This window comes from Oncorhynchus masou, chromosome 10 (genome assembly GCF_036934945.1).
Source record: "Oncorhynchus masou masou isolate Uvic2021 chromosome 10, UVic_Omas_1.1, whole genome shotgun sequence".
Classification (NCBI taxonomy): Eukaryota; Metazoa; Chordata; class Actinopteri; order Salmoniformes; family Salmonidae; genus Oncorhynchus; species Oncorhynchus masou.
Genome location: NC_088221.1, coordinates 15419307 through 15563485, shown reverse-complemented (window position 1 = coordinate 15563485; position 144179 = coordinate 15419307). Strand labels below are relative to the sequence as shown.

Below are 144179 nucleotides of genomic sequence, written 5' to 3'. Positions count from 1 at the left end.
CATGCCTCCTTGCCCGTCCAACATTTCCTCATCTCCCACCCCTTTGAATGTGACTATCCCTGATGCTTTTCCCCCTGCTCCCCTAAAACAAAGTTTCTCCCTGCAGGCAGTCACTGAGTCTGAGGTGCTAGAGGAGTTCCTGAAACTTGACCCCCAAAAAACATCTGGGTTAGAATTTGGTGTCCTGTGTGAATCTAAGTGTGCGTTCTCTAATTCTCTCCTTCTCTCTCTCTTTCTCTCTCTCGGAGGACCTGAGCCCTAGGACCATGCCCCAGGACTACCTGACATGATGACTCCTTGCTGTCCCCATTCCACCTGGCCGTGCTGCTGCTCCAGTTTCAACTGTTCTGCCTTATTATTATTCGACCATGCTGGTCATTTATGAACATTTGAACATCTTGGCCATGTTCTGTTATAATCTCCACCCGGCACAGCCGGAAGAGGACTGGCCACCCCACATATGCTCTCTCTAATTCTCTTTCTTTCTCTCCCTCGGAGGACCTGAGCCCTAGGACCATGCCCCAGGACTGCCTGACATGATGACTCCTTGCTGTCCACAGTCCACCTGGCCGTGCTGCTGCTCCAGTTTCAACTGTTCTGCCTTATTATTATTTTACCATGCTGGTCATTTATGAACATTTGAACATCTTGGCCATGTTCTGTTATAATCTCTACCTGGCACAGCCAGAAGAGGACTGGCCACCCCACATAGCCTGGTTCCTCTCTAGGTTTCTTCCTAGGTTTTGGCCTTTCAAGGGAGTTTTTCCTAACCACCGTGCTTCTACACTTGCATTGCTTGCTGTTTGGGGTTTTAGGCTGGGTTTCTGTACAGCACTTTGAGATATCAGCTGATGCACGAAGGGCTATATAAATAAATTTGATTTGATTTGATTTGATAGACCCTTTCTTCATTAAGGTTGCTGCCCCTATCATCGCCAAGCCTATCTCCAACCTTTTTATCCTGTCTCTCCTTTCTGGAGAGGTTCCCATTGCTTGGAAGGTAGCCACGATTCGTTCTTTATTTAAATTGGGAGATCAAGCTGATCCTAACTGTTATAGGCCTATTTCTAGTTTGCCCTGTTTATTAAAAGTATTGGAAAGACTTGTCAATAATCAACTGACTGACTTTTTTGATGTCTATAGTTCTCTCTCTGATATGTAATCTGGTTTCCGCTCAGGTTATGTATGTGTCACTGCAACCTTAAAGGTCCTCAGTGATGTCACCATTGCCCTTGATTCTAAGCAATGTCGTGCTGCTATTATTATTGACTTGGCCAAAGCTTTTGATACGGTAGACTATTCCATTCTTGTGGGCCGGCTGAGGAATATTCTGAGGGATCTTTGGCCTGGTTTGCTAACTACCTCACTCAAAGAGTGCAGTGTATAGTCAGAAAATCTGCTGTCTCAACCACTGCCTGTCACCAAAGGAGTACCCCAAGGCTCAATCCTAGGCTCTTCTCAATTTAAATCAACATAGCTCAGATAGCAGGAAGCGCTCTCATCCATTTATATGCAGATGATACAGTCTTATACTCAGCTGGCCCCTCCCTGGATTTTGTGTTACATGCTCTGCAACAAAGCTTTCTTAGTGTCCAACAAGCTTTCTCTACCATTAACCTTGTTCTGAACACCTCCAAAACAAAGGTCATGTGGTTTGGTAAGAAGAAGGCCCCTCTCCCCACAGGTGTGATTACTACCTCTGAGGGTTTAGAGGTTGAGGTAGTCACCTCATACAAGTACTTGGGAGTATGCCTAGACAGTACACTGTCCTTCTCTCAGCACATATCAAAGCTGCAGGCTAAAGTTAAATCTAGACTTGGTTTCACCTTGTCACGTTCTGACTTTAGTTCCTTTGTTTTGTTTTGTTTTAGTATGGTCAGGGCGTGAGTTGGGTGGGTTGTCTATGTTAGTTTTTCTATGATTTTCTATTTCTGTGTTTGGCCTGGTATGGTTCTCATTCAGAGGCAGCTGTCAATCGTTGTCCCTAATTGAGAACCATATTTAGGTAGCCTGTTTTCGATTGTGTTTTGTGGGTGGTTATCTTCAGTCTTTGTGTGTCTGCACCAGACAGAACTGTTTCGGTTGTTTCTTTGTTGTTTGTTATTCAGTGTTCAGTTTTTTCATTAAATAAGATGAACGCTTACCACGCTGCGCTTTGGTCCTCACCTCATTCAACGATGATCGTTACACCTCTATTGTAATCGTTCCTCTTTCACCCCAGCTGCCAAACTAACTCTGATTCAGATTACCATCCTTCCCATATAGATTACAGAGACAAAATGTATAGATCAGCAGGTAAGGGTGCTCTCGAGTGTCAAGATGGTCTTTACCATTCGACCATCAGATTTGCCACCAATGCTCCTTATAGGAGGCATCACTGCAACTCTATACTCCTCTGTAAATTGGTCATCACTGTATACCCGTCGCAAGACCCACTGGTTGATGCTTATTTATAAAACCCTCTTAGGCCTTACTCCCCCATGTCTGAGATATCTACTGCAGCGCTCATCCTCCACATACAATACCCGTTCTGCCAGTCACATTCTGTTACAGGTCCCCAAAGCACACACATGCCTGGGTCGCTCGTCTTTTCAGTTCGCTGCGGCTAGCGACTGGAATGAGCTGCAACAAACACTCAAACTGGACAGTTTTATCTCAATCTCTTCGTTCAAAGACTCAATCATGGACACTCTCACTGACAGTTGTGGTTGCTTTGCGTGATGTATTGTTGTCTCTACCTTCTTGCCCTTTGTGCTGTTGTCTGTGCCCAATAATGTTTGAACCATGTTTTGTGCTGCTACGATGTTATGTTGCTACCATGCTGTGTTATGTGTTGCTGCCTTGCTATGTTGTCTTAGGTCTCTTACGTAGTGCTGTGTTGTCTCCCTTGTCGTGATGTGTGTTTTGGCCTATATTTATGTTAATTAAATTTTAATCCCAGCCCCTGTCCCCGCAGGAGGTCTTTTGCCTTTTGGTAGGCCATCATTGTAAATAAGAATTTGTTCTTAACTGACATGCCTAGTTATCTAAAGGTTAAATAAAGAATAAAGAAAAATGTGACGATATTCAAATCAAACTGTATTTGTCACATGTGCCGAATACATCAAGTGTAGACCTTACCGTGAAATGCTTACCTACATTCCTTTAACCAACAGTGCAGTTCAAGAAGGGTTAAGAAAATATTTACCAAATTAACTACAGTAAAATATACAAAATAATAAAAAGTAACACAATAACGAGGCTATATACAGGTAAAGAGTCAATGTGCAGGGGTACCGGTTAGTCGAGGTAATTTGTACATGTAGGTAGGGGTGAAGTGACTATGTATAGATAATAAACAGCAAGTAGCAGCAGTGTACAAAACGAGTGGGGGGGGGGTCAATGTAATAGTCCGGTGGCCATTTGATCAATTATTCAGCAGTCTTATGGCTTGGGGGTAGAAGCTGTTAAGGAGCCTTTTGGTCCTAGACTTGGCGCTCTGGTACCGCTTGCCGTGTGGTAGCAGAGAAAACAGTTTGTGACTCGGGTGATTGGAGTCTCTGACAAGTTTATGGTCTTTCCTCTGACACCGCCTATTCTATAGGTCCTGGATTGCAGGAAGCTTGGCCCACGCATTACACTCTGTAGCGCCTTACGGTCAGATGCAGAGCATTTGCCATACCAGGCGGGGATGCAACCGGTCAGGACCATCTCGATGGTGCAACTGTAGAACTTTTTGAGGATCTGGGCACCCATGCTAAATCCTTTCAGCCTCTTGAGGGGGAAAAGGTTTTGTCGTGCCCTCTTCACGACTGTCTTGGTGTGTTTGGACCATGATAGTTTGTTGGAGATGTGGACACCAAGGAACTTGATTCTCTCAACCTGCTCCACTACAGCCCCGTTGATGTTAATGGAGGCCTGTTCGGCCCACCTTTTCCTGTAGTCCACGATCAGCTCCTTTGTCTTGCTCACATTGAGGGAGAGGTTGTTGTCCTGGCAACACACTGCCTGTTCTCTGACCTCCTTATAGGCTGTGTCATTGTTGTCGGTGATCAGGCCTACCACTGTTGTGTCATCAGCAAACTTAATGATGGTGTTGGAGTCGTGTTTGGCACCACAGTCGTGGGTGAACAGGGAGTACAGGAGGGAAATAAGTACACAACCCTGAGGGGCCCCAGTGTTGTGGACCAGCGTGGCAGACGTATTGTTGCCTACCCTTACCCTTACCTGGGGGCGGCCCGTCAAGAAGACCAGAATCCAGTTGCAGGGGAGGTATTTAGTCCCAGGGTCATTGGCTTAGTGATGAGCTTCGTGGGCACTATGGTGTTGAACGCAGAGCTGTAGTCAATGAACAGTATTCTCACATAGGTGATCCTTTTGTCCAGGTGGGAAAGGGCAGTGTGGAGTGAGATTGAGATTGCGTCATCTGTGGATCTGTTGGGGCGGTATGCGAATTGGAGTGGGTCTAGGGTATCCGGGAGGATGCTGTTGATGAGCCATGACCAGCCTTTCAAAGCACTTCATGGCTACCGACGTGAGTGTTACGGCGTGGTAATCATTTAGGCAGGTCACCTTCTCTTCCTTGGGCACAAGGATTGTGGTGGTCCGCTTCAAATATCTAGGTATTACAGACTCAGAGGTTGATAATGACAGTGAAGTCACTTGCCAGTTGGTCCATGCATGCTATGAGTACACGTTCTGGTAATCCATCTGGCCCTGCGGCTTTGTGAATGTTGACCTGTTTAAAGTTCTTGCTCACGTTGGCTACCGAGAGCGTTATCGCACAGTCATCCAGAACAGCTGGTGCTCTTGTGCATGCTTCAAATGTTGCTTGCCTCAAAGCGAGCATAAAAGTAATTTAGCTTGTTTGGTAGGCTTGCGCCACTGGGCAGCTCGCATCTGGGTTTCCCTTTGTAGACCGTAATAGTTTTCATGCAATGCTTTATTATAAGGTTTATTGTATTTTTTTTCTCATGCTTTCCAGTACCTCGGAGATCCCCCTTCTCGTGCTCAATTGTTTAAAAAAAAATGTTTTACCCCCTTTTTCGTAGTATCCAATTATTAGTAGTTACCATCTTGTCTCATCGCTACAACTCCTGTACGGGCTCGCGAGAGACGAAGGTCGAAAGTCATGCGTCCTCCGAAACACAACCCAACCAAGCCGCACTCCTTCTTAACACAGGGCGCATCCAACCCGGGAGCCAGCCGAAACACTGTGCACCTGGCGACCTTGGTTAGTGTGGTTAGCGTGCACTGCGCCCGGCCCGCCACAGGAGTCCCTGGTGGTGCGTGATGAGACAAGGATATCCCTACCGGCCAAACCCTCCCTAACCCAGACGACACTAGGCCAATTGTGCATTGCCCCACAGACCTCCCAGTTGCAGCCGGCTGCAACAGAGCCTGGGCGCAAACCCAGAGTCTCTGGTGGCACAGCTAGCGCTGCGATGCAGTGCCCAAGACCACGGCGCCACCTGGGAGGCCCCTCGTGCTCACTTTTTCTTCCGGCACCACCCAATTAAGAACTGCAACTGTTGCTGTATGCTCATGGTTTCATTTCTTCACAAGCATATCTCCATGTTACTGTGGTAAGGGCAACAAGAGAAGGAGTCTCAATACAGTTTCTACTGAACCTCATATAATATACTGTACATAGCCAAAACCTTACTTTTATGATCATGTCCACATAGTCTCATATCAACTTGAAATGCTGTGATACATGGGGTGTTCTGTATATCAAGGGCATTTGGAATGTGTACAATAAAACAGAAGACATTATTTCAAGAATCTGTTGGCTAAATGAGATGATGCTGACCCCTAGAGGGCATGTTTGGGCCACTCTAAACAACCAAAACAATGCATAAAAAAGGATTGACAATATTATTTGTCGTCTTATTGCTGTCTTAATGTCCTCATGCATCAGTTCTCAGATAGGACGCAAATGGTATAGCAATATGAGTTGCTTGCCAGGTGTTGTTGTCTTTGAAAGGACATATAGGCCTATATATAATCAACCAAGATGAGTTCGTAATAGAGGTGTGGAGTGCCCTCATCAAGAGAACAGAATGATTTGAAGAGTTTCATTCCAAAACGCCATATATACATTTTCAGAAATGTTGGTCAATTAGCTTTGGATGTTTAAAGAAATTATGAAAGAGATTAGTGTGTTTTCTCTCTATCTAATTATGGCATGGGGTTGACATGCACGTATTTGTTTAAAATCTATCACTTGATGGTTTCATTTCAGAGAGATAAATAATCACGTTTTTTTACTAAATGCTCTATATCCACCTCACTCTCAGAGAAATAAGTAGACCTGCTAGGTTTACCACAGTCAAATGGAACAAATAACTATTTTTTTAATAAACAAATGATAGATCTGTGACATCAATATTTTAAAAAATTGTTAAAATAATAATTCAATACAGTAATATGTATTTCCCCTAAGTCGGGAAAAAGATGAGAAGTCTCTATCTGGTTATGTTTCCGAAATATTCATGGCTCTGTATAGAAGAACCGGTCTCCTGAGGGTTGTGGCCCAAACCGAAATGAGAAACCAGGAGTTTCCTACCACATCAACTCTAGGGTGGAACCAGGTCATTGCTGTAAATGAGAATGTGTTCTCAATCAACTTACCTGGTAAAATAAGGGTTAAGTAAATAAAACAATTCCAGCTAAACAATGGATATATAGCGTTCTGCAACAACAAAACAATTATTTCACACACATCTAAAATCTATGAATAAAACCTTTGCAATATTTTACACACACATGAACGTACCCATAAGAAATAATTTCTGATAAAAAAAAAAATATATATATATATATATATTTTATATAACGTTTTGGAAATAAACTCTTAATTTGTACTGTACCACCCACCCACTATATTACTATGGTATATTTCTTATACCACGATGAAGGTGAATGCAGTTGTAGCAACAGAGAACAATGTTTACGCTTGCCTCAATGTCACTCATGATCATGTCACGCTGCCTGGTGAAAAGTGTATAAATAGTCGAAATAGTCATCTCACGGGGGTAGAAGATATGTTCATGTACATTTTAGAGGACATGATAGGTATCACTTCAAATAGAGAAAGAGGCTGACACTTCAGTCATGTTCTCTGGGAAAACAAGACATATTTTTTTTTACATTGCTGAGATGTGTTTACAGAGCTAAAATAGCGTATGCATTCGATAAAACATGACTGAAGAATCCCCCCCAAAAAATAAAAATGAAGTGCAGTAAAAATGTAAATAAATGTTTAATTGCAGTAAATGTCTGTGGGCCAACAGGGTGAACATGCTGCCATCTTGTAGTGGAAAAGGACCTGCAAGTGCCGCAAGAAATGTTGACCAAGATGGGGATAGAAACTTGCTTGAGACAAGCCAGCTGCTTTTGCGATGTGGTATCCCCCAACATCCTTGTCTCTTCTACCGTTCTTCCCCGTGTAGGTAACTCGCCTCCATGTTCTAGTAGGCCTATAGGGTTCGACGTGGGTGCCGTTTTTGGAGGTCGCTAAACTGGTAGTTCAGTAAACCTACACTAGCCCACTTAATCTATAAATTATCTCAGGCATCCCCGTTTCAACGAGAAAATCTTCACAATCTATATTCTGCCACCACATGAGGACGCTAGCCTACCATGACGGTCTCCCAGAGGGCTACAGGCAGGAGTAGTATATGTCAATCATAACCTCCACGCCCAAAACCAAAAGGTGAAGAGAAAATTCTCAGGGTCTGACATCCTCTCATCCTCAAATTTTCATTGCAGTAACGTTTAGGCATACACCTCAATCTGGTGAGTAGAAGCCTAAAATGTTAAGAAGGCGTGTGCGTGTGTGTTTGTGTGTTGGTCTTTTTTTGCATGTTTCTTTTTGGGCGCAGACAGGTGGCGCACAGATGCCATTATGTCCTATACTTATCGTTGAAATATGATCCTGTAAAATAAAACATTTGTCTTTGAAATCTTTTAATACAAATACAATCTTGAACTATATAAATAGAATTTGAACTCCCTTAGGGTCTAATGCGCAAAGTGTGAAGTCATATAAGTAGACGCAAAACGTACATTTACACACGTATCTCATGTTCTGAATTAACAGAGGCTGTTTGGACTTCCAGAAGGTTTTTCAAAGAGCAGGTCTCTATAACAGATAAATAACTGCTAAATGTTATATTGTACAAACATGTGTTATCACATTTTCTATAGCCTCTGCTTTAGAAGTTTAGTTTACGATATATTGTTAAATATGTTTTACATTTGTCAATCCGTGCAGGGCAAACAAGCGGGATAAGTAAATGGTGGAGTCTGAAAATCTGTGGAGTTGTCAGACATGCACACAGTACTCATTGGCTGCCTCGGAAATACCAGCTCTGCCTCCCACGTGATACTGGATAAAGGCCCGCCCGCTAGCCTCCTATAGCAGACAATCACAGACCACTGAGAGAGGGACACACCTTCGTCGTTTTTAGGTAAAGTTCATGGGGATGCCATTTTACACTCAACTCATTTAATCTACGAGATTTAAGCATTCTTTGCTAATTGACGTGTTCAATTGCATTGCTTCAACCACATCTACTTGCGCGACTTTGCCGATAAAATGACTGGAGTTTTTGACAGTCTAAATACTGACATGCATTCGAACCAGATTACCTCGAACAGTTACCACAGCTTGCACAAATCGCAGGAATCCCCAACTCTACCAGTATCGACGGCGACGGACAGCAGCTTTTACAATAGCCAACAGCCTGGACACTGCGCAGGGTCTCCATATGGCCAACTCGGGACTTACCAGTACCACAGCAGTGGTATGAGCAACGTTCAATACAATAACAAATCATACGATCTTGGTTTCAACTCCACTTATGGCACCTACGGCTCCTATGGTTCGAGTTCTTCACCGACTCTAACGGATGCAGGTAAATAAAATCGCAATGTTTTCCTATTCGTATTCTATTACATGTAAATTCTACTAAGATCAAAAATGGTATGCATTTGTAATAATTGTTCGTACATGTATTTCTCAGAAAAAGAAGAAAGTGAACCTGAAATCCGAATGGTTAACGGAAAACCGAAGAAGGTCAGAAAACCTCGAACTATTTATTCAAGCTTCCAACTGGCCGCTCTTCAACGGAGATTCCAAAAGACACAGTACTTGGCTTTACCGGAGAGAGCCGAGCTGGCAGCCTCAATGGGCCTGACACAAACCCAGGTTAGTGCAACTCTGCAATGCATCCAGTTTCTGTCAAATCCCCCATCCCCAATCTGTGAATATTATGGCAAGCTACATATTTTATATAAGCATGACATTTTTACTTTGGACTGCTATTTATATTTTTCCAGCATTTGTGTTTAGTTTGTCTCTTAGGATACGTTTTGAAATAAGCTTTAGGTTTAGAACAATAGTAACAGAGTTCCTTTTCAGGTGAAAATTTGGTTCCAGAACCGTCGCTCCAAGTTCAAGAAGTTGTGGAAAAGTGGAGAAATCCCCCCTGAACAACATGTGGCCTCCATCGAGTCTCCCCAGTGTAACTCTCCACCCGCCAATGCCTGGGACTTTCCACAAAATCAAATAATGAACAATGTAAACTCCAGTTTACCTCAGAGCAGCAGCTCTCCAAATACGACTGCGCCTTCTTTCTTGGCAAACTATTCTTGGTACTCATCAACGAACTCTGCAACGCATCTTCAGTCTGTCCCGCGTATCCAGAACCACCACAACTCCGTCTTGAGCGCTGGGACAATATTTTAATACAATTGACTCTTACTCGGAGAATACTGGTGAAACATTAAAGTTCACGATACATTTTCACAGACCTCACAAAGCGAACTTTACGCGCAACGTTGGCCAACTTAATGTATAGGTGCCAGGGTAATTCAGAAGGTCACAGCCCTCACGCCGGCAAATGGCAAACTACAGATTTGTACAGTTATTTTTGTATTTATTTATTTAGTTTATTTTAATGGATAAAATGTATGAACCACTAATATCCAGAGCAATCGCGGAGTAAGTTGCTTTCTTTTAGCGCGGGCGTTACTTTTGCATCAGTGCAAGTAAAAAGTTGATTGCAGGATGTAAACAACTGTCACATCTAGCACAATTTGCAACTGTATCGTGCCTTTTGAAAATGACCTCAGTTTTGTTGTATGATGAGATCAATGTTTTACATGCACTCAGATTTCTATTGGGCCTATTCTTTACTCTTGATTTATTTTGTACGGTGTCAGAATTCGTCTTTGAGCATATTTCATAACATTCTTTTCATATTAAGTCCTGTCATTTTTTTTCTTGTTGATATTAGGGCCAAATACCTTCTAAATCCTTCGTAAGCTACTGATTGTCCCATATTCATAATGAACTTGTATAACATTTTGATCGTGTATTGTCTTTAATTTATTTTTATGGTTAGCAGTATTTCTTTTATAATATGATAACGCCTTATTTAAATAAAATGTGTTTTCTGTGTACATGGTGTTTTTCTCAATTTTAAGAAATGTGTATACTAAGTGAGGAGTGGATTTATTTTTGCATTGAAGCTTAGCCCGGTTCTTTGCGCCTTTTATAGTCTATCAATAAGCATACTTCAATGGAGCTTTCTTATTTAGCCTACTGAGAGAAGAACTCTACTCCGCCTCCATTCAATACCACCGCGCCAGAAGAGTTCTCCATCCGTCAAAGACATGTTCCTGACCCTTGTAAATCTTTCAACGTAGCTCACAAAATTTGAACGTCGCAGGTATGGGCTCGACAAGCTTTTTGAAAGACGTAGCTTAAGTCATAACCATATTAAAATACCACCATTTGGTTATGCATTTGTATTATTTATTAGCTGCAAATTGTTTCGTCTTCTTAACTCATGTTTTATAGACGCGTTAAATCTAGCTGGGTATGGTTCTGGGAACTTGATAGAGGCAAGATGATTAACAGAGCCGAGAAACACTGCCCCGGGCGCAGAGAGCGTTGGAGTATTCAAAGGCACGCAACACGCCGTGGCATGCAAAAGGGAAGATGAGGGCGTATGACTGAGCTCAACCCCTCAGACTCTCTGGAGTCAGAGCGCCACTCTCCAGACGTTTTATGAACTCAGTCCAATCAAAAAACTAGACCCAAGACCGCCTGAAGCTAAACAACATGGAAACATTTCTCACATGGTGTTCACTCACACAACACAAGGCCCTTCTCATCGGTTCTCATTGCAGGCTAGATTTTTCCCATCGTAGACTAGGTTGGTAAACACATTTTTATTTATTTATACGATCGTATTCTTAGCTAAATGTTATCTACTTTAGCTCAGCCAAGTTTTGAAATACATTCCAGATAGTGGGCCTTTTATTTAACTAGGCAAGTCAGTTAAGAACAAATTCTTATTTACAATGACAGCCTACCGGGGAACAGTTGGTTAACTGCCCTGTTCAGGGGCAGTTACCTTGTCAGCTCGGAGATTCGATCCAGGAACCTTTTGGTTACTGACCCAACGCTCGAACTACTAGGCTACCTGCCGCGCCTAATTCTCTGTTTTGTAGGCCTATCCTCTGTTTTGAAATGTAAGGATCAAATCTGGATTTTCTTAGACGTAAAATAAAAATTTTATTACGTTTATTTATATTGTGTTCCCTCTGTTCTCTAAAGGGATGTAAAAGACATAGCTTTGAAGGCCCTATCTATCCCAAATGCACGAGCGTTTGCTAGGTTTGATCATCACGTCGTCCCGTTGCTTTTTATGGTTGAGTGATCATAAGCCACATAACGTGGAATCGTTCTGCATAAGGATGTACCTTGTCAGTGATTGCCACATTACAAGATGGAACATTCTCCCTGGGGCTGTCGTTGCTTTATCTTGATATGAGGAGTCCCTCGGGATAGCAGGCCTACCACATGTTGAGTGGGCCTGTGTGTAACACGGTTTAAAATTATACTGTTACATGTGCAACAAGAAACAAGATAATACACATTTGATTGAAGACTGCGGTGAATATATAGATACATATATATTGGATAAATACATACTTAAATATGCTTAACAAGTGGTACTTTACATTTAGTAATATTTACCTATTTCGCAAATGATGAGCAGGTGCGTGCGTAATGTGCGTGATCATACTCACGTTGTCTTTGACGGTCTCCCTTTATAGACATTTGGATGGAACAATAATCTCCATAAAAGGCATGCACTAATTCATCTGCTTCAGAAAGGTCCTCAGAACACATGCCCTTAGCTGACATTGCAGCATTTTCTAGTCTTTGTCTACACACGAATAATAATGTTCACTTATGGAAGCATATGCAGCCATTACGCACGGGATCAATTAAAGAAAATCTGACAGATTAAACATTTTTTCTCTGTCTATTTGGTGCTTGAAGTGCATATATGTCAAATAAAAGTAAGTCTCGAGCAAACAATGGTTAATGACAATCACAATGATGTGTATTTTTCTTATTGCGCCCTGCATCCATGTCTCATCCTCACCGATTAGAAATGATGTGGCTTTATACTTCCGGAATCCTGTAGGCAACTTGAAAATGCCATTCCCCCTATCCTAATTTATACCCTGATCTGTAATCACATCCACATTTGCTCTACTTTGAGCATTCTGGCGCTTTCCGATCTGAAAGCCTGCAATTACTATATAATTCTTCGCAATTTTAGATGTCCTAATATGGGCTGTAATTTTTTGCACAAAACAATTTCAGGCTATTTCAAGCATCAACGTTGTCAAAGTTGTATGTACATAATAAATTGGAATATCAATGCATAGGTTTTAGCATACCATCTTGACTCGGCGATAATTATATCCGTGTGGAGCCTACGCAGAATTAGCCTGAATTGCATGGTAACTGCTGCTTTACATTTTTAAAAATTGCTCATAATTTTCCCAAAGATTACCAAGATCTCGAGTGCACAATGTCATCAGCGTAATGAGGAGTAAACATTTATGCTAATAATCTACAATTTTTTTCCATCAGCTATAAAAAGGGGAAATAAAGCAGAAATGTTCAGTCATATTCCGAGCTGTGCTGTTATAGCACTTAACACTTCATGGGCAACAGTTTATGGGATTCAAGCGCTCAACATATGCCCATGCATCAAGATGCTACTTTCATTTATCTGCCTTTATCGAAATCAGGGACGTTTTGAATCCTGTCAAAAAGAGACTCTGCGGGCTTCCTTTTTAGAGATTACGGTAAGTATATAGCCTATGGAGCGTTATTTTATATATTTTTTAGATTTTATGTTAAAACAATTTTTTTTTGGGGGGGGGGGGGGGGTGATAGCCTATTTAGTATTCACCAAGATTCCATTAGACCTAATTGATAGTTTAATACAGACTTCACGATTAGGCTATAACAATCAAACGGATATATAGTTAGTAATTAATTGTAGGCCTATTCATTGAAATATTACAAATCTATTTTCTATTTAATTGGAGCATAGTTGTCATACATTTAATTTCTGGAAATGACCAAATTATGCACGCATGTCAAATTGTAATGTGTTCTTGCCTATTCTAGACAACTTGAAAACATAGAAATTGCACAAATTTCAAACAACGTCATTATTTTGTCCATAATATACCATCTGTAACGAGTTATTTTATTGTCATACGCGTCTGTATACAATACTAATATAATATATGCCATTTATCAGACGCGTTTAACCAAAGCGATTTACAGAACTGCGTGCATACGTTTGAGTTGTCCCGGGAATCGAACCCACTGGGTTTTTTTATTAATAAAAAAGTGTACAAAAATGGGAGAAAAAAACAAGGATTAATCTTCCGGAGACAATACTCACCATGCTATGACAATGGGTACTGTAGCCTATGGATTTGGAAGGGACCTGGCATAGAATAAGCCTCCTCTCTTGCTGTAATTCAGCCACTGCCTTCATTACTCTTACATTGTGCTTTGCTAATTTTGAACCCTCTTCGCATAGACAATCCCGTGCTATACACCTGCAAGCAATTTGCCAGCCTTACATGTAAGGGAACAGCGGAGAGGCAGCAGCTCACCTATTTCACGATTTTCATTGCGCAGCAAATTTCTTTTAGTGTCTCTTTTGTTAACGCTGAAATATTCCCCGTGCGAAAAAATTGCTCATAATTACCCCAGAGATGGGAAACTGCATTAGAATAAATAAGGGCAAATTACTGTAATTATGTTGGGTTTGATGGGCTCGGCTTGTAATCAAGGGGAGAATACAGTGAAATAGCACTGAACCTCTTGGACGTGCAGCTGCGCCTTTCGGAGGGAGAGCGAGAGTATATTTATGTTGCAGACGCCTCACTCTAGCATTTTCAGGTTGATTATTGCCAGGCTATACTCCTCATAAAGTAGCCTATATAGGACTACTTATACCAAGTGAATGGGGAAAACAAAGATACATTTTTACACAGAGAAAAGAGTTAAAGGCACATATAGGCTATCCAATAATATAATTGGTCATTACAATTATAATGATTTGCTATGCAATAATAGGCCCAATTAGTTGATTTAACGATAACCTTGTGACAAGATTAAACCAAGACCAACACATATTTTTGCTCCTTTCCCTGAATAATAATAATAACAATAATAGCATAAATGCAAAAGTTATAGTAACATTAATGTGATCAGGTTGTTATCTTGCTCATTGTATTGAACATAAATCAAACAATAAGTAAAGGCAAGCAGATGGATGATCTGTCTATGCGTGAACTTTAAGGGCAATTTGTGGCCGTGAGTTAGCCACATTATTCCTGTGGTTTTCTCAAGTGATGGCTGGTGCCTTCTCTGCTCTGGCCAAGCCGGCTAAACATTAGAACGTCTCTGCGGGTCACACAAATTGTGTCACATTTGTCATCTTAATTACTAAACACTCGCATTTTAATCTTCATGGGGAATGCTCCATACACGCACTTATGGAAAATATTTTGTTGTCATTAACAACTCGAAGAACATAACACTCCGTTTTTTCTGAAGTATATATTTTATTTAGTATATTTGAAATATAGGATATATAGGCCTTGTATTTATGAAATACACAACTGGAATGAGTGTATATGTGCATGGTGCATGCACGGGATGATATTGGCAGTCTATTGTCTCCAGTAGGCCTGTACTGTTTTCCCTCAATTGGTCCTTTCCTCAGCTCATCGGGTGCTTCAGAATTTTCTGTAAAAGCGCAGTTAAATCATCAAACCCAAACAAGAGCCCCTTTGAACTTTTCACTTTAACTTATCTGCATTTAAACCCCACCCCCACCTCCTCTACCAACCAGTCTTTTTGCAGCACCTGCCTCTCGCCCAATTATTCACTTAACACACCCCATTGCTCTCTCCTCTATTCATCGATGAAAACAGTGTTTGTTGGAACCACAGAAGACTTAAAAGGAGCTTATAGCGGCTAAATGAAACCGAAAAGAAACAAGCACTATATTGTTGAAAGAATTACAATGTTATAGAAACTGACATCATTAATCAGGTCAGGTTTGAAATGACACGTCTTCAGCATGGATGTATCCAGCACTCACAGTAAGAGATTATGATAAACTGATAGGCCTATCCTAGGGACTAAAATGTGGAAACGCTGAACGCCTGTTCGTAATCACATATAGGCTATACGGCCAATGCTGCACATTGTAGACTAATGAAAAGGAATAACAATATAGTCTTTATTTTATCACACTGTATCTTACCTCTGTATTAGTTTTAAATATAAGTCCTGAAGAGATAGCTGCATGTCATATCTCAGGCCTACGTGGACTTGCATGGAAATGTGAAAGTTGTGGCCTACAACAAATGGCCGGTAAGGAGTCTGACACGTTATACTGGCCTTTTAAATCATAGCTTTACTGTTTTCAACATTATGTACACAACTTCCATAAAACAAAGCAATAAATTAAAGTGATCAATACAAAACTAAATATTTCTAGATGCTAAACACATTCATCTTAATGAACACATGTCCAAAAAAAAAAAAAATCCTATTTCACAACATATCGATTACAGCACAAACCAAAGCTGAAAAATGCCTATTATATTGTCCTTATGTACATCCAACCGCTCAACACATAACAAACAATGACAAACCATATCTTTATCATCGGGATCACGTTAATGCTCTTCTCAAGCAGCCAATCATCATTTAAACGTTTTATTAACAACACGTTGTTGTCGTTTCATAAGTCAAACACACTGCATATTAAATAAAGACACAGACATTGAAAAAAACAGAAATAATTTAACTTAAATTAACATATAAAGACAGCATGGTAGCATGCGCAAAGGGCGCGGGCAACTCGGGCTGTGAAAACTAAGGAACGGACTGAAGATTCGATTCCATGCAGATAAAAATGATGAGGCTATTTTTGAAATGATTCATTGGATTGGCCTACATTCGTTGGTCAAAGTTACATTATAGACCAATGGGGGTTTGCCTGTTTAAAGGCTAGGTCATGGTCAAATCACCATGTTGACCTTCGTTGGAGCTGTAGAGGCCTAGCCTACATCTGTTAGGCCTTGGTAATACACGGCTTCATAGGCCTATTTTCTATCATCATCGGGATCAGAAATGTAGCCAATCTTAAAATCAAACATAGTATACATAAATATACTCTCACTGACTTGTTACAGCAAAATATATTTCGTCTAACACATAGCCTATTAAAATTTCACAAAAGATAATAACAGCAGCTTGAGGACCCATTTGTCAAAACAATTTCCGGTATCTGTCGTGGACATGACAGGACTTCTTGCCCTTGGGCGCAGACAGTGCCCTTTTCAGTCTCTCGGCTCCCAGGCTATTCTCTGTGCCGTCGTTCGGTATGAAGAGGCCAATATGTCATCTGGCAACTTTGAGAGCAAACTCCGGATTACATCTGTGCATGGCTACAGCGGGCCAGTGCAAGGCCACGCTGGGTTGTTGACCCAAAATCTCCTGATATGGGCCATGGCAGTATAGAGGGCGGGACAGGTCTATCAGCTCACAGTTATGTTCACATGAGTTGCGGTTGCTGCATAGACTCTTGGTGTGCAGTTGGATACCATGAGGTATAACTTGGAATGTAAGACCCTGGTGCACCCACGGATGTTTTCACGGTGGTCGGTGAGCTCCAAACTGGTGCTACCGGAGATCCAGTCGTAGGTCCGTGACCATTAAACTGGGCTAAAGCGTTCGTGTCTATCGTGCCACCACCTTGCTTCATCAGTTTCTTGAACTTCGATCGCTTATTTTGAAACCAAATCTTTACCTGAAAAGAGAGAGACAACCAATGTGATTAAGATTGGCTAGCTGGGCCATTTCCATGAACTCGAGACCAGGCGACAGTGACGCACCATTTGGACTTGGAATGTAAAAGCCTATATTTATTCCCAGAAAGTCCAGGGCAAATTGGGCTATCTTCATCTAAATTTTTCCTGTTTTATTTAAAAATTAATAAATAATTGAATGCAAGAGGAAATGCTTGCTGAACATGGTTTTGCCATTATGGGCCAAATGGAAAAGCTATGAAGACTAAAATGAAGAATACATCGGCAAAACATAATTCTGTGTAGCTATTTATTATACTTATTTTAAAAGCCAATCCTCGAAATACTTGTAAGCTTTTTCATAGAACATCTGCATGATGATAATCAATCCGAAACATTCGATAAAAAACAAACATTTTTTTTTGTCAAACATGAGGACAACAGTTGTCTATAACCCAAACAAACAGAGAATACATAGCCAATGTAACCACTTATTGTTTAACGTGGTCAGAAGTACATTAAACTGCAAGCAATCGGCCTAAGGAAATGAAAGTAAAAGCAAACGTTGACTTGCCTGTGTTTGCGTGAGTCCCATCGAAGCTGCGAGCTCGGCTCTCTCTGGCAGTGCCAAATATTGAGTTTGTTGAAATCGTCTGTTTAGAGTCTGTAGCTGCAAACTGGAATAGATAGTCCTTGGTTTGCGAATCTTTTTCCCTTTCCCATTGAACCGCACCTCTCCGCCTTCTACAACTGTGTTCTTCTCTGTCTCTTGTGCTGAGAAGGGGAGACAATAGCAAAATTACTCAGGAGACAGCTCGCCAACGTTGCTGCACAGCAATGAGCATCAACAGTGCACGTTTTACAGGCTGTAGTTTAGGTATAATTACCCTTAATTGCATACATTGTTTATAGCATTACGCAATAAATAATTACCGAGTCTAATACCCCGACATCTGGGTTGCTTCTCCAATCCAAAGCGAGTTTGCGGACCGAAAAACACAAACCAACAGATTCCAAGAACATTATAGAGCCGAAAGGGATGAAGTATAAATCTTACCTGTATCTTCTAACCGTGTCTGTGTTAGTGTCGAGTTGTTTTGGTACGACTGCACTGTACTGAGATATGGACTTGAGGAATGGCTGCCGACGGAGTTAACGTATGGATAACCTAAAGATCTAGGAAATGATGAGGCTGGACTGTACGAGCTCTCGTGTTGCGTATGACCCGCAGAATGTAAACAGTGCATGGAATAGTGTCCGTGAGACATTGAGGAAGGCGACATTTGTTGACTCGGTGGCCCAAATTCCATGAAAACGGTTTTTCCTGAGACAGGGCTATTAAGACTTTCTGGTATTGTAGTCATTGTCATCTCTTCTGGCGGATCTCTCCTCTTCCTTTTTTGTTTTCTTCTATGATCTCAGTGAAGGATGGATCCCAATTTAAGCTGTACTGATTTTTTCTCTTTCCATTCATAAGAAAATGTAGTTTGTCTCTGTGAAAAGTCTAGGCATGATGCAGTGGTCTAGACAAACTCGCTCAAAGGTTTGAATCAGGGATTCATGAATATTCATCAACGGCGGTCGCTGATTGGTCCACTCTATCCAAGAATGATGCCTATTGGCGATCCTGGGGTTGTGTCCAAAGGACCTGATAAACTCAAGAAAAACAACAAGACCTGCAGATTCAGGTCTGAGATGTATTTTTTAAGTACTTAGGTATCAGGGAAAAGTATAAGCAAAATAAACACTAACATCCAAAATGTCTGCTTTAAAAGAAACAACACACAATTAAATCTAGCCTATTTGATGATAATAATAATAATAATCAAGTTGTAAAGAAATAGCCTATTCTGTGATCAATCACACATAGGCTACGGATAGATCATGTTATGTTGATAGGCCTGCTGTTCATTTAAACATTAAGAAACAGCCTGCATAGTGTTTTTATCTAAGAACTGTTTCATCCAAATTAATCACACTACAACAACAAAGATGAATGTTCATAAATAGCAGTATGAACACATTTAAGTGTAGCTTTGAGGCGTACTATTTCACAGAAAAACGACGTTTTATTTCGCATTAGATATTATTTCGATATCTCATAAAAAATCGTTATAGATTGGCTCATTATTGCCAGCGTCTTTTGGTGTTCACATGCACAGATGTATATCCTACAGGTCCGTTTGATTACATGCCAGTCTCAAGTGCTCTGAGCCACAGCTGAAGCGAGCTGAATTAGCATAACACTGATGTTTAATTTTCATACGCATAATTAGCCATTTATTTAACACTTGCAATAGCTCGTGGTCTCAATTATCTGAGCAAAGAATTGAATTTATGCATTTAAAGCAATGACTAGTCTAGCCTATGTTACATGCGTAAATATATTGTTGTGAAAATTAACACCTTAAACTTAATATTTGTAAAACCAGATTCATATTGGGCTGTCTATGCAACATCTCTCCATATAGCATTTTATTGTGCAATCATTTCATGACCAAAAACAAAATGCCTCCAGGAATGCTTTAACTTAACAAACCGTTATGTTTGCCCTGAGTCAACCATTAGTGTTGAACGTTTTTGATGCGGGGTACATCATGATGACCATGAACGTGTGTTATCAACTTACAAAACGATCATCTTTGTATCTAATTAGCTAGATTGTCAACCGATGTAAAACACTACACAACTAGCAAATCCCCAAATGATGAATGTGTGGGTAATCAAACAAAACGAATGAAACATAATGTGTCATTCATTTGAGGCTGATGTGGCAGCAGTGTTAAGACATTATTTATAAGTGTCATATTTTAACAGGTTTTGTTTTGACAATGGTGGGATTATATTTCATTTATTTTAACTTATTTTCAAATTAAAGTCACCCATTTCCAAATTCTTGTCCAGTACATTTTCATTAGGAGTAGGCCTACATTATGCAATAGCTTTGCTGGAACACGGATTGGGTGACCTTTGGCTGATCAATTTATTGTCCAGCTCTCACAATACAATAACTAAAGTATTCACTCTCAGTTGCCATTAATGGGAATGATATAGTTGATATAATACCGTATTGTATTGAGTCATGCAGCCCTATATATCAATCTCCTCTATACAGTATTTTGCCCAACAGCCAACAGCCGCCATTTACCGCAGCAGTTGGTAAATCCGTCGGCATCATGTTTTGTCGTGAAATTCAAAACACATCTAGTTCAATTAAACATTTTGATTTACTCTGTAACATAATAATGTAGGCTAATTTAATCGTAAATAAACCTAACATTTAACATAGCCTCCTTCAACTAATTTAATCCCCAGCCAGGTTGATGGGGGGTGTGGACAGTTTTCCATTAAGACCATAGACGTTGAACAATGATTTTCCCGAGCACGTTTGATTTAACTGAACTGACGACTGACTAAAGAGTAGGCTGTTTCCCTTTGTTATTGGCTCAGTTTCCGGAGAGAAAAACCCCCGTCAAAAACCCACGCTGATCCATATAACAGGGCATGTATGAACGTTTATCAGTAGAGTTGACAGTAGCTATACAGTAAGAATAAATGGGCTCCACATTTCAATCAACACTGAGATTAAGTTAACAGCGATTAGGCATTATTTGCACTTACTTAATCGATAATCATGTGAGGAAAAAGAACGCACATCCCCAATATCCATTGCGTACTACTCATTGAGGGTGACGAAGAAGCAGCAAGTATCCAAATCTTCATATTATTGTACAATGTACGTTAAAGAGTCCGTCTGCTGTAGACGATCTGAAACCAAAATCACCACTAGCCGGCAGCTCAAAATACCCACCTGAATAACAAATTAAAGGTAGTTAAATTCCGTCACTGTGATTATCAACCTAATTGCATAATTGAACTCGAAGCAGAACAAGCAACTTTAAAAATGTGTTTTGAAAATGCGAGCGCTAACATTATGGTGAGCAATATCTAGTCTGCGATGTGCGTCTGACAGTGGATCTCTGGATTTGAAGAATTCTATCACATATTAAGGCTTATAAGGAAAAGTGCACTTCTCTCCTTTAAAATTGCCCAATTTCAAGTCATTTATATCTGGAATTACATTCGAAAAATACTTAAAGGTATCCTCTGTCTACAGCGAAAATGATAATAGTACAACCAATAATTATCATCTTCCAGAACAGAGGACAGATTTTTATGGGCACTTGGTGGGTGCGACTGATAACTGTCATTATTTCCCCCGATTATAGTATCTGCAAACTGGAATTCTAAAGATGAACATGCGTGTTCTGAGCAATAGGCCTACATTTCAGACCATTAACAGATTTAAAATGTATTTAATTCCAAGGAAAAGCACGACAAAAGATAAATAATCACATGAATACAGTTTCACTGAAGAAAATGTCAAGTAACCCAATCTAAAACATAGGCCTACTGATATTTAAATATAACAACATGCATATCAAGTCGTTACCAGTAGATACATAGTCTTTCTCAAATGGCATTGTAATTAACTTTGTTTACAATAATATTTGTTTTGACAAAATCCTCAATTCTCGAACAGGGCAAATATTAATTAGCATTTCATGTAACGATTTAATTAATGATTTTCAACCTATATTTTCATTAAGAATAATAAAGAACAATAGAATACCAATTTGTGTTCCATGCTATTATTACAATCAGACTAAATGCAATTCCAAATTGAAAATCACAGCTTTTAAGGACACTGCTGACTTGGAGAAGCGTTTGTCATAGACGAGACATAACATAGTAAAGATAAATCCGGGACATTCAAATAAGTATGATATGTTATGTTTGGTATGGTTACATTAGACAGTTGGCTACTTTAGACAAAAACAAAAGTTGTTCAATTGGGACGGGTGGCACGAACCTCTAGCAACTCAAAGGATGTGTGGTCGAATCTCATCACGGACTACTTTAGCTAATTAGCAACATTGCAACTACTTAGCATGTTAGCTTCCCCTTCCCCTAATATTAATAACATAACCCTAACCTTAACCTTGACCCCCAGCCTAGCTAACTTTAACCATCTAGCCAATGTTAGCGTTAGTCACCGAGCTGAAGTTAGGTGACTAGGAATTCATATATCATACGTTTTGCAAATTCGTAACATATTGTACACATTGAAATTCGTTGCAGCATGACATGGTTGCAGCATGACATGCCTTTACATTCGTGGCTCCTCCAGATGGAGGTACCTTGTAATGGTCAGTCTTACACGATTTTTTCATCTTCGGATGTAATCATGGCATTGCTCTAACTGGCCTACGCTAACAATAAAGCCCATGTGCATGGAAGCGTCAGTGGACCAGAGAATTTAAGGAGACAGGACTCATTAGCAGTGAGTAGCTCTATGGCAGAGTGTGTTTTAACACCTGCTGCACTTCACATGAGGGTTAGCAGCCAGTGCTAAGGGTGGAGGGTGGAGGCGACAGGGCCTGAAGTGTCACAGACCTCATTTCAGCCCCCTGGTGGAAAACGCTCACTAACTGTCCCTTCCAAACGACATTTTAACAGTCGCCAAATGTTAATGCTGTGGCTCTGGAAAAAATGTTTCTCAAATTAATATTCTCTGCACCTATGAGCTTGCCAGACTAATTCTGTTCTTCTGTTGCTTCAGACTGTAAGGCCCAGGGTAAATGTGAGTAAATGTCAATGATTCATTACTGTTGTTGGTGGCACAGGATACGCAGTTTTATTTAATTTCCTCTATGTTGAAGGGAGGGACACACGCTATCCATGGCAAGACTTAGCCATGAGTTGTACAGCCATATTCTATGAATCACATTACTCTCGAAGATGGCCATCCATTGCAGTTGTAAATGTGTTGAGGTGACACTTTATTATGAAGAATATCTGAGGAATGTTGTAAAATGCTCTATAAATTCGGACTACATAATGCCCAGTTCATTTTGAACAGATCATTTAGCAACAACATTGCCACGATAACATGCTGGACAGAGGGATACTATGGATATCTGCAGAATATCCATGTTATTAAAGGAAGAGGTGAGAAACATATCCTGTTTCTAAACCTTCTCACGTTGGTTCTATTTTATCGAAAATATTGCTTCTTGTTGCAATGCATGTCTTTTGATGTGCAGTACACTGTTCTGTGCATCATCTTTCTGTTTACACGAGGAGGTAGTGCGTGGAAACATATCCACACCGTAGATTTCTAACAGGCTCGGAATATCAGAGACTGCTCTGAACAAACTACTTTGTTAAATCTAACTCAAAATGGAAAATGTCTTCATTTGTCATGCTTGTATTACTTTTGTCGCCAATTAATATTGTTCTCATTAAGCGTGCAACATTTTATAAAGACAAACTCAACAGTATTATCTACGTTACATGAACTTGATCTATTTGCCAATAATAGCACGACAAAATTACTATATTTCTCTCAAATCGGCAATAATTCATTAATGCGTCTTTATCAGAGTACCAAATACTTTAACATGTGATTGATATCTGTCTGATGTCTAAAACAAGCTGTTGATAAACAAATATTTCTTTAACAATATGATCAATCCACCCAGGTCCTCTGGATGGCATTTCCCTCAGCTTCTCCTCTGCGCTTGGAGGTCTTTGCCTTGTAATTTGCTGCTTCGCTGGGCACCAACTAGACGAATTAAGTCAACCTTAGAGGTCAATTTTCCCGTTCAATGTAGCATCAAACAGTTAATTGATTTGGATTTACTCATTCCTACTCTGTAAATAGATACTGCATTATGTTATAAATGAAATTCAAATGCAATACAATTGAACAATTGCTTGACTATTATGTTGAGAAGTCACGATGTCTTTATAAAAATGCAAAGATGTTATGAAATTATAGCAATTATACAATTTCTGAGTTTGAAATATTCTTATAATAAATGGAACAATGATCTAGCTATCAATTGTCCTTTATTTCAGTTACTTCAGACAGAAGGCATGATACATTATTTACAGCTTCTCAAATATCAAACTGTATAAGTAAGTGTATCGAAAGATGACAATATGTGGAAGGAGTAGGGATTCGGTGCAGTGTACCTTCACTCATCAGAACTGTCAGGGGAGTCACTGTGAACAAGAGAGCAGAACATGCAGAAATTCTTGTTAAATTCCATTATCATTACCATTAACAATCAATTATAGGTTTGGATTCAGTCCAAGTGGTTTATGAAACTAGGAATACGAATGATAGTTATACAACATGATGCATGTTTCATTAATTTATCTTGTAAACTCAAACTTCTATTCTTTGACATTTGTTGACTGAGCTAGGGGGAGTTGTTTCCTGTTTTGAGCCAGTGCTCTAGAGGGACAGCCAGCCAAGTTGGACTTGTTGCTTCTGGGTGAATCAAAACCCGGCAATCACCACTGTGGACTGGGTCAGTCTGAGCTTCTTCTCGTACATCACGCGTCTGTCTGAGGCACTTCCGGATGTCGAGTTAGATCAACTCCAATCAAGAATAAAATAACACCAAACAAGCACTGCACGACCCTTAACATCTCAAAGTGGTAACACTGTCTCTGTAAATACGTATTTGAAATAGTCAGTCTCAACTGCTCAACTGTTGTTATGTTTTTTTGTTGTTCTTTTTGAGAAAATGTCACACGAAATAGCATGTCAAAGGTTAAATAAATATGCAGGTTGTTCATTCGGGTTTTAGAGGATGTGATTTTAAACTTTCCCAAGCGTATAATGTTACTTTTAGACAATATTTTCATTGTTATTTTCTTACATGGCTGAGTATTTGCCAGCCTTGTCTGGTGGAATTTTAGCAGAGTACCACATCAGTCTTGAAAGATAATTGTCTCCAGACACTGCAAGTAGCAGACACCTGCACACTGAGAAATACTACGTTGACTGACTTCCCATATTCCGTCTTTTTCAAGAGGTTTTCTAAGAAGAGGGTTCATACAGGCACCATATTGGCGTTGTTCAAAGGCCTATTCCGCACTTGGAACGAAATAAGTTGGTACGAAATAAGTTAAACGAATACATCTAGCTCCATATTTTCTTAAAACATTATGATATTCTCTGACATAAAAAAAAGCTATATTGGAGGTCCAAATCAATCCAAGAATTGTCCATAAAGAAGAGCCATTGGGAGTGAAATGTGATTAACTGTGGCGTTTTCATGATCTTAATTAACTGAATCAAAGTGAAAGCTCTTTCATTTTAGGAGAGGGGCAAATCATACACAGGATAATGTGACGGGGTCAGCCATTTGTTGAATTTTCTGTGACCCATGTTAAAACAATGCTTAATTAAATGTGTGCAAATGTATGTCTCATTGAATTAATGTCCTCACAAATGGGAAACATGCAAATTTCCCAATTAAGTCATTTTCCGTGGAGGACTCGGCTGCTGCCTGAAGTTCAGCTGCCTCTATGCCTTCGTCTGGCTCCTCTTTCTAGTTTTTCTAAAGATTGAAGTCGCTAAAAAAGACAGGAAGGAGGTCAGCACTCACCCAACACCTGAATGCGCTCCCTTTTTTGTGTTCCCCTTGATCCCCACAGTCCGTGCCTGTCATTAGTCTTAATGATGGAAAATTGTCATGTTGATACAAGTCTCTTACTCTCCCCCTCTCTTCTTTGTATAAGTAGTAGGTGGAAGCTCCATTTGTTAGAAAGTTCTTTGTGACTAAAAGCAGTGGACGGTGCATTTGTGCTGGGGAAGAGAAAAGGCTCTAGATGCTCTTTCCATAGCTGGGATAATTATTCCTACTGTGACCTTAATGGTTCACAGTGTTCCCCCTGCATCTCATCCACGTGCCAGGCCTTCAGTGAAGCCCCATGTCAGGGAATATGAAAAACACATATAATGAAACCATTTTGGCTGATGGAAAAAAGGCTACTGAAGCTTCACTTGCTACAAAGACGGCTCAATTATATGAGTAATTGTGATAATTTTCCCTCCATTCAGAGCTCTTTCTGAAAGGTAAAAAAAAACAGACGCTGAAAGGGAAATTACTTGGACAATATCGAGTGTGAAATGGCGACAACAACAAAAAGGTGACTGTAAGAAAGTATAGGACTATAAATAAATAGGTTAATGTAGGGTCAGATAAATACACCTCTCAAAAGCTAGCAAACAAAGACATATATAAACACACAAACTCTCTCCCTCACACACACGGACGTACACAAAAACGTATGTAGACAAATGACCGTTGAGAATAACTACATAAAAAAAAAGTAGATCTGCAGCTGCCTGAAAATTAAACCTCTTTCTCCTTCCTATTGACGAAATTTCAGCTCCTGCAAATGCACCCCAGTCACTGGCTATCATTTGTTGTTCTGTGAGAGGAAAAGGATAATTACATCTCTGAGAGGCAGGGCGACTGACATTCCCTTTAGACTGCCATGAATGCAGGAGGTTTGATAGAAAAAGCCTGAGGAATAATTTGTTGCTTTTCCTTTTCTTCATTTAGCAGAACATGTTGTGTTCAATGGAATACAGGAATGGCAGTGTTGTAGAGTGCATTAAACTCTGGGTGTTCATAAATATGATGTTCCCTTGCCTGTAAACTCTCCCTTTTCAAAAAAACCTCTTTCATCACGCTGGCAGACAGGAGAGACAGTGAGATGTGCATTACTTTTTGCCTCTCAGTGGGGGTCGGATTAAACATTTCCTCCCCACAGCAAAGATAGAAAAGATTCTTGACAAGCAGGAGCCAGCCTATAATTTCAATCTCTGTGCTACAGCGAATGGCCAACATACATCTTGACAACGGTGTACCTTCTGAATTTAAGAAATCGTTATTTCATACAGTCTACCTTTATTCTTTGTAAAAATGCTTGAGACGAAATGCATGATGCACAAATCAAATTCAATCAATTTAGAGAAATGGAAGCCCTCAAAATATGAATTGGAATAAGTAAATGCGTGCTCTCCTCAGAGCCACATTGCCCTGTCTCGACTGAACATCTGATCTATGAATACAATGTTTGGAGCATGTATTGCTCCAAACATTGTACCCTACTAAATTATTCAGAAAATGTTATAAAACTGTTAAAACCAACTGTTACATCACATTGTGTGATTGAGCAATAACTATCCCTCTGCTATCAATGGTAGATTAGTGTTTCTTATTATTTTTGCTGACGAGCTGACACCTGGATGTTGTCCATTTTTGGGATGTTAGTATACCCCCACAAAACTGCAATTTATTCAGACAAAGCTTAAACTGTTCCCACATGTATAGCTGCTGACCCCTTAGGCCCTGCAATCTGGGATAAATCTTTCCAGGCAAGGCGAGCAACATTACAGCCTGGCAGCTCAAATGCTTGTATCACACTCAAATGATGAGTCTCCTGTCACCAGCCATGTCATCAGCTTCATCCCAACCCCCCAATAACTTCTGGCCCATTGAGCAGCCTGTGTGCTACATGGCCAGCCAGTCAGGGACCCCCTGGTCCCACCTGATTGTGCCTCCGGTGACATGTAGAGGGGGTGTCCAGCTCACAGGCGCCAATAGCCGCGTCCCGCCACCAACACTCAGCTCCCAGCATAGCCAAGCATCTCCATGCAGCCCCCCCAGCAGCGCTTCTCCTGGCAGCCACCAGAAATATCTACAACTTGTCAGGTTGCCATGGTGATAGGCCCGAAACAGAGAATAGCACTAAAGCATATTCAAGCAGCGATGCGGAAATAAAAAGCCTATGAAAACAGTGACGTTCACAATGTTCACAATTTAAAGAGATAAGAGAGCCTTGAAGCCGTACATTATTTCCTCTATGGGCTGCGAAGAGGTGGTATATTGGTTTCTTTTGCCATTGATGACTTCTATGTTTAAATTGAAAGCACATATCATTCATATAGCCACTATATGAGGCCAATGGGGGTAAATCAAAAGACAATGATATTAATTCCAGGCCACTGCTGACTTGTAACACGACCTGCCACCACTAGCAGGGTTTATTTGTCTGACACACGAACAAAACACAAACATCTCAAGGGGTCGGTAACATTCTGCTTGCCTGACATTAATTGACGATTGAGATAAATGGTTGACTCACAGTGAAGGAAACAAAGGAACTGTCCCTGTATGATACAATCATCAGTTGTCATTTTGTGGAAAGATTCTCATGCATCAAAAATGGCTTTACACACAAGTTCATGCACACATGAAATTCCTAGACGGGTGTTATCATCAAGACCAACTAAACACCACTGCAGTGTCAGTAACCCTTCTGGATGGTTGGACAGGTGGTTTGACTTTGAACTACGATGATTAGTCATCTTATCCCATCACGCAATGGAAACCACACCATCTACACACAAGGACAGGTACCCTATTATCAAATCCATTCCTGAGGTTAGCGTGTTTACTAATCATTCCACAGTTTTCTTCAAGCTTGGGCATCTATCCAGAGAAAGCTCACCAGCAGCAAGGGTTAAGGTGTCCCTAATGCACTCGGAGGCCAGCGAGCCTGTCAGGGATTTTAATAAACGTAAGAGCACTGTGAGGGAAAAGTGTTGCTGTCTCAATAGAGTGACACAGACAGGCCAAGGCTGTCAATGGAGCGCCTAATGACAGAGGAAGATAATGACGGAACACAGTCAGAATCAGCAGGAAGAGGAAGATCAATCCGCAGTGAAGGAGGGAGGGATGGAAGGGGGGGAACGCTAGGCTCTTTCTTTTCTATCTTCTCCGTTCTAGCTCATCTCATACATATCTATCTGCTGCAGCTGGCCCATAGAGTGGCGAGGGAGCTCTGCATTAAGCGCACAGCGGATCAATAACCATTATGACTCCTCCACAGCCTGACACATAGCAGGGACGCGTTTGACATTTCACTCAGGACTGCATTGATCCCAGCACACAGTATTTCAGCCCCCAGTTTGTGCCTGAGCCTGGGGTCTGGCTGGAATTGAAAAGGGGGGGGGGGGGCAGCAGAGGGAGTAGCTAACCAGCTGCCGGCGTACAAGTAAACAGCACACCCCTCTGTGCATTCCTCGTTTTCAATTTACTGTTTTTCCTGCCGCTACTGGCATTTCAAGAACTGGATCAAAGTGGATCAAAGCTTGACCTATGTAGGCTATGTTATATATAGCCAGGGTCTGAGTTTTTAGTGAGGTCTGGTCCAAATACATGTTTAGAAAGTTGAAGCTCAAATACTGCATTGCAATATAATTTAAATACTCTAAAAAGGGCATTTGGAGAACAGCACATTGGTTTGCTGTACCTTCATTCCCCTCAGTCGATCTACAAACACATAGCCTGTTAGCCACTACACGTTAACTCAGCACCGGGATTAAAAATGATAATTGAATATGTACAGAGGGATCTGTTAGCAGAAGAAGTATTTTACGAACACAAGGTAAACAAATATGTTTGCTTTACAGAACATGATTTTTTTTAAATGCAGTTTCACTGCACATTTCCTGAAATTCTACACATTTTGCCATGTGGAGGGGAGGAAGTTTGAAGCTAATTTCCTGCTATTCTACACATTTTGCCACCACTTATGCTAGGTGAAAATGATATCTGAGTGAGAGTGACTAGGAAAATCAATGGAGGACACCTGGTGGGCAGCCATGGTTAGCCTGCTGCAAGTTTAGATAGCTGTTTATGCTAACTCGACTCATTTACCAATCTAAAATGTTTTAACTGACATGAGCTAATTGAGTGATTGTCAGTGAGTGACTTTAACAAGATGAAAACTGCTGCACCCACGTTTAGACAATTCACCTTGTGTATTCTTCCATTCTAACTCTCAACAGTAAATTGAGACCCTGACTGAGTTCAATTATTTTTCTTGAAGAATTGCCACCCTGACTGTATGTGTATGAATGTGTATGAGAGAGAGAAATAGTCACACTGACATCCTTCTTGATAGCATCTCCAGCCTGAAGTGGCGGTCTGGAAATCCAGAGGCATAAAAAACAAAAACACTTGGAGCAATTCAGAAAGTGGGAGTTTCTGAGAAACCATGAACAAGATAAACATACAGGAAAAAGTAGACGACATAAAATTAGAAACAATTTAGTCCAATTTCTTTTTAATCGTCCTTTGAGACCCAAGATGTTATCTCCGAGGTCAGTCTGCTCTTTTGGTGTTTTCATGTAAAACAGAGGTGGTAGTGATGCAAAAAGACCTTCATCCAAGGAAAGGAAAATATTTGAACATGAGGTCTACCAAAATATAATAACATGTTTTTATTTTTAAATGACTGATACAATCTGAACCATCTCACGTTTTTATTTCCATGTACTTTATATCAGGAACTTGAAATGTTTAAATAGGAGTCTGAGATATATGTTTTGTAGTCCGTCGTGTCTATGTCTTCCATACATACTCATGCATATTTTTCTCTCCATTAAAATGTGCTATATTCATATGCCATACAAATCATTACATTAACCTGCATGTAATTTGTTTCTGTTTCATTGGAAGGATAGGACATCAATGAGCTTCTTCATAGCAAAAGACAAGCCTATCAATGACCAACAGGGATCCTTTCCAAGACCTATCTGCAACACAATGGGCTGTGTGTTCCCCTGTTTCTATACTCATGTCGCTTTATTTAAACGAAAAACATCTTCTCATAACTCCACTGCCAGCCATCACTGTTCCTGGGGTTGATTCCTAAATTGCGCTGGTATAATGGAGAGAGGGGGTTTCCCAGCTGGAGCCGGAGCCGGAGCCAGGGCTAGACTGTACAGCTAAAAGGAGGTGAATACCTGTCAGGTATACCGTGACACACCACATTGTTCACTGGGGTAAAGATTGATTTGGGGACGCTTCTGTGGAGCAGAGAGGAGGAGACTGATGGCTTTTTTTTGCTGAACAATTTATGTCTGTTTCTTCCGTTGTCATGCCAACCTGAAGATTAAACAACTGAGTGCAGCTCAACTCCAATCATGAGTAATGAGCAATTACTTGCCCATGCACACATTGAGACTCTAGTAGAAGTAGGCCCAATAGGTTTCCAGAACTCGTTTGGGTGAACTTATGTGGTCTATGCATGCTGAACGCACTTCTGGCATTGAGATGCTAATGGGAGCATGGATAATTACAGTGGCAAGACAAAGTGTGTGAACCCTTTGGAAATACCTGGATTTCTGCATAAATTGGTCATCAAATTTGATCCGATCTTCATCTAAGTCACAACAATAGACAAACACAGTGTGCTTAAACTAATAACACAAATTATTGTATTTTTCTTGTCTGTATTGAATACATAATTTAAACATTCACAGTATAGGTTGGAAAAAGTATGTGAACCCCTAGGCTAATGACTTCTCCAAAAGCTAATTGGAGTCAGGAGTCAACTAACCTGGAGTCCAATCAATGAGACGAGATTGGAAATGTTGGTTAGAGCTGCCTTGCCCTATAAAAAACAGTAAAAAAATGTGAGTTTGCTATTCACAAGAAGCATTGCCTGATGTGAACCATGCCTCGAACAAAAGAGATCTCAGAAGACCTAAGATTAAGAATAGTTGACCTGCATAAAGCTGGAAATGGTTACAAAAGTATCTCTAAAAGCCTTGATGTTCATCAGTCCACAGTAAGACAAATTGTCCATAAATTGAGAAAGTTCAGCACTGTTGCCACTCTCCCTATGAGTAGCCATCCTGCAAAGATGACTGCAAGAGCACAGTGCAGAATGCTCAATGAGGTTAAGAAGAATCCTAGAGTGTCAGCTAAAGACTTACAGAAATCTCTGGAACATGCTAACATCTCTGTTGACAAGTCTACGGTACGTAAAACACTAAACAAGTATGGTGTTCATGGGAGGACACCACGGAAGAAGCCACTGCGGTCCAAAAAAACATTGCTGCATATCTGAAATTTGCAAAAGAGCACCTGGATGTTCTACAGCGCTACTGGCAAAATATTCTGTAGACAGATTAAACTAAAGTTGAGTTGTTTGGAAGGAACACAACACTATGTGTGGAGAAAAAAGGCACAACATCAACCTCATCCCAACTGTAAGTATGGTGAAGGGAGCATCATGTTTTGTGACTGGTTTGCTGCCTCAGAGTCTGGACAGCTTGCTATCATCGACGGAAAAAAGAATTCCCAAGTTTATCAAGACATTTTGCAGGAGACTGTCCGTCTATTGAAACTCAAAAGAAGTTGGCTGATGCAACATTACAACGACCCAAAACACAGAAGTAAATCAACAACAGAATGGCTTCAACAAAATTAAATACACCTTCTGGAGTGGCCCAGTCAGAGTCCTGACCTCAACCCAATTGAGATGCTGTTGCATGACCTCGAGAGCATTTCTCACCAGATATCCCAAGAATATTGCTGAACTGAAACAATTTGGTAAAGAGGAATGGTCCAAAATTCCTCCTGACCCTTGTGCAGGTCTGATCCGCAACTACAGAAAATGTTTGGTTGAGGTTATTGCTGACAAAGGAGGGTCAACCAGTTTTATTAAATCCAAGGGTTCACATACTTTCCTTACCCTGCACAGTGAATGCTTACACTGTGTGTTCAATAAAGATGTGAAAACATATGTATTTGTGTGTCATTAGTTTAAGCACACTGTGTTTGTCTATTGTTGTGACCTAGATGAAGATCAGATCAAAGTTGATGACCAATTTATGCAGAAATCCAGGTATTTCCAAAGGGTTCAAACACTTTTTCTTGCCACTGTATCTGTCCTTTTGCAGAGAGGAGTTGCATGAAGGATCTCTGCTCTCTTTCCTTACAAGTCTTTGATGTTGACAAGGTACTCTCTGAGCTAACATGAATAAATAATGGAAATTACAGGGATTGTCATTATTGTGAATCATTATATAACATTTTATATCACAATAGGACTTGTATGCCAAGCCTGCCTGTTAACCAAGATATGCATCAAATTACAGGGCTAAACCTAATATTGATTTCTTGCTCTGGGCAGCTGATCTGAGGTTAACTACTACATGTGTAGGAAATCACAAACACACACAAACAAACACACACCTTACATTCATTTGAACCAGTGGCAGGATATGGCAGGCCAACTAAAGGAGCTGTGGCAGCCCCTGAATCCGATCTTCATCTTTAATTTCTCTGTGGTCGCCCCAGTTGGATACAATGCCTGTCGTCACATAGTCTGGGGTCATTATGTGCTGGGAGGCAGGGGGGGGGGGGGAATAGATTGTACGATGAAGATGAGAGCAGGTCTGCAGTCACAATGCAGCCATTTAGCATGGTGGGGGTGTGGGGGACCAGAAGCAGCCTGCCCTCCATGTCCCAGGCCGACCCAGGGCAGCTCTAGCAGAAAGACTCCAGAGCCCTGGGGACTGACAGAGGACTCAATTCCTCTCAACACTCCCAGACCATCATATAATGTTTGTCTGGCACACAATAACAAGTGATACTTGGGCTTAACTCTGGAGCTTGTTGGCAATCATCCATCTAGCCGCTAGTGGTATGGATACCAACCAGTGGAGAGTTGACGTGGATGGACTTGATGTTTGTTATCGGCAACCAGATGTACACCACCAGTCAAAAGTTTGGACACACCTACTCATTCAAGGGTTTTTCTTTATTTTTGACTATTTTCTACATTGTAGAATAATAGTGAAGACATCGAAACTACGAAACAACACATATGGAATCGTGTAGTAACCAAAAAAGATAAATAAATCAAAATATATTTTATATTTGAGATATTTCAAAGTAGCCACCCTTTGCCTTGATGACAGCCTTGCACACTCTTGGCATTCTCTCAACCAGCATCATGAGGGAATCACCTGGAATGCATTTAAATTAATGCCTTGTTAAAAGATCATTTGTAGCATTTCTTTCCTTCTTAATGCGTTTGAGCCAATCAGTTGTGTTGTGACCAGGTAGAGTTGGTATACAGAATATCGTCATGTTTTGTAAAAGACAAAGTCCATATTATGGCAAGAACAGCTCAAATAAACAAAGTGAAACAACACTCCATCGTTACTTTAAGACATGAAGGTCAGTCAATGTGGAAAACTTCAAGAACTTCACATGCAGTCGCAAAACCAACAAGCGCTATGATTAAACTGGCTCTCATGAGGACCACCACAGGAAAGAAAGAAAGACATTTATTAGAGTTAACTGCACCTAAGATTGTAGTCCAAATAAATGCTTCACAGAGTTCAAATAACAGACACATCTAACATCAACTGTTCAGTGGAGACTGCGTGAATCAGGCCTTCATGGTCGAGTTGCTGCAAAGAAACCACTACTAAAAGGACAGCAATAAGAATAAGAGACTTGCTTGGGCCAAGAAACACGAGCAATGGACATTAAACAGTGGAAAACTATCCTTTGGTCAGATGAGTCCAAATGTTTGATTTTTTTATTCCAACCGCCGTGTCTTTGTGAGATGCAGAGTAGGTGAACGGATGATTTGTTTTTCAACAGGACAAAGACCCTACACACCTCCAGACTGTGTAAGGGCTATTTGACCAAGAAGGAATGATGGAGTGCTGCATCAGATGACCTGGCCTCCACAATCACCCGCATAGTAAAGGAAAAGCAGCCAATACGTGCTCAGCATATGTGGGAACTCCTTCAAGACTGTTGGAAAATAATTCCTCATGAAGCTGGTTGAAAGGATGCCAAGTGTGTGCAAATCGGTCATCAAGGCAAAGGGTGGCTACTTTGAAGAATATAAAATATATTTGGATTTGTTTAACACTTTTTTGTTTAATACATGATTCCATGTGTTATTTCATAGTTTTGATGTTAAGACCCTTGAATGAGTAGGTGTGTCCAAAGTTGACTGGTACTGTACACAAAAATATAAATGCAACATGTACTGTGTCCCATGTTTCATGAGCTGAAACAAAATATCCCAGAAATGTATGTGCACAAATTTGTTTACATCCCTATTAGTTAGCATTTTATCCTTTGTCAAGATAATCCATATACCTGACAGGTGTGGCATATCAAAAAGCCGATTAAACAACATGATCATTACACAGGTGCACCTTGTGCTGGGGACAATAAAAGGCTACTCTAAAATGTGCAGTTTTGTCACACAACACAATGACACAGATGTCTCAAGTTTTGAGAGTGCGTGCAACTGGCATGCTGACTGCAGGAACGTCCACCAGATATTTTTCCAGGTAATTGAATGTTAATTTCTCTACCATAAGCCATCTCCAATGTCGTTTTTGTGAATTTGGCAGTTCATCCAACCTGCCTCACAACCACAGACCAGAACCTCCACATCCAGCTTCTTCACCTGCGTAATTGCCAGAGGGGAAGGGCGGGGTGCTGAGGAGTATTTATGTCTGTCATGAAGCCCTTTTGTGGGGAAAAACAAATTCTGATTGGCTGGGCCTGGTTCCCCAGTGGTTGAGCCTATGCCCTCTCAGGCCCACCCATGGCTGCACCCCTACCCAGTCATGTGAAATCCATAGGGCCTAATTAATTTATTTCAATTGACTGATTTACTTATATGAACTGTATCTCAGCCAAATCTAAAACATTGTTGCATGTTGCATTTATATTTTTGTTCAGTATTGATACACATTTATGTCATCCACCTTTTCCCTAACTGATTTGCTACAAATAATGTATGTAGGAAAGAAAAAAAAGATTCATTTTGATCCACATTTAGACACTTAACATAATTTGTCAAGTTCCCACTCTGCAATTACTCAAGATGCTTCCATCCCTCACAGTGTAAAATATATATTTAATCCCCCCCCCCAAATAACTTTATCTGTATTAAATAACATTGTAAACATCAACATCGAAACTTGAAATGCAACAGAATTAGAATATTTAATACCAAAACATGTTAAATATAGCAATATAAAACACCTTCAAAATGACTTCTTGAATATTGCACTGCATACACAATGCCAGCACACACCAAATTGTTTCGCTTGATATGGTTGACAATGTGTAGACGGGGAGAGCAACTATTACGGTTGTTGATTAAGTTGGCCTTTGAAGACACTGTGGATATCCATCCCCCTTTGAGCCTGGGTGGGTACGCCACCACTGCTCTAACAACACTCTAACAACACTAACAACACTGGAGGAACTGATCCCCAGACCCTCTGGAGGAAACACCTGCACAGACCACATGTTGAAGATGTTCCTCTAGGTCTGCATTTCTGTAGCAGTGAAAGATGACGACCTTGTTCTACGACAGCTCAGGACATTGTCTGAATGGACCTCGGGAGACTCTACCAGGGAAAGTATCACCATGACCTGTTAATTATATCAATTACAAAACAACCCATTTATGTGAACAAGCTCTGTAGTGAACAGCAGCAGGAAGGGCAGTGGTGTTAGAGAGGCCAGACGGCCACAGCCTGAGAGGAGCTGTGTAACGTAGTGTGTAATGCTCTTTGGGCCGTGTGAGAAACTGCTCTCCCTCCACGCGGCTTGTTTAAATTAGCCCGAGCACCAGAGGCAGTGGGAACAGCAGCTGGAGAACGAGAGGCAGTGCTGGCAGTGGTGATAATCAGCAGGGAGGATGTGGGGCGAGAAGCCCTGAGGGAGGGCAGAGAGGGGGCCTGTGATCTTACAAGCCCAATCAGGGCCCGAGTGGAGCCCACCGAGGCCTCATACGGCTTAACAGCACACCAGCGCACCACTCAACATCCTGAACACAGAGCAGATCTCCTCCCTGACCGGCAGCTTAACCTTTTTCAGAGTGTGGGGGCTCCCCTGGCCCGGGCTCACGCCGCTCGTTCGCTCATCACCACACCAATCAGCCTCAGAGAGAGCAGCGGCGGGGAGCTCCACTCCCAGCCTGGGCTGGAGAGGCTTTTATCCTCCACCAAGACGAGTGCAAATATGGAGCTTAGTGTTCTCAGCAGGGACAGCATGAGGAGCCGCATTCAACCACATCCAGTTGGCTCTTTTGTCAACAGCGGGTTTATTCACCGAGTATGTCTACGAATAGAAACACAGGGAAGGGAATATGGTGAACATTTCCATGACAAATATAGAATAGCAATTTTTATACTGAATATGCAAGCGCTAGAATTTGAGTCCCTGGAGTTGTGAATTACAGTCACTAGGCTGTGAATCTGTATACCAATGACGACGCTGTACGTCAATGATTGAGGAAAATAACAAGAGCAGGCTAGTTGCTGGGGCGTTTCTAGACCCTCTGATTTCAGGCCCACTGGCACCTGTAGCCTCAGTAAATCAAGCACCAGGACAAAGCTCCTCAGAGGTTGCACGCGACCAGTTCATCAGGGGCCCGCTCTCCTCGCGGTGTGTGACAGGAGGACATGACGGAGGGCAGAGAAGCCCTTCCGCTCAGGTAGGGTCAGCGCCAGGCACTGATTACACAGCTGCTGATCCTCCCCAGCACAGAGCCCTGAGACAGACGGGGCGGACGGATCCCATGTCCCCAATCCATCCCCAGCCCTGGCCACGCTGCTGCTGAGAGGACACGGACCACAGACACACACTGCCTTCTCCTCACCAACACCTACATAACAGAGGTAGAGATGGAGGAGAGATCCAGAGGTAGATGTCCCTGTGTGTTCCATAGGCTAACACCACAGACATGAACGCCCAAGCCACTGATATTCCAGTCTCAGGCCCAGCTTGACACAATATTCAGTAACGATTTTATTCTGTCAATCAAAGCAGAGGAAAATCTACACCACTTGGCAGCATTACATAAAGGGCTATTCTCACAAGAGATTGTCTGAGCGCCTACTCCCCCCCCCCCCCGTGTACTTTTGTCTGGGGTTTTAGAGAACGCCGTGGCCCGTGGGAGGGGAGCCTTGGAGAACAATGTGGGAGGCCAGAGAAGAAACCGCACATGTTCCCTTTTTACAGTCTCTGCTGTGACTCCGAAAAGAGGCTGCATCTTCACAGGCCAATTCATACGGCCACATCGTCAATCACGTCAGACAGGCCAGACTGCACCTTCCACTCTTCACGTTACTTACATGACCCCACATTCTTCTCAGATGAAGGAGGACAAAATCCGACGCGCTCTTACACAATACTAACCTAAAGAAAATGTATTTTGGCCGTTGTGTGACAGGGTAACAAAATGGTGTAATTATTGGATGTATAAATACACTGTGCTATTTGGATGTGTATGCATTGAGAAGGCTCATTTCAATTGAAAACATGCTCTATTATTTTCAGCTCAGTAATGTACACACGCTCATTTAAATAAGTAGTTATGTAACCTCATCAGATGGTAATGATTAAAAACATGAGCTGATGTTTATAACACCTCAGAATAGTGAGCCCAGAATAGGAACATAAAACACCCATCAAAGATTACAGCACATTATCACCAACCACACATGCGATGGATACAGTCTAATTATGGCGCAGATAAGGTGAGAGCTTGCCCTATTATAGGCTGAGTGGTGGTACGGAACACTCGCATGGAGACGATAATGGGACAAGCATTGTTGACCCCTGTAGCAATGCAATGGGCTCCCAGGGACCCAGGCACGGTGTCTGTCTGTGGGCCTGTAATACTGCAGCCCTCGCCCAGCCAGCAGAGCCTCTGCTGTGGCTGCATGTGACAGCCTTCTCCACCCCTCCACCCTTCCCCAGGGTCCAGCCACCAGAGTATCAACCGTGCTTAGAGCTGCCTAGGCAGCCCGGCTAGCAGGGGAACAAGCCGGGCTTTGAGGAGACCGCTGCCAGTCAGACAGGGAGCCCCAGGTCTCCAGCCCTCAGGGGTTAACCTCTCAGGCTGCCAAGCAAAATACTGCAAGAGGCTCATAATTACACACACAGTCAAAGGGCATGCGTAATTTCCAGAGCTATTTACACAGTTGAGAAGGCCCCCTCGAGATCTGCCAGGAATAGACCGAATCAAGATAGTAAGGTGGTCTCCATTGAATATGCCCACTGTAATTTAAGGACATTGACTGTTCTCGGATTAGAAGTCATTTGTGATCGTATGACCTGTGTACTGTCTGTTGCAAAAACCAGTGGCTTTTATGCGAATGAAAAGGTCTGAGGGCCATGATAGTCTCAGCCTAAATAATGTGTCAATGTTCAGGACTATAAAATAATGACTCAAGTTCATCCCTAATTACATGTCAAGAGCAGTTGTCATGTGTGCAAATGAGTCTATCATACATCCTCCTAAAACAGAAAAGTGAATACTCATAATTCAACTTCCCAATGGAGTGGGCTGGGCATTAGGTGTTGCCGTTAAGCTGGCATTGGCCCAGCCTCTGGCCCTGGCCTGCTGTGGTGTGAGGATGAGTATGTGCAGTGGGACTGAGAGTGTATAAATAGCAGTGCAGAGCTGTACCTCCTACCTGGTCTGTGCAGAGGCCCCAGGGGAGCCAGGAGTGCTCGGGGCCCCTGCAGCCTCTAACCCACACAGCTGTTCCCCAGGTCCAGAGTCTCTCCAGAGCCCACCGCTACCCCCTGCAATGGGGACCGCCAGCCGGGGGGCATGGAGCACTAATAATAACAACATCCAACATGCAGAGACCAGGTCAGGCACTCCATGACCCTCCCCATCACAGTGCTGGAAACTGGACAGGAGCCAGGCAACAGCCCCATGCTGCAGCCGAGGAGAACCAGGCAGGGAGGGGGAGGGGGAGGAAGGGGATCTGTGGGTGGCTACAGCTCAGAGGTCTCCTTTCACTTCCTGCTTCTCCTTTCACTTCCTGCTCTATATACTGTTTCCTTACAACAGGGCTCCAGGCCAATCTCCAACAAATTCAGACTTCTAGGAGAATCTAAATATTTGTTTGTATTGATCGTTTAGGAAAATGTCATTCCAGTTGACATGGCCACTAATCTTCATGGCAAAACGACTTGGACATGTGAACACCTGCAGACGAGGTAAGAAAAATACATGATTTCGCACCGGAGAGATGGAGGCCTGAGTAGGACAAGTTCATCTCCGCTGTGGACTAATGGTGTTTTGCTTCTCCTCAACACTATGTGCTGCTGTATTTGTGACACACACAAAAGGCACGGCAATGAGGCAGGCGGAAACCGCAGCCTGTGTGGCTCTTAAAAAAGCCAATGGGTCCTTAATAACAGTCCTCATCCACAGAGTCTGGCTGCACCTTTCAGCAGGAGGCATCCTGGAGAAAGGACACCGCTAATGCCTCCAACGGAGCCTCCTGCCAGAACTGGTCTCCATATTCTGGTGCTCTGGGCCCACCAGGATACAGACCCAGCCCACTCACACACACAAAGAGCAAGTGGATGAGCTGCTACTGCAACTGAAGTCCTACAAGGTGGTCGTCTCTAACGGCTCCAAATATAGAGCTCTGAAAGTATTAAAGACCTAGGAGAACCAGCGAAAGTGTAGGAGGATGGTATGACCATTCGCATGTCTATGAACAACGAAATGACACATTCCTTCTCTAGAATAACACTTCTGGTTTACAAAGCCAATAATAAAGCAGTGTTTGTTATGTTCAAGTGTTTGGAGTCCAAACACTGACGTTTCACTCGAGGCAGGTCTGATATGGTTTCTCACACACGCCACGCAAGAGGGAATACTTGGCCCTAATTAGACCAGAGCATCTGGCAAATGTCAGTGTCTTCTCGCAGCATAGGCAACATTCCTATTTACTTACTAAGCTGGGGTTCAGCTTGAAAATTCACTGGGAGCTTCAGAACGTTTCAGACAGGGAGTGTTCCCACTTCGATCTTATTGTGAGTGGCATACAGAATGGAATGGCATCTCATCTTAATAAAACCAGGGGAAAGTAACAGGGGTTTAGATATTTTTACTGTCGAGTTGGAACAACCCGTACAGAAAAAAAACACATGAATTTCACGTGAACACGTGATTTTATGTGAGGTTAATGTGATAACATGCGATAACGTGAAGCTTCATGTAATAACATGAAACTACACTTAACAGCACTTGTGGAAACATGATCTCATGTGAAATAAATGGGATGCAACATTTTAACATGTGATACCATGATACATGAAAACCCATGTATCAAATGTAATTGAGAATACTTTACTTTAAACAGGCATAACTGACATTAATTCAATGTAAACAGTGACGGTCCCCTGCAGGTTTGGTCTAGTTCCCGGATGTTCCAGGGACGTCCCTAAGAACGTTTTTAAGACATTCTTAGAATGTTGTGTCACGGTCCCCTGGAGGTTTTTGTTTAGTTGCGGCGAAAATACAATAAATTTACAACAAGTTACTGTTCCCACCTTGAAGCATAGAGGAGGAGGTGTGATGGTGCTTTGCTGGCGACACTGTCTGTGATTTATTTAGAATTCAAGGCACACTTAACCAGCATGGCTACCACAGCATTCTGCAGCAATACGCCATCCCATCTGGCTTTCACTTGGGACTATCATTTGTTTTTCAACAGGACAATGATCCAAAACACTCCTCCAGGCTGTGTAAGGGCTATTTGACCAAGGAGAATGATGGAGTGCTGCATCAGATGACCTGGCCTCTACAATCACCCAAACGCAACCCAATTGAGATGGTTTGGGATGAGTTGTACTGCAGGGTTAAAAAAAAGCAGCCAACAAGTCCTCAGCATTTGTGGGAACTCTTTCAAGACTGCTGGAAAAGCATTCCTCATGAAGCTGGTTGAGAGAATGCCAAGAGTGTGCAAAGCTGTCATCAAGGCAGAGGGTGGCAACTTTGAAGAATATAAAATATATTTGGATTTGTTTAACACTTTTTTGGTTACTACATGATTCCATATATGTTATTTTATAGTTTTGATGTCTTCACTATTATTCTACAATGTAGAAAATAGTAAAAATAAAGAAAAACCCTTCAATGAGTAGGTGTGTCCAAAGTTATTACTGGTACTGTATATTGCCAACAGGGTTGGGGAGTAACGGATTACATTTTTTTGTGTGTAATGTAATCGGTTACTTTACCAGCAAAAATGTTGTAATCAGATTACAGATACTTTTGAAAAATTACTTTTCAATTCAGAAAGGATGTTTGTGGGAAAAAAATATTTGACACTTCTGTTCTCAATGACATTCAAATCAGCATTGAAAAAAGACGCAAGTTTAAGTTTGTTCCACCTGAGTGAGTCTGACCACAAGTCAGAGGCCACTATGATGACACACCAAATGTGGATCGCGGGAAAAGAGCAGGAATAGGCTTTTGTAGGCTACAGTCAAAGCTATGTCTTCCAACGGTGCGACTGCTGTCGGCATCCAAGATTATCCAATTTGAATAAATGCTTGGAGGTAAGGATGACAGCAGTGGTGTTGTCTACGGCGTTACGGATATCACTTATTATCTACATAGTGCACTGATGTGAATCACACTGCTCTTCTCATATATCCAGGGTTGGGTAGGTTACTTTCTAAATGTAATCTGTTAGTTACTAGTTACCTATACAACATTGTAATCAGTAACGTAACTTTTTAGACCTATAGCAGGCACATTAAGAAGCCTGAAGGAGAAGAGCTTACTAGAAACTAACTCTGTTTACCCTTTTATCTGTGGATTAACTGTCAGAGCAGAGGACCTTGTGCATTTCAGGTAAAATAACAACCCAATGTTAATATCCCAGGACATATTAGCGAGCAACAACAAGCTAGGTAGCTAAATTGCCATGAATGTTTAATGCTTTTTGACCTGTCCCCAAATTAATATAGTTGGTTCATGTTTATATTTGAACCTGCATGTCCTGATCCTGTCTAGTGTGGGTGGACAAAGTCAACATGCATGCGATGGCAGACGCACATAGCGAGCGGTCTGGTCAGCATGTTAGCAGTGAAGAAATTCAGGTTGCTGGCATCCCCCTTACAGAAAAACCACATGATATCGCATGGAAAAACACAATTTCACATGTGACAATATGTTTTTGGTACACTTCACGTGTGACATTTCATGTGAAATAGTGTAAAAACGTGCATTTAGAACACATCTTGACATTTCACATGTTTTTGGAACACATCACATTTCACATGTGAAATCATGCGCAAGTGAAATTTCACAACAAAAAATTCATCATGCACAACACAAATTTCACATTTGAAACCTCTTAAAACACTTCACAAGAGGTTTCCTGTTATTACACAATGAAATGTGCATCCCCGCGTGTCACATTTATTTCACATGAGACCATATTGTCACACGTGGTCACATGTCACGTTTAGTTTCATGTTGTCACATGTTGCTTTTCACGTTGTCACATTAACTTCACATAAGATTACGTGAAATTCATGTGGTTTTCCAGAAGGGTGAGGACCATGTTAGGATTTTTGTAAGACGTTTTCAAGACATTTGTTTTACCAGTCGCCGGGACGTCACGTGATGGTCCCAAACCATTAAAATTAATGGCATGAGGGTTTTAAAGTAAGACATGGATGTCGATTAAGGCAGCACCCTGCACAGCTCTGATTCAGGGGGGTTGGGTTAAATGTGGAAGACACATTTCAGTTGAATACAGTCAGTCGGACAACGGACTAGGTATCCCCCTTTCCCTTTAATGTTGGTGGGGCATATTATTGTTGACTCATCTTAAACATCTCCAATCCAAAATCAAATCTAGAATCGGCTTTCTATTTCGCAACAAAGCCTCCTTCACTCACGCCGCCAAACTTACCCTAGTAAAACTGACAATCCTACTTTGGCGACATCATCTACAAAATGGCTTCCAATACTCTACTCAGCAAACTGGATGCAGTCTATCACAGTGCCATACGTTTTGTTACCAAAGCCCCATGTACCACCCACCACTGTGACCTGTATGCTCTAGTCGGCTGGCTCTCGCTACATATTCGTCGCCAGACCCACTGGCTCCAGGTCATCTATAAGTCTATGCTAGGTAAAGCTCCGCCTTATCTCAGCTCACTGGTCACAATAACAACACCCACCCGTAGCACGCGCTCCGGCAGGTATATCTCACTGGTCATCCCCAAAGCCACCACCTCCTTTGGCCACCTTTCCTTCCAGTTCTCTGCTGCCAGTGACTGGAACGAATTGCAAAAATCGCTGAAGCTGGAGACTTATATTTCCCTCACTATCTTTAAACATCAGCTATCTGAGCAGCTAACCGATCGCTGCAGCTGTACATTGTCCATCTGTAAATTGCCCACGTAAGTCAGAACCAGAGTAGTGATGCTAGTCGGGCGGGCGGGCGGGTGCGGGCAGTGATCGGTTGAAGAGCATGCATTTCGTTTTACTAGCGTTTAAGAGCAGTTGGAGGCCACGGAAGGAGTGTTGTATGGCATTGAAGCTCGTCTGGAGGTTTGTTAATACAGTGTCCAAAGAAGGGCCAGAAGTATACAGAACGGTGTCGTCTGCGTAGAGGTGGATCAGGGAATCAGCCGCAGCAAGAGTGGCTGTTGTGTGTGTGGCTGTTATGAAAGTGAACTGTGTGAGTGAGCTCAGGAGTATATTCATTCAGCTCATTCTGTTGAAAAACATCTAAGCCCCGTCGAAGCCAGGAGAGGGATTTCTTTTAGAATTTTAAGACCCCTTTAAGTAGCAAAACATTTGATGAACATTTTGATTTTGCCTTACTGCTATTAGCCCATACAAACACATTGAATAACATATTCACTACATCGAACAACAGATTGTCCCCCACAAAAAAAATCTAAAGGAAGTTTGTTCTGAAGTCTCTGTCCTATAAGAAAGATCATACATACATACATACCATACATACATATATATGTTCGTGAGAGTCTCACCTTTCCACAGAGGGGTCATGTTAGTGTGTGGCACAAACTGTTCAGACTCTAGACAGACGTTATCAGATCAGCTGTATCGACTATAGACGAGTCCCAAGACGCTTGTGGGGGTCGTACGGCAAAACAGAGAACACCATCGTGTTCAAGAGTCTCGACCATTCGGACACTCCAGACAATTTTGTGAGAAGACTGACTTCCGGGATGCCTCATGGTCTGACAAACATCGCTCTAGCACCTTTCACGGCAGATGCGGAAGTGCGACATAGACAAATGCGGTAGATTGAGACACATCAAATGCAAAAAAAACAAAACAGATACAGTATCTCTAGCTTAAACTGACAGATGATGGGGATTTTTGTTATTATGCTAATTACATTTCCGCGGGGGCGCAGACATCAACCTTAGGGGGTTGAACGGAAGCATATGGAACCAAAACAGGGATAAACAAACCTGTACTTGTCCAATAGAAACTCTCGTTTGCAACTGTTGGACTAATGACTACACCTTAGATCAGCTAGATGCAGGCAAGAGTGTGCAAGGCGGTATGGAATGTGTCACTGTCTGTCACCTTGATTACTCAATTTTTATCTCTAGACCTGCGCACCTACGATATAAACTTTCATTCATAGGTTAGGTTGTAGTAACTTCATGACGGGTACAGGGAAAATGTTTTATAACCTATCGCTGTTACATTGAGCTGGGTGAATGGAATATGAATGCTGGTCATCCAATATGCTGTAATAGAAATGAGGCCATTCTCATTTAAAAAAAAAAAAAAGAAACATCCCCACTATTCTTAAATGGCACCGACTGCCACTGCTTCATAGGCACCTTCCTAATACAAACTTCCCACTATGTTGTTCCAAAGACAAACATGGAAAAGAGTATGTCCCCAGAGTAACACTTCCCTGCAGCCAAATCCAATATCTTATTCGCATCTTGTGGTTCAAGCCGGTGGTCCAAACTGAGCACATCAGTACATGAGAAAAACAGCAATTGAACTCTGCAAACAGTCTGCCCTCTATAGCCTGTCGTGTTGCCTGTGACCTGGGTATTTACATATCCACTTTAATAGGGAGTGCACTTGTGCTTAACAATCTGTCTCCTGAGATGGGTCTCGCCTGTTATTAAGCAAGTCATTTGTATTGCACCACAGTTGTCAGTGTTTATGATCTTCCTTATATTTGGCACTCTCACTTAATACACAGGATAAACATTTTAGAATTAGGTTATGCCTCCACGGAAGTCAATGACCTTCATATAATATAGGAAACTTCTGTAAATGTTTGTTATCAATCAGTAATGAAGATGCAGGACAACACTCTTTACCACAAACATCTACCAGGTTCAATTTATGCCAGGATTCATTAGAAACACACATAAAAGGGTGCAATAAGACAGGAGTTGAGGGGAGTTGCCCCGTCCTGTGGAGCGACTTCTGTAGAACACAGAATAGACCTGATACCATCTCAATGTTACTCCTCCTAGCCCCCCCCCTCATCATAACTCCAGATAGTGCTGCACCAATTACAGCCTAATGGGACAGTTTTAATTAGAAAACTACATTGAGCAAGTATTTGCTTCTCCTCCACAACACGGCTCATTTAAGAGATTAATGCTCAGGCCCTGGATGGCTGTACAGTTAAGGAAGCCGTTCCTCCCCAGATCCAAACACGATTCCTAATATTTCAAGGTCACTTCCTGGCTGATTTTATCATGCCACACATGGAAACATGTACCCCCCCCCCCTCCCCGCATCCAGTAAATGAAAGCCAAATGTCACCACTCCAGTTCTAATCATTAATGACCACACATGTTCAGTCTAATAGCATCTGATTGTTTACACTGGTTCAAGTCCATTTAAAAAGTGGAACATTAAACAAGGAAAAAGCCCCCCCCCCCCTCCAAAAGAGATAATAAATGAGCACATTGGACGACAAGAACCCAATTCAAGCCGTGCTGCCAGGTCAAGACAAAGTGGTCTTTGGGGTTTGAAACTGGATCTTTATCGAGCTGTGATACAGGAAAGGCTTGTTTAGATTTTCAGCACTACCAACATACATCACTTGCGACAAAAAAAACAAGTTCTGCACTGGAGCTGTTCAATCACTGTCAATCATTATGACTAAATCCAACGCACACCACTGGTTCTCTGTATGGTCGTTCAAATATTCATTCAGTTTAACAATACAATTAATGTTTTTCCTTTCTTCATATTCCACATCTCTCAGTAGGGACGCTTCCAACGAAGTCTTGGCAGTTCAATCCCAATAACATTCAATGCCGATGTCATCACAAAACAATGAAATTATGAACATGTTTCCAATATTTCCCAAACAGATTCTGACGGTATGGATAGCAATCCATCATCCTTCACAGATGTATTTTTCAAATATTCAGTTATTGAACCTGGTGTCGGGCCACCCGTTTTTGTCATTCAACACCAATCAAATAACTTTACTTAAGACTTTGTCTTTCTGCTGACACAAACTACATGTCATTTACTGAAATAAAGACAATGTGCACTGCCTGAATCGTCTTTGCATGTAAATGGATAATGTGAAGCAAGCCACAAGCACAGTGGTCTCCAGGGACTTCTACTGTGATCAACACCACCACTTTCATCACATCCTTGACTTGAGCAAATTACCATATCAGGAGCATGATCTAAACCAGTCGAAAGACCTGCAATCATGCTTTTTTTTCTGGCACACAATTAAAAGTGGTCGTCAAACCTAGCTTCTTTTACAGTGTTTTGGTTCTGCTTGTCAGCGCAACAAACATTATCTTAAAGAGGCCTCATTTAGCAGAGAAAGCAACTCACCAGGTTCAATGATGGCGACGGAGGCTCGGGGTATGTGGGTAACCGGGGAGCACAATGGGACTGGAACACGATAAGGAGGACAAGGGAGGGAGGAGGGGGGCACCAACATGCCTCCCTTTCACTCTCCTGGGAATCCAGAGGCTAAGACGTGGCTTAGACATTGGGGTTCCTCAACACAGGTATCATGTTCCTCAGGCCCTTCAGTACAGCTGGGAGGGGTCCAAAACTCCCAGTCTGTCTCAGTGGAGGGATAGGGAGGCGCCATCAGGTAAATGTAGCAGACAACCTGTATGCCAACAGGTGAAACCAGAGACTTAAAGTCTAGCTTTATACTGTCCACTAGTCATCAATAATAAGACTCATTTCTGGCCCATGAACAATGCACACACCAATCAGCCTTTGTTAGCACAACAGAAATGATAAGCACATATTTAATTGAAAAAGTACATAGAAAATGCATACACTATATACATATAGAGTGCATTCAGATCCCTAGACTTTTTCCCAAAAAAATTCTTACTCTAAAATCGATTAAATCAGTTTTTCCCCTCACCAATCTACACACAATACCCCACAACACAAAGCCAAAAAAAACAGGTTTAGATTATTAAAAAATATATATATATATTTAAAAAAAAATATATATATATATACTGCTCAAAAAAATAAAGTGAACACTAAAATAACACATCCTAGATTTGAATGAATGAAATATTCTTATTAAATACTTTTTACTTTACATAGTTGAATGTGCTGACACCAAAATCACACAAAAATTATCAATGTAAATCAAATGTATCAATCCATGGAGGTCTGGATTTGGAGTCACACTCAAAATCAAAGTGGAAAACCACACTACAGGCTGATCCAACTTTGATGTAATGTTCTTAAAACAAGTCAAAATGAGGCTCAGTAGTGTGTGTGGCCTCCACGTGCCTGTATGACATCCCTACAACGCCTGGGCATGCTCCTGATGAGGTGGCGGATGGTCTCCTGTGGGATCTCCTCCCAGACCTGGACTAAACCATCCGCCAACTCCTGGACAGTCTGTGGTGCAACGTGGCGTTGGTGGATGGAGCGAGACATGATGTCCCAGATGTGCTCAATTGGATTCAGGTCTGGGGAAAGGGCGGGCCAGTCCATAGCATCAATACCTTCCTCTTGCAGGAACTGCTGACACACTACAGCCACATGAGGTCTAGCATTGTCTTGCATTAGGAGGAACCCAGGGCCAACCACACCAGCATATGGTCTCACAAGGGGTCTGAGGATCTCATCTCGGTACCTAATGGCAGTCAGCACATGGAGGGCTGTGCGGCCCCGCAAAGAAATGCCACCCCACACCATGACTGACCCACCGCCAAACCGGTCATGCTGGAGGATTTTGCAGGCAGCAGAACATTCTCCACGGCGTCTCCAGACTGTCACATGTGCTCAGTGTGAACCTGCTTTCATCTGTGAAGAGCACAGGGCGCCAGTGGCGAATTTGCCAATCTTGGTGTTCTCTGGCAAATGCCAAACGTCCTGCACAGTGTTGGGCTGTAAGCACAACCCCCACCTGTGGACGCTGGGCCCTCATACCACCCTCATGGAGTCTGTTTCTGACCGTTTGAGCAGACACATGCACATTTGTGGCCTGCAGGAGCTCATTTTGCAGGGCTCTGGCAGTGCTCCTCCTTGCACAAAGGCGGAGGTAGCGGTCCTGCTGCTGGGTTGTTGCCCTCCTACGGCCTCCTCCACGTCTCCTGATGTACTGGCCTGTCTCCTGGTAGTGCCGCCATGCTCTGGACACTACGCTGACAGACACAGCAAACCTTCTTGCCACAGCGCGCATTGATGTGCCATCCTGGGTGAGCTGCACTACCTGAGCCACTTGTGTGGGTTGTAGACTCCATCTCATGCTACCACTAGAGTGAAAGCACTGCCAGCATTCAAAAGTGACAAAAACATCGGCCAGGAAGCATAGGAACTGAGAAGTAGTCTGTGGTCCCCACCTGCAGAAACACTCCTTTATTGGGGGTGTCTTGCTAATTGCCTATAATTTCCACCTGTTGTCTATTCCATTTACACAACAGCATGTGACATTTATTGTCAACCAGTGTTGCTTCCTAAGTGGACAGTTTGATTTCACAGAAGTGTGATTGACTTGGAGTTACATTGTGTTGTTTAAGTGTTCCCTTTATTTTTTTGAGCAGTATATATATATATAATTAAATGATTGAATACCTTATTTACATAAGTATTCAGACCATTTGCTATGAGACTCGAAAGACTTGTTTCCATTGATAATTATTTAGCTGTTTCAACAACTTGGAGTCAACCTGTGGTAAATTTAATTGATTGGACATAATTTGTAAAAGCACACACCTGTCTATATAAGGTCTCACATTTGGCAGTGCATGTCAGAGAAAGAAACCCAAGCCATGAGGTTGAAGGAATTGTCCATAGAGCTCCGAAACAGGATTTTGTCGAGACGCAGATCTGGGGAAGGGTACCAAAACATTTCTGCAGCATTGAAGGTCCCCATGAACATAATGGCCTCCATCATTCTTAAATGGAAGAAGTTTGGAACCACCAAGATTCTTTCTAGATCTGGCCGCCCGGCCAAACTGAGCAATCGGGGGGGAAGGGCCTTGGTCAGGTAGATGACTATGAACCCGATGGTCACTAACAGTGCTCCAGAGTTCCTCTGTGGGGATGGGAGAACCTTCCAGAAGGACAACCATCTCTCCACTAATCAGGTCTTTATGGTAGTGGCCAGACGGAAGCCACTCCTCAGTAAAAAGCACAACAGCCTGCTTGGAGTTTGCCAAAAGATAGCGAATTGACTCAGACCATGAGAAACAAGATTATCTGGATTGAGGGAAAGATGAACAGAGCAAAGTACAGAGAGATCCTTCATGAAAACCTGCTTCAGAGCGCTCAGGACCTCAGACTAGGGCGAAGGTTCACCTTCCCACAGGACAACAACCCTAAGCACACAGCCAAGACAACGAGACCTGTCGTCAAACCTAGTTTAAGTTTACCTAGCATATGTGGGAACTCCTTCAAGACATTTGGAAAAGTGTTCCTCATGAAGCTGGTTGAGAGAATGCCAAGAGTGTGCAAGGTTGTCATCAAGGCAAAGGTTGGCTACTTTGAAGAAACACAAATATAAAATATATTTTGATTTCTTGGTTATTACATGATTCCATATGTGTTACATTAGCTTATGCCTTCACTATTATTCTACAATGTCGAAAAAAGTAAAAATAAAGAAAAACCCTGGAATGAGTAGGTGTCCAAACTTTTGACTGGTACATACAGTTGAAGTCGGAAGTGTACATACACTTAGGTTGGAGTCATTAGAACTATTTTTTCCAACCACTCCACAGATTTCTTGATAACTATAGTTTTGGCAAGTCGGTTAGGACTTCTACTCTGTGTATGACACAAGTAAATGTTCCAGCAATTGTTGACAGACAGATTATTTCACTTATAATTCACTGTATCATAATTCCAGTGGGTCAGAAGTTTACATACACTAAGTTGACTGTGCCTTTAAACAGCTTGGAAAATTCCAGAAAATTATGTATAGAAGCTAAGAATATAAGCTTCTGATGGGCTAATTGAAATCATTTGAGTCAATTGGAGGTGTACCTGTGGATGTATTTCAAGGCTTACCTTCAAACTCAGTGCCTCTTTGCTTGACATCATGGGAAAATCAAAAGAAATCAGAAAAAAAGAGACCTCATCAAGTATGGTTCATCCTTGGGAGCAATTTCCAAATGCCTGAAGGTACCACGTTCATCTGTACAAACAATAGTACCCAAGTATAAACACCATGGGACCACGCAGCCGTCATATCGCTCAGGAAGGAGACCCGTTCTGTTTCCTAGAGATGAACGCACTTTGGTGCGAAAAGTGCCAATCAATCCCAGAACAACAGGAAAGGAACCTTGTGGAGATGCTGGAGGAAACAGGTACAAAAGTATCTATATCCACAGTTAAACGAGTCCTATATCGACATAACTTGAAAGGTTGCTCAGCAAGGAAGAAGCCACTGCTCCAAAAACAGCCAGACTAAAGTTTGCAACTGCACATGGGGACAAAGATCATACTTTTTGGAGAAATAGCACTGTTTGGCAATAATGACCATCGTTATGTTTGGAGGAAAAAGGGGGAGGCTTGCAAGCCGAAGAACACCATCCCAACCGTGAAGCACGGGGGTGGCAGCATCATGTTGTGGGGTGCTTTGCTGCAGGAGGGACTGGTGCACTTCACAAAATAGATGGCATCATGAGGACGGGAAATTATGTGGATATATTGAAGCAACATCTCAAGACATCAGTCAGGAAGTTAAAGCTTGGTTGCAAATGGGTCTTCCAAATGGACAATGACGCCAAGCATACTTCCAAAGTGGTGGAAAAATGGCCTAAGGACAACAAAGTCAAGGTATTGGAGTGGCCATCACAAAGCCCTGACCTCAATCCCATAGAACATTTGTGGGCAGAACTGAAAAGCGTGTGCAAGCAAGGAGGCCTACAAACCTAACTCAGTTACACCAGCTCTGTCAGGGGGAATGAGCCAAAATTGCCCCAACTTATTGCGGGAAGCTTGTGGAAGGTTTCCTGAAATGTTTGACCTAAGCTAAACAATTTAAAGGCAATACTAACAAATACTAATTGAGTGCATGTAAACTTCTGACCAACTGGGAATGTGATGAAAGAAATAAAAGCTGAAATAAGTCCTTCTCTCTACTATTATTTCACATTCTTAAAATAAAGTGGTGATCCTAACTGACCTAAAACAGGGCATTTTTACTAGGATTAAATGTCAGGAATTGTGAAAAACTGAGTTTAAATGTATTTGGCTAAGGTGTATGTAAACTTCCGACTTCAACTGTGTGTGAGTGAGATTATATACATATACATATATATATACATATACACATATATATATATACACACATATATATATACACATATATATATATATATACATATACATATATATACACACATATATACACATATACGTATACATATATATATACACACATATATATACATACACATACATGTATACGTATATATATGTATATATATACACACATATATATGTATACATATATATATACACATACATACATATATATACATACATATACATATACATACATACATATACATGTACACACACACATTATATATATATATATATATATATATATATATAAATAAAATATACAAAATAACCTAAGATGGGCCCGTCACCGGGTGAACCAGGTATGTCCCCTTAATATTTCAATTAATTGCACCTGAATGGTTGATTGACTGCAGAAGGAGAATAACATGCGATAACATTACAGAGTAGTCTAGATGTCTCTTTTGCTAAACATGATTATCACAACAACAACCCCAATAGGTCCATTTTAACACAGTGCATGGGACAAGATCTGATTCCTAAACTGTATGTAATACAATCGACCCTGGTCAGAATATAGCTCCACCTTGTCTCTCGTCGACCACACCCGAATACAGAAACATGCTTAATGTTCAATAGAAAATGTCTGATTTGTCATCTCTTTTCAAGAGTGTAAATGTGGTTAGCAGTTTTGTGACATGAGTGCACTAAAGCAATACTTGTCATTGTAACATGTTATCAAGCAAGCCCGTAGAAATATCTTTGTATGCTCCCTGCTGCCTAGATGTCAACAGCCTTGCATCAATCTGAGCCACATTCACTCCTAAACTCTCCAGCACTATAACCTACTACAGGCAGGGTCACTGAGGGACTGAGGGTCTGGGCTCCCCTGATTTGCATGGCAGAGTTCTAGGGAAGTAATTGGGCTTCTGTAAACATCACTGTGTGGTCTGGTCTGGAGGGAGACATGGGGTCCCAGTCCCATAGCAGCCCCCCCCACACACACACACAATCTGACAACATCACAGAAGGCATATAAAACTGTCCAACAGCACGGCGACAAGTCCCAACATTAACTCATAACTCAAGATGTCAGCAATCACTATTCCCCAATAAAATGAAACCCATCTCTCACCAGTCTGTTCGGCTTCTACCGTAGCTACTCACATCATTAAAGAACAATACAAGGTCTGGTCTCCGACAGTGAAATGACACCCCTGGTGGCCACGCGTGGATTGAATCAATCCAAATCCGAGCTGGTCAAATATTCAGAGATTTTACTTGTTACAACTGAAGTGGAGGGGGGGTGAATTAATCTGGAAACCTTGATTTGGCGACAATGTGCAAAAGTATCTAGAGATGGCTATTCATCACAGCGCTCTGGACAAGTGGGCAGTGCAGAGGCAAAGAGGTTTTAAATTGAAAACCATAACGCTCATTAGCTCAACACTCAGCCTAAAGGGCAATCAGAAGTTGCATTAGCCACAAGAGGGTGCCTGAACAAAATTATATCTGTAAATTGATTAGACTAAATAGAGTAACTGATATTAGTAACTGCATTTTCAGCCCAGTTGAACTCCACACTGTGCTAAAAAGTACAATTGATCTGGTAAATCAGGATGCAGTTAACATTAGGAATACATTAAGTTTAATACGGTAGTTTACCAAAACATTGAGAAAATAATAATTGTACATTGTACCAATAACAGTACAATAGTAGCTACCGGTACAAGAGTCATCACAGCGCAATAATTATTACACATTGTCCCAATAACAGTAGAACATGTGAATCTGAAATGACACTACAGAACAGCATCAATGAATAGATCAATCCAATTGATCAATGTACAGCAAAAAAACATGTCATTTATTTCAGTACGAAGTGCTTAAAAACCTACACGTCTTCAAGAGAAACCTAGACAGATATTTGAGGGGGAAAAAAAGAACCACCATCTATGTTATGCTCTATATCAAAAGGAGGCATGTTCTGCACAGCCAGACCGTACGGATGGTGTTCCTATCACCTGTGAATGATTACCAATCACTAAATCTCACACAGCGTGATTACACACATGGGACACAGTGGGCCTTCCCCAGGCAGCCAGCCAGCTGCACAGCGCTGCTCAACCTCTACTGTATATCTAGGACCATCAGTGGGAAGAGGAGAAGGAGATGGGGCCAGGGTGGTGGTGGGGGGGTGGGGGGGTTGTGTTACAGGGGGTAGCCAAGGCCGACGTTAGGCCCCCAGGATAAGGCCTGTGCTAGCCTCTCAATGACTCTCCGGTACTCGGCTAGCACCTCCTGGTAGCTTTTCTCCAGCACCTCCTGCTGCAGCGCCGTGTCCATCTGACTGATGTGGGATGCCAGCTCCTCTGGCCGCAGACAGCTCATCATCTTGGTCAGCTCCCGCTGGTTCTTCTAAGCACGCAATAAACACATACACTGGTTAATGCACTGCGTTTGTGTAAAATCCCTTGGCGTGTTTACCCCCCAAAACGTTGCATTAGTAGCTTGTGTTAGCCATGTTTTTTTTATTGAAGCAAAACAAAAAAATGCTGTATGGTATTTTGCAAATGCGACTGTTTTGATTGCAATTAGCAGCATCTTACATAATGCACGTTCAACTGGCAAGAGAAAGTGAATATTGTTCCTCATATTGCAGACCTGACTGCATCTCATTAGTGTCTTAAAACCAAATAGTCAGAGGGGAAGCAAAGGATTCTGTAATTGAGTCTGCAGGAGTGCTGACAGCTTCTGGACATGAACCAAGAGTCCTCACCCATGTATTTTGGGGCCAGTGCAAAAAAAAGTTCCCACTCTCTTGGGAATTGGGGGAAGAGAAGTTGAGCAGGGACGTGAAATTCTCCACACATTCACAGAGAGGACTCCGCTGAGCTAACTACAAACTACAAACCTCCACGAAAACAAAACGGCCTGCTGCATCTGGCTGCCAGATCTCTCCACCACTCAACAGCAAGTCTCCCAAGGAATTCCTACTTCCTTTTCCACCACACACTTTTTCCCTTTGCAGATATTGGCCTTTTTCAAGACATGTGGTAACACTGCTGACAGCAATCCTCTAATGCAGGGATCATGAACGAGTATACTCCCCCCCCCCTTATGAAAATGTATGCACTCACTACTGTGAGTCGCTCTGGGTGAGAGTGTCGGCTAAATGACTCAGATGTCAAATCATCAACTCGACTCAGTAGCGGGCAGTCTTTCTTGAGCGGACGGTCGGGGAGCCTGAACATAATTACAACTCATTTGTAGACTGCAAATTGACCTCAAGAAGCCCAAACAGACATAAGTCACTTTACCCCTAACTACATGTACATATTACCTAACTTACCTCTACGGCTTTCATTTGTACATGATCACGCGTCTCTCTATTAGGCGTGGGAATAGTTGGAAACAGATTTCCAAAATTAAAAACACTTGGAGCTGATATCCAGGTTTTTTACATTTTTATTATAATATTTTACTTTTTTAATTACATTTTTTACAGTATTTTATGTCCAACGCTGATTTTTTTAAAATAAATAAAAAGACCCGTGGGGAGGGGGACAAATTCAGCACGCGGGGCACCAGATGAAGAACCCCGCTGTAACGGCTGATTTGCTGGGTTTCAATGAGACACTCAAATGACATGTCATGGAACATACATATGTAAATCAAAGTTATCCTGTAAATACAAAATTAGTAACAGTTTGTCTAATCAAATTTCAAAAAGCACAGTAAGAGCGCTAATATGAAACGTGTACTATTTGGCAAGCAGATTCTTTAACTGCTTGAATGTGTGCTGTTAGCAACCTACTTCCACCTAAGTTACTCCTCCCTCCTAATGACATGCAAATCCTGCATAATGACACTGCTTTGAATAGAACTGAATCCTGGGGTAACACTACTGTGGAGGCCTGCAGTGCTCCATTGTATCTCCAATAATAAGCCTTTGGTACTCCAGACATTTTTCCTGCAAATGGGGAATAATCATTCTCCTGATTCTAGAAAAGTATTGCAACATAAGTTACAAGACGCAACAAGAAGTAGCTCTAAGCAGATAAAGTGTGTGTCACATTCTTGGCCTCATCCTTGGCCATTTCTGAAACCATGCTAATGCATTGTGGGTAGTCATAAGTCGTCAAACACTAAATATTTTGCAAACGCGTGGTATAATTAGTTAATGGGTGGATTCTACACCAGGGGAAAATATTTTTGGTATCTCAGATTGTTCTGGCAATTCTCACATAGAAACTTCATTGGGAGGAAGGATGTTTGAAATGCCTCGTACATTTGTATCAAACCATTTCTTTGAAAACCATGATGAAAGTGGCCATTTTAGGCCCTTTTTAGACCTATACATGCCTCCTGTAAGACCCTATGAACCATACATGATACAGACACCATCTTGGTTTCATTATAGTCCTTATAGTGTGTTCTAACTTACGGAGTATGTCTAGATTCTGAAAGACAAATGTTCACATTCATTTATTCAACATTAATATCCCAACGACCCTTTTAGATTTTGTTAATTTTTAAGACATTGTTTGGAACAATATACAAGTACATCAAATTTCCAGAGTGGGCGTTGCTAATTATGAAGTTATGATACATTTTATGAGCACCACCAACACAGTGAATGGGAAAATGGATTCAAAAGGGAACTCCCTGTGCTGATGATTTGCAATCCTAAAGGAGGGCTGTGATTGGTTAATGACCTACAACAGGGGTATTCAACTCTTACCGTATGACGTCCAGAGCCTGCTGGTTTTCTGTTCTTCCTGATCATTAAAATTGCACACACCTGGTTCAGCCAGGTTTAAAGCAGTCCCTGATTAGAGGGGAATAATGAAAAAAAAATGCAGAACTGGCTTTTGAGCTCCAGAGTTGAGTTTGAACGACCTATGTAATTTTCTATGTATAAATGGGTTATATCATTCAAAATAACAGAGAGCCACTCTGGACATGTGATGCGTTTGAAGAGTATATTGTTACAAACAATGTCTAAAAACAAGACAAATCAAAAAAGGATAGTTTTGAGATATTCATATTTATGTTGGATAAATATGTCTTTCAGAATCTAGACATACTCCCTATGTTAGAGCACACTATAACTATAAGGACTATAATGAAAACAAGATGTTGTCTGTATCATGTACGGATCATAGGGTCTTACAGGAGGCATGTGTAGGTCTAAAAAGGGCCTAAAATGGCCCCTTTTATTATGATTTATGATACAAACGTAAAAAGCATTTCAAACATCTCCCAATTAAGTTCCTAATGTGAGAATTGCCGAAACAATCGGATACCAAAAATATTGGACTCGCCCTATTATCAAATTAAATCAACTCTGAATTGATCCCAGGTTATATAGTGCAACTAACAGCCATTCACCACTAATGAAGTCCATTGGGAAACACATAGCCATTACACAGTAGACACAATCTGCTCATTCCATTTGATTAGAAACTAGAGCGCAAGGCAGACACTGCAAAAAGGACGGAGGAATGCATTTCACTGGAGAAGCTACGGTCCTTTCTTTTAAACATACCTTGGTCGGGGCAAATCGCCTCTTTTTGACTTCCAGACGGTAATCTCTTGCTTTCGTCTCAACGCTCATGTCCGTCACCCTCAGTCGGAGAATTTCATACACTCGTCTTGCGTGTTTCTGTAGGGGGAAAAAAACAGGACAGGGCCATTAGTGCCTTTAAGAACCCGTACAGTCTGTCTCCACAATCATCTAGAAAAGACAGACGATTTCTTAGCTTGGTCGAGCTATTCAGAACCTTCTTGAACAAATCTGAGGTGCCTGAAGCTTCATGAAAGTGCCATGGCGGAGTGAGAAACAACCATTTGGCAAAAATGAAAACATGACGGGGAATAAGTGCAGTAAGATAAGTCAGTGCCTACCCTTTTAAATAAAATGGTACATGTTCCCTCTAGGACTGGAGAGCCTTGGGTTAATGAGTGAGAGAAGTACAGTAATCAAATGTATCCTCCTCTGGGCTCTAGGGTTAAAGCTGAGGTTGACCTTGTTAATCTTTAACTTCTCCCTGGCCTCTGTGGCCATGTCGTCACTGAAGCTCAGAGGAAGCTTGTCTGTGGCGAATGATCGGCAGCGTTTGGCAGAGCTTGACCAGAACGTAGTCTCTCAGCTTCACGTAGTTCTCTGAGGGGTCTTCAGCTGCAAATAACAGAAAACAATAAATTAGACACAAGCTTGAAATTCCATTTAAAAATAAAAAACATTACATGAAATGTTAGGTATAGTCAATTTATGTTCTATCAAACTGCTCACATCAACCACCCCAAGACATCCAAGGCCACAGTTTTCAATACAGGCTTATATTCAAATCCCACTGATTCCTGAAACAGTCCAATAATTACACCATTGTCAGAGTATGATTGTGGCTGCATGTGTCAAGCGCAGTTCTGCGAAAGCGGCTTGCATTGACATTTTACCCAGCTCCCACTGCGGTTTTGAAAAAGATTCACTACAGCCTGTGTGGCTCAGTCGGTAGAGCATGGCGCTTGCAACGCCAAGCGTCGTGGGTTCGATTCCCGCTGGGGCCACCCATATGTAAAAGTAGTGGCCCCAGCCGACTTGTAAGTCGCTTTGGACAAAAGCGTCTGCTAAATGGGATATATTTTTATTTATATTTTAACATGGAGAGGATTTTAAGCCACCTGCATTTTTTTTAAAGACCAAAATCCAGCAGTAGCTGGCCTACCTGGTTAAATAAAGGTGAAATAAATCAAATTTTTTAAAAAAAATATTCAAAGACCAGATTCAAAGTAGAGAAAAATAAGACAAGAAAATAGGGGTGCCCCTCTGGACAGGAGAGCGGATACTTCTTTGTTATTTTCAAAACGAGCTGTCAGCTAAATCTGGTGCACCGCATCACTTCTCATCTCTGAGACTTAATGTTTGTTGTACATCGTCCCTGGCAAATAAAGTAAAATACTAAATGAATTCATTTCAATTGTCCTACGCAAATCAATTATTCGGGTGTAACGGCTTTGCATTTAACCATGTAAATACATGTAATTGTATGTGAAACTCTAGCACAGTTATAGCCTCCTCCCCAAAATGAAACATCATAAGACATCAACTAATTTTGTGTTACTTACATTAACACACACAGTCTTGTACAGCTTAACCTTGTGGGGACACAATTCAGTCCCATTCAAAATCCTATTTTCCCTAACCCTAAAATCTAACCTTAACCCTAGCTCCTAACCCTAACACTAATTCTAACCTTAACCCCCAAGAAATAGCATTTGACCTTGTAGGGACTAACAGTCATATTTCTGTTCGTTAACTATTCTTGTGGAGACTTCTGGTCCCCACAAGTATAGTTAAACACACCCACAAACACACACCTGTAATGTCCTGTACTTCAGGCAGATTGCAGTAGAACCTGTGCACGGCCTTCAGCAGCTGGGCTCCATGACCCTCTCCTTGGAACGGCGGCAGGATCAGCATTTGGCTGCTCAGAAGGACACCAGGCAAACATGCACAAAAGACATGAAAGAACAGCCTTGCTGACCTCTCAGCCAGACCTATCAAACCCCTCGTCATTCACAGAAAAAAGGCAACCTTGTATATGACTGATCAGATCTTGATGTTAAGATAATTACCTGAGAGAGAGAGAAAAAGCTCACTTTTGTCATTTATGTTAGCATGGAGTAATGTACATGGCCTTGAGACTTTTTCCACATTTTGTTGTGTTATAGCCGGAATTTAAAATTGATTAAATTGTTGTTGTTTTTGTCACTGGCCTACACACAATACCCCATAATGTCAAAGTGGAATAGTTTTCCCCCCCAAAATTAATTAAAAATGAAAAACTGAAATTATTCAATTATTCAACCCAATTGTTGGCAGTTGTGGCTGCTTTGCGTAATGTATTGTCTCTACCTTCCTGTCCTTAGTGCTGTTGTCTGTGGCCAATAATGTTTGTACCCTGTTTTGTGTTGCTACCATGTTGTGTTGCCATCATGCAGTGTTGTCATGTGTTGCTGCCATGCTATGTTGTTGTCTTAGTTCTCTCTTTATATAGTGTTGTCTCGCTTGTCGTGATGTGTGTTTTGTCCTATATTTTTATGTAATTTATTTTGAATCCCAGCAGGAGGCCTTTGGCCTTTTGGTAGGCCATCATTGTAAATAAGAATTTGTTCTTAACTGACTTGCCTAAGTTAAATAAAAATAAATACAATTGCTATGGCAAGCCTAAATAAGTTCTGGAGTAAACATGTGCTTAAGAAATCACATAGTAAGTTGCATGGACCTACTCTGTGTGCAATAGTGTTTAACATGATTTTTGAATGACTACTTCATCTCGGTACCCCACACATACAATTATCTGTAAGGTCGAGCAGTGAATTTCAAACAGATTCAACCACAAAGACCAAGGAGGTTTTCCAATGCCTTGCAAAGAAAGGCTCTTATTTGTAAATGGGTAAAAATAAAATAAAGTAGACATTGAACATCCCTTTTAGCATGGTGAAGTTATTAACCTTTGGATGGTGCATCGATAGTCCCAGTCACTACAAAGATACAGGCGACCTTCCTACTCAGTTGCCGGAGAGGAGGGAAAAAGCTCAGGGATTTCACCATGAGGCCAATGGTGACTTTAAAACATTTACAGAATTTAATTGCGGTGATAGGAAACAACTGAGGATGGATCAACAACACTATGGATCCACAATACTGACCTAAATGACAGATTGAAAAGAAGGAAGCCTGTACAGAATAAAACATATTCCAAAACATGCATCCTGTTTGCAATAAGGCACTAAAGTCATACTGCAAAGAATGTGGCAAAGCAATTCACTTTTTGTCCTGAATACAGTGTTATGTTCAGGGAAAATCCAATACAACACATTATTGAGTAAAACACTCCATATTTTCAAGCATAGTGGTGGCTGCATCATGTTATGGGTGTGCTTGTAATTGTTAATGACTGGAGAGTTTTTCAGGATCAAAAAGGAACAGAATGCAGCTAAGCACAGGCAAAATCCTAAAGGAAATCCTGCTTCAGTCTGTTTTCCACCAGACACTGGGAAATTAATGCACCTTTCAGCATGACAATAACCTAAAACACAAGGCCAAATCTACACTGGAGTTGCTTACCAAGAAGACAGTGAATGTTCTGGAGTGGCCGAGTCACAGTTTTGAATTAAATCTAATTGAAAATCTATGGCGAGACCTGTAAATGGTTGTCTAGCAATGATCAACAAGCAATTTGACAGAGCTTGAGGAATTGTGCAAAGAATAAATGGGCAAATGTTGCACAATCCAGGTGTGGAAAGCTCTTAGAGACTTACCCAGAAAGACTCAAAGCTGTAATTGCTGCCAAAGGTGCTACAAAGTATGACTCAGGGGTGTGAATAATTATGTAAATTAGATATTTCTGTATTTCATTTTCAATAAATTTGCTACAATTTCTAAAAACATGCTTTCACTGTCATTATGGGGTATTGTGTGTACATGGGTGAGAAAATAAATCCATTGAATCCATTCTGAATTCAGGCTGTAACGCAAAATGTGGAACAAGTCAAGGGGTATGAATACTTTCTAAGGCACTGTCCTAATGAATTGAAATTGAGGGAGCCCTTTTCACTTGATTATAAGAAACGTAACAAATTGTTATGTCATGTCCATCAATACATCAAACAAAATGCTTATTTACAGGCAAAGCTTTTTTTGTTGTTGAAGATACTCATCATTTTGGCTCCCATATGAGTCAGAGCGGGGTTGGATGGTTGGATACATAAGCCAGTAATTTGAGATTTTTGTAAGACTAGGGAGAGAGAAATATATAATTTTCTTCTCCTTTTTTTTTGTACAAAAGAAAAGGAAGGCACGTGCTCCCCTAGTAATTACCTTACACGTGGTCGGGTTTTGTCTGGATACACATAGTAATTATAAACTGTCATGTAGCCAACAGTTGCGAAAGAGAGTCTCCCCATCGTTATTGTACTTCTCAAATCTGCAGATAAAACACAAAAGGCAAGCAGGACAATTACAGGCACACTCCAGTGCCGCGTCCATTTTCCCCTCTCCATTCTCTGGGATGCTTTTTCCAGTGTCAGCATGCTGGAGCAGCCAGGCCCGTCCCGATCCGTACACCTGCTACAACCTGAATACATTAAGCACTTAATTGGAGGACTGCAACTTAGAAGAGGAGAAGAGGGGTAGAGAGGGGGGGGGGGGGGAAGGGGTCCTCCACATCACTTCAGTCCATTTACCCATTGTCACTATAAATAGGTGCCAGGATAAAGAAAACACTGGCAGAGGCTCTTTTTACTGTTTGAGATGTCATTCAGTGTTTCAAAAGACAACCGTGTTCAATTCAGCTCTTGCCCTGAAAAAAATGAATGAAAAGGGTTTTCAACACAAAAGGTGCCTCTTGCCAGATCAACAATTCTCCAATAACCAGGGAAAATATAATCAAACTGGCCTGGTAATTGGTAGCGAGCGCCTCAAAGGAGCCTGTTGTTTCTGAATGAGTCAACGAACGGGTTCGGGGAGAGTGACGTTGGTTAAGGAGGGCACCACTCACACGAGAAAGAAGTCCCAACGATCGTCGTCCACGTCGATAAAGCTGGCCCGTCTCTATGAACCACATGAGGAAGGTCTGCAGGCGCTCATGGTAGTCTCGGAATCCAGGGCACGACACGTCCACCTAGAGAACACAGCAGGTCTGAGGACAGTCTAAGTCATGCTAAATAAGCAGAGCACCCTCCCTTACGCTGAAATAACCCTCAAGTCATATGGGCGAAATGGAAAGCACTGTTATCTGTATATAATTACATAAAGTATTCTATCTTGTAGGACCAAGGACTAGAATGTGAACCTTGTGAATCTGGTAGGTAAAGTCTTCTCCCTCCTCCACATTGTGGACGTGGTATGTGTGAAGCAGGGTACCGAAGGGTTTGAAGTTGGCCTCTTTCTCCAACAATGAGGTGAAGTCGTCCGTGTTGCAGCTGAACCCAGCGGGAATGATCTCCCGGATCTTCCCTTCGACATCATCAGGCTGCAGGGAGGAAAGAACAGGGTTTACTAGAACATGACACAAAGCGACAGCATCTTGTATAAGTGAAAGTAGCCTTGTGTCTATATTCCATTTCTGTTAAAAAAAAATAAAGTATGCCGATAAGCCAGATAAGTATTTGCTAGGACGAAAACTGCAATCGTATAACTTTTAAAGTCAATAATGCATTTGAAATAAACGGATTTCTTCAAAATGTTGTACGCGTTTGTTCTTTGATATAGATGGATCATATAGATTAAACACGTCCATGGTCTTTATTACAAAAAGACCTTACAGAGCCCATCTAGTTTTATGGACTAACTGCTCCAATTGAATAAATCAGGAAATCTGTGGACATTATTTATTTATTTTCCGCTGCCATGTCTAATCACAGTTCCTACTGTTCGGTCATTAGGCTATGCTTCAGCCCTGATTGACAGAGAACACGAGGAATTAAAGTGGAAGAATACATATTTTTGTGCCACAAAAAGGAGAACCATTAGGCAATTAAGACAGTCAGCAGAGCAGAGACGCCCGCCCCCCTTCCCAACCCCTTGGTGAAAGAGCACTTAATTGAATACATTTACTACTTACGTTAAACCATGAATATTTGATGAAGCCCCCACAATAACGTATTTCTGCATTTCACTGGGCAATAAAATGTAATGAATTGATCTCAACTTAACAAACCTCGGGCATCCATAATAGAGGCCTCTCGTCTAATCCTGGCGAGCGCAACTCAATCAAATGAAAGAGCCTGGCAGACAAAGGGCCCCCCCACCCCACCCTCCCCCCTGGACTTTTTACTCACTAGAATGTGTGGTTGGTTCAGCTGTGATGTTTGCATTGTATCCATTTCCACAAGGATTGACATGAGAACACTTTGTATTAACTTGCTAAGCAGCCCTTTCACACCATTTACATGCACGATGAGCATTAGTTCTATACCGAGACCCTTTCTGCTCGCCATAGAAAAACGGGGAAATGAAGAAGGCCCGAACAAAATGCACTACAAAAGGCTAATACAACACACTGCTAATTCCTCTCCTTTCAGACATCAGCTAATATCCAACTGGAAGTAATGCACCTGCAGCCGAATGCCACTTCACCATTGCAATTGTTGGGACTGCATTTCTGAGGAATAAGGATCAGAAGTAAAAGGCCATGGACAAACAAGACATATTGTCCGAGGCACTCTCCGATATACTAGACACTAAATTGCACAATCCCGAATAAAAGAAGCCATAGTTCGGTATAAATGAGATAACAATGCATCTTTAGAAACGCTTTGTTCCATCCGAATGCCTTTTATCTTCGGGATATAATTGATCATGTGTACACATCTTATTTAGGAGTAGTGAAAACGTTTTGAAGGTTCAAAAAAAAAAAGAAGAAAAAAAGAACACTGAATCAGATCACGTTGTCCTTCACAATGCACAGATTTTGCGGCTTTGCATGTACATATAGAGCAAATACAATCAATTAGATCTCTCTCAGGGCCCAGAGAGGCACTAACCAGGCCTTTTTGGGCCGGGGCGACAACAGGATCGCAAATATTTGTTCCATGGCAAAAATGAAAAGGCAAAGCAGACTACTCTTTGGTCCTTTAAAAACCTTGTGTATGTAACATATTGTGTGTTATAGCTTGGAAAATAAATACATGTGACAGGATGACAACATAATAACGGGTTATTGCCAACATTCTCCTAAAGAAGTTAAATCTGCTTCGCGTTTCTTTTGCGTTTTGTTTCCTTGACGTGATACTAAGGAGTACCACGATACGGTTATCGTCCCGGCCCTACCCTTTAACCCAACTGTGCCATTTTGCTAAACGTCCAAATTCAATTGAACTTTTAATTGCATCACTATCTGCTTAAAATCTCTTATTGGATTTCTTTGTCATAGAAAAAATAATCTCCATTGACAATGATTTTGGCGGACTTAAAACGTAAACTACATATTGCAATGACAATCCAAACATTTGTATATTAACAGCTTTACATTTTAGATCGAGGCTCATATTTGATTTACACATCACTGATGTACGTTTCAGATTTCCACTCGTGGATGCCCAGTATGAAACAACGACTGGAACAAAAAACGATGTCCGACTGTGTGGAGTCCATCATTATAGAGTTTGGCTGGTTTAGGGTAAAGGTGATCTCTGACAAGTCTTCCATTAGAGTAGTAGCAGCTGCATGCTGAACTCTGTCCCACAGCTCCCCTCCTCTCCCTCACCAGCTGCACTACACCCAGTCACAGACAAACACTCTTCAGATGGAGCCTGAACTCTGCTGCTGCTCCCTAACTCTCTACCCTCGCACCAGCTGCACTAAACCCTTAACGAGGTGGACACTCGTGGGTCAACGTTGGCCTGGCCGTCATCCTCGCTGGAAATTCTTCAGCTTTACATCCGAGTACTGTTTAGTATTGGCGAACAGAATAGACAATTTGGGAAATGTTTAACAAAGAAAACTACAGAAAAATGAATTTAAAAAAATATTTCACTGATGACTGCTCTGTGTCTAATAAAAACAATTGGATTTTCCTGCCGCTATTTGTTCATGTATAATGTTACTACGGTCTATGCACTCAATTAGACAATTGCTTCTCATTGTGACATACTTTTAATGAGTCTACAAGAAAACTTTCAGGTAACACTTGACATTCAGTCTATCCTACTACACCAAGAGATGTAGAAATGCTGTAACTATATTCGGGTAATAAGTTAACATTTTCTTCTTGATATTCTGTAATAATAATAAAAACATTCAACTCCATAAATTACAATGTAACAAAGTGTCAATGCAATGGAGCAATTACAGCTACACTATGTGTAAAGCAAGTGAAGTGTTACTGACCATTACTTTACTAGGATTTCTTTCAATTGAAAGCACTATACAGATTAGCTACTGCCCAGGAAAACTTGGTCAGAGGTTCAGAACTGTAATTTGGGTTCGTTCTGGGGACCGAGTCCTTCGGTGATACATCTCCCTCCTGACAAAACACACTTATGGGAAACATACCCCAGCAGGACATATTCCACTTCCTGCAGACTATCACAGAGCCACTCAAATCAATGGATGCGCCAAGACCACCCGATCCAACTCTGATCCTTCCCTTTAGAGAGGGAGGGATAGGATTAGTGCACCAATGGCCCATGGGGCCTATGATAGACTGGGATTAGTCTGACAAAATATGAGATCTCTTACATATCTGCTGCATAATACCACCACTCAGAGGGAGGTGCTGGCTCCCTCCAGAAGACCCACAGAAACATGCACAAAGCAGCCCACAGAAAAGGCTCCCGAAACAGCTCACCTCGAGCTAAAGCAGGCTGGGAAACTGGACAAGTTCCATAAGAGGAGCTATAAGGGTACCGAGGGTGGGTTTTTTCAAATGACCGGGAAAAACCTAAGCTTTCGCGAAGACCCAGAGTTTTCCCTGAGCAGGTCACGTGGTTGAGAAACCCTCACGACATAAGAGTTGGGGCCTATCTCTGAATGGAATATAGTTTGACAGGACATCGCTCTTTTTTTTTTTTTAAACGTAACGCCCGTGTTACTGTGCTCGGGCTAAAGTGATAAAAAAAAGTCATTTCAAATCAACTTATTTAACTCCACGCAGTCAAGGTTTTCTGTGACTCTGGCTGAACATTTACCTTTGAAGAGGGTGATCAGGTTCCCAGCACTGTAGTACAGCTGAATCTGAAGGCCTTTGTATCCAAAAGCCACCACACTGAGGTAATAAATCAATTAAAACAAAGTGGATAACTAGCTAGTGAGCTCCAAAAGTATTGGGACAGTGGCATTTTTTGGCTCCGTACTCCAGCACTTTTGATTTGAAATGACAGAATGACGGTGAGGTTAAAGTGCAGACTAACAGTTCTAATTTGAGGGTAATTTTCATCCATATTGAGTGAACCGTATCATACACCCCCCCCCAAGACATGCTAACCTCTCACCCGTTACAATGGTATTTATGCCCCTGTAACTTTCTCACTCATCATGTTTCATTGAGGATTATCCATAATCATGGTAGCATCCAAATTGTTTAGAAACATATTCTATTCTTATTTACAAAAGAAAAGTGATTCCATTTTGGGCATATAACACATCTGAAACCAGCAAAACAAACAGAAAATGCATCCGACCAATATGTAGAGTCACAAGCTTGATGTAGTCATTGCGTGCTATGAATATGGGACTAAATACTTCACTTTTAACTACTTTAAGTGAATTTGTCCCAATAGTTTTGGTCCACTAAAATGGGGGGGACTATGTACAGAAAGTGCTGTATTTTCTAAACGGCTCACCCGATATGGATGAAAATGCCCTGAAATTAAAGCTGACAGTCTGCACTTTAACCTCATAGTCATTGTATCATTTCCAAAAATGTGTCACTGCCCCAATAGTTTTGGAGCTCACTGCAGGTGAGTTAGCATTCACATAATTCAGTTCTCAACAGTTCACCGTCATGCAACCAGCACACAGATTTAGGCCGCTTTCCAGAGTTTTGATTAGAGGTCGACCGATTATGATTTTTCAATGCCGATAGCGATTATTGTAGGACCAAAAAAAAGCCGATACTGATTAATCGGCTGATTGTTTTATTTTTTTTGCAATAATGACAATTACAACAAAACTGAATGAATACTTATTTTAACTTAATATAATACATCAATAAAATCAATTTAGCCTCAAATAAATAATGAAACATGTTCAATTTGGTTTAAATAATGCAAAAAAGTGTTGGAGAAGAAAGTAAAAGTGCAATATGTGCCATGTAAAAAAGCTAACATTTAAGTTCCTTGCTCAGAACATGAACATATGAAAACTGGTAGTTCCCAGGTAAGAATATTCCCAGGTAAGAAGTTTTAGGTTGTAGTTATTATAGGACTATTTCTCTCTATACCATTTGGATTTCATATACCTTTGACTATTGGATGTTCTTATAGGCACTTTAGTATTGCCAGTGTAACAGTATAGCTTCCGTCCCTCTCCTCGCCCCTACCTGGCCTCGAAGCAGCGTTACCCATGCAGAGCAAGGGGAATAACTCCTCCAAGTCTCAGAGCGAGTGATGCTTGAAACGCTATTAGTGCACACCCCGCTAACTAGCTAGCCATTTCACATCGGTTACAACAACCTCATCTCGGGAGTTGATGGGCTTGAAGTCATAAACAGGGCTGTGCTTGAAGCACAGGGAAGAGCTGCTGGCTAAATGCACGAAAGTGCTGTTTGAATGAATGCTTACTGGTGCCTACCATCGCTCAGTCAGACTGCTCTATCAAATCATAAACTTAATTCTAACATAATAACACACAGAAATATGAGCCTTAGGTCATTAATATGGTTGAATCCGGAAACTATCATCTCAAAAACAAGACGTTTATTCTTTCAGTGAAATACGGAACGGTTCCATTTTTATGTAACGGGTGGCATCCATAAGTCTAAATATATTCCTGTTACATTGCACAACCTTCAATGTTATGTCATAATTACGTAAAATTCTGGCAAATTAGGCGGGCCAAACTGTTGCATATACCCTGACTCTGCGTGCAATGAACGCAAGAGAAGTGACACAATTTCACCTGGTTAATATTGCCTGCTAACCTGGATTTCCTTTAGCTAAATATGCAGGTTTAAAAATATATACTTCTGTGTATTGATTTTAAGAAAGGCATTGATGTTTATGGTTTGGTACACATTGGAGCAAGGACAGTCCTTTTTCGCGAATATGCACCGCATCGATTATATGCAACGCAGGACACGCTAGATAAACTAGTAATATCATCAACCATGTGTAGTTAACTAGTGATTATGATTGATTGTTTTTTATAAGATAAGTTTAATGCTAGCTAGCAACTTACCTTGGCTTACTGCATACGAGTAACAGGCAGGCTCCTCGTGGATTGCAATGAGAGGCAGGTGGTTAGCGCGTTGGTCTAGTTAACTGTGAGGTTGCAAGATTGCTGACAAGGTAAAAATCTGTCGTTCTGCCCCTGAACAAGGCAGTTAACCCACCGTTCCTAGGCCATCATTGAAAATTAGAATGTGTTCTTAACTGACTTGCCTCGTTAATAAAGATTAAATAAAAGGTGTAAAAAAAAAGTAAAAAATCAGTGTCCAAAAATACCGATTTCCGATTGTTATGAAAACTTGAAATCGGCCCTAATTAACTTCTCTAGGGTAGGGGGCAGCATTCGGAATTTTGGATGAAAAACATGCCCAAATTAAACGGCCTACTACTCAAGCCCAGAAGATATGATATGGATATAACTGGAAGATTTGGATCGAAAACACTAAAGTTTCCAAAACTGTTAAAATAGTGTCTGTGAGTATAACAGAATGGATTTGGCAGGCGAAAACCTGAGAAAAACCCATTCAGGAAGTAGTTTGTTTTGTTGGTTTTATAGTTTTCTATTCAATGCCATTGCAGTATCCATTGACTTAGGACTCAAATTGCAGTTCCTATACATTCCACTAGATGTCAACAGTCTTTAGAAATGGTTTCAGGCTTGTATTCTGATAAATGAGGGAGTAAGACCAGTCTGAATGAGTGGACCCTACCGTGTCACAGAGCTTTTTCATGCGTAATCCCGAAAGAGTATCTTTCTTGTTTACCTTTTATATTGACGACGTTATTGTCCGGTTGAAATATTATAGATCATTTAGGCTAAAAACAACCTGAGGATTGAATATAAACATTGTTTGACATGTTTCTATGAACTTTACGGATACAATTTAGATTTTTTTGTCTGCCTGTTTTGACTGTGTTTGAGCCTGTGGATTACTGAAGAAAACGCGAACAAAACTGAAGTTTTTGGATATAAAGAGACTTTATCGAACAAAAGGAACATTTATTGAGTAAATGAATGTCTTCTGAGTGCCACCATATGAAGATCATCAAAGGTAAGGGATTAATTTTAGCTCTATTTCTGACTTGTGTACCTCTTCTACTTGGCTGGTTACTGTTTGCAATGATTTGTCTGCTGGGCTACGTTCTCAAATAAATCATAAGGTATGCTTTCGCCGTAAAGCATTTCTAAAAATCTGACACCGTGGTTGGATTCACAAGAAGTCCATCTTTGAACCTTTCTGAATTTTCATACTGAGTATTTCTGTATTTGAATTTGGCGCTCTGCAATCTCACTGGATATTGGCCAGATGGGACGCTAGCGTCCCACATATCCTAGAGCGGTTTAATCGGCCATTCCGATTAATCGGTCGACCACTATTTTTGACGTTGCTGACGCCTGACAGATCTTACAACGCCTGGATAGGTATTTTAAGTATTAGCTAACCATATACTGTACATTACAGCTATTTGTCAGTCAATGACATGGCACACAACCATTGGTTGTTGCGTCGCCTCAGCTGTGGAACACGGCCGTAGAGTTCACATGGAGTTACTGTAATGAGATGCACTGATCTTACTGGCTGAATTAGGTTTGATACTCACTGATCACCATAAAGCTGGTGGCTGTACTCTGGATGGAATGTCGTGCTTTCATTATCGACCTCCTCTGCGAAACGAACTGAGAGAAATAGTTGTATTTCATTATTTGAGTAAGAGGGTGTGGCAAATACTCAGTCAACATATCAAATATTTCACTATGTATATGAAACACTTAAAGCACCATTTACCAAACAACAAAATGCAGTGCAAGTAGCTACTATCTCTACATCCTAAAACAAAAGAGTTTACACACAAAGCTCAATAAGAAGACGCATGAGACAAACCTAGTTTAAAACAGATTGCTTCGTTGGTGTCACACTTATACTCTGCCAACTTCTTTTCCATTTCATTCATCCCTGTGGAGCAAAACAAACAGCATTTCTAGCTTAATTGTTTGTTTATTTTTTGGATCCCCGTTAGTTTTTGCAGAAGCAGCCTCTGCTCTTCCTGGGGTCCACAAAAAAACACGACAAGTAACAAAACACTGATACACTAGGAAAAGTCACATTCAAAATACAACGATATAGAAACAATGCAACAACAAAAGAATTGTACAAAAGAAGAAAAAAAAAGTTAAAATGTGTCTGTGTGCCCCCCTCACAGTACACATCATTCCATGAGTTGTTTAAAAAGGTAATTTTCCTGTTAACTTGAGTAATGGGAGATGGGAGTTCCATGCTAGAAAAACTAGTTCAAATCACTCTATGAAAGACTGGCAAGCATGTTGATGTTAGTTCTGTATGTGCAGTGAAGGGCAATGCATGCTGCTCTGTTTTGAGCCATTTGCAGCTTTTCTAGGTCTTTCTTTGCTGCACTTGACCATATTACCGGACAGTAATCAAGATGGGACAAGACCAGAGCCTGACCATCTAGCAGTTAATTGGGTCAAAAAACACTGAACATATTTTTTATAACAGACATACCCCTCCCCATCTTACCAGCAACTCTGTCAAAATGACTTGACCATGATAATTGATCATCCAATGTTATACCTTAAGCTTCCTGAACTTGCCTAAACCTCCAGTTGAGGTTTTGGTCTTAGAGATGGTTTTGAAAATGCTTTTAGTTTAAGATGTACTTAAGAGCAGTTTATTATTAAATCACCCATTCTGATACAGACTTACTCCTTATTTAGAATTTCAGTGAGCTCACTGGCTTTGGGTGATGACATGTAGAGTGTGGAATCAAAATAAAATAGTTACATGCGCCGATCACAACTGGTGCAGACTTTACAGTGAAATGCTGGCTTTACGACCCCTTCCCGATGATGCAAAATAAAATATTAACACAAGAGGAATAAAATACACAAGAATGGAGCTGTATACCAGTACCAGATCAATGTGCAGAGGTACCAGGCCTTGAGGTACCAGTACATGAAGGCAGGGTAAAGTGACTAGGCATCCGGATAGATAACAATACGAGTAAAATAAAGAACAGTAGCAGCAGCAAATGTGTAAGAGTTTGTGTGTGTGAGTCCATATGTATGTGTGTATTGTATGTGAATACGTGTGGGTTTTGTGAGTGTCAATGTAGTGTGTGTGAGTGTATATATGGTCTAGTGAGTGTATATATGGTCTAGTGAGTGTGCGTAGGGTCAGTGCAACATAAGAGTCAGTGCAGATAGTTTGGGACAATAAATTGACAAGAAAAAGAAAAAAACTATTACCAATTTTTTTGTGATATCCAATTGGTAGTCAGTCAGTCTTCTCCCATCGCTGCAACTCCCGTACGGACTCGGTTGACCCGGAAGCCAGCTGGACCAATGTGTCGGAGGAAACACCGTACAGCTGGCGACTGAAGTCAGTGTGCATGTACCCGGCCCGCCACAAGAAGTCGCAAGAGCAGCCAGCTGCGACACAGCCCGGGATCGAACCCGGGTCTATAGTGACGCCTCAAGCACTGCCTTAGACCGCTGCGCCACTCGGGAGGCCACTATCTGGCAGTCTTATGACTTGGGGGTAGAAATTGTCTCAGTGCCCGTTGGTCCAATAGCCGATGCTCTGGTACCGTTTGCCGGACGGTTGAAGAGTGAACAGTCTATGGCTTGCGTGGCTGGAGTTTGGCAATTTTTCAGGCCTTCCTCTGACTGCCTGATATAGAAGACCTAGATGGCAAGGAGATTGGCCTCAGTGATGTACTGGGCTGTCCGCACCACCATGTCTAGCGCTTTGCGGTCAAGGGCGGTGCATTTCCATACCAAGTGGTTATGCAGCCAGTCAAGATGCTCTCGATAGCACATGCCAAATCTTTTCAGCCTCCTGAGGGGGAAGAGTTGCTGCCGTGCCCCCTTCACAACGGAGGGTTTGTGTGTGGACCATGTTAAGTCCTTAGTGATGTGGTCCTTAGTGATGAAGAAACTTGAAGCTCTCAACCTGCTCAACAACAGCCATGTTGTTCGCCTCTTTCACCTATAATCCACGATATAAACTCCTTGGTCTCACTGACGTCGAGGTTGTTGTCCTGGCACCACACTGCAGTCTCTGACCTCCCTGTAGACTGACTCATCACCGTTGGTGATCAGGCCTAGCACCGTCATGTCGTCAACAAACTTGATGATGGTTTTGGAGTTGTGCGTGGCCACGCAGTCGTGGGTGAACAGGAAGTAAAGGAGGGGATTAAGAACACACCACTGAGGGTCCATCGTATTGAGGGTCAGTGATAGCATTGGAGGTGATGTTGCCTACCCTCAATACACTAAGCCTGTCAGGAAGGCTAGGATCCAGTTGCAGAGGGAGGGGTTCAGTCCCAGGGTCCCTATCTTGGAAGGGACTACGGTGTTGAATGCTGAGCTGTAATCTATGAACAGCATTCTGAAATTGTTATTTTCCCTCTTGTCCAGGTGGAAGAAGGCAGTGTGAAGTGCAATTGAGATTAGATCATCTGTGGATCTGTTGGGGCGGTATGCGAATTGGAGTGGGTCTGGGATGTTGGTGTTGATGTGTGTCATGACCAGCCTTTCAAAGCACTTCATAATTACAGATGTGAGTGCTACAGGGCGATAGTAATTTAGATAGGGTACCTTGTTGCTCTTGGGAACAGGGACAATAGATTGGGATTATAGACTGGGACAAGTAAAGATTTAAAATGTCTGTGAAGACACTTGCCAGCCGGTCTGCACATGCTTTGAGAACGCGTCCTGGTATTCCGTCTGGCCTGGCAGCCTTGTGATTGTTAACCTGTTTAAACGTTTAGCTCAAAATCTGCCATGGAGAGCGAGATCATCCACATAGATAGTCGTTCTAGCTTTGTTTAAGACCATTGGCAAATAATATATAAAAACAGAGAAGACTAACAGCCCAAGGCAACTGCCGAGGGACACCGCACTGTACATCTGATATTCGAGAGGCTTCTATTGAAGAACACTCTCTGGGTTCTATTGGATAAATAACTCTCCAACCATGGGATGGCAAGTTTTTTCAATAACAATTTATGATCAATAAGATCAAAGGCGCCAACTATGATCTTATTATCCATTTCTTTTAAGCAATCATTATTCATTGGCGTCAGTGCAGTACAAGTTGAGTCCCCTTCTCGATACGCATGCTGAAAGACAGTAGTTAACTTGTTCTCTGAAAAATAGCATTGTATTTGGTCAGACACAATCCTCTCCATTAGTTTACTAAGAACAGGTAGAAAACCGATTGGGTGGATGTTAGAGCTAGCAAAGAGTGCTTTGCTAATTTTAGGCAGTGGAATTACTGCCTGCAACAGTAATTCTATTACAGTCTGCAACCATTCTCTGTCTGCAACCAGTAATTATTACAGTCTGCAACCATTCTCTGTCTGCAACAGTAATTCTATTACAGTCTGCAACCATTCTCTGTCTGCAACCAGTAATTATTACAGTCTGCAACCATTCTCAATAGTTCATCAAGGTTGTCTATACCTGGTTGCTTATCATTTATTATGGATAACAATCGTTTTCTACCTCTCCCATACTAACTTGAACAAATTCACAAACACAATCATTTTCTTTCATTATGAAATCCTTTATTAAAAAATACGATGGTTCACTGTTCAATGTTTTCATTTCAGTTTTTCCACTTCACTAATGAAATAGTCATTGAAATGACTGGCAATAACTAAAAGATTTTATTATAAATGGTACTCCAAAGTATTTATCTTTGTTTGGTAATATATTTTATTCTTGTTAAGTTTAGTCACAACATTTCTCAATTTAGAGTATAACAACTAATCAGCTGAGCAGACAACTTTTGCATCATTTCTTTCTTTGAACCATCATCAATCATGGGGTACATTGTCAACAGTTGGCATGATATTTTTTTACAAATACTTCCAGTGCTGCACCTCAATTCACTTCCTCATAAACATCAGACCACCATACATTTTCAACAAAAGAATCGAGGAAAAATTTTGTATGACCTCTTATGAATTACTTTAGGCCCAACCTTTGGCACTTACACTTTCCTTGTTAATGCCACAACGTTATAATCACTACAGCCAATGGAAGCTGGTATTGCTTTGGAGCAAAGCTTTGCAGTATTAGTGAAGATATGATCAATACAAGTAGATGTAACAGAACCAACACTATTGGTATGCACTCTAGTTGGCTGAGTGAACCTGGATCATATTACAGGCATTAGTCAGAATGGAGAGCTAGTTGCTAACGAGTCAATCGTCAGGTCACCCAGAAAATAGACCTCTTAACAAAATCAATCAATATATGTGCATGTGATGTTGTGCTGAAGCTACTGACCCTGAGGCATGGCTATCTCATTCCTCACAAGGCTTTTGGGAGGGAGGGTGGACAATGAGCCTGTCGTAGTGGATCTAAGCAATGCTCCCATGCTCTCCGGCAGGTTTTCATAGCTGGGATAAGTTCTTTCCGCCTCTGGCCGACAGCTTCTGTGAGTCCTCGTTGAGGACGATGTTGATTCCTCTCAAGTTCTTGGCTCTCTCCAGAACAGCCATATTGTCCTTAAACCTCTAGAACTTGACCAGGAACTGTCACCTAGGAACTTGACCAGGAACTGTCACCTAGGTTTTCCAGACCTGTGGGCACGCTCCATCTCAATCTTCCATCTGCAGCTTTTCAGTAGGGCTGTCCCAAACTAAAACAAATTTTGGTCAATAGAGAGTTGTCTTTTCTTCAAGCAATTGATTGGTCGAAATGTTAAAACTTGTATTTTTCCATATATAGTGTTTCTATATATGGAAAAATACAAGTTGTGTTTTAATAAAATCAACTATATGTACTGAGATTGTCTGATGCTTTAAGCGTGCCATTTTATTAAATAATGAAGACATACAAATGACTCAAGAAGAAGCAGGAGATCAAGATATCCTAACCAGAGAAACTTTATATTTAAAAAATATATGTTTATCTCATGCTAGCAAACGTGCAACATTGTATGAAATATTCTGGGCCCTTTTGAGTTTCCCCGCACCAGTGAGCTCAGGACAGACACAGCTGTAGGCTGTTTGTGCAAGGGATAATAAGTAATTAGGTATTTTATTTTAACTACATAAGAGCATTACAATTTCTCCCTTTCATGCTGAGTGGTTATCAAAAGGGAGAGGGCAGAAAATATGTTTCAAATACGTCAAGGAACTATTGTAATTCTCTATGGACTCAAAAACAGACATTGTTTACTTGCTGTTTGAGGTGAAAACAAATTACTTTGAGAAGCGGCAAAACCGTAACCAACCAAACATTGTAGATCAGAAATTAAGGGAATTAACGGTAAATGTAGGCTACTACTGGTGGTATATGTAATGGGGAATTGATAGACGATAACAATCAAAGGGCAAACAATTCACACGATGATGTTAAGAAACACTGAATGCACATGGCATGGTGGGAGAGAGCGCATTCTGGAGAGACACGTGCCTTGTGCATTTTACACACACTCCCCTTCTTGGACCATGACATCCTCAATAGATTAGTCCACTGAACAGTGGTGTAAATTAGGGATGCACGATATATCGGTGAACATTTCGGAATCGGACGATATTAGCTAAAAATGCCAACATCGGTATATATATCCCATTTAGCAGACGCTTTTGTCCAAAGCGACTTACAAGTCGGCTGGGGCCACTACTTTTACATATGGGTGGCCCCAGCAGGAATCGAACCCACGACGCTTGGCGTTGCAAGCGCCATGCTCTACCGACTGAGCCACACAGGTCCATCAGCCCGATGTCTAGTTTAACGTGTATGTGAAATACCGATGTCAAAGCTGACGTGCATACCTATATAACGTAGGTACATGAAGTAATGACGGCACGTAAACATTTGCGCTACACGTGCATCACAGCATTCCTTACCAAGCCCACAATGTCTGCTGTGTGGATCGAGCAGTCAACAAGTCAAGCAGTCACTTGAAAGAGTAAGAACATTTCAGCGAGTCAACTCAAAGGCAAAATCCATTAAAACGCCAAGATAATGGAATTCATTGCCCTTGACAATCAACCGTTCTGTCGTGGGTCGTGGGTGACGTTGGCTTTCGTCATTTTCACTATTCTTAGCAATGATTTAGGAATCCTTGTGAGTACCAGCAAGGTAGCCACTTGTTGTTTGCCTATTAAAATTGAACTTCAGTTCATGAAAATAAATAGGTAGCCAGCTACTTAACCCTGTTACCCAAAAGCTAGCGTTATAAGCAGCCTGCTGGCTTCATCTGGCTAGTGAGGCTCGACCTGACCGGGTTGTGTTGTGAAGCTAGCCACAATAAGGATTAGGCACAATAGTTGAATTTGCAGGGATTGTGACTGTGTGAAATCACCTCCCCAGTCAGCCTATTGTGTGTATTGACATTCATATTGCACTGTACAGCTTTACCTAAGGATTGGGGATCAATGAAATGGGGTAACAGTCTACTCAATACCCAATATATTTTTTCCCAACATCCCCCTCAGAGTTCAGACTCCAAAACATCCACGCGGTATTGTTTTTCCTCGGGAAAAGGGTGTTCTATACATAGGTTGACAATAAATGTGGCTCAATTCACAGTAGTTTCAGAGTCCTGCAATAAGAGCTAAAATACTAATGTTCTCTGGGTGTTACTGAGTAGACTGATACCCCATGTCATTGATCCACAATTAATCCACAGTGAAATAAGTATGCCCCAATGCAATTCTAAAGTATAACACATCCGGTGTGATTTCAACAGATTGTCAAATTAACAAATTGTCTTTTGTTGATTTTATATAACATGTATCGTTGTATCTTGTTTGACATGCAAAGACCCAAACGCTGTTCCTTAGAAGTCCTGCTTGAGAATGAAACGACTGAACAACAAAACAGCACAGCAAGTAAGTGAAAGAAATTGGTTTTGCTAATGTTTTACTGGTAATGGGGACATACGTAAATGCCAACAAAATAACTTTTTGGTCAGTGTGGTGTGTGTATAACCTTTATTTAACTAGGCAAGTCAGTTAAGAACAAATTCTTATTTACAATGACGGCCTACCCTGGCCAAACTCGGACGGCGGTAGGCCAATTGTGCTGCGCCCTATGGGAATCCCAATCACGGCAGGATTCGAACCAGGGACTGTAGTGACACCTCTTGCACGAAGATGCAGTACCGTAGACCGCTGCGCCCGTGTGTGTGTTTTAACTATTTAACTGTACTAGAATCATTAAAAGGCCGCTTAAATTTTAAATATCGATTATCGGTATAGTTTTTTTTTGGCAAGGAAAATAATTGGATATCGGTATTGGCCGAAAATGTAATATCAGTGAATCACTAGTGTAAAGTACTCAAGTACAAATATTTTAAAGTAATACTTAAGTATTTTTGTGTATCTGTACTTTACCATATTTATTTTTACAACTTTTACTCCACTACATTCCTAAAGAAAACAATGTACTTTTTACGCCATACAAAAGTACTCGTTACATTTTGAGTGCTTAGCATGATACACAGAAAGTGCTGGTGTCATCTCGAGAGGATTTACAGTTTGTCGTCATCTTGCTGCAAGTTTCTTTCGGGACATCTGGAGAACTGCAAACTGTTCTAACGGTCCTGGGCCCGGTTGTATAAAACATTACCCCCTTATTTTCCTTACCTTTAAGTAAGTTTCACAAAACATTTTACGGCACATGTTTTGGTGAAGCCAGCTATATTGTGGTATGGTTACCTTCCTTCGCCAACCACCAGAACGATGCACAACCAATACTCTGGCTCCCGAAGTGTCCCAAAGCTAGTGGTCGCCTCGTCTTCCATAAACAACTCCTGTAACATGGAGATATGGCCTGTGTGGGAACACGAACCTTAATACTACCGCAAGCGATGCGTGTTAACTTTCAGATCGAGCGTCGGGCTCTTAAAAAAAAAAGGTAAAGAAGATACTATCGTCAATAGGCGCTAAAGCAGTTCGTGTCTATAAATGGGGTAGCTTGTCCCTAGCCACAACATCATCACTGATTCCCGATGACGTTATCAAGCTAGCTAGGGCTAACTAGTGTGCTAGCAAGCTTGATGACAGCTCGATTGCCTGTGACAGCGACATACATACATCGCCCTCGAACACTCAAATAGGTGAGCACATCTATCATACAAATTGCAATACAAACCATAATACGGGGTTTGTGCACTTAAATATTGTATATATCCATGTGTTACTTACCCGCTATTTCTGTACACTGCTGCATCTCTGTTGTTGTCAAAGGCCCAAGGAAAATACACACCGAAGACTTCCTGTTTGTCCACGTGTTTCCGCCGCATCTGATGTATACGGAAGAAATCCATAACTTTTCTCATCGCTCGCTCTCCATCGATTTGTTTTGTCACCCTTCCAGTGTGTGCTACAGTTTAACCACGTACTATTGCGCATCACCAATCGAAATATTTTCCGCGCAAGTGTTTCTCGTTATTTTTATACTGCTGAGATGATTTGGTGCTGTGTCTGTGCTGATGTTTTATTATATTGTATTCTGAATTGTATTCTTATTATTTTTCTTTTCTGACATAGTCTACTGGAAGCCTAAAAATGTGAGTCCTTTGAAAATATAAAAACTAGATTTTTCCCCCACAATTTAACACTAACTATTAACTATTGTTATGTATTTGATTTCCACACAACCAACCTCATCACACGCATTCAAAGTTTAAATCAGATTAAATATTCCTCGCGTGAGTTGTTCTTCCTATAGTAATACCATAAAGAGAAAAAAACACAAGGTTACGGTCAAAAAATATATAGCTTACCTAAGCACTCTGTTGTAGTAAACAAAACGTACCCTTTAATTGTCTCATTAGGACAGACCATGCTACCAATTAAGAATTTGAACCTTGAAAATTGTCTTTCAAAAAGTGGATTACCGTACAGTGATAGCTCGATAAAATAAATGGTCTCTCTGGGTGAGAGTGCAATGGCTGAACATTGAACTGTGGTAATGCTGTGCTATCATCCCTGGCATGGCAATTCTGTCCTCCAGAAGCACCAATGACTGACCCACACAGTCATGTTTAAGCCACTATTATTTTACCCCTACCTACTACTCTGACAGCACTAGATTATAACCCTTTCCTGCATAGGCTACAACGCCTTTTACTCTCTTGCTATGTGCTATGGTATAACAGTATGGAGGCAATACGTGCAGCTTGATCTCTAACCTATATGAAATATTTCTGTTGAAAGCAGAATTGTCTTTTCTAAAAGTCTGTCAAGAATTTGTGCAATATGTCTGTGTCTGTTTTTGTATTTTATTGCCATTTGGTGGGTTTGACTGTGTCCCTCTCTTTAACCTTCATACATGTTGTATCCTTGTGGTAACATAACGCTATTATACAAAGGTTCTGCACAAAGCAGATAATAAAGTATATTCTTATGCAATATGTTTTTAAAGCACTGTTTGGTTTTATGAGAAAGAAAATAATGAAACCAAAGAGAAAACAAGCCAGACAGTTGCATTTTCAATTTTATTTATTCATGACATTTCAGATTTCAAGTGCACAAAGTCCTTCATTTAAAAAAAATGTATCCCCTTAGTCCGTGAATACTGGATGGACATGAATAGTAATGCAACATTTGACCTTCAGTGCACCTCACTCGAGCTCACATTTCATTAAGATGATGAAAAATGTATAATCATTTTGGACAGCATGATTTGTAAATAGGTTTTTACACAGGATTCGCTTTACACTTTGCACAGCTAGCATAGCTTAGTCCTCTGATGATTTGTTTAAATTGAGCATGCATGCTATAAAATATCTGCAGGTACATATAGACCACACAGCAGTGCATCATGTCCTTATATGAGCCACGTGCGCAGGAATCGTGCTCGACTCTGCTGACAGCTGGCAACACTCCCATTGCACTGTACCTCTTCAACAGACAAACCACGACGCTTCAGTACGGGGCTACAGTATTGCCTAAAATACATTGTCATTAAGGTCTTCCTCAATATTGTCATGCTGTCATATCCCAATCATAGGCTACAGTAGCCAAGCGCCTGCACCGCTCGTCAACGTGACGTCACACTCAGCATGGCGGTCAAGGTGACTCCGTCAATATTTCTTATCAGAAATGAATATTACCTGTATTTAAACTGTTTAGTTCTATTGGATATGGACGCTATCTTACCGATGCGGACGCATATATTCTTTTTTTTTTTTTTAAAGGAACAGAATGGTCATCTTTCAGCATGTTGTTGTGTGCACGTCGGCCTTGGAGAGAGAATTGAGTAATGTTTACCTTGTTACAGTTTATTTTGTATTGATCTAATGGAAGTTATTCCGCTACTTTTATTGTATAGCACGTTTATGGTGGTGAAGGTCGAGTAGGCGGTTCAGTAATTATATTGGCAAAGGCGACTATGTTGCTGGTGGCAGGGCTGATATTCAAATGTAGACTACGAGTCCTGTAGCCTACTACTGCTTTTTCAAACATCGAAACTTCAAAGACAAGCAACCGATTGCTGTCACCGCAGTAATTATTTTATTCTATTGTAGCCTATTCAGTGTCGTTGCGTCCTATGGAATTCTCATACTGTCACTGTATTACCACAATCATCAAGGTTTGGATGTAATGACTCTAACTATGTTTTAGGTGGAAACAACCGCAAGAGGCGATTCCAATGAACTGAGGACTATATTTCTGAAGGTAAGACTGTCATTCAGAGGACCCAATATTTTTATGGCACTTAAATAGTCATTATTTATATTCTTGGATTCTTTAACTGCAGCTGTTCTTGGATGAATTAAAATAGCGTGTATCATATAATTTATTGTCTTTAATAATATAAGGTTACAACCTTGATTGTATGGCAAATCTAGAGTATGGAAAAGCTACAGTTGAAAAAGTTTTACATTATATTACTGCCATCATTTAACTCTCTCTACCTCTCTCTCACACACACACGCACACACACACACACACACACACACACACACACACACACACACACACACACACACACACACACACACACACACACACACACACACACACACACACACACAGAGAGAGAGATACACTGTGCTGCCTTTACTGTTCAATACTACAAGGAAAGGTCACACAAATACTTGGACTAATTCTGGATGCCCTTCACCAAGGAATTTCTCCTTGCCTAACTTATTTTAGGGTGTGACATATGCTTGGATCTTCAGATGTCTGGAAGATTCAAACATACGTTCTTGTGCTTTACAAAGCCACACATAATAACAAGCAGAAGGCTGTTAGGCCATTGTTTGGAGGGTAAACATGCTTCTTGCAAGACAGCACCAGGGAGGGACTCCTTATTTGACCTCGTACTATTTTAGGACCTCCTTCTTTCTTCATACAACACTGCACTGATTCATTCTGAAAGCACCCCAATTAATATTAGGCATAGCTTTTTTAATATGCACCTCTAATTAATATTAGGCATAGCTGTTTTAATACACACCTCTAGTTAGTAATACACATATCACAGTGAAATAGCTGGTTAATTAATGGATGAAAGGGGGCCATTTTGTCCAACCTGCCTAATCTGATCAAGAAGCACTTGAGGCTTACTGTGAAGGCAAATTGATAGCAAATTATGTAGTGAATAAATGGGTTAATAAATTGGTTGGAATTAATACTTTCACTTAAAACATTAACTCAAGAGTATGCAGTGAGATGTGGTCTCATGCATTCCTTGTAAAGGTCGCTTTCTCTCTCTTTCACTTTCTCACTCTTTCTTCCTTTCTTTTTCACTCTCGCTCCCTTTCACTACCCCCCCTCCCTCCCTCCCTCCCTCCCTCCCTGCTTGGCTGTATACCCAGAGCCTGGCCTTTATGCTGCCAGTTCATGCAGTGCTTGTGTTTCCTGAGCTATCTCTGTTCCAGCTTGTAACCCAAACCTGACTCTAAAACTGACCTTTCATTTTTTTTTTGAGGTCAGTTTTAGCACCACCAGTGCATGGGGTGCATGTTCTGCAGCAGCCGCAACGTAGCAGCAACAAAACAAATGCTGTTGCCTTTTTCTTTCCAAGCAGTATTCATGCATTCATTGCACATTATGTGTAAAGTTATACATGGATTTGATTATCACTGTCTGTGTCTTAATTTAGAAATATATATTTCAGATGACTTGGCAGTCCCTTGCAATGCCACAGCTGAAGCCCTAATGGCACACATATCATTATACGCTGCTCTAGTACTTATCTGTTACATTGTACTTACAACATCCCATATTGTGTATGAAATATAGTATACTGCATTGCACTTATCTCCATACATGATTGTGATACTTAACATGGTAGTGGTTTGTGAAGCTTTGTTGCCTTTGATGACTTGATACGCTCCATCTTGTGCAGTGTCGTTGTGGGTAAAAAAAATAAAAATAACGATTTCTATCTATGAAGGTAATAATACAGATTGATACTTTATTGAAGTGTTTTGATAGCAAGTAGCTGAAGTTCCCTTTATGTTTATTCACTGAACAACTCAAATACATTACTGGAACACAATGAATTGCAAGAAGTAGATTGTTTTGAACTAGGGTCTTTTTGCCTCGCATTGATGGAATGTCTAGAAGCACATAATATGAATCAAAGTATAAACATGGAGACAAAATCAAGATAGAAACAAAGACACGTTGCATCAGGCTGTCTGAACACATCATTATTGTCAGAAGTAAAGTTACTGTAAGTGTTGTCAGATACAGTATGTGTTGAGGGAACAGTGATACAACACAAAGATAAAGTGAGTATGAATTTTATATTGATTTTTCTGAGCATTTGCGTTTTACACTCATCTGGATCTTTTGTCTCCCTTCAGCATGCCAGTGTGGTTGAGGACGGGGAGCATTACATGTCCCCCAGGGACTTTGTGCAGAACTTCCTGGGTCTGCACAACCAGCCCGACCACAACCGCAAGACTGTGCAGCTGATCGCTGGAGTAGCCGACACCAGCAAGGATGGGTAAGTCGACTTCCACGACGTCTGAGGTCGATCATTTTCAGCATTAGTGACCCTGATATAGAATGGGTTGAGAGTTTCTACAAGACATCATACAGCGGAAATGGAATTGAGACTAACACTAGCATTTTTTTGATGACAGTTTCACTATCTACAAGAATCCAATGTCACCCTGCGATACACACTGTGGTTCAAAATGTCACATGTACAGATATAGGATCTTAATTTGATCACCCTGTTGCAGGAGAACTTTCCTGCAATTCAGGAAGTGTAAAACTTGTAGTGTAGTTGAGGTTTAAAAAGCCTTTTGAAGTTAATAACTTCCACTTTGAAATTTCAGACCTGATTTTCCCTCAAAAATGTATCCACAAAAATGTCCATGAATTATAATCCACTAGAGATGAAACGGTATGAAAATATCATATCACAATTATAGTGACCAAATGATCACGGTTATTTTTACAGCCAAGTTGACATCTGGCGAATTTTTACCACTTTTTCTTTTTCTCCCCAATTTCATTGTATCCAATTGTTTTTAGTAGCTACTATCTTGTCTCATCACTACAACTCCCGTATGGGCTCGGGAGAGACGAAGGTTGAAAGTCATGTGTCCTTCAATACACAACCCAACCAAGCCGCACTGCTTCTTAACACAGCGCGCATCCAACCCGGAAACTAGCCGCACCAATGTGTCGGAGGAAACACCGTGCACCTGGCAACCTTGGTTAGCGTGCACTGCGCCCGGCCCGCCACAGGAGTCCTCCCTAACCCGGACGACGCTAGGCCAATTGTGAGTCGCCCCACGGACCTCCCGGTCGCGGCCGGTTACGACAGAGCGCGAACCCAGAGTCTCTGATGGCACAGCAGCGCCCTTGACCACTGCGCCACCCGGGAGGCTTCTACCGGATTTTAAATGAACAAAATATGTAGGTTGGGTAACTAAACTACATAACGTGTTATTGTGTGCAATGGGTGAATAGTCTGCAGACACACGACGCATACAGCAGCAGAACAACGTGTAGTGTTTTTACAAGAGTAGGTAACACTGAAAGCTTCAGTTTACGTTATTGACAAGCTATTAGCAAGTTAGACAGACTAACCATGACATTTTTCCCCATTCCGAAGTCCCCACATCATGTATTGAGCTAAAAGTTAACTAGCCTTGCATTCGCTATAAAGTAGTGGGTGGTCGTCACGAAGATGACTCAAGAGATTTGAAGTGCTGCCCCCTTTCGCAGCAATTTATTTTTGCATGTTCTGCAGACCGGGTGACCATCTTCGATTAAGTTTCCCTCAGCACTCTTGTAAAACCCACGATATGACCACACTTCAGATTTGGTCCTTTTCGAAAGCTGACAAATCTCCCGAGCGCTGTCACTGCCTTCCGCCATGTTTTCACACAAAACAAGACCCACGTTGCGCCTGCGTCAGACTGTTGCTAACTTTGGTTGATGCTGGACAATATTTACCGTGCGCTTTTCAAACCCGTGGTAACCAAACACGGTTTTAATGATAATTCAAATTTGAAACGGTAATACTAATCATTGTGAATTTCACTGTGGTTTTTCCGTAAAACCGGTGACCATTTCATCCCTATAATCCACATAATAGTTCAAATTTCCTGTTACTGCAGGATTATCCTGCTGTAGCAAACTGGCTCAAATGATGATCCTACATCTGTATTGGCATAGACAAGGCCTGGTGAAGAGAAGTCAGTCATAAGGAGAAAGTGGTTAATGACTCATCACAAGGTTGTTCACATGGCCTGAATAACTTGTTTAGCACCCCTGTTTGTTTTATTGAATATCCACCTGATAAGATAAGCAGACATATTATTTGCATAATGTCAAAGACTGGAAATAGCATCTCGTTTAAATACCACTAAACAGCAAGTTCCTATCTACACCATAGACTGTAGAGCATGTAAGAATCACGGGTGAAATACATTGTTATACAGCACTTGAACTTTTCTTGAAAAGAAAATGCTCCAAAATCTAAAAGTGGTTGTTTTATCGACTGTTACTTTTGCTCTCTTATATGTAAATGATACAGGTAGGCTGCAGTTATTTGTGTGCTCAAATTAAGGGTTCCCGATGTACCTTTGGATTTGCAGAGAAATGTATATTTTTTTGAGATAGGACTCTTTCTTTCTTGTCCAAACAGACTGATCTCTTTCCAGGAGTTTCTGGCCTTTGAATCGGTTCTGTGTGTCCCGGATGCCCTTTTCATAGTTGCCTTTCAGTTGTTTGACAAGACTGGCACAGGGGACATCTCATTTGGTAGGTACACGGGGTTGTCCGGTGACCTGGTGTGTGGGGATGTCCGTCCTGTTGCATCCCGTCTGTTTCATGTCATAACTAATGGGCACACTTTCCCATTGTGCAAGACCCATTTCTATGCAAGTAGTGGATCACATAAGAGTCATATATCTCATGTATAACTTAGGACCTTGTGCAAAAAAAAAGTTGCTGTTTAGCTGTTTTCAGTGTAGAAAATAAATCTAGGTCTCTCGTGTGTGCGTAGTGTGTATTCAGTTCGTTGCGCTAATGTGTCTCGCTATACTGGGCTTCTGGAGACTGCAGCTTCTATTCTAGGGGTGTCTTCTAAGAGAAGAATAGTGTCAGCTCTGAGCGAGCTGTGGGTAATAGCGCCTCATAATAAGTTGCATTTTACAGGGGGAGAAATCAATCCAGCGTGTCACAAAAACAGGGACAAAAGACTGGTTACAATGCTCATTGTGCAGCACGGGCCCCCATGAAGGCGATAGAAAATGAAGGCAGTGCTCAGAAACAGTGTCCTAGATATGCTTAGAACTCACACAATATGAAGGTGATGGGATTGTCAGCAAGGCCATATTCCCCCCTCTGTGCATATCGATTGGATTTGTGGGTTCCCAGAAATGAGATGAGGACATAACACTGTATTTCTGTTGTTGTTTTTCGTTCAACCTCTTGATGTTACTCATCAGTCTTTCATTTGGCAGCCAATGTGCGGGACATCTTCAGCCAGACCACAGTGCACCACCACATCCCCTTCAACTGGGACTGTGAGTTCATCAGGCTCCACTTTGGCAGTGACAGAAAGAAGAATCTCAGCTACTTGGAGTTCACCCAGTTTCTGCAGGTACAGTATAGGCATGGACATTACCAGCCACCATATGAACTGTACAAATACATGTTTTTTGTTGTTGTTGATAACATACATGTTGGAGACAATTCTTCTATCACGGTTTAGGTAGAAACACACCATTATGTAACGTATTGAAGTTGTAACAAGTATATGTAATCCTCAAAACAGGGTGGGGTATGTATGTGAGTATTATATGAGCCATAAAACCAGTAGTATGGCTGTGGACGTAGCTGGTTTGGAGGGAAGGTGTTTGTGGGCTCAGATGAAGCTGGGTGGTCTGGGAGTTGGAATGACTTGGCTGTGGTTCCACTACTCTACTGTGTGTAAAGCCTCATAGCAGTTTGCGGTGGATCATGGTTGACTAAGGGTTCCCACCAACCAATCAAGGACTATTGGTTTGGAACCCTTTTCCTTCGAACCAACATTTGGTTTAGCTGTTATTTCGCTGCTAATGTTTTGCAACGTTTGTTTCCAGGTTACACATTCTTGAATGTGATTCAGCTCAATCTAACGGAGTCATAAACAAAACAACATTTTTCTTTAAACAGAATATGTCCTGCCATCTTGTGGAGGTTACATTGTTCCAGTCTAACTGCAATAAAACAAAAAGTAACTGTTTGTATACATGGGAAATAAACGGTGCCTGCAATGTGGGTCTTATGTGCTACAGTATCCATCTGTAGTGCAGCGTCTTAGTACTGTACAGACGTAGGATCTTAATGTGATCACTCTGTTGTTGCTGAGAATTTTCCTGCACGGCAGGAAATGCAAACCTGTAGTATACTTGAGGTTTAAAACTGCTTTCTAAAGTTTGTAATTTCCACTTTAAAGTGTCAGACTTGATTTACCCTCACGAAAAGTGTATCAGCGCCTACAAAAAAATGTCGATTTAGTATAATCCACATAATAATTCATATTTCCTGTTGCTGCAGGACTATTTTCCTGCGATAGCAAACTGTCTTGAATTAAGATCCTACATCTGTACCTGCATTTGGTTATTAAAGTAATCCCCAACTCTTACAAGATATGGAGTAAAAGTGTATAGTATAGAAAAAAAGTTAACATTATGCACTGTATTCAGTTATGGCACAATTAGTTATGTATATAGATGAGAGGTATCCGCTACTAGTATGTGATCAGCTTTGACAGCAGTACTGACCCTGGGGCAGTGGCCCCCCTGCTTCCCCTCTGATTGCATAGCTGTCCTATTGAATCATCCCCGTGCTCCTCCTGACACACCTGCCTGCTCTCCTGCACAGGCCTGGGATCAGACTTCGGGGGGGGGGACATGGTTTTTATTAGACTCCTGAGAGACAGCGATGATTACAAGAGCCAGGGTCTAACACTGTCACATCTAATGCTTCCACATGCTCCAAAAACAGCATCCGATATCATCCAACATAATGTCTTGTTTTTTTTCCCAATGTTCCATTTCATCCCAGGTAATCTGATGTGTCTATGTCACAGGAGCCTGCTCTTTGGATATTTTGTTCAAACGTACACCCTTTCCTCTCATTGTAGGAGCTGCAGTTGGAGCATGCCCGCCAGGCCTTCGCCCAGAAGGATAAGAGCAAGAGCGGTACCATCTCTGCCATGGACTTCAGCGACATCATGGCCACCATCCGCCACCATATGCTCACCCCGTTTGTGGAGGAGAACCTGGTCTCAGTGAGTTAGAGACCGCTGTGGTCTCCCAGTTTCAACCTGAGATAATTGTATGGGCAAAGCATGCATGAGGAGACCTCACAGTGTCTGTTCCTCTTTCGCCATAGGCGGCTGGAGGCAGCACTTCCCACATGGTGAGCTTCTCCTACTTCAATGCCTTCAACGCCCTCCTTAACAACATGGAGCTGATCCGCAAGATCTACAGCACACTAGCTGGCACATACAAGGATACCCTCGTCACCAAAGGTACACATGTAGGATCTAAATCTGAGCAAGTTTGCTACGGCAGGAAATAATCCTGCATCAACAGGAAATGCGAATAATTGTGTGGCTTGTAATTCATGGACATTTTTATAGGGGTTGGTAAATTGAAAGAAAAATAAGTCTTACATTTGTAAGTGGAAATGTCAAACTTCAGAAGCCTTTTTAAACCTCAAAAACACTACAAGTTTTAAGTGTTCTGCTTTGCAGGGAAGTTCCCCTGCGACAGGTTGATCGAATTAAGATTCTACGTCTGTAGCCTACTCCTGCTCATGCCTAATTTGAGGAAATGTGATTTCTGACATGAACTGAGGCTGTGCAGTACCATCATGGGTGTTTCACCTCTCTTGACAGAATGGTGTCGGGAAACACAAGATCATTTTCCCCTTAGCTCTTAAGTAAATAAGGTAAATGAACACTGTAATATGATGTGTTATGAGTTTAGTCTGTTCCCTTAGATCTGTGGTGTTGATAGTTGACCCTGTTCTGACAGTTATCTATGTTATATTTTCCCTTTCACCTTTGTCGTGTACTGCTGATGTGGCTGGATACCCTTGCAGCAGGTCTACCCACCCACTGTATCTCTACATCCCAGGTCTTAATAAGTGACCCCTTGCCTGGTTTCTCTTACATAACATGCCTTCCTCTGTTCCATATTGTTCCACAGAAGAGTTTGTTAGTGCTGCCAACAAGTTTGGTCAGATCAATCCAATGGAGATTGACATCTTGTACCAGCTCTCTGGCCTCCACGCTCATTCTGGGTAAGGCTCAAACTCTCTCCAGTCTCAGTTGCACATCACAGCCGCTTGGTACTTTTTACTCACACGCATACAACATGGCCTTTGCGCTGCCAAATATTGAATTACTGTCCTCCACATGAATTCAATATATTTATCACATTTATTTTTAAATAGCTTTTTCTTCTGATGAATCTGTGAATGGAAAAAAAAAGTTGATCTATATTTATTGGAAGTTATTGCCATTCAGTTTAACAACTGTGGCTCCACCAGTTGATTTACAAGAGAAACGTAAGCATGGATACAGACTTTACGATGCGTTGGGCCAGTGGGGAATATCTGTGTATCGCTGGCATTAAGACAGCTTTATTTACTGCTTGAGTTGTGGGCATATATCCAGCTTTGTTTGTCTGTTGTGTATACAAACGCATATTAAAGCTGCAATAACCTCAAGTTATGAGGCCGTAAAATGTCTGTGGAAAATCTTGCATCATCGCCTCCGGGTGAGGGACGCTGTGTTTGGTTTTCCTGGCGTAACGTTGTGATTCTCCCCTGCTGTTCTGAAGAAAGCTCAACTTGGCCGACATCGAGAGGATAGCACCATTGGAGGAGGGCGCACTCCCATACCACCTGGCTGAGATCCAAAGACAGGTACGCTGCCCGACTGACTGTCCACACGGAGTTTACTTGCTTCCTTTTATCTACTGCATACCTTCTCTTCCCACTTCTCATTAGAGAGCAACGAAAGGGAGTGTTTGATGATGGAATTAGCCGAGTGCTGATGTCTTCTCTTTCTTTGTGAATGTGCATTACGGACACCTAGGATAAAAGTCCCCCCCCCCCCCTCCCTCTCAATTATGGGTACAAAAGAGGAATGGATTGTTGCAATGTTCCCTTTTTCTAAAAGCCTGTCCCATTTTATTCCGTGTGGACATGTACATCAGACGCTATCAAGTATCTGGGAAGCTTTTATCAGGATGTCTTTCCAGGGGTCTGCTGGTCTATGAAGCCTCTGGCTAAGTCGGTTAAGAGTAGGAGGCTAGGAGCACAGTGGGAGATGTGGCTCCTGGAGGCGGGAAAAGGTCCTGTCTTTCAGGACGACACAGTTCTGTAAATCTGACTGTGGTCAGGCCTTTGGTCCACTCACGCTCCGGGACTTCTGCTCAGAGGTCTGGAATGTGGGTTTCTTTTTTTTGGGGGGGGGGAGACAAGAACACGTTGGCGTTCTCAGGTCTTGGCCCTTTGTGGAAGTAGGGTAGTTGCTTAAACCCTTTGATCAAAGCCTCGGTCTCATTTAGCATGCGGCCTTCAGTGAAAGCAGCTGGGGAGGTGGATGGTCCTGATCTGGGAGATGTTGCTCACTGCCTCCAACTGTTACTTAAAACGGTGTAATAATGAATGTAGATACGTATCTTTACACGGGAAGGGCTTGCGAGATTAACCCGTTACACGGCACCACAGAGAAAATAACGGGGCTCCACTTTCAACATCGAGGACAAAACCAGAGGTCAGGCAGATAACGCAAACTCATGCTTAGTTGGGGGGGAAAAAATCAGCTGAGCATGAAGCCTCCAACCTCTCACTAGCTTCACCGTAATCAATGGCTAGTTCTGGAAAGTTCTCCTACACAGCCATTTACTGTATCCGTAGCCAGAGTGTCTATGCAGTGACATACAATACTGGCTTATGAATAAGACTTATACCACGACGAGATGTCTACATTCCATAGCTTCCCTCCTCTGTTGAGTGGTCCATAACATGTCTCTTTCCACAATGTATCTGGTTCACTACAGTTTAATAGGAGTCGATTCATTCCTGGTGTCCTGATCCCCCGTCTTTTCTCCCTCCACAGCAAGCTCACGGGGATCCACATCGGTCTGTCTTGCTCCAGGCTGCAGAGTCTGCTTACAGGTTCGGTCTGGGCGCACTCGCTGGAGGTGAGTGACATGTCTGCGGAAGAGCCCCCGGCCCACTGAGGGGTAACCCAAGCTGGTCAGACTGGCGCACTGAGTCCCTGGGGCCGGGTCAGCCCATTGTGCTGCAGGGAGAGGTGCTCTGATCTGAGGCTCCCGCATTGTGCTGCTGTGCCACTGGCGGCTCCAGGCTGTCGTTGGAGCCGGAGCTTTGGAATGACACAAATCTTCCGGAACCGCTCTGGAATCTCCGTCTAATTACACTGGGAGGAACTGATACAAGGAACCTCTGACATGACAGCCATTGAGATAGAGAGAGAGTGAGATAGAGAGAGAGAGAGAGAGAGTGTGTGTGTGCAACCAACATGCAACTTCCTAAGACTCTATGTCTGTGTGGGCTGTGGGTCTCTGAACCAGCAACCGAGGAAGGTGATCAGCTCTGAATGATCAATGGGCAGTTGAGGGAAAATGGTGCATCTCCATGGCGATGATGAGACCTTTCTCAACCTCTCCTGCTGACGAAAGGTGTCAGCTCTCTGCATGCTTGAGAGCCCGAGTCATTACAAGGCCTTTGATGTCAGAGACAAGACATGACAAGCCGCTGTGGCTAAGAGCTGCATTTAGGGCAACCTGCTGCATGGCTTCCTCCTCAGACAGTAGACACAATTTACACAACGGCTCTCCCACAGACTCCATAGTCAATACTCTGTCTGGGCCTAATGACTGTTTTTCTTGTTTATATGCCCACAGCAAAACAATAAAACACCAATCTTTAGCCATACTATACTAACCAATCTTTTGTACCTAAAAACTGTCTGCTAAATAGTTAAAATAATGATACAGATATTTGCTGTGAATATATGAACATCATAGAACATTATCACCAAGAAGAGTATGTTGGTGTGAATACAGTATGTTAATGGTGTGAATACAGTATGTTGATGGTGTGAATACAGTATGTTAAGTGTGAATACAGTATGTTGATGGTGTGAATATAGTATGTTAATGGTGTGAATACAGTATGTTGATGGTGTGAATATAGTATGTTGATGGTGTGAATACAGTATGTTAATAGTGTGACTACAGTATGTTGATGGTGTGAATACAGTATGTTGATGGTGTGAATACAGTATGTTGATGGTGTGTATACAGTTTGTTGATGGTGTGTGATTCGCAGCCACGGGTGCGACGGCTGTGTACCCCATTGACCTGGTGAAGACCCGTATGCAGAACCAGCGCTCCACCAGCTCCTTCGTAGGAGAGCTCATGTACAAGAACAGCTTCGACTGTGCCAAGAAAGTGCTCCGATATGAGGGATTCTTTGGATTCTACAGAGGTATAAACTGAAGCCTGGTGAATGTGTTTCTATGATGTAATTCTAGATATAGTCATCGGGTCCTCCAAAACAAGTTATGTTGGTTCTGCCAGTATCATCATCATCCGCATGGTTTGCATAACAGCAGAAACATTTGCCTTCGTGTTCTAAATTCACCAATTCCAAAGAGGGCCACATTGTCATTACCTAACTAGCTGAAAGCGTCCCAGAGGAAAAACCAACAAGAATTCATGTAGTACTGTCAGATCCATGTTTTCCAGTGTAGTGATAACGGTGCTGAAGGTTTGTGAAATGTAACACTCCCACGGTGAGAGGGCTCTCAGACGAAGGAAGTCAAGACTGCCATCTACTGCTGCCTCCGCCACTGCAGCTCTTTGTTCGTCCTCGCTGCTCTGTCCTCCTTCCTCCCTCTTTATCTTTCCACACTGATGAGAGGAGGATTGACCGAGAGGCAGACACGCTTGACGGTATTCTGGCTGCGTACCATGAGCAGTCACTCACTAGCTCCTTCAGAAGTTTTATCTGGCTCACTGAAGGACGGACACTGAAGGACGGACGGTGAAACAGTATGGTGGTTATCAAGTGCTATAGCACTGCCACCCCCCCCCCACCACCACCACCACCAACACAGCTCTCTCTGTTCCACACCACACTGGGATCAGGCCACAACAATGCTGATCCCATACAACTGCCAGTGTCATATTTTATATTTTTGTTCATTTGAATGGGAGGCATTATCGTTTGCTGCATCAGATGCATCAGCCATACCTGGAGATATTGATTGTTTATTTTACCCAGACAAGATGTGATGCTGATGTCATTGTAGGGACTGTCAAAGGAATTATTAATTTCCAGTCAGTGTCTTCCTCTATCAGGTAATCTAAACGGACTCCATCCATGAATACTGTTTTTGCAGGTCTCGTACCACAGCTTATCGGTGTTGCCCCGGAGAAAGCGATCAAACTCACGGCAAGTCATTAAAATCATTTCCCTTAGAGTGCCTTCACTTTCATTGCACAGTAAGGAAACGTTGTGTGTCAATCATGAATACCACCGCACAAAAAAAGTACAATACGTCTTGCAAAATCCAAGAGGTGACCAGATGTACTCATTGTCATCATTCTCCTTGTGGAGCATTTGTTTCCTCGTAAGTGCGCCTTGTGCTTGTCTGATTCTCTTCTCGTCTTACAGATGAATGACTTTGTAAGAGACAAATTCACCACAGAGGATAACACCATTCCCCTGTTTGCAGAAGTCCTGGCTGGTGCCACTGTAAGTATTGGCGCAAGGATGTCTTCCTTTCAGACAGTCTGTCCATACAGAGTGAGGGCTGAAAATACTCTCGTGCTTCATGCAAAAGCAAAGGGAAAGCCTTGGCAGCGGCTTCATTAACTCGCATAAATCTAATTGATCTTGAATGTGGGGTAAGTGGAACAAGATTTTTGTTGAAACTCAAACATTCTGTATGATGTTCTCTTTCAGTTTTATGAACATTTGCATCTCATGGGTGTACATTTTGAATTCCAGACATTGAGCCAAGAACGGGGGAAATTGTTGTGGTTTTCAAACTCCCTTCAACTTCAAGGTTTAACTTCATTCTTTCTGACTGATCTGAAGCTACAATTATAAGCTTTTCCTTCTCAATTTGAATTATGGATATTGAGTTATTGTATATAAATGTAATCTCTAATTCAAGCTTCCCACCAGTGTATTGACATCCTAAATAAGCAGGGGGGACTGAATAGAAAGGTGCTCTTTGGTCTCTGAACCCTATAATTGGGCACAATTTGAGAAATGATGCCTGTGAATGGACTATTTTTACCTCAGCGTGCTAATTAGGCACACTAACGTTTGGTGAGTGCATTGGTTAAGAAGCGCACAATTCCCTCGGCCTACCTCTCTGCTAAATGAGTCCAAGTGAAACGAAACAGACAGGGCGGGTAGGAGAGCCTGCAGGTTGCCTACGGAGGGCAGGGTCTGTGGGGTTATGACCCCTGTCAGCCTGTAATTGGAGGAAGAAGGGCTGGAGGGCCATGGGATGGAGCTGGTTCTACCTCACTGAGATTGAGTTTGACAGGACTGCACATACCTGAGGCCTGATCTGCCATGGGCCCATAGGTCCACACACCATACAAGTACAACAACTAGCATAGCATGCACCCTATAGCTTTTTTTTGTCACAGGGCTCCACCCTGCAATATTGTCTTCCTTAATGTATTATATAAGCATTGATATTCATGTTTGTGAGCTTTTCCCCATAGTATTAATCTCTTCGTCTGATGAACATGGTCTTTATGTAAAGTGGTTTTGCGTTGTAGAGCTGGGGTCTTCAACCTTTTCTTGCCCTGGGACCCCACCATATGTTACCAAAAAAAGTAATCACATAGCTTGTCTTATCATTAGGTGAGTGATATTGGCAAGGAGAAGAGTCAACATTTTAAAATGAATATATTTGGTAGACAGTTTCATTATTTTGACCTCCCCACATTATAATTGGAAGAGGAAGTGTAAACTCTAACTCTAACATACTAGCTAGAAAGGTAACTTCAAATATATTTTTGGTAAAAGAGCATCTGTTTAGCTGGTTAGCCATGTGTTGGCAAAAAAATGAATGGCCAAGCCAAGAAAGCTTAGCAGTAGCCAGCAGCCAGCAACACTTGCCACACTAGTAGCCTAGTTGTGAGTGCTTTTTCAACGCCAATGTCAAATACTCCGGTGAGTGTAATTTGCTGAATATTAGGAGTAGAGAAAAAGTTCACATCATTACAAAGAAGATCCTGCATTCTTCTCTTTTTTACTGTAGGCGTGTGAAAAGAGAAAAAAAATGTGTTCTGTTGTTGCTAGCGATATTCATAAAAACATTCACAGACCCCCTGCAGACCCCTGGTTGAATAACCCTGTTGTAAAGGGGCAAATGTTCTGCTTGTTTTTTGAGATGGACTGTAATGTTATCCTGACTGACCGAAATAATAAGTGTAGAATATAAGGGAGATAGCGACAGAGGGATGAATGCATAAATCTTCAGAGTAGCGGATATTCCCCTTCCACTTTGAAAATGACTAAACGTGCCTGAGCGTTTTTTTTAGGACAGCGCTCGGATGTTTACAGATAGGAGCCCTGCCCTCTGTGTCACCAGGCTTCCAGGGGGCTGATTAGATTTGGAGAAGGTGATAAATGTGCCTGAGTCAGAGGGGCTGTGCCCTGGGGTGTCCCTGTCTTGGCCCTGAGCAGAGCAGGGTGAGTCAGCGCTCTCCCCTGGGAGTGGGGGTGAATTGGGGAAGTGTGCGGGGCGAGGCCCTCTACAGGAGGTGCCTGGGGGAAGAGGGAAGGGGCAGAGGGCTGGTGCCGGGGTCAGGGCCTTCCATCCTTGAAACGGGCGTCTCCTCACACCACGCCTGTCTTCCCCTTACCCCACTGTTTCCTCGCTCAATGCCTGCTTGTTTCCCCTGCTCCCATCAAGGCCACTTTCTGACAGCGCGACATTGGCTTTAGAAAAGAGTGTCTTTTGTGTTTAAGTTTACGAAGCTAATTTGAAAATGCTTATTGGGGTGAAATACTAAGGCACCATAACTCATTATCATCCTCACCATGGGCTGACCCCTTAATCATAGGACACAAGTAAAAAAATAAAATAAAAGGGTTGAATTACTATAAGTGAGTACTTTCATTTGAAATGTAAGTTTAGCATTGTAAATCTAGATTTATTTGTGAGATGGAAAGTGAGTAAGACGGAAATAGTGTATTCAAGTGGTTCGAAGGATTGAGACCTAAGATCTTATAACATTGCTGTTTCTGGTGCTCTGTGACATTTACTGTTGCTTCTCACCCTTAACCTGGGTTGTGTCCTGCAGGCCGGAGGCTCCCAGGTGATCTTCACCAACCCTCTGGAGATAGTCAAGATCCGTCTCCAGGTGGCCGGAGAGATCACCACGTCCCGCAGGGTCGGTGCCCTGACCGTGGTCAGGGACCTGGGCCTCTTTGGCCTTTACAAGGTGGGTAAACACCTCTACATCGCAGCGCCACTCACACGTCACCTCTTAAAACCTCTGTTACAGCCTAACTCAACCACCTCTGCATGATGTCATCCCAAAGGGCAGCTTATGCTGCTGGGATGTTGAACAATACAAACTGTATGACTGTGTAACAATGCAGATATTGCATATTACACAAGTTATATGAGAGTTCTGGTGAGCAGGCACAGTATGCAGTAGGATGACTAGCTAGATTTCCTACTGACTATTACAATCATATTATGTCTTTCCAAAACAGTGTTTAACATGCAGAGACCACGGCTGCCAACAACCAACAGAAATTTAGGGGGGTTTATGCTTTGCCACTGTTCCTTTCCAAGTTCTTGTGGTTTTACTTACATCTCGAGTAATGTGTTCAATGGTCCATATTTTAATGAGAAGCAGACAATATGGAGCTTGTTAAAAAGAGACTGACTTCCTCCCTGTGGATGGGCCCAGTAGACCACGAGTCCATGTTAATGCCGTCTCGGTGTGTGTCTGAGAGACTGTGTGCTGGGCCTGGGAGGGAGCTCCCTGGGGGGCCCCGGGGGAAACCACGGGGGAGCAGTGCTGCCTGGGGGCTTTATGGCTTCTTCTGTGACCCACCGCACCGCCAGGCTACTCTGTGGGTCGGCTGAAGCTCACAGCCAGCCAACAATAATCCACTGGAGCTCCCAGGCCAGATGATCCCGTAGCCACAGCGGCCGCCTCAACCACTGCAATTACCCTCGACACCATCAGGGTTAAACATGGGTCAAACATATTGGAAAATATGAATTACAGTAGAATATTCAGTACAGTAGTCTGAACCTGGACTAAAGAGACCAGATGTCGACACTACTTAACTCATTTGATGTTGATGATTCCACATTAACATTGTGCAATATACTGTACTGTATTTTCAGTATAGAGTCTCTTTCGAGAGCACTCAAAGCATTATCGTGAGAAAATATCTTATAGACATCCAGGCAGGTCTAAATGCATTTTACACTTCATGTAACATGAAAATGCGATGTTAGTTATTTTGGGATATAGGTAATAAATCCTTTGCGTTTGTGTGTCCTAGGGAGCAAAAGCCTGTTTTCTGCGTGACATCCCATTCTCTGCCATCTACTTCCCGGTGTACGCCCACACCAAGGCTGAGTTTGCAGACGAACAGGGCAGAATTGGGCCTTTGCAGCTGCTCACTGCTGGTGCCATAGCAGGTAGCTAGTGCTAACAACCACAGCTACAAACCTCACCATCTCAACCTATAGACATAGCATCTTCACTAGCCCCGAAGAAATGCTTCAAATCAATTAAGAATTTGTAATCGTATACCGTATATTCAATATGATTGTAATCTACTTTCTATAACAGTAAATGAGTGGATATTCTGTTCCTTTTCTATTTTAAACCTGCCAATGTACTGCACTGCTTGCCGTCAGTGGTGATACTATTCCTGCATAGTGAGAGTGCCTCATTATGTGGGTTGTGCAACACCTCCTAAGGTATACCTGCTGCCTCCCTTGTGACCCCTGCCGATGTCGTCAAGACCAGGCTTCAGGTGGCGGCCCGCGCAGGCCAGACCACATACAACGGAGTCATAGACTGCTTTGGGAAGATCATTGCTGAGGAGGGCTTCAGGGCCCTGTGGAAGGGAGCAGGAGGTAGGGATAGACTCCTCAAATGAACGGTTTTATGACTGGGAAATTAGGCACTCTGTGGCTCCCATAATTGCTGTCTTGAAGACACCAGAGAAAATGGGAAATCCCACGTTGTAATTTGAACCTCTCTCCCACCAGCCCGTGTCTGCAGGTCCTCGCCACAGTTTGGTGTAACCTTGGTGACTTATGAACTCTTGCAGAGATGGTTCTACATTGACTTCGGAGGACAGTGAGTATTTCTGCTTGGTTCACCATTAGTGAACTGAAGTACACTTACAAGGATGTCTGGCATTGTATGTGAATTATCCTTCCCAAATCTTCTCCCCCCCCAGTCGCCCCACCGGCTCTGAGCCAACTCCTAAGTCGAGGATCTCAGACCTTCCCCCTGTAAGTGCCGACCACGTAGGAGGCTACCGTCTGGCTGCTGCCACATTCGCTGGCGTGGAGAATAAGTTTGGTCTACACCTGCCCAAGTTCAAGTCTTCTGGTGCGTTGTCTGTTAGCCAAGTCCCAGCAGTGCCCAAAAAGGAGCCTACAGCTTCGTAGGCTGTCTTTCCCTCTCAACACTACTGCTAAATGGCTGCAACTCTGAGTAGGGCATCTTACATTTCTTTGTCCCATCATCCCTTCCGAAATGGTATGGTTAAAAAAAAAATGTGGCACCTCTTCTTCATTCATGGCCATGTGAAACGCTCTCTTTGAATGCTGCATGAACAGTGCTTCCTTGGTTTGTCTTTGAATAGCTGTTCCTGTACATATTGTACATCTCAGCGGAGAGACATTATAGCATTGAAAAGGAGTGATGTTACCATGTTTCTTGAAGAGAGGCTTTGGTGAGGATGTCTCTGAAATGTGATTGACGAGACTTGAAAGGACATAGATGTTTTTTTCCCGAAGTATTTATTTTAAAATCATGACCAGGGTCTTGGGAAATAATTGTAATGTATTTATTTTATTTTGTTGAAATAAATCATCAACGGATTCATTTTAATTGTGTGAAAAGTACATTCTGAGATTCATGACACGATATGTGGAAGACGCTCTCTGGGTCACACAAAGGGAAGCCTTTCTTAGACACTACATACAGGCAGTATGGATACTGAATCCATACTGCAGATATCAAGCAGATTTCCAATACAGCATTATATCCTGAGGTATTCTACAGACTCTGGTTCTGATATCTTAAGTGTCACATTTTGTTGAAGAGCAATAGTCATGTACAAAGACATTCAGAAGAAAGGTGGTAACATTTTGGGATATTACAAAACAAGTGGACATTTGGCGCATCTAGGTTAAAGGAACATAGAAAAACACTGGCTAACAGTAAAAAGAAACCACTACATTCCTGTGAGCAGTAATGATGTGATAGATCTAGTCTACTACAGTTGAAGTGGACATGGGCATTGAAGCACAGAGTGAACAACAAATATCGGTCATGATGACAGCAAACATGCTCAGAGTTGTGTAACCACAAACAACTAGAGTGGGCCAGTGAAACTGAACCTGCAGCTAAACCCACAACACTACCATATGGAGTTGACACGGTGCCTAAGGCATGATGGATCTAGAGTGCAACTGATTTGTATTGCAGAGTAAGACGATGGCTTCGTTTCTCGTCGTGTCTGAGGTTGATAGATAGCCCTGTTAGTTATCCCATCAGACTGGTGTGCTTAACCAGCCAAAGAATAAGTTAAGTATGTGTATTAAATCGGAGTACATTTCCAAAGAAAGGATGTCCACATGCCTAAACACTTGATATTTGCGCCTTTTCCTCCAATCAAAACGAGGCTGACATTATGAAGCCTGCCGCTGGGTCCCTAGACTGGCGTTTTCATGGTCGATCAAGCAGAGAGGCGCTGAGCGGCAAGCTCCTCGGCGTCATCCCGGTTCTCGTTGATCTCCGCCAGGGTTCGGACAAAACGGGTCCACTCGTCGTTGCGTGGAACAGCGATTTGCTGGGGGGGGGGGGTAAAAATATTGATATGGGTGAAAATACTAACACATATTGTTGACGCTGGGACACTCAGGGGGAAGGGGATCCCTGGCAATCTTCCAACTGTCACAGAGACTTGACCCGTCAGTGGCAGAAATCGGGGGGGGGGGGGGGGGGCTGCTCTCTGTATCTGCAGCTCACCACTCACTGACCTGACTGACACAGAAACTCAGACCCTCAGGAGACGTCTCCGTTCAGATAGCTAGCCTCTGACAAGACAACGGCTTAATTGTTGTCCGAAGAAATGGAGCATAAAGTATTACCAGAACCCCTTCACCTCCACTAGAGAAAAAACAGGAATAACCCTGTTGAACCTCTCAAAAGAAGTGCCTTTCTTTTTTCAATACTTTATTAATATTAAGTACTTATTTGTATTATTCTGCCTGAAATGGGGTACCTATACAAACCTTTTTAGATTTAGCCTAGATCTCAATTCTGGCTAAAATGTCTGAATGCAACACACCTAGAGCTTACCCTTACCAAAACATATGAAGAATGCCATGTGTTTTAAATGGCACAGTAAATAAAGGCTTTTAACCCACTCACCTCTCCAACATCATAGACCAGGATCTGTCCATCAGAGTCTCCCACGGCTATCTCTTTGCCAGAGTGGGCCCAGCGCACGCGGTTCAGGGCTGGGTTCCCCTCCACTGTGGTACTGGCTGTAGGAACCTGCAAAAAAAAAAAAAAAAAAAAAAAAAAAAAAAAAAACTTTGTCAACACCAATACTGATTCACTGACTTCTGTGACACTATTGGCCGGTTTCCCAGACACAGATCAAGCCTAGTCTTAGACTAAAAAACATTCTCAATTAAGAATCTGTGTCTGGGAAACCCCCCCTATAGATGCTGCAACACTTATAAAAAAAAGAGGAGGGCATGTGAAAGAGTGCCAGGTAACGTTACCTCAGTGTCGTTGTTGAGGTTCCACAGATCAAGATGGCCCACTCCATCCACACACGCGAACAGAGCCGGGTGAGTGGGGGACCACATGACGTCATAGACGTAATCCGAGTTGTCCTCGAACGAGTACAGTGGCTTGTTGTTCTGGAAGAGAGAAAACGGAGGCGGCGCGTGAACACACACATCCACTCTGACCTGACCGGGCGCAATACGAATACCTGGATTAAAGCTAAAACAGAGACGCACATGGATCTTTGTGGGGCGAATGGAGTCCGAATTCAACCACATATGTACTGAGTGTACAAACAAAAATTAAGAACACCTTCCTAATATTGAGTCCCCCCCCCTTGCCTTCAGAACAGCCTCAATTCGTCAGGGAATGGACTCGACAAGGTGTCAAAAGTGTTTTACAGGGATGCTGGCCCATGTTGACTCCAATGCTTCCCACGGTTGTGGCGAATGTCTATTTCACCAGTCATGTTGGCTATAGTAAAATAAATGCTGCAGTAGCTGTTTCCAAGTATTTCTGCAGTTTTGTTTCAAAGCTGGTAAATTAATCGCACAAAGTCAAAGAACTACAAATCCTATATAGTCTATCACACCTCACCCTGCCACATTGCCTAGCTGGGGGGGCTGTGCTCACATGAAAGATTAATTTTTCGAAGGGTCGTGCACAGGCATAAAAGTTGGCCTAATTTAGTTGAAATGAAAGTCACTGAGTGAGACTGTCCTTGTGTTTATTGGCTATTTATATTGTTTTGTTCACAAGCTGGGTTGTTTTTTCACAACGCTGCTACTAAGTCAGACTCAATCTTACAGGCACAAACATGACGAGTCGCATTACCACATAACCCCCCGCCCTTAAAGGGGCAGGTTTTTTGTCTCATCTTTGATATTTTGGTTAACTCCGGTCACAAAAAATGAAATGAAACAATATACCACATTACTTCTTACCAGAGTTGTAGACTCGAGTCTGACTCGAGTAAAAAATGTGATGACTTGAGACTCCACTTGGTTGAAAAGCAAATAACTTGACACTTGACTTGGACCCTCAAGACTTGGGCCTAGACTTTGACTTGAGACTGATGTCTGGCCAGGTTCGGTAATGTTATGTCACTCATTTTGTGGAATTACTCTATACGCAGCCAGATAGAGTATAACCGCAGCATTGACCGTGCAAAAAAAAAAAAAAAAAGCTGTAACAGATTGGCTAGTGAAAAGCACACGAGACACTCCGATTGGACCAGCAAACTGTCAATCAACACAGGTCGGTGAGCTAGCGAACAGATTGCTGATTTTCTGTACAGCTATAGGATCGGGTGCAGTGCAAACATCAAATTTTAGGGAGAGAATTGCCATATTAAAATAAATGTGGAGCTCCAAAAATATTAGCTGTTTACTTTGCAAGCTCACCAGCGATAGGGCAACAATTACTAGCATCGGCCTACTGTTTTTTTGGTATGTAACAACTGCTTGAAATGTATCATTTAATTGTAAAGCTTGCATTTGGAATGTTGTTGTTAAAATTAAGTATTACTGTGGCGAAGACACACCGTACGAGTGGAGAGTGCTTTTTTTCTCCACTTGTTGAAATGTTTGCTGTTGCTTTCACACGTTTAAATGCAGGCCCTATGTGGCAAATCTATTCCATCTAATACAATAATTACTAGTGTTTCATCATTCCATCCCCATACCGTTTATTGCAACATGTAGACATTTCTGTTTCATGTTTGATAGGCCATCGATACATTTTCATTTTATAGCCAACCATTTCTTACCTTGCTCTGAGTGGGCGCAAAGTTTATACTGCACATGAACGTTCGCAAGACTCATGAGGTAGAAGTTCTGTTTATTTAATTCAATGTATGGTTTCCGTTGTTCATATTTACCTTTCCTGAGTTCCGTGCGTCTGTTGCCGCATTCAAAACAACTGGGAACTTGGGGAAAAAAACAACATCGATTTGAACGGTCATCCAACTTGGAATTCCAAATCTGGAACTCGGAAAGTCTGAGCTCTGGAAAGGCCCAACCTGAAGATCACTGACGTGATGATTTGACCTTGTATATTTTCCTGAGTTCACATTTTTTTTTTTTTTTTTTTGAACGCGGCATAAATCCTACGTCTATGTCATTTTTTGTTGTGCTCACCTCAGTGAGCATTGAAATAGGCTACGTGGCCTGCGCTCCACGCTTCGGAGTCAGACCGTTGAATAAGAGAAAACGATTGTTCCAAGTTAAGCACGGTGTTGAAATATCATTAATAAATCATTAAGACGAATGTCCCAATGTAACAATAGATGTGGAAATCGCCTTTTACATTGGAGAACCACTTTTAGTGGTTGTAATTGCCAAAATTGGGTCATTGTATGGTCCTGAGGGCCCAGTGCTCATTTAATCTAGGCCTACCTGTTGAAGCTCCTGTTAGACAGAGTCCTTTTTGGTTTCTCAGGGGGAGGCTGTACAGTCTTGCCCTCTACCTGTGTCCATTCAGATAGCCTCTGTATCAGGCTTGACCTGTCCTATTTCTTTTTGGCTGTTGCAATTGTGTATATTTGGTCAATCTACCACGTATATTTTGTATGATATGGCGCTTTCACCATTGGATCACCAAAACCTGTAAATATACCATATGTACACTCTGATCAAGTCAACCTGCCTTGCCTTCTGCTGATTTCATGCCCTTATTTATGACTGCTACATGTCCCTATTTTACTATTCTACAACTAAAGATATGTTGTAGACAAAATAATGAAAAGGGCTGTCTGGTCGCGTCAATAAATAGACAGAAAGATTTGTCATCGAACAAGTAGTTGCATATATAGATTTTGTTTTTACTTGACTTGCTCTTAGAATGTATGACTTGGACAGGACTCAAGTCTTCTCCCGTTCTACTTGGGACTCCACTTGACTCGGACCCTGTGACTCAAATAATAGTTACTTGATCCCACCTTTGCAGGGGAAAAATATTTTGGCATGTAAAAAACATCTGAGTGGCTGGTAGATTTTTTTTTTTTTTATCTACTTGCCATAGTCGCTGATAGACCAAAAAGTACATTTTAGACCCTGGTGGTGGACAATTCTTGATACACATGGGAAACTTGAGTGTGAAACACCCAGCAGCGTTGCAGTTCTTGACACACTCAAACCGGTGCGCCTGGCACCTACTACCATACCCCGTTCAAAGGCACTTAACCCTTTTGTCTTGCTCATTCAGAGGGTGAATGGGCAAGACAAAAGATTTCAGGGCCTTTGAATCCATGTCTCACGGCTTAAAAATCCTTCTTTAACCAGTCTCCTCCCCTTCATCGACACCGATTGAAGTGGATTTAACAAGTGACATCAATAAGGGATCATCGCTCTCCCCTGGATTCACCTGGCCAGTCTGTCATGGAAAGAGCAAGGTGTTCTTAATGTTTTGCACACTCACCGTACATGTTCCTTCCTAAAGGGCACCCATAGGGCACTGGTCAAAAGTAGTGCACTACGTAGAGAATAGGGTGCCATGTGGGACACACCAAAGTAACCGCAGGTTTTCTAGTGGCGAGACGGTTCAGTACCTTGGTGCTCCACAGCTTGACGGTCCAGTCAAAGGAGGAGGTGACAAACAGGTGGGAGAAGTCGACGGGCCCGGTCGCTGTGTGACAGTCTATCCCTGTGATAGGCCCGTGGTGGCCCTCAAACATCTCACTGATCCCTGCTTTACTGTGGACCAAACATACAACACACAGGGGATAAGAAAACAACACTGAGCCGACACCAACACTGAGCCGACACCAACACTGAGCCGACACCAACACTGAGCCGACACCAACACTGAGCCGACACCAACACTGAGCCGACACCACGTTGCATTAATTTCCCCCTGATGAAACATTAGCATATATAATGTGATATCATTACCAAAATAATACACATGAAATAGTCAAGCATTTTTTTCTGACTTTCATAGCAACACAAGGTTTGGTCAAGACCCCCCTTTTTGCCTCAATTTACATCAGGAATAACATTTAAGTTGAAAGGACTCCCCTTTTAAATGTGCCACGGATGTAGATTCCCAGCTCAGTTGTGAGAGAGGGGCAGTCTTCATCTTAAGAGCCACATGTTGCAGAGCTGTTACTAGGCTGTGGCTCTGATAATTACCTCGAGAGATAAATACCCAGCATGAGAGATGCTTATGCGTTATTAACTGGGATGAGAGTATCATACCATTAGAGAATTAGGTGGAAAATTAGTCCCTCAATTACAGAGGTGATCGTGCAACGCAGAACCTAGCAACGGTCCCCCTCTCGGCGATCTCCGGGCATAACGCGGGACATAAGCGATAGCACCGTAGCTCAGAGATTTGCCTCTCCATCGCAGGCAGGAAGCACTCGAGTCAAGCCATGCTGCTCTGTCGCCTCACAAGTGGACTGTTTGCTTGGGCCACCCTCTGTCTTCCTCGCTCTCAAACGAGAGCGTTGTGTAACGATCCTCAGAGTTGAGTCTCTTTGGGACATCCGGCTTTAAACAAACTCCCTCACTCTGAAGGAGGACTCCTCCAGAAGAAATGATGTCTTTCCTCTCTTTACAAACATTACTGACAGATGCTAAGCAACACAGGATGACTGGGGTAGGAGTGAAAACCTCAAAACAGCAGGAGATCAAGTGTTGGATTCATATTGCTTTGGGAGGTGGGGGGGGGGGGGTGTATTTATTTGACATATCAAATCAAAAGTAGTTATAAAGCCCTTTTTGCCTCAGCAGATATCACAAAGTCCTTATACAGAAACCCAGCCTGAAACCCCAGAGAGCAAGCAATGTAGAAGCACGGTGGCTAGGAAAAACTCCCTAGAAAGGCAGGAACCTATGACGAAATACTGTTTTAAACCGTGGACTAACAAGCCTCCTCACTTTCCTGGAGGTGTCTGCCTCGCCGGAGGCAATGGGGACGCAGGGGGCTGGGTGGGTGGGGTTCTGGTTAATATTGTTGTACCTTCCATGGCGACACGCCATGTAGACGGACCCGTCCTCGCTCCCCACCACAAAGTTGTTGACATCTCCGAGGGGGAAAGACATGGAGGTGACAGCGACGGCCTTCGACTGCCTGAACACCAGCTCCAGGCTGTCCTGTAGAGTAGGGGGGGGGAGACAGAGTAGAACAACATTCCCAACCAGCTCGCTCTCTGCCCCGGCCTGCATGTTAACACACACTGCATAATCAAAATTCATCTAGCAATTTAAATAAGTGATTAACATTTGACGTGTGGGTTCGGCAGCGCTGTTGGATTGACAGCTAGCAGAGTTTGTTTCCTTGATTTAAAAAGAAGAACAAAATTGAGCACAAAAATACGTTTAGAGAGTGCCTGCCGACGTGACGTGTGTGGAGAATAGGCGGAGCGTGATGGGCGGTACCTACCTGCGGTTGAGACAGCATGTCCAGGCTCCAGGAACACATCTTGCCATCGGTAGAGATGCTAATGAGGTTGTGGGCATTCTGGGTGCCCACCACATTCACACAGTACACTGGGTGCTGCACAGAGGGGGAGACAGGGGAACAAAGCCCCCCCGCGATCAGTCTGTTTACAACACACCGGCGTCACCATTGTTTCTGCACGTCTGACTGTGTGTTCAATGTAACTGTTGAGATAAAATCATTTTGGTGATGGTTTATTGGCAGATGAGTGTGTCGTGTTATACCGTGTGAGCTGCTGCTGACAGAGGGGTCCTCTGCACGGGGGTCCTCTTGTTGCTCCTGTTGTCCCACAGAACGATCTGCCCCGAGTAGGTGCCCCCCACCACCAGGTTAGGGTGGAACCTGGCAAAAGCGACCGACATCACTGCAGACTGGCGCGCGCACAGAAAGAGAGAGTGTGTGCGTAAGAGACAGGGCCATGTCAGCGTCTGCTGAGACCAACGAGCGCACGGTGAAACGGCGACAGCTCTCTGGTGATGTGCGTCTATGTCACCTCCAATCAACCCCCCCCCTCTATTTCAGACCCGCTCAAAATAATATACAGACCTGGGCCATTCAGGGTAGCGCAGCAGGATGCCAGTGTGCTGTACAGCCGGCTGCTCATGTTCATTTACACTTCAACTATCCTGTGTTTTCCATGACTCCCACTTCACCCCTCATGGCAGAGCCTCCTGCTGGAGGCTGCTCACGACAGGATATATCATGTATGTCTACATTATTCATGCTAGTTTATTATGTGTGGTCCCTCTACTTGGTCTCTGGCTGCCTGGTCTGAGCCCTACCTTCCCCGTAGCCTGAAACACATCACCCGTAAACCCAACACATCTAGCCATATGTAATCATTCATTCGTCCATCCAAGTAGATTTTTTGTTTTCCAAAAAGGTAAGAGAAAAAAAAAAAATATATATATATATATTTCAAAAACACATTCCCCGCTCACTTGGAGGCATAGAGAAAAATGAGTTCACACTTCTGCTCAGTTTTATTTTGTCGAAGCAATGTGCCTGGGACGACATCCGCTCTGGCGGCAGCAACATGTGGTTCTACTCAACCCGTCTTGGTCTGGGAACCTCAGGGCACGCAGGATAATAAGGAGTGGAGGAGCTGCTCTCTCTCTGCTGAACACAGGGCCCTTGTTTAGGTACACATGATAACCACTCCAGCCCTGCGCAGCACAGCACACACAACACTACTGCTGCAGACCCTTACACCCTGGCCAGCTATTGCACCACTGCTCTTCTCCGGCACCTCACTAACATGTGAAGGAGGTCAACGCCAGCCCAGTGAAATCACAATGTGGATGAGAGCGGGAAAAAGAGAGAGAGAGAGAGAGAGGGAGAGAGAGGTGGGAGGGATGGTTGGCGGTGTGCCACACCCGTCAGGGAGAGAGCCACCCATGAGGCAGAAGGAAGTGGAGGGAGTGGGCAGAGAGAGAGAGAGAGAGAGAGGGGCCTTGGGTGGCTTTAGTACCTGGCAGTGGAAGACGTATTCCGGCGTGTTCTTCTTGTACTTCATGTTCCAGACCAGGGCCACCCCGTCCGGCTCGTGGGGGGCTTCCTCGTTGTTGTTGTATGAGGCAACCAGCAGCTCAGGATACTGGTGACAGACAAATCAGCCCAAATGAATGTCAAGAGGAAGTAGACATGGCCTCCAGGCTTGGCTCCATGTGAACAAGCCTCCCCTGCCCTCAGCAGTGCCGGTGAATGCCGAGCAGAATGCGTAACCACCCCCTTCTCCAACAAGATTTATGGCCGGGAAACTTTTTCCCCCAACAGCGCAGTCTGGTAAATAACGTTTGGATGCTACGGCTTGGCATAATGTGAAAGGACTCGGGGACTAGACTTCTGAGAGAGATGAGTGAACCACGGCAGTAAAGTTGGCCACTGCAAGTCGTTGGAGACCTTTGAAACACAAACCTCAGCGCACACTAAAACAAAACGCAGGGAGAAACGGCCGAGGAAAGAAAGGCTCGAAAGACCTGCCCTCAAACACTTACCAGATGTAAACAAACCATTTAACCTCTGCTGCTTCTCATATTGGAACAACTGAAGTTTACAGTTGGCGAATACACAATTTAGCACAAGGGAATGGATATCCCTCTGAGCAAGCAACGCGGTGGCGAACAATGAGTCGGTGTTCAATCACTGTCAGAAGACATTGTAGAACTAGGTTCAAATTAAGAGAGACATAAGGGGAAACAATTGATTGCGGGCTCATACTAAGTGACAATTTGTGAACGACACGCTCCCGGGGGAACGTGGCTAAATGTCTAATATGAAAAACGAGTGCTGTGTTTATGGTACAGATTTAGTGCAGTGGTGAGGTAGCTAAAGACTGTCAACAATGTGTTAACGTACTTCATTCTTACAGCAAACAACTTGCGGTTGAATTCCGACACGCAACGACGCAGTGTGACATGATTCACAAAAACACAGGGGCCAGTGAAACCATGAACAACTACTGCTGGCGTCGTGACTCAGTGACTAAGTCAGTGAAAAGGTCGCGTCATGACGATGAGCCAATGGTGACTGATGGTGTTGTGTTTTACCGGTGTAGGGTGAAGTTCCACCCTAGATGCTGATCTTGGGTTAGTTTAGCATTTTCCCCATCAATGGTTAAGGTTAGGATTGGGTCAGGGGAATCTGATCCTAGATCTGCACCACGGACAAACTTCACCCGGGAGCGTGTTTTACCTGAGGGGACCAGTCCAGACAGGTGACCACGCGATGCTTAGACCAGCGCTCGTCCGCAAACTGTCTGTTCAGAAACAGCTTGGCCCCAGCTTGGATCTCACTAGGGAACAGCATAGTCACAGTCATAATCATAACACCGCACTCCTTCCTATGACTAAAACAGCGACTGTATTCTGCCTTTACTATTCAAGTGATGCCAAAGGGAGAGAAGAACAAAAAGTTCTTCTTTCTCTACCCTTCCTTCTCCTCCATCTCCCGGCCACTGTAGTCGAAGAAGACGTCCACGTGTTGGGACAGGGCCCTCTCCACGATGCGGGTGCTGTGGTCAAAGAAGGTTATGAACTCTGAGGAGTGGAGGATCTGCAGCTTCTCCTCCTCAGTCAGCTCCTGTGGAGGTGCTAGACAGGGACAGTAAAAGTTATGGACAAACAATACAGAACCATCTAACAGATTGGGGTCGTCTTATTCAAATTATATTTGAGAGAGAGAGAAAAAAAAAAAGGGCCATCATGCAACACTTGGAAGTCAAAATCCCGACAAAATGGTTGGTAGGACTCTTCAATGAAGATGACATCAAAGGAAGTTCAATCGTTACTCGTTTCGCACCACAACTCCTACCTTCCTCCTCCTCTTTCTGGTCTGTTTTCTCCATTTGGATCTCAAGCACTGGTTGTGGTGGAGCGATCTCCTCCTCATCGTCTTCCTCTGTTGGGTAAAAAGGTGGATGATTTCAATTCAACACTACATAAGAAAAAAATAAGAAAAAAACTAGCAACGCTTTACATTTCATGGTTTATACAAGATGCCAAATGCGACAGTGGCTAATGAGAAACGTTAGAAACCGCGGACGATTTCAATGACAATGGTTTTAAAATGACAATTGATCCTGCAATTCTGCGTCAATGTTTGGTTCATTCCTAATGTCTACAACTCGTCTCCATCTGCAACATCGTTTCTCTTCAACAAGCACACTGAATGGTAAGCAGGCTAGCATTGGTATGGGAATGGAATCATTATGTGCCTCTGCCTCTCATTTCTTTGGTTTGCCAACTCAAATGTCACCTCTCTGAAAGGACCTGTGCCTCTAAAGCACTGGAGGTTGTCATTTGTGTGAAGGGGGGGCCCTAGGACCAGACCCCCGCTGTGTCGCCCCCCTCTCGCTGATAATGAGACCCAGCTATTCAACAAGGGTTCTTTTTTGCACCTCTCAGTGTAGCTATCTCCTCCATGTCCCAGTAACAAGTTGCCCCCTTCCATCCAGGCCAGGGTCCGGGGTCAGCGGGACAGAGGACGAGGAGCAGCTGCCCAGGCCCACTCCCATTGGTCCGACCAGCTGACAGGACGGGTGCTAGCCAGATGGTGCTGCTTTGATTGTCTTGTTGGCCTCAGAAAGGTGGCATGAGGATGGCACAGAGGTTTTCCGCCTGGCCGCCCCTTGACAAGTCTCTCTGAACGGCAAGCCCGTGCAATTACCGCCCCACCAGGGGGTCCACAGGCGTCTATTCAACCTCGGAGAACGTACGACAAAAATACAGCTCGTAGGCCAGACCAGCTGGCAAAGCACACACTGGCTCAGACTTTCACACGCTAACTCTCCGATCTCAAACAAGCACCTCGCCGTCTCCTCTCCATACACTCCCATTCAACGCAGGAATAGATTGTTTAAAACAAACACATTCATGTGGATGAGAAAATGTACAGTCGTCTACCTTTTAGAGCTCTAGGTACAGTTAATCTATGACGGTAGCAGTGTTGCACACAACTGTTCCATTTCCACTGAGATCATGTAAAATCAGGGGTGCCAAACACATTTTGCCCCGGGAGCTGCAGTCAGCCTTCAACAAGGTCTCAAGGGGCCCATTGAAAACTGGTTATATTTCCTCACCGTCAAATTTATCTAAAAATCCATAATTTGGAGAATGTTCTATGCTCCCTGGCTGTCAATAGCTTTGATTTGGGTGATAATTAGTGATCTGGGCACTGTCAAGAAACGGTATGAATTGTCCATTATAATTCATACACAGTTTTGATTTGGTAAAATAAAATGTTAAAAACTGTTGTTTTTTCAAACCACCCACAGGCTGGATGTTTGACACCTAATGACATCTGTCTATATAAAGTTATTCTCTTTCCCGTCTCACATCGAGGTTGGGGGGGGGGGGGGCATCGGGTGTTCTGATGAGTTTACAGAACTGGGTTGATGACAAGCCATTTCAATGGACGGCCGTACCCTGGAACCCAAAGGAGAAGGTTAAAATCCTTCCTTTCAAGGGCCTCAATCAGGCTTAAAGGAAAACAGTAATCACTGTCTTTCAGCTGGGCCCGGCCTCGCTCGTCAGCCCTTTCCCCCGGCGAGGCAGGCAGAGCAATCAACCTGCCAGGCATTAGGAGCGGAAGGACAATCTGAAAATAAAGGGTATAATGCACCTGCCAGCCAAAACGGCCATTTGGAGAAAATCTAGTGATCCTGGTGACCCTGCTGGAGGGAGTGGGGTGGGGGGGGCAGAACCAGGGGGTGGGTAGGGGGCATTTAACAGAATTCACCCGGATCAACCATGTACTGCACACCGCCACCTCCCCTCAAAGCAGGCTCAATTATGTCTTTTGTACCACTTTAAAAAAAGAAACGCTTTTTGGGGGGGGGGGGGGGGGGGGGGGTGTAATCACAGGTCTTTGTCAAGACACTATATTAATGCAAAAGCAAAGTGGGCCCAGTGTGTTGTTCAAGTACAAAACTAATGACCTTCACTCCCCACTGCAGGTGTGTTCGTCTCATCCACCGAACAGACAACACAAATCGGACTTCCACATGCCGGTTTACTAAAGGCTGTTGCACCAAAACCAGCGTCCACTGTTGGTCTTTTCTAGCTACAGTAGAGGAGCGTGGAGAGTAGACCGCACACGGTCTGCCAGTACAGAGAGACCCTACTTAGTGTTAAACACAGAGTACACCATGGCTTCATTCGATTCACGGTTCGTTTTCAATCCGTAAATGAAAATGTACTTCCCTTCGAGTCTAAAGTAAACAGCATTACTCATAACTGCTCACAAATCGCATACGAGAACATTCCCTTTAATCATTTCATGCATTTGTCAGCTAAAAAGAAAGTAGCACAAAAAAAAAGAAAAAGCTAAAATAATAATACTCACAACGTAGCAAATGTACACGTATTTTGCAAGTACCATCAGAGTATCTTTACGTGCATAGCACAGGCCTACGTCACATTTTTACTAGTGTCAGACAGGGATTTACTGAAGGGACAACGACCCGTTGGCATAAAGGCCATGGTATGTTTTCGTTCTGTGTGAGGTAGCAGATGAAAATACATCAAGCCACCGCGACCCAACACAACCCGGTAGAATTCAGCAGTCGCCCTACACAGCCGTTCTGACGAGCAGGTTAATCAGGGTTCAGTCAGCTGTGAAATGGGAGGCTTTTGTTGAGTTTACACACTTGGAACACTGGTTACCTCTCTCGCTCTCTCTGTGTATCTGCCCCTCTCTCTGTCTCTCTCAACAGACAGAGGATTGAGACAAAAGGGAGAAAAAAACAACCTTTCTGTGAAGATGTGATAGGGATTCAGCAAATGTTTTTACCCTATAAAATCTCTGGTTATTTTCTCGCATTCGCATCTTTGAATAAAGTCTACTATAATTGATATGAGCATGCTGAAACTGTGGTTAAAATGGTAGCCTAGGCCTACATTTAATTCAACAATACAGTCAGTTAAGGGGGACTAATCGACAAGTGCCAAGAGTACGAAAGGTGACAATGTTCAAAAAGAGTGCCACTTCAAACAAGAGGCTGTTGAGTTGAGTTCCTTTAGTGATTAAAAGTTATGACCTTCCCCTGAATCCAAGTGATTCAAACAAATCACATTTAATTACATTTCAAATGTACTCAAACGCTCTACTCTCTCTTGTATTGCCTGAAGCCTTTTTAAAACAGAGCTTCAGGCAGAACACTCGATGAATTCCCCCATATATTTTTTTTGTCCATAATTACATCTAGCTAAGCAGCACTTACTGACGTCTCATAAAGTCCACTGCTGTAGCGTGAACACAGTGTTCTATATATAGGCTACCGCTAGATTTGATTTCTACACACTATCCTGATTCACTGCCTTTCCTTGCACGACCTGGAGTGGGAATTACAACCATCCAAGCAAAACAGCGAGTATTGCTTTTATAAATATTGGTGGGATTTACGATTTATGGGGAAACGTCTGTAACTAATAGATTCTTTCCCACCAGGTCACAAAATGTGCGTCTACACTGGACTCCTAGTAACCTAGGACCAACTTTGAGAAACCCTGTACTGGGGCCCTCCCTGGGTGCACGTTTTGGTTTTTGCATGAGCACTACACAGCTGATTCAAATAACCAACTAAACATCAAGCTTTGATTATTTGAATTGGCTGTGTAGTGCTGGGGATAAAACCACACCGACCCTGTTCTCCAGGACCAGGGTTGGAGAGCCCTGTTCTAGAGGACGGTAGCTCTCCAGGACCAGGGTTGGAGAGCCCTGTTCTAGAGGACGGTAGCTCTCCAGGACCAGGGTTGGAGAGCCCTGTTCTAGAGGACGGTAGCAGCTCTCTAGGACCAGGGTTGGAGAGCCCTGTTCTAGAGGACGGTAGCTCTCCAGGACCAGGGTTGGAGAGCCCTGTTCTAGAGGACGGTAGCTCTCCAGGACCAGGGTTGGAGAGCCCTGTTCTAGAGGACGGTAGCTCTCCAGGACCAGGGATGGAGAGCCCTGTTCTAGAGGACGGTAGCTCTCCAGGACCAGGGTTGGAAAGCCCTGTTCTAGAGGACGGTAGCTCTCCAGGACCAGGGTTGGAGAGCCCTGTTCTCCAGGACGGTAGCTGGAAGGACCAGGGTTGGAGAGCCCTGTTCTAGAGGATGGGAACTGGAAGGACCAGTCCCCCCCTACCCAAAATAAAAGAACACTAATCAGCTTTTTTTTGGAGATGGTGGGTCATCTCTCTTCTTCGCTCTCTGTCAAGCTTGGCACGGCAGCACCTTCCTCCAATGCCACCGCCCGTTGACCTTGAGTTTACAGTGCCGTCGCCTCCTCTTGACAACATGATGAATCGCTCAATCAGTGCACGCGAGCAACACCACACCGAACATCAAATATGCGCAGAAGGGTGTGAGCAGGCGAGGGGACGCCGCCTCACCAAGTGCCAGGAGTGATGACGCGAAAGCGCACAATGTCACCGAGTGTGTTTTGTTATGTGCCTATTGGGTGAAGGGAGATGACAGGAAAGCGAGAGAGTTGATGAAATGATTACAGAGTGGCAGAGAGAGCGGAGGGGGTGGGGGTCTAGTGTTGAACAGCCAACAGAAACCATCCTTGTTTAACACAGTGTTACAATGCCCTAAAGACAGAGTCTCTATGCCTCCCTCCACAGAACAGAACGAGCTTTGCTCTTTATCCTTTACTCATTGGGTATGGTTACCCACAGAGTCTCACAATTTGTTCACAGCCAGACTGCTTGCATTTCACATTCCTCAATGACAAATCACCAAGTCCTCTGGCTAGTTTCCACTGGAGATTGATCTGACCGGGATCTAACTGGGTTCTATGCCGTCTGAAGTGTGAAGGGGGAACTTAGAAGAGACAAGTAACCCGTGCAGGGAATCAATCTTTGTTCATCACCCCAAACCATCAAGCATAAATAATGAATATCTTTAAACTCCCACACAGTGTAAATAACAAAACGACTAGACTACATGGCACTCTATAGCAGTCGCTGATATGTTTTGCTGATAAAGCAGTGTAAACAACAGATTTCAGCCTATGAGACACTCTGAACTACATCTTTGAAGGGGGGGGGGGGGAATAGGGGTGTAATCACAATATTGCATATTGTGGCACATGTGCTCAACATGTGGACGTTATGGGTAAACATGCTTTTTTTGAAGATACGCATAGACGACCACATGAAAGCTGCTGTGCAGCAATTACATCCATATTGACATGGTTCAGATGCATTAGCCCGGCATGAACGAGGTGCTTCATATTCAGCCCCAATCTACTGCCTTTCTTCCCAATTCACCCTGGCCCTCTCATCCTGCACATGCATTGTAGCAGGGCCCTATTGGTTTGAGGATGGGGGGTTTTGAGAGGAGTGAGTCTACGTGTGCGAATTTAATCTTTCCTTTGGCTTCTTATGTTTCCCGGGCCCCTGCAATTTCCCCCGGCTTTCATCTTAGTGCTCGGTAAGGTCGGATCATTTCCACTTTGTGTTCACTTCCTGCTCCCACTCGTATGATCAGACAACCCAGTCAGCCGGCCGGAAAACAACACACATCAAAAAAAAAAAAAGAGTAGCCTTCGGAAACCTTGATAGATCGACTGCACTGCTCTCTGACCTTGCAGTCAACAAGCCAGGCAGCTTTAGGCGAAAATACAGAATCCTAAAGTAACTATGTACTCGGGTCAGAGTTCTCACCTTCTTTCTGCTGGGTGGTCACAGGCGTCTGGGTCTCCTTGGTGTACGACACCGTCTCTTTTGGAGGGAAGTCAACATGGGTGATCTTGGCCATGCCCAGCTTCAGAGGTCCACGCCTAAAAGCAGAGCACACCTTCAGACTCAAGGCAGGGCCACGGAGAGCTGAAACAATAACAAGAACCCGGGCGACCCAGGCACAGCACGCAACAGTACTAATATCACATTCCAGCCTTTTCATTGGCCCCTCAAAAGCCGAAGACGCCTTTAAGGCAGATGTGCGATTTTGTCTTCTGATAATCACTTATTTATGGAAAAGGAAGGATAACAACGCGTCTGTAGGTCAAAGAAAGACGGCACCAAGAGACACATGGCCGGCATGACTTTTTTTCCTCCCCTGATCTAAAACCATGGCTTTCGAGAGGGTCAAGAGGAGCAACGAGGCTAGAGGTTGAGGGAGGGATGAAGTGAAAGGAAGAAGGTAGAGTTCCAGTACCCCAGCTCGGAGTCAGAGTGAAGCTGAAGAGTAGACGGGTCAGAGTCCCAGTGTAGAGTCCTGGTTAGTTGTCACAGCAACAAGGCAGCATTAGTGCAACAAAGCAGAGGCATAAACCAAGAGGGGAAACAAGTTAGAACGTAGAACATGCCCATACTGACAATTGCAGGTGACAAAACAAACTTGTATTCAATTCAGGACATTTCAGAAACACAGACGTTTTCGCAGAGGGTGGTAAAAACACAGTTACCACGAGAACCCTCTATTAGGCACTTGCATATAGAATCTAAAAATATATATATTTTTTTTAAAACAAGGACAGTATCTGTTTAAAAATGCTTGGACACAGGTCCTGAGAGTGCGAAGACACTGGGTCTAATGAGGCAGCCTGAGGGGCTGGTCAGGCCTGAACTGTATTACGCCAACGGCTCCGAATCCCATGTGAGGGAGCGCCCTGCGGGGGGGAAACATGACCTCCCATGTGTGGAGGAAATGGCCACGCTGCGGAGGGAAATGAGGCAACACGTAGAGCCTTGGGGGTGGAGGAAGAACTCCCTGGATCTGATGGGACACTGGGGGAGCTAGAGTTTCAGCAGGGGGACCGGGGCTCTAATTAGGGGTCCCCCAGGCATCTCCACAGCCCTGTTGTTTTATAGCTCATTTAGGACCATCCTAATGCAACAGCACACAAACAAAATAAGCATGCACACCCTCGGCATAAGCCAGTCATCGTGATCTTCAAATGGTATTGTTGGTGGGCATTTGTGTGTTATTTGGAGAACACTGGTACTGTGTTCTCAAAACTGGACATGTTTATAGGCATAGTTTATAAGGCAAATGGTTACATAAGCACCTGTGTGCGACTAGTAAAACGCATGCAAAGGTAGTTTAAATTTCATTAGTTTAAATTTCATTGTAAGAACACTGGCAATATCTTATTAAAAACCTAGATATGGGATTGACTGTTCCAGCTGTGACATGGATTTATAGAGAAGAAACCTGTTCAAACCTGTGAAACACAAATCCTTTAAAATGACACAGACATTAGGAGAGACAGTTCCCCATTCATTCCTGCAATAAAAGCCCCGGCATGCATCGCAACCTAAATTACAGCGGCGCTGCACTGTGCTTAGAGGATGAAGGCTTTTTGCAGAGAGATATTAACGCATTTTGACATTAAAACATTAGATTGGGGGGTGTTTGTACCTGGATCCCACGGCGCCGTCGCCCGAGTCTTGGCTCCCTGCCTCGCTTGGTGTGCCCACAGATTTGGAGGTTGGCGACATGGGAGGAGGGACTAGATAGTGAAACAGATAGTCTAGTGGTTAGAGCATTGGGCCAGTAACCGAAAGGTTGCAAGATCAAATCCACGAGCTGACAAGGTAAAAATCTGTCGTTCGGCCCCTGAGTTAAGGCAATTAACCCACTGTTCCTAGGCCGTCATTGAAAATAAGAATTTGTTCTTAACCGACTTACCTATTTAAATAAAGGTAAAAAAAAGACAGGTATCCCCTGTTACTATGCGAAGAGGCTGGCATGTTCACAATAGTGCAAAGGTAGGTCAGTTTTGGGGTGCCAGAAGTGGTATAAAAGATGACAAATGCGACATGCCAAAAATGTCTAAAATGGAGTGGATATGAACAGCAAAAAGGAGAAAAGACAAAAATATTTTATATTTCACCCCATTTACGATGAAAGCACAAGTGAAAATTCAACAGTAAGACAAATACCAATAGTATTAGAAATAGCTAGTCACACATCAACATACCAAATGTAAGTGGATGAGACATGTGGAGTGTGTCGTCAAATTCAAAAATACAAAACAAGTAAATAATCATGTCAATGTCATTTAAACTATTTAAATTTAAGTCTAAGGAACAATGGCAAACCATAGAGAATAATATGACCTTTTCTGACTCATAACATCAATTCCCTACTTTTCTTTATCACACTGACAGACCAAGCCAGCCATAAGGCAATATAAATGAATCTACTATGGACCACTTCTGCCCCCTTCTGTTAGCTTGGTGACAATATCCTCACATAAATCTTGGTTTAGAAAAATGTACAGTCAATAGTAAGATGGCCTACACTACACGAGAGAGACTCAATACTTGTAAAAAAGCCCATGTACAGAGATTTGTTAAAAAATCTAATACTGCTGGTAGATGGTTTCTTACCAACAGGGGCATCAGCTGATGTGATGCCCATGCTCTGTAGAAGGGCATCTGTCTCACGTCTCTTTTTCTCCAAATCAGAGTCATCCAGTGGGGCGGCATCTTTCTTCAGGTCAGCCTGGAAGAGAACCAGAGCCGGTACACTGGTTAGTATCCTGGCTGTAAGCATGATGAATAGAGGGTTTGATGGAGAGTTGTCTGAATTTGGTTAGTTTATAGTGCTGGGCGATTAACTGAAATGTTGGTTATTTTTGTTTTTTAAACAACTAATTGACCGATGTCGGTTCAATTACTTTAATTGTATTTCGTTTTTTTCCCTTCTTCTTCTGTGAGCTCAATGCGCAGTAAATCAGATCAAGCCCGAATTAAGTCATCAAATAGAAAATATACACAAGAACTGAAACATTTTATTAAAGTAATCTGAATAAATAAAGGTCAATAAGAGATAGGCAGTAATGGGCAGTCACTACCATCACTACCAACTTGTGTTAATTGTTTATTCCGTGGTGCTACAGCATTCAACCCACATAATGCATAACATTTTTTGTAATTATTTTTTAATACTCGAACCAAAACCACCTCAAAAAGCAAGTCGCTCAGCACTTCTAGTTTAATAAAACAATTAACCTAGCCTTAGAATCTGTGCATTTTCCCTGCAAATCTAAGCTACCGCTTCCTCTTTCCACTGATGTGAAATAGGCCTACTCAGATACTTTGAGCAGAATGCACACTGCCATTTTGGTCAGTCTCGTTCTGGCAGTATTTCAAGTCCCTATAAGCATGTACTTACCTCTTTCTTTTTGCGCTCATCTTCCTTCCTTTTTTTCTCCTCCCTGATCTGAGCCAGGCGTTGCTTCTTCCGTTCAAGCTCCGCTTTCAGCTCGCTTTTGTCTGACATGATGCCAACACTGTAGGACACAAACACATTTCAGAACAAGATAGGTGACCTACAGCATTTTACAGCAGTCGGCAAATCCAAAAACTCCATTTGTACAGGTGTTATTTTTGACTCAGAAAATAGCCCCAAGTTAGGCTACACATTGGAATATAGACTTGGGTATGGTCAGAAGCAATTTCGCCAACTGCATTTCATGAGCTGCTCTGAAAGTGTAATAAGATCACTCCTTTTTAACCTTTCAGATCAACGAGAATAGCACCTGCTCCTTTGCTCTGATCTGCCAGGTCAAACCATTTAACTAGCAGGCCCACTGCTAGTTTTTGATCATGAATGTGCAGCAGGGCACAGATAAGGCTCAAGAGCACACTCTACTGTCCAGACAGAGAAAGGTTGGATGCTCTGCCATTAGCAGGGTCCTGATCACCTGGCCTGTAATATCCTTTCCTGGTCCAAAGCCCCATTCAATGCGCTTTTGTCTACTCAACTCTAACCAACTTCAGAGTGCGCTCTTAGAGAGATTAGGTTGATCATTTCAAGAGAGGCTTTACCATTCTGTATACAGCATTGATCAGTCCTCATATGATTCACAGCACCTGACCCTTTCAACACCCAACGCGGGGACCACTTTAAGACATTTGACTTAATTGCACAACTTAAGACAATGAATGGAGGTCTCTGAGCTTTATAATGAATTAGGTTTCTAAGCCTTCCTTTTCAGATGGCCTAAAGCACATTACATTAAGTACATTAAATTTGATCAACCACCTTGAGACAACAATGTGGTTGATGCAACTTTTTTAAACACATACATTGTCATTTTCATACAAAAACACCCAATAAATTAAGCTTGTCAAGTAGTGTTCATGTAAATGCAGACTTCTGCAACAGGAAATGTAAGCTAACACAAGGACTGTAGCTAGCTACCTCAAACATACAAAAAGGTATTTTATTGGTCAAATATAAAATAAGAAAATAACGATTTTAAAAACAGAAGTAAAGAGGACATCGTGAGCTCCAACATAAGTGATGCTGGCAAGAATCAAGCCGCGAAGTACAGTAACTAGTCTACTGGTCAAGCCATGAATGATAGCATTGAGCAGCATCATCAGCATCTTCTTGCCTCGCTATCATTTGAACCAGTGCGCTAGATAAATTACATAGCTAGTACGGTTTGTAGAGAGCAGGTAGAGAATGTTATCTTAACATTCAACACATCCGACATTTACTAACGTTAGAAGACTGTCAGGTCTGTCGTTTATCGAACATAACTTTACCAAGTTCGCTGCGGCCCCACCCAGCAACTGTGGGACTGACTAACCAAAATTGCTAGCCGGCGAACATTGGCTTGAAGAATTGACTTTGTCTTGGCATCCGGAATGACCTCTTCAAGTTGAAAACATTGATACGCTACCTGACTCTTACAACAACAAAAATCGAACTACCAATCTTTAAACTATGTTACATTCAAGCCTAGTTGCAAAGTTTAGATTAGCTAGCTATCACAATTGGCCTGCAACAGGCTAACGTTAGCTGTTACTTAGTTAGCTAGCGGCTAGCCAACCATCTCGGAAAAAACGGGTGGCTGGCTGACGACTAAATCTCAACACACGTTTTCATTTACACGCTACCTCCACGTTTCACTTGTAGTTTGGTAACAAACCGTATTTCTCCTTGGCTTTCTAATCGCTTGAATCCAGGATCCTTTCCTGAAGCAATAACACAACGGTCATCACCAGTTACCACAGCCACGAAGTGAGAAGGCCCGCCTACTCAACCAATCAGAATGAGGGAGTGTGATGACGCGTACGCCGGCTCAGAAGAGGAGTTATCTGAAGCAGTGACAAGTCCTTCATCCTCTGGCAGTCCAACAGAAGAATCTGGGTTTGGTGATGCCAGGAGACGCTACATCACCAATGCATAGTTCAAACTGTAACGTTTGGTGGAGGAGGAATAATGGTCTGGGGCTGTTTTTCATGGTTCAGGCTAGGCCCCTTAGTACCAGTGAAGGGACATCTTAATCTTAATGACATTCTACACGATTCTGTGCTTCCAACTTTGTGGCAACAGTTTGGGGAGGAACCTTTCCTGTTTCAGCATGACAATGCCCCTGTGCACAAAGCGTGGATCATACAGAAATGGTTTGTCGAGATTGGTGTGGAAAAACTTGACTGACCTGCACATGTAACCGATGTGAAATGGCTAACTAGTTAGCAGTGGTGCGCGCTAATAGCGTTTCAATCGGTGACGTCACTCGCTCTGAGACCTGAAGTAGTTGAGTGAGTGAGTGAGTTTATTATATTTTTTACAGGGACAGTGCACATTAATCAACGTTTCAGTAAAAGTGCCGGTTTTACCCAGCCGGCTAATTTTCAACCGCAGTCCCTGGGCAGGTTATTAAAAACAATTACAATATAGACAATCATTGAGCAGTGAGCACACGCAGAGCAACATAGGACAAGCAAGACGTAGCATACAGACAGAGTAACATAGAACAAAAAACAGCAAGACAAATTTCATAAGAGCAACAAATTGTTTCTACACCTCAAGCTACACATTACAAGCTACACATCACATTACAATTACACAAGGACCTTAAGGGACATACATATACTTACAATTCTAACAGCTTTTTTGTTAGTAGAGCATTTAACCGTCTTAAAATAAAGTTCCATTTCTTTTTGTAGGGTAAGAAAAATGTGGTTTTCTGTTTCTAAATTTACATTTGTGTATATGAAATTTGGCCAAAAGAATAATGAAATTAATTACATAAAAATGGTTCAGCTTATTTCTATTGTGTGTTAAGAATCCAAACAGTACATCTCTCCACAATAGTGTAAAATCTTCATAAATGTGTTCAACTATGAACCTACTGATGTCTTGCCACAGTTTTCTTACATGCATACAATGCCAAAAAAGATGCAACACTGTTTCTGGGTGGTCATTAAAAAAGGAGCAATTTGAGTTGATGTTTTCCTTAAACTTCTTCATATAAAGGTTGGCAGGATAATATTTATGAATAATTTTAAAGTAAACTTCCTTAATTTTGTTAACAAGTAGGTATGTGTGTGGCAACATTCAAACTTTTTTCCAACAGATATTATCAATAAATCCATTCCAATAAGGCATGACATAAGGTATAGATACAACATCCTGCAGAAACAAGGATTGTATCGCTCTGTTGTTGAATGGACCAAAAGAGAAACAAATCTTTCCTACTGATGACTCAACAGGGTCAACAGAAGGTAGGCTCTGAGGGTCAGGTCTTGACACATTCCTGAATAACATAGCAACACCTGAGGGAATGGCATCTAAAACAATTGCAAAATCTTTAGATGTTACAGGGACCTTGTAAAGTGATAAGAATTCTTTATAACTGAGTAAAATACCCTCTGCATTTACCAGTTGGCTCACCAATAGGATATTATTTCGGAAACAATATTCCAAAAACAAATAAGTATTTTTATACAATATATCCTGATTATTCCATTTTAATATATGTGTGGAGAAAAATTGCGTTTATAAATTAAGGACCATGATAAGAAAACCTGCCGATGAAAAGCAGAACGTTTCACTGGAAATTTGTCAATATTATAATTGCAAAACAACATGAGGTTAAGGCCACCAAAAGTAGAGAAGACATGATGAGGAATAAGATTCCAGATAGAAGTGGGAATCTTAGGAATTGTTTAGTCCAATTGATCTTAAAAGTATTATTTAAAGTAGTAAAGTCCAGAACATTCAGTCCACCATTCTCATAAGTGTTCATTACAACAGTTTTCATAATGTAATGGGTACGGTTTCTCCACAGAAAGTTGAAAAGCATCTGGTCTATCTCCTTGCTTATCTTACCGTCACGATATAAAGATAGAGTGCCATATGTTAGTCTAGAGATACCTTCAGCCTTGGTTATTAGGACTCTACCTGTTAAAGATAAGTCCCTCTGTAGCCATTGATTTAGCTTCTTCTGGGGGTTTTTAATAAGAGGGTTAAAATTTAGTAAGCCTCTAGACTTCTGATCCTTTGTAATGGTTATGCCTAAATATGTAAGTTCTTCTTTTACTGGAATACCATAATATGAAGGTGTCACACAATCTTTGACAGGTATGAGTTCACATTTATTAATGTTAAGATATAGACCAGACGCTTTGGAAAAGGATTGTATCACATTGATTGATTTGGGAATTTTGTTAGCGTCTTTCAGAAAAAGTGTAGTGTCATCAGCCAGCTGGATTATAATAATTTCTTTAAAAACTATGGAAATACCTTGTACAGGACTATTATTTAAAGAATTTGCAAGAAGTTGGGTGATTAATAAAAACAGGTACGGAGAGATAGGACAACCTTGCCTAATTCCTCTCTTTAACTCAAATCTAGGTGAGGTGCCATATTTCAATTTGATAGAGCTGTTACAATTTGCATAGAGAGTCTTAATAGCCTTACAGAAAAAATCTCCAAAGCCAAGTCTCTCAAGGGAGTGGAAGAGAAACTGATGCTCTACTGTGTCAAATGCTTTATAAAAATCTAAAAATAATATGAAGCTATCCTCAGTTATTAAGTCTGAGTAGTCAAGTATGTCTAATACTAGTCTGACATTGTTAGAAATATGTCTGTTCCTCATGAAGCCAGACTGTGTTTCATCAATGATTGCATCCAGGACTTCTTTAATTATTTTTGCAAGTAGTAAGGCTAATATCTTATAGTCATTATTAAGACAAGTTGGACCCCAGTTATCGATAAGCAGTACTTCTTTTTTAGGCTTAGGTATCATTGTTATTAACCCCTGACTCATTGTAGGAGGGAGAACATTGTTTTTAATACTCTCTAAAAAAGACTTGTAAATGTATGGCTGTCCCTGCATGCCGGTCGGTAGACGCGTCACACTCCCTCATCACATTGGTCGTTTCCCAATAACCTGAAACCGGCAAACGCTTCATCAAACTCCCTCGTCTGATTGGTTGACTATGTGGGCGTTCTGACTTTGTGGCTGTGGTAACTAGTGCCGACCCCCAACACAATGGCTAGAAGGGATCCAGCTTTTATCAAATTAACGTATTTTTTGTTGCATGTTTAATTCATGCTACGTTAATTCAACTAACCTGCTAAGAGAAGTCAATACAACGTTAATTTGACAAAAACTGGATATTTTTTGTAGCCATGACCCAACATAACGGATGTGTAATTGCGGAATTACGTATGCAGAAGAGCGACAGTCAAATGAATATCCGCAGCAGAGATTTGCTAGAAATCATCTTACGACGCCAGTAGGGAGCACTGTCTACTCAAAGTACTAAGATCGCAGTTGCGGCTAATGAAGATAAGTGTTACTGGAGAAATACATGTCCCAGTCCTGACAATTTTTCTGCATGTGATACTATGATTTGGATCCAAGGTGTGAAATTCCATTGACCCTACAGATAATATATACATACATACCGTTCAAAAGTTTGGGGACAATTAGAAATGTCCTTGTTTTTGAAAGAAAATCACTTTTTTTAACCATTAAAATAACACCAAATTCATCAGAAATACAGTGTAGACTTTGTTAATGTTGTAAATGAATATTGTAGCTGGAAACGGCTGAATTAAAAAAGCAATTATGGAAAATCTACATAGGTAGGCTCATTATCAGCAACCATCACTCCTGTGTTTCAATGGCACGTTGTGTTAGCTAATCCAAGTTTATAATTTTAAAGGCTAATTGATCATTAGAAAACCCATTTGCAGTTATGTTAGCACAGCTGAGAACTGTTGTTCTGATTTAAAGAAGCAATAAAACTTGCCTTCTTTAGACTAGTTTACTATCTGGAGCATCAACATTTGTGGGTTCGATTACAGGCTCAAAATGGCCAGAAACAAAGAACTAACTGTCTTCTGAAACTTGTCAGTCTATTCTTGTTCTGAGAAATGGCTATTCCATGTGAGAAATTGCCAAGAAACTGAAGATCTGGTACAACGCTGTGTACTACTCCCTTCACAGAACAGAGCAAACTGGCCCTAACCAGAATAGAAAGAATTTGAGGCCCCAATGCACAACTGAGCAAGAGGACAAGTACATTAGCATGTCTAGTCTGAGAAACAGACACCTCACAAGTCCTTAACTGGCAGCTTCATTAAATAGTACCCGCAAAACACCAGTCTCAACGTCAACAGTGAAGAGGCGACTCTGGGATGCTGTCCTTCTAGGCAGAGTTGCAAAGAAAAAGACATATCTCAGACTGGCCAATAAAAAGAAAAGATTAAGATGGGCAAAAGAACACAGAAACTGGACAGAGGAACTCTGCCTAGAAGGCCAACATCTCGGAGTCGCCTCTTCGCTGTTGACATTGAGACTGTTGTTTTGTGGTTAATGAAGCTGCCAGTGATCAAAATGCAACAAAAATGTATATAGACGTCATGTTTACAAACATGCTGGTAATGTTATAATGTAGTAAATCCTTTGTAAAATATGCTTTAATACTATTAAGCAGCAATCATGAATTCCTCACTGATTTAAATCAATAGTATATTAAACACGAGTAATGATTAAATTTGTGTTTGCCTATATTGCCTTTAAGTAGACCTGTATGTAATAATACATATATTTGGATTATAATGGATTCACCCCTCACACCTAAAGATGTGTTTGTTCTGTAAATCTTGCCTTAAATGAAAATAATAACACTGAAGAATACAGTATGTAATCATTATAAAAGTTACACAAATGTAAGGAATATGTACACTGAACAAAAATATATACGCAACATTTCATGAGCTGAAATAAAAGGTCCTTGAAATTTTCCATGAACACAAAAAGCTAATTACACAGGTGCACCTTGTGATGGGGACAATAAAAGGCCACTCTAAAATGTGCAGTTTTGTCACACAACGCCACAGATTTGAGGGAGCGTGTAATTGGCATGCTGACTGCAGGAATGTCCACCAGAGCCGTTGCCAGATAATTGCATGTTAATTTCTCTACCATAAGCGTTCTCCAATGTTGTTTTAGAGAATTTGGCAGTACGTCCAACCGGCTTCACAACCGCCGACCACATTCATGGCATCATGTGGGAAAGTGGTTTACTGATGTCAAAGTTGTGAACAAAGTGCCACATGGTGGCGGTGGGTTTCTGGGCAGGTATAAGCTACGGACAACGAACACACTTTCATTTTATCGATGGCAATTTGAATGCACAGAGATTACGTGACAAGATTTTGAGGCCCATTGTCATGCCATTCATCCGCCGCCATCACCTCATGATAATGCACGGCCCCATGTCGCAAGGATCTGTACTAAATTCCTGGAAGCTGAAAATGTCCCAGTTCTTCCATAGCCTGCATACTCACCAGACATGTCACGCATTGAGCATGTTTGGGGATGCTCTGGATCGACGTGTACGACAGCGTGTTCCAGTTCCCGCCGGTATCCAACAACTTCGCACAGCCATTGAAGAGGAGTGGGACAACATTCTACAGGCCACAACCAACAGCCTGATCAATTATATGTGAAGGAGATTTCATACTGCATGAGACAAATGGTGGTCACACCAGATACTGTTTTTCTGATCCACGCCCCTACTAAAAAGGTATCTGTGACCAACAGATGCATATCTGTATTTCCAGTCATGTGAAATCCATAGATTAGGGCCTAATTTATTTAAATTGACTGATTTCCTTACTGTAACTCAGTAAAATCTTTGACATTGTTGCATTTATATTTTTGTTCAGTATATTTGATAATCTTCAATAGGCTAGTTCAATCCTTTTATCAAATCATTGTCCATTACATTCAATTACATCAAATAAAAAAAACACTGTTTAAAGATCAACATTCTGGAACTGTTGGAAACAATTCCTCAAGGTGCTATTTGGAACAAAGGTTTACATTTGCTGAGGGAATGCCAGTAGATAAATGCAACTTGTTAAAGCATCAACAGACAGACAGAATCAGCAGTTGGATTTCATGTTACTCAGTTGACCTGTCCGGAGTCCTCCAATTTACCACTCCTTCTCCTGGCATCTCCATTGCCTTTGGGGTCAATCAGGTCAGTTTGTTGAGACACTTTGATGCCAACTGACCCACCCCCGTTAGTAGGCGGGGAGCGCAGGACCTGCTCACTGGGGCGTTTCCAAGAGGGGCGAGTAGCTATCCAGAGGATGATTCCTCCAAAAATAACTATAAGTACTCCCAGCACATTCACAAAGGTGGCCTCTGGGGGAGAGTCTTTGTAACTGGGATTTTTCCTGAGAGACAAAGAAGAGAGTTAGCTATAGCTGTAATATGTTTATAAAATGGGGTCTCTAAGTACCAAAGTTTAGTGTATGTCCCATATTTCCCATATTATAAAACTTACAGGCCAAAAATTAGCTTCTCTGTGATACCCATAAGTGCAGTGGCTATGACACTGGTAAAGATGAACAGGCCACTGTAGATGTGCAGGGGCATAAACGCTGCTCTCAGGTATGTAGGGGTGATGGGTACCAGGTATATACACACTCCCAGGACAAGCTGCTCAGTAAAAGAAGGAAACATCAGGAAACTCTGTCAAGCATTGTAATGAAGAATGGAATATACCGGTCTTACTGTGCCATAAAATCTACTTCATAAACAGCCTACACAAGTGTCCATGCATAGAGCTGTAGTTAAATAGTACAAAAAAGATCTATTAAAATGATACTTTATGACAAAGCTTTATAACAATATAATACATTATGAAGCATCATAATAGGCTACACAAGATATTTTGGTGTACTTACCTGTAGTGAATATAGTATCACAGCTGCTAGCCCCACCCAGCTGTGCAGGCTGTACATGTTGTGGATATTTTGTGAGTTGTGGAAGTCGAATACTGCTACCAGAGATATGGCAGCGAAAATGAAGGCCAGTATGTTTAAGCCAGCATGAATAAACTTCATCATTAACTTGCTGCACTTCCAGGTCCATGGCAACCTATACACGATAATGGCTGAAACCGACAAAAAATAGCCTACTTATTCAACTGATGTTGAATCATGAAAATGCATTCAAACCAAAGAGATTGAATGTGAATAATACTCTGAGATGAGCAATTTTTGCTACACGTACCAGATGCTGTAACATCCTGTTTCTTACATCACTATGAGGTAGGCCTACTTCTGCACAATAAAATAAGGCCACCGCATTATATCGTTTTCATTTTGTTTAGTTTAAGCGGGTAGGCCAATAAAATCATTTTAAACTAACGTAATCCCAATCACATACAAATCAAAGTTACTGTGTAATTTAAGTTATTTAAGCTACACTCAAGGAAATAGCCTACTTCAAGTGGAAAAATGCACATGGTCTGGAATGTTGGTAGAAAATCTGAGTATAACTCATTCACTTCAACTGTGTAAAGAATCAAAGGGTCTTCTTTTACTCAGAAATGCATCAGTGCAACATTAGCATAGATCGTGATCTAACATATTTGTATACAACAAAACTATGATAATAAAGCAAACAACCGAAACGGTTTAGAAAACAATGCATATTTCTTTCGATAATAGTACCCTGACAGTGAATAGATACAATCTAGCCCTTTCTTTGGGTTAACGTTACTTCGGAATCTTGGGAGAAAAATCTTCCAGGTTCCAAATGGCTTGGTGAAATAACTTTCAGATCAAAATAACTTGTTAAACCGAAGACCGTGTCGGCCCAACTCAATCGCTTCAGATTTAGTTGAATTCTGTACTTGAGAGAGTAATAAACATGTACAAACTTCTCACCAATTCCCTGCATAAAAATGAACCCGGTAACGATTAAAACCGGGTGCCAATTGAATTCGGCCAGTCCTCCATCCCATGCTAAACCTTCCTTGAAGTAGAATACCCATCTCAAAACAAAAATTATCGAGACAAAACCAACTGTAACCGCAGCGGACAAAGCGAACAGGAACTGCTTGAAATTCTCCATTGCCATCTCTAACAGCACGAACGCCAACACTGGATTCATGTAGGAAGTGATTTGAGGAATTTCAAGTGGGGAGGGGGGGGGGGGCGGTCGTGAGTAATTATTTTCCAATAACAAATCTGAAAAAGTTTTGTAACCTCCGTTGTTACAAATGGGTCAGTCAGAACAGACTGGTCTCATAGACAAGACGTAACATAGTAATCGGTCAGTCCGGGACCATCAAATTAGTATGATATGTTACGTTTGGTATGGTTACATACGACAGAAGCCAAAATGAAAGGATGATGGTTGGTCTGGGTGGAACGGTGGGCGTATAACATAAATGTATAATAACTCCAAGGCTGCATGTTGGAATCTCATCAGACAATTTCAGTTAATTAGCAACGTTCAACTTCTTACTGCTTTTTAGCTTCAAATTGTAAATTCGTAACATATCATACGAAATGGATTATGGACATTCACAAATGAATACATACCATACAAAATTTACATTTACATTAAAAATGTAACATATCATACTAAATGGAGAGTTACATATTTAGGTAAAGAATGATACGAAATGCACCGAGACCAGGTTACACAGACACAGCAGATATAAAAACAGATCACCAATGGGGCCGTGCACAACATTAGCATGAGCAACAATAAAATAATCGATGTCGCTGTTCAAAATATCCCAATTGAAACGGATTCAAACAGATAAAAAATTGTGGAATAATGCCACAATTGAACAAGATAATGCTCATACAAAATCAACAAAAGAAATATGTTGAATTCGAACTGTGGATGTATTTGAATTCAGAATTGCATTGGGGGCATTCTTATTTGCACTGTACAGCCTAACCTATGAAATGGGAAATCAGCCTACTCAGTGACACCCACAGAACACAACTGTAAAGAGTTTACACAAATAGTAGCATCTCAGCTCTTATTGTGGGACTCTGAAACCACTGAAATGAGCAACATTCAGCTCACCCGTATAAATATGTAAAAATATTTTTTTAAATATACAGCACCAGTCAAGTTTGGACACACCTACTCATTCAAGGATTTTCTTTATTTTTACTATTTTCTACATTGTAGAATAATATTGAAGACATCAAAACTATGAAATAACACATATGGAATCATGTATTAACCAAAACAGTGTTAAAAAATCCAAATATATTTTAGATTCTAGAAAGTAGCCACCCTTTGCCTTGACAGCTTTGCACACTCTTGGCATTCTCTCAACCAGCTTAACCTGGAATGCTTTTCCAACAGTCTTGAAGGAGTTCCCACATATGCTGAGCACTTGTTGCCTGCTTTTCCTTCACTCTACGGTCTAACTCATCTCAAATCATCTCAATTGGGTTGAGGTCAGGTGATTGTGGAGGCCAGGTCATCTGATGCAGCACCCCATCACTCTCCTTTTTGGTCAAATAGCCCTTACACAGCCTGGAGGTGTGTTGGGTCATTGTCTTGTTGAAAAACAAATAATAGTCCCACTAAGCGCAAACCAGATAGGATGGCGTATTGCTGCAGAATGCTGTGGTTTAATTATTTATTTACTAAATACCTAACTAATCACACATAATTATATATACACAGAATGCAAATTATGTCATACAGAAAACGTCCCTGGTGACGGAGCCAACATAATTTCTTGTTACGCAAAGGTAAGGGGGTTGGGTTTGAGTGAAAGAGTGGGAAGACTGAGGAACAAAGGGAGAAGCCATGCTATCGTAAATACAGTATCTTATGCATTCTAAATTACCTCCAATTTGGAAAAGGAAAATGCAATAAATATTTACTCTGAGTTGGGCTTCGGTAGGTTGGTCGTAGATGCTGGCTGTGTTGGCCAACAGAGATCTTCCTGTAGTCGGAAGAATGTCTATGGTGGTAAATTGAATAGGTTGTAGTATCGTCGTTGTGTGTTAGACTGGATACGTCGTCCGTCCTTTCCAAGCCCACGTTTACAGCGCCCGCTGCTATCTCAACGGCTAGGAGGTATCACTTCTGTAGTGAATAAGAGTTCAAAGTTCATACCATTCGCAACCAAAGCTCACGCTGAGGTTGGCTAAGTTCTGTAGTTGACGTGTTAGTCCTTTTAACGTAGGACCATCGTCCTCACATCCTCGGAACAGAAGGTTACATTTTCGTCAAGGGCTTATATAGTGGAGGGAGAGAAGGGTGTGTTTCATAGTTTATAACCCATGTCTCTTCACAGGGGCGGTGTCACGACTTCCACCGAAGGTGGCTCCCCTGCCTGTTCGGGCGGCGCTCGGCGGTCGTCGTAGCCGGTCTACTAGCCGCCACCGATCCCCTTTTCCTTTTCTGTTTGTTTGGTCTTATTGGTTGCACCTGTCTCTTATTTTTATTTTGATTCAGTCTATTTAAGCCTGTTAGGCCCGCCTGTTTTTGTGTGGGCTTGTTTTTCTGTTAGTCAGGTTGTGCGTGGTGTGTACCTGTCCGTTTGTGCCCCGTGTTGGGTTGGACAATTTTGTGTCGATTTTCGCCTGTTGATTCTGGCGTTCGCTTTGGAAACCTAATAAAGTCGGTTTCCCCAGTTCCTCTGCTCTCTGCATTTGACTCCGCACCCACCACACCAGGCATTGTGACAGGCAGGCCACTGATTGAGCAGAGTTCTAACCTTATGAACACCCAATTCTCTCATTTGGAAGCTAAAATTACATTTAATCTTTTCACAAATAGTTTCATATTCAAACATTTAAATTGCACAACAATTCCATGTGAATCTGATAACTAGAATGTGTAGACTTTCCCCAGATACAGTTAATGTCGTCCTGTCATCAGTCATAACGTCTCAGATGACAACCGAACTGACATCATATTCATTAAGTACCAACGCATATTTTCAACTGGTTCTATTACCCACATATGGTTCCTTTCCCCCCACCGTTTGATGTTCCCAGACTCTCTATGTTTAACAAAGGCTATTCAAGAGTCTTTCAGTAGAGTCAAGAAAGAGGGGGGAGAAAGGTATCTATGGGGGTAGGGGGTCATAAACCTTACCCACAGGCCAACGTCATGACATAGTAATGATGGACTGTCGTTTCGCTTGGCTTATTTGGGCTGTTCTTGCCATAATATGGACTTGGTCTTTTACCAAATAGGGCTATCATCTGTATACCAACCCTACCTTGTCACAACACAACACAACTGATTGGCTCAAACACAGTGAGAAGGAAAGAATTTCCACAAATTTACTTTGAACAAGGCACACCTGTTAATTGAAATGCATTCCAGGTGACTACCTCATGAAGCTGGTTGAGAAAACGCCAAGAGTGTGCAAAGCTGTCAAAGGCAAAAGGTGGCTAATTTGAAGAATCTCAAATATAAAATATATTTTGACTTTTTTAACACTTTCATTTGGTTACTTAGTGCATGTAAACCTCTGACCCACTGGAATTATGATACAGTGAAATAATCTGTCTGTAAACAATTGTTGGAAAATGAATTGTGTCATGCACAAAGTAGATGTCCTAACCGTTCATTTCTTTACCATAATCCGCCTCCAATGTCGTTTTAGAGAATTTGACAGTACGTCCAACCGGCCTCACAACCGCAGACCACATGTAACCACGCCAGCCCAGGACCTCCACATCCAGCTTATTTACTGTCTGAGATCAGCCATCTGGACTGCTGATGAAACTGAGGGTTTGCACAACCGATGAATTTCTGCACAAACCGTCAGAAACCATCTCGGGGAATCTCATCTGCGTGCTCGTCGTCCTCACCATGATCGTGAACTGACTGTAGTTTGGCGTCGTAACGGACTTCAGTGGGTAAATGCTCACCGTCGATGGTCACTGGACCGCTGGAGAAGTGTGCTCTTCACGGGTGAATCCCGGTTTCAACTGTACCGGGCAGATGGCAGACAGAGTGCATGGCATTGTGGGGGCAAGCGGTTTGTTGAACTCAACGTTGTGAACAAAGTGCCCAATAGTGGCGGTGGGTTTATGGCATGGGCAGGCATAAGCTACGGACAATAAACACAATTGCGTTTTATCGATGGCAATTTGAATGCACAGAAATACCGTGATGAGATCCTGAGGCCCATTGTCATGCCATTAATCCGCCGCCATCACCTCAGGTTTCAGCATGATAATGCACAGTCCCATGTTGCAAGGATCTGTACACAGTTCCCGGAAGCTAAAAATGTCCTGCAGACATGTCACCCACTGAGCAAAACTTGATGATTGAGTTGGAGGCGTGCATGGCCATGCAGTCGTGGGTGAACAAGGAGTACACGAGGGGGCTGAGCACGCACCCTTGTGGGGCCCCATTGTTGAGGGTCAGCAAAGTGGAGATGTTTTTTCCTACCTTCACCACCTGGGGGTGGCCCGTCAAAGTCCAGGACCCAATTGCACAGGGTGGGGTTGAGACCCCGGGCCTCCAGCTTGATGATGAGTTTGGAGGATACTATGGTGTTGAATGCTGAGCTGTAGTCAATGACCAGCATTCTTACGTACAGTAGGTATTCCTTTTGTCCAGATTGGATATGGCAGTGTGATGGCGATTGCGTCGTCTGTGAACCTGTTGGGGCGGTATTCAAACTGAAGTGGGTCTAGGGTGGCCGGTAAGGTGAAGGTGATATGATCCTTGACTAGTCATTTGAAGCACTTCATGATGACAGAAGTGAGTGCTACGGGGCGGTAGTCATTTAGTTCAGTTATCTTTGCCTTCTTGGGTACAAGAACAATGGTAGCCATCTTGAAGCATGTGGGGACAACAGACTGGGATAGGGAGCTATTTGAATATGTCTATAAACACACCAGCCAGCTGGTCTGTGCATGCTTTGAGGGTGCGGCTAGGGATGCCTTCTGAGCGCAGTACTTGTTAGCGGGCAGCGACGATTGGATTGTATTATCCTCAAAGTGGGCAAAGAAGGTGTTAAGTTTGTCTGAAAGCGTGATGTTGGTGTCCGTGATGCGGCTTGATTTCTTTTTGTAGTCTGTGATTTCCTGTAGACCCTGCCACATACGTCTCGTGTCTGAGCCGTTGAATTGCGACTCCACCTTGTCCCTGTACTGGTATTTCGCTGGTTTGATTGCCTTAAGGAGGGAATAGCTACACTGTTTATATTCAGACATATTCCAAGACATCTTTCCATGACTAAATGCGGTGTATCAGGCTTTCAGTTTGCCACCATCCATCCCCGGTTTCTGGTTAGGGTCGGTTTTAATAGTCACAGTGGGTACTGTACATCAGCTTCAATGCACTTCTTTATAATCGCGCTCAATGAGCTAGCGTATAGGTCGATGTTGTTCTCGGAGGCTGACCGGAACATATTCCAGTCCGTGTGATCAAAACAATCTTGAAGCGTGGCTTCGATTGTTCGGACCAGCGTTGGATGGTTCTCGTCACTGGTACATCCTGAGTTTTTGCCAATAAGACAGAAGGAGCAAAATGATGTCGTGGTTGGATTTGCCCGAAGGGAGGGCTTTGTATGCATTGTGGTAGTTAGAGTAGCAGTGGTCGAGGGTGTTGTGCATGCACATTGTGCAATCAATATGCTGAAAGAATTTAGGTAGACTTGTTCTCAAATTTGCTTTGTTAAAAAACCTAGCTACAATAAATGTAGCCTCAGGAGGTATGGTTTCCAGTTTGCATATAGTCCAGTTCCTTGATGGCCGTCTTGGTGTCTGCTTGAGGGGGAATGTACACATCTGTGACTATAACTGACGATAATTCTCTTGGTAGGTAAAATGGCCACCACTTGATTGTAATGAATTCTAGATCGGGTGAGCAGAAGGACTTGAGTTCCTGTATGTTGTTATGATTACACCGTGAGTGATTAATGATAAAGCATACACCCCCCGCCCTTCCTTTTCCCAGGGAGGTGTTTATATCTGTTGGTGCGATGCATGAAGAAGCCCGGTGGCTGAACCGATTCCAACAACATATACTGAGAGAGACATGTTTCCGTGAAACAGAGAATGTTACAATCTCTGATGTCCCTCTGGAAGGCAACCCTTGCTTGAATTTCATCTACCTTGTTGTCAAGAGACTGGACATTGGCTAGTAGTATACTCGGGACCGGTGTGCGATGTGCAATGTTTATGGAGCCTGGCCAGGTGGCCGCTTCATCTGTCCATTCTGCGGCTTCGTTGTTTTGGATCGCCTACTGGAATTAGCACCATTGTCCTGGGTGGTGGTCCGAACAGAGTATCCACTTCGGGAAGTCGTATTCCTGATCATGACGTTGGTAAGTTGACGTTGCTATGATATCCAATAGTTCTTCCCGGATATGTGTACAGTTTAAGTCGGAAGTTTACATACACTTAGGTTGGAGTCATTAAAACTCATTTTTCAACCACACCACAAATTTCTTGTTAACAACTATAGTTTTGGCAAGTCGGTTAGGATCTCTAATTCACTGTATCACAATTCCAGTGGTTCCGAAGTTTACATACACTAAGTTGACTGTGCCTTTAAACAGCTTGGAAAATTCCAGAAAATGATGTCATTGCTTTAGAAGCTTATGATAAGCTAATTGACATAGTTTGAGTCAATTGGAGGAGTACCTGTGGATGTATTTCAAGGCCTACCTTCAAAGTCAGTGCCTCTTTGCTTGACATCATGGGAAAATCAAAAGAAATCAGCCAAGACCTCAGAAAAAAATTGTAGACCTCATCAAGTCTGGTTCATCCTTGGGAGCAATTTCCAAATGCCTGAAGGTACCACGTTCATCTATACAAACAATAGTACGCAAGTATAAACACCATGGTCTCCTAGAGATGAATGTACTTTGGTGCAAAAAGTGCAAATCAATCCCAGAACAACAGCAAAGGACCTTGTGAAGATGCTGGAGGAAACAGGTACAAAGGTATCTATAGCCACAGTAAAACAAGTCCTATATTGACATAACCTGAAAGGCTGCTCAGCAAGGAAGAAGCCACTGCTCCAAAACCATCATAAAAAAAGCCAGACTACGGTTTGCAACTGAACATGGGGACAAAGATCATACTTTTTGGAGAAATGTCTGCTGGTCTGATGAAACAAAAATAGAACTGTTTGGCCATAATGACCATGTTTGGAGGAAAAAGGGGGAGGCTTGCAAGCCGAAGAACACCATCCCAGCCGTGAAGCACGGGGGTGGCAGCATCATGTTGTGGGGATGCTTTGCTGCAGGAGGGACTGGTGCACTTCACAAAATAGATGGCTTCATGAGGCAGGAAAATTGTGTGGACATATTGAAGCAACATCTCAAGACATCAGTCAGGAAGTTAAAGCTTGGTCGCAAATGGGTCTTCCAAATGGATAATAACCCCAAGCATACTTCCAAAGTTGTGGCAAAATGGCATAAGGACATCAAAGTCAAGGTATTGGAGTGGCCATCACAAAGCCCTGACCTCAATCCCAGAGAACATTTGTGGGCAAAACTGAAAAGCATGTGTGAGCAAGGAGGCCTACAAACCTGACTCAGTTACACCAGCTCTGTCAGGATGAATGGGCCAAAATTCACCCAACTTATTGTGGGAAGCTTATGGAAGGCTACCTGAAACATTTGACCCAAGTTAAACAATATAAAGGCAATGTTACCAAATACTAATTGAGTGTATGTAAACTTCTGACCCACTGGGAATGTGATGAAAGAAATAAAAGCTTAAATAAATCATTCTCTCAACTATTTTTCTGACATTTCACATTCTTAAAATAAAGTGCTGATCCTAACTGACCTAAAACAGGGAATTTTTACTCGGATTAAATGTTAGGAATTGTGAAAAACTGAGTTTAAATGTTTTTAGCTAAGGTGTATGTAAACTTCCGACTTCAACTGTAATAAGACTTAGAATTTCCTGGGGTGCAAGAAATAATATATTAAAAAACGTAATACTGCATAGTTTCCTAAGGACGCGAGGCGACCATCTCTGTCAGTGCCATACTGCAATGTATTCAGGAAATTTTCCAATTTATGGCACTCGGCTCTTGTGCTACCACTATTCATAAGTGCAAAGATAGTTGTGATCTTAACAATTATTGAACCATTCCTTGGCTTCCTTGTCTAGCTAAGATTCTTGAATCCTTGGTACATGTACAACTTTGGTATTTATTTATCTGAGAAATGTATTTTGAATGTAAACCAATCAGGGTTTAGGCCTGGGCATTGCACTATTACAGCAACCACTTTAGTTGTTAATGATTTTGTCAATGCTTTAGACACTAAAATGAAATGTGCTTCTTTGTTTGTGGACCTGCCAAAAAAAGAATAATATTTTTGTACCCCTTTTTTCTCCTCAGTTTTGTGATATCCAACTGGTAGTTACAGTTTTGTCCCATCGCTGTAACTCCCGTACGGACTCGGAAGAGGCGAACGTCGAGAGCCATGCATCCTCCGAAACACAACCCTGCCAAGCCGCATTGCTTCTTGACACACTGCTCGCTTAACCCGGAAGCCAGCCACACCAATGTGTCTGGGGAAACGCCATACATTTGGAGATTATAGTCAGTGTGCATGCGCCTGGTCCACCACAAGGAGTCACTAGAGCGCGATGGGTCAAGAACATCCCGGCCGGCCAAACCCTCACGACGCTGGGCCAAATGTGCACCGCCTCATGGGTCTCGCGGTTATGGCCGGGAAATCAAACCCGGGTCTGTAGTGATGCCTCAAGCACTGCGATGCACTGCCTTAGACTGATGCGCCACTCGGGAGGCCCTGTTAAAAACATTTGATACTGTTGATTATACTATTTTATTGAATAAGTTGTATTTTATAGGCCTGCACACTGACACCTGTTCAGGGTTAGCTTAGTGAGAGAACTTCAGTCATTGTGATTGATGGGGTTAAGTCTGAATTTCTTGAAGTGCATAAACAGGGGTTAATTTTGGGACCTGTTCTCTTCACTATTCATATAAACACCACTGATCAATCTGTAAAAAAAATGTACTTTATATATACAGTGCCTTGCGAAAGTATTCGGCCCCCTTGAACTTTGCAACCTTTTGCCACATTTCAGGCTTCAAACATAAAGATATAAAACTGTATTTTTTTGTGAAGAATCAACAACAAGTGGGACACAATCATGAAGTGGAACGACATTTATTGGATATTTCAAACTTTTTGAACAAATCATAAACTGAAAAATTAGGCGTGCAAAAGACCTGGATGTCGATTAAGGCAGCCCCCCGTACCTCTCTGATTCAGAGGGGTTTGGTTAAATGTGGAAGACACATTTCAGTTGATGGCATTCAGTTGTTCAACTGACTAGGTATCCCCCTATCACTTTCATTTTTTTCCCCCAGAGATGACAGTTTTGATACTAATCCCTGCACCCTGTATCAAAAAGTTGCCTGGACTTCGCCAAAGACCCGTAGATCTCTACATTTGACTATCTTTTTTGTTTACAAGGCCCCACTTCATATACTTCCATCTTATCTTACTTTGCTGGTGATTTATAGACACCTGAATTGCCTAGATACCTAGAGATTGCAATATGTCTTCCCTGGTAAAATAATAAAACAGAAAATATCCAGCAATTTCGCACATCCATTGAAGAGGAGCGGGACAACATACCACAGGCCACAATCAACAGCCTGATCAATTCTATGTGAAGGAGATGTATAACGCTGCATGGGGCAAATGGTGGTCACACCAGATACTGACTGGCATTCTTATCCACCGCCCTACTTTTTAAAAATACATTTAATGTGAAATCCATAGATTAGGGCATAATGAATTTATTTCAATTGACTGATTTCCTTATATGAACTGTCACCCTGTAAAATCTTTTAAATTGTTGCGTGTTGTGTTTATGTTTTTGTTCAGAGTATAAATATGCCCCCAATACAATTCTGAATTGAAATACATCCACAGTGCGATTTCAGATTTTTCAAATGAACTAAATTGTCTTTTGTTGAATTTTTATAAAAAGATTCCAACATTGTTTAGCATTATCTTGTCCAATTGTGGCATGATTCCACCATTTTATCCATTTGCATCACTTTCAATGGGGGACTTTTATTTTGAAGGTGAACTGCTGATCCCTCAAGTTGCTCACTCTAATGTTGTGCACAACACATGGGTGATCTTTTTCATAACTGCTATGTGTCTGTCTGGCCCTTTAGTAACAAAGGAGGTTACACAACTTTGGTGTTTGAAAACATTTGCAGACCTGATTTGGAAAATCATGACTTATGACCCAACCCCCCGAGTAACCTCATTAAATTTCTCTAGTTTGAGACATCACCTCAGGTCACTTCCTCCGTTAAATCCAGTGTTGGCGATGGAGAATTTCAAGTAATTTCTGTTCGCTTTGTTTGTGACCATTGGTTTTGTCTCAATAATGTTTGTTTTGAGATGGGTATTCTACTTCAAGGAAGGTTTAGCATGGGATGGAGGACAGGCCGAATTCAATTTGCACCCGGTTTTAACTGTTACCTACTCAGTGGCACTCACAGAACACAACTATGTAGAGTTTACACAAATATTAGCACCTTAGCTCTCATTGTGGGACTTTGAAACCACTGAAATGATTTACTGAATAAACAGATCAGGACCTTAGCTCTTCTTAAATTATAAAACTGTTTCAACACTGTTATTCAGTAAATTATGAAACTGAGACTTCCTTCATGTGTCCTCAAAATAAAATGGAGAAGTAGCCCAGTTAGGGAACAGGTTCGTTTCTAATAACAAAATATTAATGACAATTTCAGAAACTTTATTAGAGTACCAACATCTTGAAAAGAACAACAGGATGACAGCATGTAGTCATTATTGGAAAATAAATAAGTGTAAAAAAATAACTATTAAAACATATTCAACAGGGCTATTTTAGGAATATTTGTATTATTATATCATTAGCAGTTGAAAGGAATGTCCCATGATTATCCCAGCTTCAAGTCATTTCACTCATCTGCTTGTCCACAACTGATTTTGTAGACATGGCATATAAGTTATTATTCTTTGTCTGTTCAATGTGAACAATCGTATCTCTGTCAAAGAACAGCTTGTAGCTGTGAGTCTGAAACAAGCCAAGAGAATACATTTAATAAAAGTAATTTGAAAACGAGAGATTCACAAATATTCCACCTTTACACTAGCCTTGTTCGACCATCCCGAGCTTACGTTCTGTTAAAACAAAACGAGAGTGCAGCGGTCAGGATGGTGGATCAGGCTATCTTTACACAATATAACATACAATATTATAAAGAACTCACCGCATCCCCATGACTCTACAAGCGGAACCCTCTTCAGTAATGCTTCAGTGTTGTTGTGTGGAGTCTGACTTGGGCCTAATCCTCATCCTCTCTGTGGGTCACCTCCACAACAGCCAGAAGGTCAAGCTCATTCTAATACTCCACTGTCTGGAATATCTTTGAAGTAGCATATTGCAAGAGGCATCAACAAACACTCACCAGCAATAACCAATATGGCTGCATGGAATGCCACTGAATTGTCGCTAAAAGTAATTTAGTCAGAAGTCAAGTAAGGACAACAGCCCAACTTCTCATCAGAATACATAAGCGACTCACATTAACGGCAGTGAGGCAACTTTTGCGATGGGACTTTTCCTTAGAAATTGATTGGGCTGAAATTATACAGTATCAACCTAATCCTTTAGAATTTACCTCTTGCTCTGGGTCATCATTCAGCTGATGAAATCGTCTCTTCACTATGCGGCCTGAGGAGGTGATCCCTGGCCGATAATGGCTGATCACTGGCCATTACCACACTCTCCAAGGGTGTCTCAGGGGGAGCGGGATATGCAAAAATCACATTTCCATTTCACACCACGCACTTGTACAGGTTACACACTTGTACATACTATATATGAAACAGGACAAATATAAGCACCCCCTCCCCCTATTTTAGGTGACACTGATCTGAGAGGCAGCCTATGGAGGATAGAAGACAAGGGGTTTTATGAATCCAGCACAGCAGCAAGAAAGGCTCTTTTAACCCTTATATCTCTATGATGGAGAAAATATATCTCACATAAAATGTATTAAGACCAATGGATATATATGTGCCAAAACACTATGTTAACTAACATCACCTTGATGAGCTGTGATAGTATACTATATTGATATATCGAACTGTGACTCACTCAGAATTTTCAGCACACAAGGGGAAAGTATTTCAAGATTAAGACAAGGCATAGGATAACTATCATTGTGTGAAATCTGACTGATGAATAGCACTGAAATAAATACCATAATGCGTGTGTGTGTGGGGGTGGGTTAGAGTCATTTTATGGTGCAACATGGATGATTATTCCTGAGTCATCAGGGTGGAAGTAGATCAAGTCAGACTCCAGAGAACAGCGCTTTGTGTCTTGCATTCCATTCTTTGCGTATTAATGTGTACAGCGGGAATATTGCGGATATTTGTTCGGCTTATGACACCTACAAAGCCCATTGGACCTTTTCTCAAAGGGAATTTACTGTAATTATCTTGATCATAGAATGTCAAATGAGTGTATGTATAATGATTTAGCAGAAGCTTTCATTCAAAGCAACTTAGCACCAAAAAGTAGTTGTAACAATGGTGCTGCCAGTGCCATGCTCCAACCAGCTGAGCCATCGAGACATCCTTTTATTGGGGATTATTTGTGTTTCTCAGTAATACATTTGTTGTGACAGTTAAAGACAATGTCTGTCAAAGACACCTGCATCTTAAACTGACATGCACAAAAGGCTTTGACACACTATAGCAGCAGCATACTTAATATGCTTAACGGTCCAACTCATACGTTCCTTTATCTGGGCAACAATTACTGTGGTTGTTTAAAAAAAAGGAAACAAACATAGTTTCTTAGCAAAGAGCAATTTGTCAAGCAAGAATTGCTAGAACAACAATGCTAGGACAACACACTATGTTAACTCACATCATCTCGATGAGCTGTGATGGAAAACTCCTTCACTATATCGAACTGTGAATCACCCGCAAGTCTTCCTTATTATCCTTACCTCGTTAGAAGTCCGAAACAGCGAAAGAAAGTGTAGGCGCTATCAATGATAGAAATAATGACAGGCTAATAATGCATGTTTTCATGTTAATTTGAATTGGGGGATTAATAGCCTATCAGTCTAATCGAGGTGTAGGCTAGACAAGAGTACATTATGCATTCACGTGTTTGAACTTGTAACGCGGCTGCATGAACTTTAATGCGACTGCATGGGATTTGACGGATATAAAGTCACGTGTGGTTTCGTTGCATCCAAAAGAAGTAAACCTACAGGGGTTCCTGGTGGTAGTCATGTAATGCAGCATAATAACAATGCCATATAATGTACACATTGCCTACTGTAGCCCAAGATATACCCTTAATTACCATTACTCCTTCATTTTCAGAGGTAGACTGGCTCTGGCAGCCAAATACTCAATCTAAACGTGAATCAATTCTCAAATTCAATAAGGTTCTAGAAACATAAAGCCCTTTATTTTCATATCACATCAAAATAATTTCACAAACGCAAAAAGACACACAATTGCATTTATCACAGTTGCAGCTGGGGATTTTTCAGTGACAACACGTTTCTGGCGGACTTCTTCTTACACACAGGTGTTCGGAGCATGCTAGATAACTAATTATTAACACAGGTCTTCTGTAAACACGCCATAACATGGAAATATGGCCTTCTGGTTACACTAACCCTAACACTATAAAAGGTGTGTATTAATTTAATATTTAGTTTTTTGAAAAGTATTTATTGCTTATATGAAAGATAAGGTCCATATTCTTCCAAAAACCGTACCGCAAGCGATGCGTGTTAATGTTCAGACCAAGCGTCAGGGCTCTTAACAAAACTCTCCCATACAGAATATGCCTTCTCCAATGATCATTATGTGTAATGTAACGGAACTATGAATCATCATAGCAGCACTGACCATTTTCTAAATAAATCCTCCCACTTTCATAAGTCATTGTGGATTTTACAATCACATTTTATGTCACATGCTTCGTAACCTAACAGTAAAATGCTTACTTACGGGTCCTTTTTCAACAATGCAGAGTTAAAGATGAGATACATTTGAAAATATATATAAAGTCATACAATGAATAAATACACAGTGTATAACGAGTAAAAACAACACGGCTATATTCAGAGTTGATTTGCAGGGGTACGGGGTAATTGAGGTATTATACATATACTTGTTTTTAATTTAACAAGGCAAGTCAGTTAAGAACAATTTTTTAGTACAATGACGGCCTTCCCCAGCCA

General features: G+C 42.1%; 5 protein-coding genes, 1 long non-coding RNA gene and 1 pseudogene across 12 annotated transcripts; 2 read left to right on the top strand and 5 right to left on the bottom strand.

Annotated features, from left to right (window-relative positions):
• The first annotated feature begins 7704 nt into the window (after nt 1-7704).
• On the top strand, nt 7705-10449 carry LOC135546930 (homeobox protein Dlx2a-like). The gene is made up of 4 exons (XM_064975486.1): nt 7705-7779; nt 8258-8900; nt 9009-9193; nt 9407-10449. The coding sequence occupies exons 2-4, from the start codon at nt 8582-8584 to the stop codon at nt 9731-9733; spliced, it is 831 nt and encodes a 276-aa protein (XP_064831558.1). The 5' UTR covers nt 7705-7779; nt 8258-8581; the 3' UTR covers nt 9734-10449.
• A 5340-nt stretch (nt 10450-15789) lies between these two features.
• Nucleotides 15790-21207, bottom strand: LOC135547222 (homeobox protein Dlx1a). The gene is made up of 3 exons (XM_064976012.1): nt 18266-21207; nt 17783-17982; nt 15790-17210 (listed from the first exon to the last, which is right to left on the bottom strand). Exons 1-3 carry the CDS (start codon nt 18576-18578, stop codon nt 16956-16958), a joined length of 768 nt encoding a protein of 255 aa, XP_064832084.1. The 5' UTR covers nt 18579-21207; the 3' UTR covers nt 15790-16955.
• Nucleotides 21208-54108: 32901 nt separating this feature from the next.
• Nucleotides 54109-79830, bottom strand: LOC135547221 (histone acetyltransferase type B catalytic subunit-like; annotated as a pseudogene).
• Nucleotides 79831-81302: 1472 nt separating this feature from the next.
• Nucleotides 81303-100025, top strand: LOC135547219 (electrogenic aspartate/glutamate antiporter SLC25A12, mitochondrial-like). 4 transcript variants are annotated; one of them, XM_064976003.1, is made up of 18 exons: nt 81303-81458; nt 82009-82062; nt 84204-84346; nt 86507-86622; nt 87327-87466; nt 88994-89140; nt 89245-89383; nt 90066-90159; nt 90702-90786; nt 91988-92072; nt 93226-93384; nt 94301-94353; nt 94576-94656; nt 97236-97376; nt 98461-98599; nt 98885-99043; nt 99179-99269; nt 99373-100025. In XM_064976003.1, exons 1-18 carry the CDS (start codon nt 81447-81449, stop codon nt 99584-99586), a joined length of 2052 nt encoding a protein of 683 aa, XP_064832075.1. In that variant the 5' UTR covers nt 81303-81446; the 3' UTR covers nt 99587-100025. The 4 variants fall into 4 exon arrangements, with proteins under 4 accessions (XP_064832075.1, XP_064832076.1, XP_064832077.1 ...); XM_064976004.1 differs by lacking the exon at nt 81303-81458 and adding an exon at nt 81517-81643; XM_064976005.1 differs by lacking the exon at nt 81303-81458 and adding an exon at nt 81681-81888.
• Nucleotides 99964-121871, bottom strand: LOC135547220 (dynein, cytoplasmic 1, intermediate chain 2a). Of its 4 annotated transcripts, none has more exons than XM_064976008.1 (17): nt 121732-121871; nt 119996-120113; nt 119209-119323; nt 118235-118325; nt 117029-117088; nt 116536-116651; nt 110700-110786; nt 110317-110479; nt 110082-110181; nt 108859-108984; nt 107612-107758; nt 107331-107444; nt 106908-107041; nt 105493-105637; nt 101939-102079; nt 101580-101705; nt 99964-100995 (listed from the first exon to the last, which is right to left on the bottom strand). In XM_064976008.1, the coding sequence occupies exons 2-17, from the start codon at nt 120101-120103 to the stop codon at nt 100882-100884; spliced, it is 1887 nt and encodes a 628-aa protein (XP_064832080.1). In that variant the 5' UTR covers nt 120104-120113; nt 121732-121871; the 3' UTR covers nt 99964-100881. The 4 variants fall into 4 exon arrangements, with proteins under 4 accessions (XP_064832080.1, XP_064832083.1, XP_064832081.1 ...); XM_064976011.1 differs by having other exon boundaries at nt 121764-121870; XM_064976009.1 differs by lacking the exon at nt 121732-121871 and adding an exon at nt 121422-121704.
• Nucleotides 121872-126535: 4664 nt separating this feature from the next.
• On the bottom strand, nt 126536-130067 carry LOC135547218 (plasma membrane ascorbate-dependent reductase CYBRD1-like). Its single transcript, XM_064976002.1, has 4 exons — nt 129824-130067; nt 128837-129045; nt 128434-128588; nt 126536-128323 (listed from the first exon to the last, which is right to left on the bottom strand). The coding sequence occupies exons 1-4, from the start codon at nt 130047-130049 to the stop codon at nt 128050-128052; spliced, it is 864 nt and encodes a 287-aa protein (XP_064832074.1). The 5' UTR covers nt 130050-130067; the 3' UTR covers nt 126536-128049.
• Nucleotides 130068-140702: 10635 nt separating this feature from the next.
• On the bottom strand, nt 140703-143054 carry LOC135546929 (uncharacterized). Its single transcript, XR_010456641.1, has 4 exons — nt 142061-143054; nt 141582-141699; nt 141171-141326; nt 140703-140974 (listed from the first exon to the last, which is right to left on the bottom strand). It is a non-coding gene; the product is annotated as an uncharacterized LOC135546929 (long non-coding RNA).
• Between the last annotated feature and the right edge of the window lie 1125 nt (nt 143055-144179).

Coding starts and splice junctions, on each gene's coding strand:
- LOC135546930 (XM_064975486.1), top strand. CDS start 8,582: ATGACTGGAGTTTTTGACAGTCTAAATACTGACATGCATTCGAACCAG. Junction 8,901..9,008: donor ACCGACTCTAACGGATGCAG/GTAAATAAAATC, acceptor TGTATTTCTCAG/AAAAAGAAGAAAGTGAACCT. Junction 9,194..9,406: donor TGGGCCTGACACAAACCCAG/GTTAGTGCAACT, acceptor GTTCCTTTTCAG/GTGAAAATTTGGTTCCAGAA.
- LOC135547222 (XM_064976012.1), bottom strand. CDS start 18,578: ATGACAATGACTACAATACCAGAAAGTCTTAATAGCCCTGTCTCAGGA. Junction 17,983..18,265: donor GACACGGTTAGAAGATACAG/GTAAGATTTATA, acceptor TCCCCTTCTCAG/CACAAGAGACAGAGAAGAAC. Junction 17,211..17,782: donor TGGGACTCACGCAAACACAG/GCAAGTCAACGT, acceptor CTCTCTTTTCAG/GTAAAGATTTGGTTTCAAAA.
- LOC135547219 (XM_064976003.1), top strand. Junction 93,385..94,300: donor ATTCTTTGGATTCTACAGAG/GTATAAACTGAA, acceptor CTGTTTTTGCAG/GTCTCGTACCACAGCTTATC. Junction 99,270..99,372: donor TACATTGACTTCGGAGGACA/GTGAGTATTTCT, acceptor CTCCCCCCCCAG/TCGCCCCACCGGCTCTGAGC.
- LOC135547220 (XM_064976008.1), bottom strand. CDS start 120,103: ATGTCAGACAAAAGCGAGCTGAAAGCGGAGCTTGAACGGAAGAAGCAA. Junction 117,089..118,234: donor GACGGCGCCGTGGGATCCAG/GTACAAACACCC, acceptor ACAACTAACCAG/GACTCTACACTGGGACTCTG. Junction 107,042..107,330: donor ACATGCTGTCTCAACCGCAG/GTAGGTACCGCC, acceptor CCTACTCTACAG/GACAGCCTGGAGCTGGTGTT.
- LOC135547218 (XM_064976002.1), bottom strand. CDS start 130,049: ATGAATCCAGTGTTGGCGTTCGTGCTGTTAGAGATGGCAATGGAGAAT. Junction 129,046..129,823: donor CATTTTTATGCAGGGAATTG/GTGAGAAGTTTG, acceptor TGTCGGTTTCAG/CCATTATCGTGTATAGGTTG. Junction 128,589..128,836: donor TGATACTATATTCACTACAG/GTAAGTACACCA, acceptor TTTACTGAGCAG/CTTGTCCTGGGAGTGTGTAT.